The 137,000-nt window shown below is 41.8% G+C and overlaps 5 protein-coding genes and 1 long non-coding RNA gene across 6 annotated transcripts; 3 read left to right on the forward strand and 3 right to left on the reverse strand.

The window, feature by feature from the left end:
* The first annotated feature begins 20,075 nt into the window (after positions 1–20,075).
* Positions 20,076–39,447, forward strand: LOC138970326 (uncharacterized). The gene is made up of 3 exons (XR_011456887.1): positions 20,076–20,673; positions 34,231–34,356; positions 39,104–39,447. It is a non-coding gene; the product is annotated as an uncharacterized lncRNA (long non-coding RNA).
* A 7,143-nt stretch (positions 39,448–46,590) lies between these two features.
* On the reverse strand, positions 46,591–52,124 carry LOC138971057 (uncharacterized). Its single transcript, XM_070343660.1, has 3 exons — positions 51,511–52,124; positions 49,108–49,242; positions 46,591–48,693 (listed from the first exon to the last, which is right to left on the reverse strand). Exons 1-3 carry the CDS (start codon positions 51,842–51,844, stop codon positions 48,431–48,433), a joined length of 732 nt encoding a protein of 243 aa, XP_070199761.1. The 5' UTR covers positions 51,845–52,124; the 3' UTR covers positions 46,591–48,430.
* Positions 52,125–58,831: 6,707 nt separating this feature from the next.
* LOC138971058 (MICOS complex subunit MIC13-like) lies at positions 58,832–68,361 on the reverse strand. Its single transcript, XM_070343661.1, has 4 exons — positions 68,204–68,361; positions 63,309–63,456; positions 62,316–62,367; positions 58,832–59,641 (listed from the first exon to the last, which is right to left on the reverse strand). Exons 1-4 carry the CDS (start codon positions 68,224–68,226, stop codon positions 59,550–59,552), a joined length of 315 nt encoding a protein of 104 aa, XP_070199762.1. The 5' UTR covers positions 68,227–68,361; the 3' UTR covers positions 58,832–59,549.
* A 1,940-nt stretch (positions 68,362–70,301) lies between these two features.
* LOC138971059 (ferredoxin-fold anticodon-binding domain-containing protein 1 homolog) lies at positions 70,302–83,481 on the reverse strand. The gene is made up of 5 exons (XM_070343662.1): positions 83,207–83,481; positions 78,934–79,087; positions 77,775–77,981; positions 76,878–77,036; positions 70,302–74,222 (listed from the first exon to the last, which is right to left on the reverse strand). The coding sequence occupies exons 1-5, from the start codon at positions 83,391–83,393 to the stop codon at positions 72,644–72,646; spliced, it is 2,286 nt and encodes a 761-aa protein (XP_070199763.1). The 5' UTR covers positions 83,394–83,481; the 3' UTR covers positions 70,302–72,643.
* A 3,600-nt stretch (positions 83,482–87,081) lies between these two features.
* LOC138971970 (uncharacterized) lies at positions 87,082–97,054 on the forward strand. Its single transcript, XM_070344815.1, has 3 exons — positions 87,082–87,164; positions 95,613–95,938; positions 96,843–97,054. The coding sequence occupies exons 1-3, from the start codon at positions 87,082–87,084 to the stop codon at positions 97,052–97,054; spliced, it is 621 nt and encodes a 206-aa protein (XP_070200916.1).
* A 15,150-nt stretch (positions 97,055–112,204) lies between these two features.
* Positions 112,205–116,541, forward strand: LOC138971060 (uncharacterized). The gene is made up of 3 exons (XM_070343663.1): positions 112,205–112,365; positions 112,964–113,191; positions 115,170–116,541. The coding sequence occupies exons 1-3, from the start codon at positions 112,227–112,229 to the stop codon at positions 115,616–115,618; spliced, it is 816 nt and encodes a 271-aa protein (XP_070199764.1). The 5' UTR covers positions 112,205–112,226; the 3' UTR covers positions 115,619–116,541.
* The last annotated feature ends 20,459 nt before the right edge of the window (positions 116,542–137,000 follow it).

The following is a 137,000-nucleotide window of genomic DNA, read 5'->3' on the forward strand; positions in this document are numbered from 1 at the left end:
TGTCAGTATGCGTACCTGCAGTGCGTGCATGCGTGAGTGTGAACGTACGTGTGTGCTTGTGCACGTGAGTGCGTGCGTGTATGTGCACTGTGTACATAGGGGCTTGGTCTGTGTGTGCATTCTTGGAAGTAGAAGGGGGGGGGGGGGTGTTTGTGTTTGTGCGTTATAATATATCAGCTAGTTTACTAAAAAAAAAAAATTATTAAAAAAACGCATTTGGCAAATGTGTACAGATCCACTTTACAATCAGGCAACCTTTGTACAGAAAATCATTTGTTAACTACAAAGAATGCTGTTTACAATCTCATATTTTGTAATCTACAAGTAGGCTATGCTCCAAAGAACGGGGGAAGTGGCTCGCACTAGTTTGTCGCTATCGGCTATCACGGCTTGATGCAGAACGAAGTCTTCACCGCTCGGTTTCCGTGAACTACGTAGTGCTAAATTCGCCTCCGACTGCTTGATTGAAAAGATGTTCACATTAAACAGAATATTTAAAACTTCGAGAGAAAAAACAACAACGACAAATGTGACCCTCCACCCACGGAATGAGTCGCGTGTCACCTTTGCATGATTTTCATATTTTTACATTTTCCTAAAGAGTTGTTTATCAATCAATCAATCAATATGAGGCTTATATCGCGCGTATTCCGTGGGTACAAGTTCTAACCGCAGGGATTTATTTTTTTATTTTTTTATTTTTATTTTATGCAATTTATATCGCGCACATATTCAAGGCGCAGGGATTTATTTATGCCGTGTGAGATGGAATTTTTTTACACAATACATCACGCATTCACATCGGCCAGCAGATCGCAGCCATTTCGGCGCATATCCTACTTTTCACGGCCTATTATTCCAAGTCACACGGGTATTTTGGTGGACATTTTTATCTATGCCTATACAATTTTGCCAGGAAATACCCTTTTGTCAATCGTGGGATCTTTAACGTGCACACGCCAATGTAGTGTACACGAAGGGACCTCGGTTTGTCGTCTCATCCGAAAGACTAGCACTTGAACCCACCACCTAGGTTAGGAAAGGGGGGAGAAAATTGCTAACGCCCTGACCCAGGGTCGAACTCGCAACCTCTCGCTTCCGAGCGCAAGTGCGTTACCACTCGGCCACCCAGTCCTGTTTATGCTCTATCCAGTGGTGAAACCCGTTTTAGAAAAGAGCGAAAACTGTTTGAGTTATAATCATGTGACAAAGGTGACCCTCACACTGTTACCAGACACTCCCCGGACTTATTTTAAAGCGCAGAACCGCGCGAGGTGACATGCGACTCATTTCGTGGTGGAGGGTCACAAATACTGTTGCCACTCGCCTTCTGGTTAATTATTCGATTTATTGGTCGATTTTTTACATGTCTGTGTATACTGTTGTTGTTATTTGATTGCATTTCTGCCATTTTGTTCTCTGCGTTATTGTTACAATATATTTTGGAAGACATTGAACTCGCCAAGGTTTTGTGTTATGTGTGTGACTGTTCGTTTGATGTAGCCATTAAAGTAAAGAAGGGACAGACAACCAGGGCTACTACAAGATCATAGTTATTACACCCCCGGTATAGGGGTGTGTATAGGATTCGGTCGATGTGTTTGTTTGTTTGTTTGTTTGTGTGTGTGTTTGTGTTCGCATATAGATCTCAAGAATGAATTGACCGATCGTCACCAAACTTGGTGAACAGGTTCTATACATTCCTGAGACGGTCCTTACAAAAATTGGGACCAGTCAAACACACGGTTAGGGAGTTATTGGTGGATTAAGATTCTACAAGGACTTATAGAGGGACATATTAATGGTCAAAGGAAAATAACCTTCTCAGTTGGTGGCAGTGAGAATGGTAAGGACGGGGGTGTTTTTCCTACCTCGGAGGAATTTCTTGTTATTTTAATTTCCCATTCTTTGATGTTTACTCGGACCTAACTCTGGTTGTGTTAGGAATAAGAAATGTGTAGTACTTAGTGTCCTCTGTACACACAATGATGTCTTTTTTAAACTATCAAAATCGTTATAACTCAAGCTATAAAAACAATAATTACCATAAACGATGCCACGAATCATATCGAAGGGAATGTGCATCGATTTCAAGATGTTGTCATCAAAAAGGCACTTGAACCAAATAATTATAAACGAGTTCTTTATTTATTTAAACTGGCTAGTACTATGACCTATATCAACAAATGAGAACAAAGTAAATTTATCTGCACTGACAAATTGATCAGGTTTAATGCGTTATGTTTTCAGTTCTAGGTAAATTCTGCAGAATGTTAATGTTCAATAATAAGCAAACACACACACACACACACACACACACACACACACACACACACACACACACACACACACACACACACACACACACACTAACACACACTAACACAATCACGAGACAAACACGTTGCCATTAAAAAAAAAAACGACGCCTAATGAATTATGCAAACTGCCATCCCTTATGTAAACATTAGTAGCTTTCTACAGAGTTTAGCGCCGCAAAGACGGCCAGCATATCGACATAGTGTCATTCAAGGGTGCGAAGATTTTGTTACCGATATTGATGGAATGAATTTGCGATGCCCCATCGGGTATCACTTTCCGATTGTTCTGACCTTTTAGTTTGTCGAGTGCATGCAGGGAGGGAATAGGTCAGTTACCGATATCATGTGATATTTGCGAAAGCAGAGGTGAAAAGATTGGGGGGAAAAGTCTTCTTCTTCTTCTTCTGCGTTCGTGGGCTGAAACTCCCACGTACACTCGTGTTTTTTGCACGAGTGGAATTTTACGTGTATGACCGTTTTTTTACCCCGCCATTTAGGCAGCCATACGCCGTTTTCGGAGGAAGCATGCTGGGTATTTTCGTCTTTCTATAACCCACCGAACTCTGACATGGATTACAGGATCTTTTTCGTGCGCACTTGGTCTTGTGCTTGCGTGTACACACGGGGGTGTTCGGACACCGAGGAGAGTCTGCACACAAAGTTGACTCTGAGAAATAAATCTCTCGCCGAACGTGGGGACGAACTCACGCTGACAGCGGCCAACTGGATACAAATCCAGCGCGCTACTGACTGAGCTACATCCCCGCCCCTGGGGAAAAAGTCGACATTGGCTTAAGCTATTCTGTTTGACGCCTCTAGGCTTGTACCCCTCTCATTATTGTCTAGATTTCTGACTATAATTAGAATGTTTTTTTGTGAATGTTATTGTCTTTGTTATCTGATTGTATTTCTCCCATTGTATTTTCTGAATTAATTGTCACGATACAACTTCGGAGAAATTGAACTGGCCAAGGTTTTGTTATTATTTTGTGTGCGTGTGCGTTTGAAGTGGCGATCAAGAGACAAGACACCAGGGGCGGATCCAGAATTTCCAGGGTTTCAGGAGAAAAAACTAAAAAATTCTGGTGGATATTAGGAGATAATAGATTTTTAGGTGTTTGAGGCATTTCAAACACCTAAAAATCTATTAGCTCCTAAACCCGCATTAAAATTGATTGACAGGTAATTAAATAAACAAAGGTCAAACATCGACTATCTACTTATGTAACCATACTTCTAACAGTGTAATGTGACTTTCTGGTTCTCTTTCTGAGAAGAGTTCTGATCTATTTCAAGATGGCTCAAGGAACAAGCAGCGAACTCGAGCGGGAGTTTTTTCTTCTACATCCTTTTTTTTTTCTTATTTTTCTTTCCTGTTCTTTTTGTATCGTGTGTGTGTGTGTGTGTGTGTGTGTGCCTACGTTTGTGTGAGTTGTGGTTGTGCCTTGTTCTTGTTTTGTTTACCCGTGCATGTTTTTCCTTCTTTGAGAAGTATGGTTACATTAGTACTCACGACGTGCTGCAAAGAATGTTTTTAGCGACCTACGGCGAAGGTTAAAAAATACACATTTTTGAAGGTGTATAAGGGGAAGTTTCTTGGCTCAGATTGCTACATTTTCGCGACCTCAACTAAACGCTCCCCCCCCCCCCCCCCATTAAAAATGATGTGATCCGCCCCTGGACACCATTGGCTGGTAGAAGTTCGAACTGATTATTGTTATCCCCCATCTTTGATGTTTCTCAGAACTAACGATAATTATCTTGAACTTTAAAACAAAATTGATATGTATCGAACGAAAAAAGATGCCACTAAAACTAATCACAACGAACTGAATGTTCATCGATTCTAAAATGGTGTCATCAAAAAGGACGTTTATTTGAACAAAGACTTTCAAAAGATTTCTATTTTGGCCATTTTCCTGTTTTCTAACTTGTAAGAACTATAACCTACTTCGAGGAATGAGAAAACAAATTGGTGCTTTGACACGTTGGCAAGCTTGAATACGAGAGGTTTGGTAAAATTCGTTACACGTCTTTGTTTGTATGTGTGTGTGTGTGTGTTTTCTGTGGTAAAATTCACTACACGTCTTTGTTTGTATGTGTGTGTGTTTTCTGTACTGTGCACAAGATTAATGTTCCGTTCACAAATTACAAGTGTGTGAAACTTGGGTATCATATGACACACACACACACACACACACACACACACACACACGCACACACACGCACACACACACACACACACACACACACACACACACACACACACACACACACACACACACAGAGTCACAAGACAAACCGGTGTCATTATCAAAGACGAAACTTGAATGAATTATGCAAACTGCTATCCATTTATTTTCATCATTATAATTGTGTAAACTTGTGTTGCTCTCTGAAGTGTTTAACAAGCCTCAGACATAAGAGGTCAGTACATCGACCTCAAACTCGTCAAGGGTGCGAGGATTATACAAGGGGGTATCATTGACGGTATTGACGGAACTTCCCCTGAAAAACACCAGGTACCACTTTCCCATTCTTCCGGCATGCTCGTTTGGCCAATACAGGGAATGATAGTTCAGTACCCGTGACCGTATCCACTCACTCGTAAAATGACGATTTCCGGAGCGTCCCCCTAAAAAAAACAAATCGAAAAGAAGATTTTAGTGGACCATGTAATGACAGATGTTTAAAATTCAAGATCGATTATAACTGGTTTGTCGTAAACAAGCTAGCGTGTGGTGAAAATTCATCAAAAACTTCCCACTGTGCACACAAAGCACCGCGTCCGCCCCGTGATCGGGAAATCGTGGGTTCGAACCCCGGCCGGGTCATACCTAAGACTTTAACATTGGCAAGCTAGTGGCTGCTCCGCCTGGCGTCTGGCATTATGGGGTTAGTGCTAGGACTGGTTGGTCCGGTGTCAGAATAGTGTGACTGGGTGAGACATGAAGCCTGTGCTGCGACTTCTGTCTTCTGTGTGGCGCACGTTATAAGTCAAAGCAGCGCCGCCCTGATATGGCCCTTCGTGGTCGGCTGGGCGTGAAGCAAACAAACAAACAAACACAAACACAAAGCACCCAGGCTGTTCACTGTGGGTATGTATCCAAGTGGAGGGATGGTCTCATCCCATGTAAAAGCCTGGTCTCATCCCATGTAAAAGCCTGGCCAGATCTGAGACGATCAGCTGAACTGTTTACACGGGAAGAAATATCCCAAAATAAATTGTTTGAAAAACGCTGCTCGCTCTAAATGGGTGTTTCCTGGCGGAAGACTGAACTTCAAGGCTTTTTTTTTTTTTTTTTTTTTTTTTTTTTGTCAGTGATACTGAAACACTTCACTTTTTTTTGTGTCAATATATAATGCGAATACCAAGAGTAAGGTTGCTGGTATCAGGCCTGAAAGTGGCGAGTATTTTACTCGCCATGGCGAGTAGAAACATGTAACTGGCGAGTAGAAATATTTATCTACTCGCCAACTGCGACTAAAGTTGCTGAAACAAATTGTTGGTTTGGCTAGTAAAGTTTGCTCTCTGGCTAAGTACATTTTCAGAATCACTAGCCAAGAGCGAGTACACCATTTGTTGGACTTTCAGGGCTGGAAGTGTGCGTGGCTTTAAAGCTGTGATCTCTCTATGGCTATCCGGGGCCGGCTAGGTGTTTAGAAAAAAGATAGGGCTGACAATCCTGTACCGTTTTGGTGGGTTTTTTTACAGCGAAGACGGCCTGAAACCCGACCTTCACTGCCTGCATGACCTTGACAGCTTCCTTCTACGCTTGTCTTTTGCTGTGGTTACTTCCTGTTTACTCTCTCGGGGCTGAGAATACTTTATTTTCAAGAGGGATCGAGGGAAAAAAATAAATGGTTGCAAAAAGAGTCAGGTTTTTGAGCAAGCTCAGAATGGTGGTTTTTACATTTAGTCAAGTTTTGACTAAATGTTTTAACATAGAGGGGGAATCGAGACGAGGATCGTGGTGTATGTGTGTGTGTGTGTGTGTGTGTGTGTGTGTGTGTGTGTGTGTGTGTGTGTGTGTGTGTGTGTGTGTGTGTGTGTGTGCGTATGTGTGTGTGTGTGTGTGTGTGTGTGTGTGTGTGTGTGTGTGTGCGTGTGTGTGTGTGTGTAGAGCGATTCAGACTAAACTACTGGACCGATCTTTATGAAATTTGACATGAGAGTTCCTGAGTATGAAATCCCCAGATATTTTTTCATTTTTTTGATGAATGTCTTTTATGACGTCATATCCGGCTTTTTGTAAAAGTTGAGGCGGCACTGTCACACCTTCATTTTTCAATCAAATTGATTGAAATTTTGGCCAAGCAATCTTCGACGAAGGCCGGACTTCGGTATTGCATTTCAGCATGGAGGCTTAAAAATTAATTAATGACTTTGGTCATTAAAAATCTGAAAATTGTAATTAAAATTATTTTTTTATAAAACGATCCAAAATTACTTTTATTTTATTCTTCATCATGTTCTGATTCCAAAAACATATAAATATGTTATATTGGGATTAAAAACAAGCTCTGAAAATTAAAAATATAAAAATTATGATTAAAATTAAATTTCCGAAATCGTTTTAAGAACAATTTTATCTTATTCCTTGTCAGTTCCTGATTCCAAAAACATATAGATATGATATGTTTGGATTAAAAACACGCTCAGAAAGTTCAAACGAAGAGAGGTACAGTAAAGCGTGCTATGCAGCACAGCGCAACCGCTACCACGCTGAACAGGCTCGTCACTTTCACTGCCTTTTGCACTAGCGGCGGACTACGGTCATTGTGAACAAAATGCAGTCCGTTCAGTTTCATTCTGTGAGTTCCACAGCTTGACTAAATGTAGTAATTTCGCCTTACGCGACTTGTTACTTCTTTGCGTAACTCCCGTTTCGGGGTTTCCTTTCTCTCTTTGTTTGTTTCCTTCTTTCTTTGTTTTGGTAATTTAAAGTGTATTTTGAACACATCTTCAACAGAGACCGTTGCTACGTGTATTCATTACACGTAGGTGTCCCATTTAAAGTTACCTTATCAAAATGATTTGAACTTTTCTAAGAAAAAATACAAAGTTAAAATAAATAAATGGATGACAAGGGCCTGGACCAATCATTCTGGTCCAAACAAGGGGAGTCGCAGGAGATGACTCATTAAAATCATATTCTCTCGGTGATGGTAGGTTGGAGGTCACCAGAGATAAGTAAACGTGGTGTGTGTGTGTTAGAGAGAGAGACCGAGAGAGAGAGAGAGACAGCGACAGAGAGAGGCAGACAGGCAGACAGACAGACAAACAGACAGAGAGAGAGACAGAGACAGAGACAGAGAGAGACATACAGACAGACAGACAGACAGACAGAGAGACAGACAGACAGACAGACAGAGAGAGACAGAGACAGAGACAGAGAGAAACACAGAGAGAGACAGAGAGACATAAGACATAAGATCATTTATTGTCCATACAATTAATTACAATGGATGGAAAAGTGTGGTTCATCTGCTCTTAAAACAACCAAAACAACATATGACAACAACCTTAAAAAATAAAAATAAGAACAATCTGTTGATGTTGATCAGAGAGAGAGAGAGAGAGAGACAGAGACAGAGACAGAGACAGAGACAGAGACAGAGAGACAGAGAGAGAGAGAGACAGACAGACAGACAGACAGATAATCAAATCAAATCAAATCAAATCAAATTTTATTTTTCGAGGGTTGTGGCATAAGCAATACAACGAGCTTTTTTTCAACCAGCCCTCGCCCAGAGAGGGGACTAATCTAATCACATATTTACACGGATATTAACGTAGAAAAAAAAAGGTAGAAAAAAACAACAACATATTAATATTTACACATTACATATTATACACAAATATAAAGCGTCGTATATGTAACGTAGTGAAAACAATGCTGAATACACATGCATGAGTAAATGTGTTATTAATTTGAGTGTTTTTGTGTGGATATAATGAACACTGATGCTTTGGACAAATGAAAATATAACATTAATAGATACAGAGAGAGAGAAAGGGGGAGAGAGAAATAAATGTGTCCTTTTTACATTTAGTCAAGTTTTGACTAAATGTTTTAACATAGAGGGGGAATCGAGACGAGGGTCGTGGTGTATGTGTGTGTGTGTGTGTGTGTGTGTGTGTGTGTGTGTGTGTCTGTCTGTCTGTCTGTCTGTCTGTCTGTGCGTGTGTGTGTGTGTAGAGCAATTCAGAGTAAACTACTGGACCGATCTTTATGAATTTTACATGAGAGTTCCCCGGATTTTTTTTTCATTTTTTGATAAATACCTTTGATGACGTCATATCCGGCTTTTTGTAAAAGTTGAGGCGGCACTGTCACACCCTAATTTTTCCATCAAATTGATTGCAATTTTGGCAACGCAATCTGCGACAAAGGCCGGACTTTGGTATTGCATTTCAGCTTGGTGGCTTAAAAACTAATGGGCCTTAAAAATCGGAAACTTGTAATTAAAATTTTTTTTTTTTATTAAAGGGGATCCAAAAACAATTTCATCTTATTTTTCGTCATTTTCTGATTCCAAAAACATATACATTTGGATTACAAACAAGCTCTGAAAACTAAAAATATGAAACTTATGATTAAAATTAATTTTCCGAAATCGATTTAAAAACAAATTCATCTTATTCCTTGTCGGTCCCTGATTCCAAAAACATATAGATATGATATGTTTGGATTAAAAACAAACTCAGAAAGCTAAAAAGAATAGACATACAGAAAAGCGTGTTATCCTGCATGGCTTGTCTGCATGGCACAAAGCTAGGACACTCAGGCTGCAAAACAGCTTCATTCCCAAATCCATCACCCTTGGCAACATGTAAACACATCCACATACCCGACTCAGCCCCTCTTCTGCCAGTGCAATCAGTAGTAATGTACATGTATGTATTGGTTTTATGTACGTCCGTATATTTTCTGTGATATATTGTATGCTATGATTTTGTTTTTTGTTTTTGCAATGATGTTTAGCCATAGTCCGTTATACGCGTAGGTATGCGAGAATATGTAAGCGCAGTGCTTTAACACGCCGTGGATCGTGTAACTCTGCATTTGCGCCACCGCAACGTTTTATCGCTTCACGCCGACGAAGAGGCAAGCTGCAAGATAGGTCTCTCACAGAAAATGAAAATTTGTAGGACTTTCAGGCATCATCTAGATTCTTCATTAGTACATTTTAAAGAAGTATATACTCAAGGTCTAAGGTACGTGCTTTTTTAGTCGAAATGTCAGGTTTCGGCAGTTCAGAAGTCCGATTTCTGCTGGAATTGTAGCTGAAATTGCACGATTTGTCCCTTCCTTCGTAACTTCAACGAAACAGCACTAGTTGATGCATTCCCGTGATGATATCCTGTGAGCTAAACATGTCCTTTGTATTCTTGATGAATGCTGTTGCACAATTTTGTCTTTGGGTGACGCACGCGGCAAAAGAAAACACAAACAATTAGACTTCATGTTATACGCCACCGATGCTTGGTGTAATTCGCCACCGCAATTTCACGTCTTGGATGTTATTCGCCACCGCAACTGTCTAATGAATTGCATAATATGTTGAAGAGTTCAGTGATTCTGTCACTTCCAATTGAAAATATTGATTTGGAGTTGTTCAGTTCAGTGTATAGTTCAGCTTTTGTAGAACACGTTTCTGAGACGCACCTGGCGGCGTTTCACTCCCACATTCTTCGTCATTCTTCTTTCCCGAAAAACGTCACGTCTGTCAGAGGCGTTCTTTTCTCTTCCAGCGTCAAACTGATGAGTTTTTGTGTTGTCGCTGGTAGTAGGAATGACTGAATTTTAGAATTATTTCACACACATAAACACCAACGAAGCTTAAGAATTTTAGAATTATGTGGTATTTGGCCCCACAATGTTTTAACAGGAGCGTTCCAGGCCCAGTTTCAGACTCAAGTGACCGCAAATCAAACAGGAAGAGGTAGGTTCCATATTGTCAAACTTAGTGATTTCAGCCACTGAGTGTTTATTGCTAGAATGGCAAGAATCGCTGCGCTCTTCAATCACATATGCTTATACAATAACTTTTCTGACGGGATCCGAGTGGTTTGGTTGCAGATGGATTTGGAACAGTCCGGGCAAACCATTGACAGCTTCCTTGATGTCAGTGATGTGGTAGAAGTTACTACTCGACCACCAGTGACTTCGACACCGCAGAAAAAGAAGTCAGAGCAAAAGCAGTGTTTATGCCCAGAATGTGGGAAAACATATAAACACCACCGAACATTAAGAAACCACAGGCTCTTCCGTCACACAGAGGGTGGGGGTCCAAGGGTTACCTGTGGGATGTGCAAAAAAACATTCACGAGGTCTGCAGACCTCCAGTCACATGTGAACAAACAGCACATCGGGCAAAAACCTTTCGACTGCTCCAAGTGCCACAAAAAATGTGCGTGCAAACGCAATGCAAACCCAAACCGCCACACATGTGTGCAAATCACTAAGTACGCGTGTGATGTCTGTGGCAAAGAGTATAAACACAAATCAACACTCAAGGCTCACACCAACACACACACACACACACACACACACACACACTTGCTCACTCCTGCCCAAGAAGAAGAAGAAGAAGAAGAAGAAGAAGAAGAAGAAGAAGAAGAAGAAGAAATACTACAGTTTGATTTGTCAACTCATGGTGCCTTTAAATCCTTTGCATAGGCAAGATCACGCCACGCCCCTGAGTTTAAAACTTGCAGCACTAAAGTTAAAATGCTCCTATCAATTGCTGTCAGTTTTGTGACAAAAATAAAGGTTTAAATGCCTCCACGATGTTGATGCGTTTGAAAATAACAATTTGCGTAGTGCGGTGGCGAATAACAAAAAATGCGGTGGCGAGTTACATCTAACATTGAATTGATGCGGTGGCGAATTACAGAGAGTTGTTGACACTCTGTTTTTATCTGCTTCTTGCAAAGTATACATGGAACTATATACAGAGAAACTACACGTGGAGATTCATAAAACATTAAAGTTATCAGTGAACATGTCCAAGAATAACCAGTAATCTCCGTTTTGTTGCATTTGACGCAGAAACTGAAAATATGCCCAAAACATGGGGAAACGAGAAGAAAAACAGATCGTCACGATCACCAGGGCCATCAAAGCATAAAAAAATATATACAGAAATATAGCTAAGGATATAAGTATGTGAAATGCAACACTTGAGAACATGCTGAGTGCCTAGCATTCTAACAATTTAATTTATCATTCGAGAGATCTACCTCGCAGCTTGCCTCTTCGTCGGCGTGAAGCGATAAAAAGTTGCGGTGGCGCAAATGCAGAGTTACACGATCCACGGCGTGTTTAAAGATGTCCATGTGGGAATGTGTAAGTGGGCGTAGTCGAATGTCCATGTGGGAATGTGTAAGTGGAGCGTATAAGAATGCCCATGTGTGAATGTGTAAGTGGAGCGTATAAGAATGTGTAAGTGGAGCGTATAAGAATGTGTAAGTGGAGCGTGGTCGAATGTCCATGTGTGAATGGGTAAGTTGAGCGTATAAGAATGTCCATGTCTGCGATGTGTAAGTGAGACATGGATGTGTTCATGACTGAATGCGTAAGCACAATGCAAGGAATGGCCAGAGAGGTATGTGGGAGGTGTGTTTATAACCTGCCCTGTAATATAGTGCTATATGTCTTATGTAAAAACAATGTCCTGTTTGTATTATTGTTATGTACCACGCCTGAATTTCTCTATGAGATAATAAAGTATTCTTATTCTTATTCTTATTCTTATTCTGCATGGCTTGTCAATTTCACTGCCTTTGCCACGAGCGGTGGACTGATGAAACTACGAGCAAAGAGTGTATGTGGTCTTGGTGAAAAAAGCAGTGCGTTCTGTTTCATTCTGTGAGTTCGACAGCTTGACTAAATGTTGTTATTTTGCCTTGCGCGACTTGTTTCTTCTTTGTTCTTTCTTGATAGGTCACTGGATCAAAAGATTCTGCCAACAAAACAATTATGTTGAAATAATGCTTGCTTTACGATTTACATGTGACAGGGGAGGCTACCGCTCCTTTCACAACGGACTCTGCACCCGGGTTGTTGGCCTTTAAAGTCAACACCTGTGGTTTGTAGAGTTCTGTTTGTGATGGGGTCTGGTGGTTTCCGATTGTCTGTATGTTCATGGAAACCTTCGGGTTTGCATAACAGTTTTTAAAGGGCTAAGAAATTAGCCCTAACATTTTCAATCCTGTTTGATTGCACTTCGCTTCCCGAGGTGATCGTAGTGTTTCGGCACACGGTTACATACAGTTTACGAAAGTGGAGGCAATTTAAGCCATTAATGGCCGTTCGATTTTAAACGTTTGTCCGATGTCTGCGTGTTCGTTAATCGAGTGTTTACCTTCAGATGGCGCTAAGCTTCCAGTTTGTTTGCATTACAAAGTCACATCTTAGAGTTCTACAAAAGCATGGTGCGTTGCATGACGAACTTAGTGGAAAGACGTAGTTGGCCTAATAGCTAATAATATGACATTTGGATGGCATTAGACTGTTTAAAACCATGACAGTGCAAAACTAAATTTTGTCGGCCTAGAGACGATTAAGACGCAAAAAGTATGACTGTATACAGTTTTTGTCAAATTTTAAGTTACAGGGATTGTGGTAAATTCTGTTAATGGGACCGCAAATCATCATAGTCCAGTCAAACTACACACACACACACACACACGTATACACACACACACACAGACACGCACGCACACACACACACACACAAACACACACACACAGACACGCACGCACACACACACACACACACACACAGACACGCACGCACACACACAGACACGCACGCGCACACACACACACACACACACACACACACACACACACAGACACACACACACACACAGACACACACACACACACACACGCACGCGCACACACACACGCACACACACACACACACACACACACACACACACGCATACACACACACACACACACACACACAAACACATACACACACAAACACGCACGCACGCACACTACCGGCCCTTATTAGTCCTTGTCCGTCCCTTGTTTGGAGGCCAAAGGAAACAGAGAGAAGAACGGTCGCGAAAGAAATGGTGGAGCAGTGATGGATGTGGACCCTGAAAGCCTTTCCGCAGACAGACCTCAGTGACAGACTGTGGGTGCCTTATTGTCCTGTGTGAACAGGACTAAATCAGTATGATGGCATGACGTCAAAACCAGATATATACATAATTACAATTTTCTTGCCAAAATAATGCTTGGTTTTCAGTTTTGAATCTCGCAATTTTAGTCAGGAATTGAGCCAGAACGGCTGAACATTTAAATTAATGTTAATAATTGCTTTTCATTTGATAGTTTTAATTATCAGACCATCATGTTTTATATATTGTTTTTGTGAGAGTACGCTAAGCCAAAACTGAAAGTGAGTAATTAAAGTTTTAGGTTAACATTATCGCTGTAAATTACATGGAGTCCGTGATAATTACCATGTTCACGTCAAAAGGGTAACCTCAAAATTTGACGTTGGTCAGCAGTCCTATGACAGTGTCAAGCTTTCAAAAAACCCTCTGGCTCTTGATGTTGTTTTCATCGTGAATCTGTGCTGTTTATAACAGACTAAACCAGGATCACCATCACACACAAAAACCATTGGACGACCAAATCAATGGTTCAGTGTTTTAACATCAGTGATAATTCGACCCTTAAGGCGGAGACAGATGCACAACACAAAACGATGTTTTCGACAAAAACACCATCTCAAAACGTCGGGGAAACACATGTTTTTAAAGAGGGGATGTCACACGCCAAACACACAGATGAAGCACGGTGCGTGTTTTCACAGAAATATCGGTCAGTGTCAGCTTGACCTGTCCAGCTATCGCCCTGTGTTTGGGTTAAACAACACGGCTGGCAGTGCCCACTGAGACGGTCAGTGTCAGCTTCACCCGTCCAGCTACCGCGCTGTGTTTGGGTTTGTAAACTTCTTCTTCTTCTCAGTTCTGCGTTCGTGGGCTAAAACTCCAACGTACACTCGTGTTTTTTGCACGAGTGGAATTTAACGTGCATGACCGTTTTTTACCCCGCCATTTAGGCAGCCATACGCCGTTTTCGGAGGAAGCATGCTGGGTATTTTCGTCTTTCTATAACCCACCGAACTCTGACATGGATTACAGGATCTTTTTCGTGCGCACTTGGTCTTGTGCTTGCGTGTACACACGGGGGTGTTCGGACACCGAGGAGAGTCTGCACACAAAGTTGACTCTGAGAAATAAATCTCTCGCCGAACGTGGGGACGAACTCACGCTGACAGCGGCCAACTGGATACAAATCCAGCGCGCTACCAACTGAGCTACATCCCCGCCCTGGTTTGTAAACAACACGGCTGGCAGCGCCCACTGATATTATTGCCTCGATCTCTTCAATCGTGACAGGCTATATAGACTCTAGTTAGGATTCATGGGTCCGATACTACCCTGAATCGGTATCACATCTGAGTCGGCCATTTTTTTCTATCTCCGTGGTGCCGGAAACCGAGTCACGTGAGTTGATCGTCCGCGTTCATTGGCTGACTACCAAAACGTGTTTTCAGATTTTATAGCATGCTCTATAACCCAAAACACGATGAGAAAACACGAAACAGTGTTTTCTGAAACGCGTTTTGGGGGATGTCACACGGGAAACACGCTGTTTTGTGTTTGTTTTGAAAGAAAACACTCTTTTGTGTTGTGCGTCTGACATGGCCTTTACATTGTGCCAACGATTCTTTCCACGCGCTATTCAATCTTTAGAGCCAACCTTCCTTTCCCCGGACAACGCTAAATTGTCCGCTTGTACTGGCCGCGTCTACCTTCTTTCTTTTTGGCCACAGACGCACAAAGACGAGACGAACAATAGCATATTCCCTAGCATAATATCAATATATTCTTTGACTTTGTATGTTCAGAATGGGCATGTTGACGTCGTATTGGACGTCTCCGCCGAACAATTGCCCCTTCAATACAATCTTTGTTGGCTGAAATAAAACGACAAAAAGATACTTTTTTTTTGTCTCCTTCAAAAAAATCTGTTTCGGCTTTAAAAAAAACCCATGAAAAGATAAACGTCTGTTAAGTTTTATAAAAATCCTTGATGGTTGAATTGAAAGGATGAAGACGGAAAAATGTGCAAGATTTAGTTTCACAGCCAGTGGCTCTTGTGCCTCCTTTTAGGGCTGCCTCTCCCCTGAGGTGATAATTGATTCCTCTCAAATCCCCCAGACGATTATAAACGCTTCGTGCATTCTTCTGTTTGAATACTTCTCTGCCATGTTTAAACAATCTGACTTCTCTCAGCCATTTTCTGAAGAAACACGACATAAAAAGATCAACTTTGAAATTTCCCTTTTTACAGTGAGAGCTCTAATGAAAGATCTTTTTATAGAATGTGTGCTACAAAGCGAAAAGTGACATTATGTTAAAATCACACTCTTTCCCGTGAAAACACTTCGACTTATCATCTTAGATCTGGCCAGTTTTTTTACATTAAATAAGACCATCCGTCTTCTTGGACAGAAACCAAATTTGTGCAGAGTGGGAATTTTTCATGAATTAGTTTCTTGCTTGATATTAGCGCCAATCTGCGAAATACATTGGTCAAAAGATTCTCACTCTGCTCAAAGTAGGAGTCAGGATGTCGGTATGTTTTCAAGTGGAGGGATGATCTTGTCCCGTATACACAAGCCTAGTCAGACCTGAGATGGTGAGCTGTTTTTTTTATTTTTATTTTTTTATTTTTTTTTATAAAGCGGACAAACACTCAAGTCCTTAATGGCAAAAAAAAAACCGTAGGACTTTTAATATCAATTTTACTACTAGACGGTGAGCCGATGTTTTCACGGGAAAGATTGTTACCACAAATTTGTGTCATTTCAGTTTGTCTTCTGGTAATCTGATATTTATTCTTAGGCTGACAACAAAACCAAACAAGTCCCGTAAGGCGAAATAACAACATTTAGTCAAGCTGTCGAACTCACAGAATGAAACTGAACGCACTGCATTTTTTCACCAAGACCGCATACTCGTAGTTTCGTCAGTCCACCGCTCGTGGCAAAGGCAGTGAAATCGACAAGCCAGAATAGTGCGGTAATGGTCGCGCTGAGCAGGATAACACGCTTTTCTGTATCTCTATTCTTTTAGCGTACTGAGTTTGTTTTTAATCCAAACATATCATATCTATATGTTTTTGGAATCAGGGACCGACAAGGAATAAGATGAAATTGTTTCTAAATCGATTTCGGACAATTAATTTTAATCATAATGTTCATATTTTTAATTTTCAGAGCTTTTTTGTAATCCAAATATAACATATGTATATGTTTTCGGAAGCAGAAAATGACAACAAATAAGATGAAATTGTTTTTGGATCGTTTAAAAAAGATGTAATGACAGGTTTCCGATTTTTAATGACCAAATTCATTAATTATATTTTAAGCTACCAAGCTGAAATGCAATACCAAAGTCCGGCCTTCGTCGAAGATTGCTTTGCCAAAATTTCAATCAATTTGATTAAAAAATAAGGGTGTGACAGTGCCGCCTCAACTTTTACAAAAGGCCGGATATGACGTCATCAAAGGTATTTATCGAAAAAATCCAAAAAAAATCCGGGGATATCATTCCCATGAACTCTCATGTCAAATTTCATAAAGATCGGTCCAGTAGTTTAGTCTGAATCGCTCTACGCACACATACAGACACACAGACACACACACACACACACACACACACACACACACACACACACACACACACACACACACACACACATACACCACGACCCTCGTCTCGATTCCCCCTCTATGTTAAAACATTAATTAGTCAAAACTTGACTAAATGTAAAAAGCAAACACTGAAAGAGCGCAATGGTTCCAGTCGATCTAACGCAGCGTTACTTTCGTCATGTCTGGACGACACCGAAGTCTGAAAGCGTGTGAAGATTCGAATCTATATCTTCACAAATATCCCGAAAAGCATGAACGTTAACGGGTTTTTTTTCGCCTCACACTTCCAAGTAGGGGAAGGGCTCCTAATATGGACCGGCTCCTAATATGGACCACCTCCTGTTCTGACAAACTAACGGCGCTAGAGCGTTCAAAAAAGTTGTATTCGCTGTATTCACCCTCTCTGGATAACTTGCACATGTCACAACAGTTGCAGAAACAGAAATCTCAAAACCGTTAAGCTTTTTCTCTTTTTACATTTAGTCAAGTTTTGACTAAATGTTTTAACATAGAGGGGGAATCGAGACGAGGGTCGTGGTGTATGTGTGTGCGTGTGTGTGTGTGTGTGTGTGTGTGTGTGTGTGTGTGTGTGTGTGTGTGTGTGTGTGTGTGCGTGCGTGTAGAGCGATTCAGACCAAACTACTGGACCGATCTTTATGAAATTTGACAAGAGAGTTCCTGGGTATGATATCCTCAGACGTTTTTTTCATTTTTTTGATAAATGTCTTTGATGACGTCATATCCGGCTTTTCGTGAAAGTTGAGGCGGCACTGTCACGCCCTCATTTTTCAACCAAATTGGTTGAAATTTTGGTCAAGTAATGTTCGACGAAGCCCGGACTTTCGTATTGCATTTCAGCGTGGTGGCTTAAAAATTAATTAATGACTTTGGTCATTAAAAATCTGAAAATTGTTAAAAAAAAAAAAATTTATAAAACGATCCAAATTTACGTTCATCTTATTCTCCATCATTTGCTGATTCCAATAACATATAAATATGTTATATTTGGATTAAATACAAGCTCTGAAAATTAAATATATAAAAATTATTATCAAAATTACATTTTCCAAATCAATTTAAAAACACTTTCATCTTATTCCTTGTCGGTTCCTGATTCCAAAAACATATAGATATGATATGTTTGGATTAAAAACACGCTCAGAAAGTTAAAACGAAGAGAGGTACAGAAAAGCGTGCTATCCTTCCCAGCGCAACTACTACCCCGCTCTTCTTGTCAATTTCATTGCCTATGCCGTGAGCGGTGGACTGACGATGCTACGAGTATACGGTCTTGCTGCGTTGCATTGCGTTCAGTTTCATTCTGTGAGTTCGACAGCTACTTGACTAAATGTTGTATTTTCGCCTTACGCGACTTGTTTTCACTTTTGGCAGCGTTCACTCTAAATTTGCCGCCTAAAACGGACTCGTTTCTGCCCCTTGACGGGCGCAGTGGCTTGGTGGTAAGACGTCGGCCTCCTAATCGGGAGGTCGTGAGTTCGAATCCCGGTCGCTGCCGCCTGGTGTGTTAAGAGTAGAGATTTTTCCGATCTCCCAGGTCAACTTATGTACAGACCTGCTAGTGACTTAACCCCCTTCGTGTGTACACGCAAGCACAAGACCAAGTGCGCACGGAAAAGATCCTGTAATCCATGTCAGAGTTCGGTGGGTTATAGAAACACAAAAATGCCCAGCATGCCTCCCCCGAAATCGGCGTATACTGCCTGCATGGCGGGGTAAAAACGGTCATACACGTAAAAATCCACTCGTGCTAAAACATGAGTGAACGTGGGAGTTTCAGCCCATGAACGAAGAAGAAGAAGAAGAAGTTTCTGCCCACAGCCAAAGCTTTTTATCACACAAAAATTGCTATATATGACAGCTAAGACCGTATTTGTTACATATTAGCAGGTTTGACCCCGAGTTTCTACTGCAAACAGAAAATAATAGCAAAATCTCAAAGTATGTGCGAGTCCCCTAATATGGACCACCTTCAACAAATCGAAGAAAAAAAAGCTAAAGGCTATTTTCATTAATTCATTAAGAAGCTTGCTGGAAATAACCTATAACTAGCCCTCGTGATTTAAAAAAAAATAACAAAAAGTCTTCTTTTCGTGGAAGTTGATAATTTCACTTATTTTCACTCTGTTTTTGATAAGCTTCTTTAGTTTCCTGGTGTGCTTCAAATAATGCTCTCATCAACCCGAAACAGCGAAATCTAAAGCATATTTTAATTAGTCTGACTTGTACAATAAGTTGTATCATGTTATTTTGAAGTATAGGGAGCTTTTTACAGTGATTCGTGAAAGCCGCTTCACTGGTCCATATTAGGCACCCAGGCTCCTAATATGGACCCTTTGTGATTTTTTCTGTATTTAATTTTTGCTGAATGTCTATCAAAGCTATTTCACTCTAATTAGGCCTAACCGTTAACCTAAGAGAGAAGGACTACCAAACACAAAATGAAACTTCTTCGGAAGAAAACAAGCTAGTTATTAGCATGAAACAAAAAGTGGTCCATATTAGGAGCCCTTCCCCTACCATGCCTCTAGATCTCAGGTGGGATTTTCATTAGGTCAATCAAGCATGGGACTCAAAAACAAAGACGCTTTTACTGGTCCGTGAAGTGAACGACGAAGAAGAAGAAGACTGGTCCGCTGAAGATGATTGATCAATTTTCATAGCTGGCGCCACCGATTCGTAACTCTTGTTGTGATCTAAATCATCCCACGCTGTCTGTTTCTCTGTTGACTCTCAACCTCCCCATGGCAACTTTTCGTAACTACCGTTGTGGTTTAAACGATTCTAGTCTCTCTGCAAACCTGCCACACGTGCGAGTGACTGACGCTCCGCATTCCCATGAAAACATTTCGTAACCCTCGTCGTGGTTTAAACCAGCCTATGCCGTCTGCCGCTTATGCGATAGCGTTTGCGCTGCCGCGGCGCTGCCGCGGCACTGGCGCCTATACCATTCTGTTCTGAAACAGGCAGCGGTCGAGCAGAAAGAACACTAAACAGTGTGTTTGTTTGCTTGCTGGTTGCTGGAATTGTTTGTTTCTTCCCAGAAAGCTGAAAGATTGGCTCTAGTGAACGTTTATTTCAACGGCGACATATTTTATTGCTCCTTGATATAATTTTCAATTGTGAAGAACTTTCAGACGTTCGACGTCTGTTCGACAGCAATTCGACTTTGTCTGTTTGCAGCCAGCTGTCTGTGACTCTATTATTTTGTTGGAAAAATACTTTCCCATGAATGATAATAAGATGAGGTTAACAGTTAATCACATCTTGACGACCTTGACCTTGCTTGTGAGTTGTGACGTCTGTCTGTCGACGTCACAACAGCGAAGCGGGTTGTACGCATTACTCACGAACGATTACATCTTTGACGATGCTGTAGTTTTTACGTCATCTTCAGTGAAGTCAGAACTGCATTGCGTGCTCGCGTGCCTTGAGGATTGCACGTGCGTGTCGCTGACCTATAACCCGAATGGTGGAGTCTGTCGCGGTCACTCTGTCAATAAGGCTTTTGCGAGGGCTTCCATCAGTCCTGGAACCAGAGTCATCGTTCTCACACCGAATATCGCCGGCAGTAAGTCAAAAATATTTACTTCCCTACTGCTTCCATTTGTAGACAGTACAGGTCAAATTCAATAGCAATTCCCTAAATCATTTCTGTCCGTCAACAAGAAGTTACGTCCACGGAAGATAAAAATAAGGTTTACGGCGGTTTAAGTCGAATTTGAAAGTCAAAATCGGCGCTTTTCGCCACGATTTTACTGTCATTTAATCACACTCCCACGTTTCTCTAGATCTCTGTTAACAAAGTTTGGAACAGCTTCCCTGAATTTCGGAACCTGTTCATGAATTTTACCAATGAACACCACAGATAAGATGCAATTTTACGGGATAGGATCATTGGATTTTGTTTTGTGAAATAAATGATGTCAAAAGAAAAAAAGCCGAAAAAAGGCTACCATTTTAAGCTACATATACGTGGGTTGGTTAATTAGTTGGTTGGCCAGTCATTAAGTCGGTAGGTCGTTCAGTCCATTGGTCATTCGACCGAGCCTTTTCGTGGTTGTTTTTTTTCTTTCTCTTTCTCTTTCTTTCTTTTCTGAGCACATAATTATGCATTTAAGCTAAGCAAAAAGTCACATAGAACATCGAATGTAGCGGCAACATTTAGAATAATAAGTGATATTTCAAGACTTCCGCCGAGATGAGTTGGTTTTCCCCCTGCATGTGTGCTTGATTACTTTGATTGCATGATTGTTCGGAGTACCAACTTCCAACTATTAACGATGATAATTTGACTTAAACGTATAATTTATGGCTGCTGCGCAAAATATTGTACGGCTCCTTAGTTTTAACAGAGTGTGAATGGAGAAACCCGCGTGACTCAATCTTTACAGTCCTGATTCACTTCTTTGTTTTATTTTCCCAGTGCTTAAGGATCCGGAATCTAAGAAATGCTAGGAAGTTGCACTGCTTTCAATGGTGAACAACTATAGGACGAAGTAAAAAAAGAAAGTACGAAGTGTAAAAGAAAACACGGGGCACATGAAAAATCTTTCTTATCAATTTTATCAACGCAACTTTTAACTTTTACAGTCCTTCTCCCGTCATCCTCCCGGCCTCACCCCCCACTCACCCAACTTTTTCCTAGCATATAACCACTTCATGTCCCTAATAGGCACTAGTTCTTGTGAGGACGTTAAGCTTAAGTTAGCATAGCATAGCATAGCATAGCATGAAAAATCATAGTCTAAAAAGACTACTCCAACTCTTAGAGATAAAAAAAAAAATTGTCATATACTGAGCATTCTTCTTCTTGTCGTTCGCTGGTTTTGCGATTTGCGTGGATCTATGGTTGGTTAAGGTGCGCCTGTTGGCCCAGATCCTCCGACTTCAGCCCTTAGGTTTTTTTCAGGGTTACCCCGCCCTTAGTTCCCGCACTGAGCATTCAAAAAGGCACTAATGTTGAGATGATTATCTTGGTGTGGGGAGCCATTCCCTCCCTCCCCCCTCTCCCACAGACACGCGTATACCACACTGTTCACTTGTAGGATGGACTTGGGCAGGTTTTTTGGCGGGGAATTTTTTTGTTGCGGGAAATGTACTTTTTAATTAAGATTACGTATATCATGCGTGTTATGCACAGAGCGTGACATCGGGAAAACCTGAACATTTATAATTACGCTTCATGGTGTTTGCTAATGAGTCAAATCGGGAAAATCCTTTTAAACTACTCATTGTTTATGATACTTCTGATGGAAAAAAAAGAAATTAGGGGAGTTGTGCTAGTTTAACCATTTAACTTGAGAAAATCCGTCAAATTTAATAACAACACGTCGTGCATTTTGGTTTAACTGAGAATATCAAAGCATGGTTGTCGAACCTTGTTGTCGAACTGAACGGGCGCGAAGCCTAGTGGTAGGTAGGACCACTAATTTTTTCAAAATAATTTCTAGTATGTTATTTGTTGCATGTGTGTAGTCGGTGTGCTAACTAAGAAGGTTGCAAAATTGCACGGGTGTATGACAAATAGTTTCAGAGATATGGACGTTCAAAGTTGCCATTATTTGGCGTTATTTGCTGTTTTGCGTTGTTAGTCAATTTTGCGTCGACGCGCGGCAGCGCTTGCAATTTTTGTTGTAGAAATGCAAAATGTTCTGAATACACCGACATACACATAGTGTATACCTCAATTTTTTTCTAAGCTGTATCTTTGTAATGTGGTGAAATAATATGCCCCAAAAATGAAACAAATCGCAAAAATCACAATATGACATTTTGACTTTTTTGAAAATATTTAGTTTTAATGTTACAAAACGTTGGCGGGGCTTATTTATAACAAAATAAAATATGCATTAGCTTTATAATGTAGTAAAATCGCACAAAAGCGAAAAAAATGCTGAAATAACTCAACTACATCGTTAAAATTTGAAAATAACGTGAAGACAAAATACGTTTACCGAGTACGAATTTTATATCTTCAAACCAGAAATACCTAGGACTTCGACTAAGAAATCATATATTGTATATTCAAAAGCAGGCTTGAATTAAAATTAAAATTAAATCAACAAAAATATGGTTGCACCGACACGCATGTGGGTCTAAATATTTCCACCACCATTAAAACGTTTCATAACCTGTATCATTTTAAGACCCAACTGTGTGGAAAAAAATCAAAAGCATCTTTGAAATTGAATAGCTGTTTTATAAATTGAAAGTTACATTGAGACATTGAGTTTTTTGTTTGTTTGTTTGTTCGTTCATGGGCTGAAACTCCCACGGCTTTTACGTGTATGACCGTTTTTACCCCGCCATTTAGGCAGCCATACGCCGCTTTCGGAGAAAGCATGCTGAGGATTTTCGTGTTTCTATAACCCACCGAACTCTGACATGGATTACAGGATCTTTTTAGTGCGCACTTGGTCTTGTGCTTGCGTGTACACACGGGGGTGTTCGGACACCGAGGAGAGTCTGCACACAAAGTTGACTCTGAGAAATAAATCTCTCGCCGAACGTGGGGACGAACTTACGCTGACAGCGGCCAACTGGATACAAATCCAGCGCGCTATCTACCGACTGAGCTACATCCCCGCCCAAGACATTGAGTTATAACCGACACTCGTCCTAGATGGTCCCGGTGTAACACGAGAAAATTACTCCCACGAGATTTTTACTCCGGAGTAAACATTTCGTACGAAAAAGTTACTGCCTTTACGAAAAAGGCACTCCCCCATTTCACGAGAAAATTACTCCCCAAGACAGGTGAGTTCCGAGTAAACATTTCGTACAAAAATGTTACTCCCCTGACGAATAAATAACGAATAAATTACTTCACCCAAACACAAGCAATTTAACTTCCCATGCCAGGTGTACGAAATTTTTACTCCCTTGTCCCCTGTTAGTCTTGGTGGTGGAAGGGGTGGAAGGAGGGTAGCGCGACATTCGTGTGCGCGAGATCACTTATTGGCATTATCCCTTCGCCCGCATCCCATTTTTGCATACGATATTTTTACTGGAAGTAAAAAAAATGGGGAGTAAAAATTTCGTGGAGGGAGTAATTTTTTCGTGCGGTGTGGAGTTCTTTTCTCGTACGAAAAGTGTACTCGGAGTAAGAATTTCGTACGAAATATTTACTCCGGAGTAAATTTTTCGTGGAGTAAAAATTTCGTGTTACACCGGGACCCCCACTTTTAATGTTTGGAGGGTCAATAATGGACCCCCTACGTAGAGGTTTAGAGGGTCAATAATGGACCCCCTACGTAGAGTTTTAGAGAGTCCAAAAAGAGCCCATGGTCCCGAAACTACCTGTGGTCACATAAAGCATTCTTATCGCGAACATTGTGATCAAAGGGTCTTTTTTCATCAGAATAATTATTCGAAGAGTACACTTCAACCTAACCCTGTTCAATGGAACACACACAGCGTTTTGCATATTGTTCCGGTGTAACACGAGAAAATTACTGCCACGAGATGTTTACTCCGGAGTAAACATTTCGTACGAAAAAGTTACTCCCCTTACGAAGAAAGCACTCCCCCATTACACGAGAAAATTACTCCCCAAGACAGGTGAGTTCCGAGTAAACATTTCGTACAAAAATATTACTCCCCTGACGAATAAATAACGAATAAATTACTTCACCCCAACACGAGCAATTTAACTTCCCATGCCAGTTGTACGAAATTTTTACTCCCTTGTCCCCTGTTAGTCTTGGTGGTGGAAGGGGTGGAAGGAGGGTAGCCCGACATTCGTGTGCGCGAGATCACTTATTGGCATTATCCCTTCGCCTGCATCCCATTTTTGCGTACGAGATTTTTACTGGAAGTAAAAAATAATGGGGAGTACAAATTTCGTGGAGGGAGTAATTTGTTCGTACCTCGAGGAGTTCTTTTCTCGTACGAAAAGTGTACCCGGGGTAAGAATTTCGTACGAAATATTTACTCCAGAGTAAATTTTTCGAGGAGTAAAAATTTCGTGTTACACCGGCGTGAAATTGTCATTAGTGCTTGCACTACGCACGATAGCGGAAATGTAGTGCGTCCCAGGACCCGCTCTTTACAGGGTTAGTGCGTCCCAGGACCCGCTCTTTATAGGGTTAGTGTGTCCCAGGACCCGCTCTTTATAGGGTTAGTGTGTCCCAGGACCCGCTCTTTATAGGGTTAGTGCGTCCCAGGACCCGCTCTTTATAGGGTTAGTGTGTCCCAGGACCCGCTCTTTATAGGGTTAGTGTGTCCCAGGACCCGCTCTTTATAGGGTTAGTGTGTCCCAGGACCCGCTCTTTATAGGGTTAGTGTGTCCCAGGACCCGCTCTTTATAGGGTTAGTGTGTCCCAGGACCCGCTCTTTATAGGGTTAGTGTGTCCCAGGACCCGCTCTTTATAGGGTTAGTGTGTCCCAGGACCCGCTCTTTATAGGGTTAGTGTGTCCCAGGACCCGCTCTTTACAGGGTTAGTGTGTCCCAGGACCCGCTCTTTATAGGGTTAGTGTGTCCCAGGACCCGCTCTTTACAGGGTTAGTGCGTCCCAGGACCCGCACTTTACAGGGTTAGTGTGTCCCAGGACCCGCTCTTTATAGGGTTAGTGTGTCCCAGGACCCGCTCTTTATAGGGTTAGTATGTCCCAGGACCCGCTCTTTACAGGGTTAGTGCGTCCCAGGACCCGCACTTTACAGGGTTAGTGTGTCCCAGGACCCGCTCTTTATAGGGTTAGTGTGTCCCAGGACCCGCTCTTTATAGGGTTAGTGTATCCCAGGACCCGCTCTTTACAGGGTTAGTGCGTCCCAGGACCCGCACTTTACAGGGTTAGTGCGTCCCAGGACCCGCTCTTTACAGGGTTAGTGTGTCCCAGGACCCGCTCTTTATAGGGTTAGTGTGTCCCAGGACCCGCTCTTTACAGGGTTAGTGCATCCCAGGACCCGCTCTTTATAGGGTTAGTGTGTCCCAGGACCCGCTCTTTACAGGGTTAGTGCATCCCAGGACCCGCACTTTACAGGGTTAGTGCATCCCGGGACCCTTTCAATGAGTTTCCAGTACCTGATTTTGGCTTCTGGTGCGTTTAGGACGCAGGGACGCGCACCTTGCCATTGGGGAGCCCTGACTCTGTAACATTAGAAAGCATTCATGTGTGTGCGCGCGCGCGCGCGCGCGCGTGTGTGTGTGTGTGTGTGTGTGTGTGCGGATATGTGTGTGTGCGCGCCAGTGTGGATGTGTGTGTGTTTGTGTGTATTTGTGTTTTTAAAGATCCTTATCAACACTCTCTTTCCCTCTCTCTCTCTCTCTCTCTCTCTCTCTCTCTCTCTCTCTCTCTTTCCCTCTCTCTCTCTAAATGCGCACTTCTTTGTTTTTAAATGACAGTTCTCAATTTATTGTTGTAACTAAATCCCTTCCATGCAATATCATAGGATTATAAACAAGTCGCGTAAGGCGAAAATACAATATTTAGTCAAGTAGCTGTCGAACTCACAGAATGAAACTGAACGCAATGCCATTTTTCAGCAAGACCGTATACTCGTAGCATCGTCAGTCCACCGCTCATGGCAAAGGAAGTGAAATTGACAAGAAGAGCGGGGTAGTAGTTGCGCTAAGAAGGATAGCACGCTTTTCTGTACCTCTCTTTGTTTTAACTTTCTGAGCGTGTTTTTAATCCAAACATATCATATCTATATGTTTTTGGAATCAGGAACCGACAAGGAATAAGATGAAAGTGTTTTTAAATTGATTTCGACAATTTAATTTTGATAATAATTTTTATATATTTAATTTTCAGAGCTTGTTTTTAATCCAAATATAACATATTTATATGTTTTTGGAATCAGCAAATGATGGAGAATAAGATAAACGTAAATTTGGATCGTTTTATAAATTTTTTTTTTTTTTTACAATTTTCCGATTTTTAATGACCAAAGTCATTAATTAATTTTTAAGCCACCAAGCTGAAATGCAATACCGAAGTCCGGGCTTCGTCGAAGATTACTTGACCAAAATTTCAACCAATTTGGTTGAAAAATGAGGGCGTGACAGTGCCGCCTCAACTTTCACGAAAAGCCGGATATGACGTCATCAAAGACATTTATCAAAAAAATGAAAAAAACGTTCGGGGATTTCATACCCAGGAACTCTCATGTCAAATTTCATAAAGATCGGTCCAGTAGTTTAGTCTGAATCGCTCTACACACACACACACACACACACACACACACACACACACACACACACACACACGCACATACACCACGACCCTCGTTTCGATTCCCCCTCGATGTTAAAATATTTAGTCAAAACTTGACTAAATATAACAAGTCGCGTAAGGCGAAACTACAATATTTAGTCAAGTAGCTGTCGAACTCACAGAATGAAACTGAACGCAATGCCATTTTACTCGTAGCATCATCAGGCCACCGCTCATGGCAAAGGCAGTGAAATTGACAAGAAGAGCGGGGTAGTAGTTGCGCTAAGAAGGATAGCACGCTTTTCTGTACCTCTCTTTGCTTTAACTTTCTGAGCGTGTTTTTAATCCAAACATATCATATCTATATGTTTTTGGAATCAGGAACCGACAAGGAATAAGATGAAAGTGTTTTTAAATTGATTTGGACAATTTAATTTCAATAATAATTTTTATATATTTAATTTTCAGAGCTTGTTTTTAATCCGAATATAACATATTTATATGTTTTTGGAATCAGCAAATGATGGAGAATAAGATAAACGTAAATTTGGATCGTTTTATAAATTTTTATTTTTTTTTACAATTTTCCGATTTTTAATGACCAAAGTCATTAATTAATTTTTAAGCCACCAAGCTGAAATGCAATACCGAACCCCGGGCTTCGTCGAAGATTACTTGACCAAAACTTGAACCAATTTGGTTGAAAAATGAGGGCGTGACAGTGCCGCCTCAACTTTCACGAAAAGCCGGATATGACGTCATCAAAGACATTTATCAAAAAAATGAAAAACACGTTCGGGGATTTCATACCCAGGAACTCTCATGTCAAATTTCATAAAGATCGGTCCAGTAGTTTAGTCTGAATCGCTCTACACACACACACACACACACACACACACACACACGCACGCACGCACGCACATACACCACGACCCTCGTTTCGATTCCCCCTCGATGTTAAAATATTTAGTCAAAACTTGACTAAATATAAAAATGAGGGGAATATTGAAAAGCAACTCAAAGTGTTTTGACTATGTAACATAAATTACACAAGGGCGCACACACACACACACACACACACACACACACACACACACACACACACACACACACACACACACACACGACTCACATACACACGCACACAGACACACAGACACACAGACACACACACACACACGCAAGCACGCACAGACACACACACACACACACACACACACACACACACACACACACACACACACAGGTGGCATACGGACTCGACTCTTTTATATTTGAACGTTTGCATCATGTATTTGGAATTTGACATGTTCGAAGAAATATCATCCATTAACATAACAAGCATAACAAAAACAGACAGTCAAGTACAAAGTGTACACCCTTATGTACCTCTTTTCTTTTTCTTGTTGTGTCTATTTTTTTCTGACTTTCACTTTTTTCAAACACGAGGATGGCCCCTTGAAATGTAAAATGTTCTCACCGTCAGGGCGCGCGCGCGCGCGCGTGTGTGTGTGTGTGTGTGTGTGTGTGTGTGTGAGTGTGTGTGTGTGTGTGTGCGACTGTGTGGGTGTGTGCGCGCGCCTGTGTGCGTGTGTGTGTGTGTGTGTGTGTGTGTGTACACGCAAGCACAAGATCAAGTGCGCACGTCAGATATCCTGTCAAAGTTCTGTGGGTTATAGAAACACGAAATACCAAGCATGCATCCCCTGAAAGCGGCGTACGGCTGCCTAAATGGCGGGGTAAAAACGCTCATCAACGTTAAAAAACAAAACACGTGGAAGTTTCAGCCCATGAACGAAACAGACGAAGAAAACAAATGTTGTCTTATTTCGAATTTCGAGTTGGTCAATTTTGTTATACACTTATCATTTACACCCGTACCCAAACCCAATCTATTTTCACAAACAGTAGGATACCCATGGAACACTTCTCTTATAATGTACAACAAACCCGCACACACACACACACACACACACACACACACACACACACACGCACACACGCACACACACACACACGCACACAAACACACACACACACACACAAACAAACACACAAACACAATCTACGCACACGTCAATAATGTCTGTACCGGCCGAAACTACAATCACCGGAACGGATGCGGTCACCATCAAGTCAAGCGTTACACTGTCACGCATGGGACGCATAGTACACGGGGGATAACCTGTCAAAGGCCGAACAGAAGCCGAAGGCCGCTCATGACACGTGTGAAGGCAAGTTTTGTCTGTTTTCTAGGTATTGTTTGATTTATGTCGGGATTTAAGATAAGCTACTGATTCAGCGATGACTAAATTTGTTTCTCGATGCATAAAAAGTCAGGGAGCGATTGATATTTGCCCGTAAATAGCCTTCAAAGCTGAAAATGTCCGCGATCGAGCACCGGAAATGGCTGTTCGATGGGTTTTGCAAGTAGAAATGTGCTTTATTTCACCAAATCAGCTCGTATTTGGTGTGGGTACGGGATTCTAGAGGACGAAGGAGTCATAAGAGGTGCAAAGAAGTGCTATTTGGGAGTAGAATAAATCTTCCGAGACAGTAGACAAGAGAAGGTCATATTTGAGAGACGCGCGTAGGCCGATTGTCTTTCCGACAAGCGAATGATACAGCAGATTAATCATTCGTTTTGACCAGAAACCTAGTCTCTAGTTTTTATGAATTAGTTTTTTAATTAAAACAATCACGAGAACTCTCTCGCTTAGCCTAATGGCTGTTCGATGGGTTTCGCAAGTAGAAATGTGCTTTATTTCACCAAATCAGCTCGTATTTGACATCGGTTTGGTATATATATATATTTTCTAATCCTACCGCGAACTGGATAGCAGACGCAGCACGACTGTCGCACCACACTTTGAAGTAATCCCACACTTTGAAGTAAATTACTTCAAAGTGTGAGGATGTGCCCCACACTTTGAGGTAAACCCATTTTTTACTTCAAAGTGTGTGGGGATCTTCCCACACTTTGAAGTAAACTCAGTTTTTACTTCAAAGTGTGGGGGGATCTTCCCACACTTTGAAGTAACTTACTTCAAAGCGTGGGACTTTTGCATCGCCTGTTTGAGCCTGATAATTTTGTCCAAAAAAATGGCAAAGTCTTTTGGATGAGTGAACAGAAAAAGTGAGCGAGCCAAGAAGCATAGTGATGTTTGTTATCAGGCTTTAAGCAATGTCCCATTGTTGAGTGTGACGAAAACTCGCGGTGACGATTTTAAAACATGTTGGGTCACGCATGGTCCAATCTTACATGGTCCAACCTTACATGGTCCAACCTTACATGGTCCAACCTTACATGGTCCAATCTTACATGGTCCATATATATTATTGGACCATGTAAGATTGGACCATGTAAGATTGGACCATGTAAGATTGGACCATGTAAGGTTGCACCATGTAAGGTTGGACCATGTAAGATTGGACCATGTAAGATTGGACCATGTAAGGTTGGACCATGTAAGATTGGACCATGTAAGGTTGGACCATGTAAGATTGGACCATGTAAGGTTGGCCCATGTAAGGTTGGACCATGTAAGATTGGACCATGTAAGATTGGACCATGTAAGGTTGGACCATGTAAGATTGGACCATGTAAGGTTGGACCATGTAAGGTTGGACCATGTAATATTGGACCATGTAAGGTTGGACCATGTTAGGTTGGACCATGTAAGGTTGGACCATGCAAGGTTGGACCATGCAAGGTTGGACCATGCAAGGTTGGACCATGCAAGGTTGGACCATGTAAGATTGGACCATGTAAGGTTGGACCATGTAAGGTTGGACCATGTAAGGTTGGACCATGTAAGGTTGGACCATGTAAGATTGGACCATGCGTGACCCAACATGTTTTAAAATCGTCACCACGAGTTTTCGTCACACTCAACAATGGGACATTGCTTAAAGCCTGATAACAAACATCACTATGTTTCTTGGCTCGCTCACTTTTTCTGTTCACTCATCCAAAAGACTTTGCCATTTTTTTGGACAAAATCATCAGGCTCAAACAGGCGATGCAAAAGTCCCACGCTTTGAAGTAAGTTACTTCAAAGTGTGGGAAGATCCCCCCACACTTTGAAGTAAAAACTGAGTTTACTTCAAAGTGTGGGAAGATCCCCCCACACTTTGAAGTAAAAATGAAGTAAGTAGATTTGGTGAAATAAAGCACATTTCTACTTGCAAAACCCATCGAACAGCCATTTTCAGCTTTGAAGGCTATTTACGGGCAAATATCAATCGCTCCCTGACTTTTTATGCATCGAGAAACAAATTTAGTCATCGCTGAATCAGTAGCTTACCTTAAATCCCGACATAAATCAAACAATACCTAGAAAACAGACAAAACTTGCCTTCACACGTGTCATGAGCGGCCTTCGGCTTCTGTTCGGCCTTTGACAGGTTATCCCCCGTGATAGTATAATGGTATGGATCAGTAAATGTTCAGACAATCAAAACAACAAGCATTCTCGGCAATACCCATTAATTTCAATGATACCCAGTGATGGCTGAATGTGGGCGCCTTTAACGAAGTCGCTCTGGCCTTTTGTAATTGAGACTATAATCAGCGGAAACGAACACGGGGCACTACTCCGCAAACGATCATGCCTTGACCGCTGGGATCACGGACACGAAAGGTGTAATGACCAGATCTATGCATTCACCGCGGCAATAGGGGCCAGCATAAACATCATTAATCATCGTCTTTCCTTTCTGCGTTCAGAATCGATGGGACTGGTTTTGAATTACTCTGTCCGTGATTAAGCCTGTTTTTGTAATTCACTTCAGTAAATATATAATGACCGAGAAAGGCAAAGGTAGAGCCCTCTGGTAGGAAAACAGGATAATTACAGAAAGAAAAAAAAAGAAACGGAAGGGGGGTGGGGGTGGAAAAACCAAACTAGACTGAAGCAAAGACACTGAGACAGACAAAAAGAGAGAAGGTCTGTGTGTGTGTGTGTGGGGGGAGAGAGAGAGAGAGAGAGAGAGAGAGAGAGAGAGAGAGAGAGAGAGAGAGAGAGAGAGAGAGGTTCAGCCCTTCAGGAAAAAGTCGGATTCAATACAAGACTGAGAAAGAGATGGAGAGTGACAAAATGACAGACAGAAAGACCGTCAGGCAGGCAGACGGACAGACGAGCAGGCTGACAACACAGACAGAGACAGAAACGCAGAAAGGGTCCTGACAGAGAATGACAGATCTCTAGAGGAGGACAGATTGATTGATGTGAGACAGAGAAAGACCGACAGAAAGAGAGAGAGAGAGAGAGAGAGAGAGAGAGAGAGAGAGAGAGACAGAGAGAGACAGAGAGAGACAGAGAGAGACAGAGAGAGACAGAGAGAGACAGAGACAGAGAGAGAGACAGACAGACAGACAGACAGAGAGAGAGAGAGAGAGAGAGAGAGAGAGAGAGATCAAATCAAATCAAATCAAATTTTATTTTACGAGGGTTGTGGCATAAGCAATATAAACGAGCTTCTTTTCAACCAGCCCTCGCCCAGAGAGGGACTATTCTAATCTTAAATACAAATATGTACAAACGTAAAACAATTACAAAAGATAAGCATGACAGTAAAAAATAAAAATAAAAAGGCAGAAAAAATATTCACAGGACTATATACACGTTGTAGGCTATACATACATTCTTGCGTTATGAAACACTGATGCTTTATGGACAGATATGATCAATATGAAAATAATCAGAACGAAGTCGTCCATCACTGTGACTTTTCGTAATTTGACATTAAATGTAATGAAAGGTGTTTTTTGAAAGTATTGAGACTTGTTGGGACTCAAACTGATTCCGGGAGAGAATTCCACAAAACGCTGCCAGAATAAGCTAAACTTGATTTAAAGAGATCTATCCGCGGAATGGGGACGTTGAGTTTTCGGCTTGGTTTGAGAGAGAGAGAGAGAAAGAGAGAGAGAGAGAGGGAGAGAGAGAGAGAGAGAGAGAGAGAGGGGGAGGGAGGGAGGGAGGGAGGGAGGGAGGGAGGGAGGGAGAGATAGAGAGAGAGAGAGAGGGGTGGGGGAGAGAGAGAGACAGAGAAAGAAAGAGAGGAAAACAGACAGGGAATGACAAAGGAATTAGACAGAGAAATGTAGGCCGAGAGAGTATCAGAGAAAGAGTGGGGAGGTGTCTCCCTTTGTCTTCCCGTAAAACAGATGGATTTTATTCACTGGATGATATTTTCACATTAATTTTTGTCTTTTTCTATCTTTCACTGAGACGGGTGCAATAGCCTGGTGGTTAAGATGTCGGCCTTGCAGGTTCGGGGTCGAATCCCGGTTGCACCTGGTGGAATAAGGGCGGAGGATTTCTCCGATCTCCCAGGTCAAATGATATAATGCCCCTGCTAGTGCCTTATACACCTTCGTGTGTACACGCAGGCAATTAAAAGACCAAGTCCATACACTAAACATCCTGTCACCCGTGTCAGGGTTATGTGGGATACAGAAACACAACACTACATAGAATACATCCCCGAAAACGGAGTATGACTGTGTAAATGACGGAGGGGGGGAGGGAGAGAGAGAGAGAGAGAGAGAGAGACAGAGACAGAGACAGAGACAGAGACAGAGACAGAGAACAGTATACGTAAAAGCACGATTGTGCAAAAAACGAGTGTATGTACGTAGAGTTCACATCCACTTCGCCCAATGATTTCGGGAATTTTGCCCCACTGAGTTTCTATCCCATCGTCCCAAAGTTTTTACCCCTTCGCCCCAAGCCATTTCGGGGCGATATGGTTTGGGGCGAAAGGGAAATGGGACGAAAGGGATGGATACCGTACGTAGGAGTTGGAGCTCACGATTGCAGACAAAAGAAAAAGACATTTCTTTCGTTCCACAAAGCTGGTTGGTTTAGATGGTGGCTTGCTTTCTCGTTTGCTGTCGTGGATGGTTGTTTCGTTCATTTTTCTTTGTTTTGTTAAAAAAAAAAATGTCTGTGATATGTCAACAGCGTGGCTGGAGCAGAGCTGCACGCTGACCAGTGACTGTCCGGCTGCCCAGTCCGCGTGTGTGGGGGGCAAGTGTGTCCCGGCGCTTGGCAACTACTACTCGGAGGGGTCCAATTCCTGCGTTGACAGTAAGCATACCGTTGACCATTAAGTGACCCTCCACCACGGAATGAGTCGTATGTCACCTTTGCATGATTTTCATATTTTTACATTTTCCTACAGTTTTTTTTATGCTCTATCCAGTGGTGAAAACCGTTTTGAAAAAGAGCGAAAACTGAGTTGTAAGCCTGTGACTTAGGTGACCCTCACACTGTTACCAGACACTCCCCGGACTTAAATTAAGCCTAGCGCAGAACCGCGCGAGGTGACATGCGACTCATTTCGTGGTGGAGGGTTATTTTACTGTCATGTTGATCATTGCCTTGGTTGTGTCTTCCCTGCAAGCGAATGAACATTTGATCAGATACTTTTTCTCTCTGTATAATTAGTGTTTGCTGTCTGTGCGCTTCAAAGACCGCTGGGTCTAAACTGTGAACGTATTTTTTGTTTTTTGTTACTATAATGGAACGTTCCAACCCCATACCTTTCTTGTTTTTTGATACCGTTGACCAGTTACATCTGTTTTCTATTTACCGATAACCTTGTTACGCTGGATTCAATTCCCCGCGTACGTTGTTACGCTGGATTTAATTCCCCGCGTACGTTGTGAAGTACGCTGGATTGTGTGAACTTTATTGCATGCCTTCGTGGATTATTTTCTGAGTCTGGAAATAAAACTTATTTTTACTTCGCCTGTAAATTTGACAAGTTTGGAAATATTTGTTACTTACCTTTGAGGTTATAAGTTTCTGGCCTGTTGTTAACTCTAAACTGTTTGACTTGGTTGGTTATCATTGTGTGGTGACCGGCACGGTTGGCCTAGTGGTAAGGCGTCCGCCCCGTGATCGGGAGGTCGTGGGTTCGAACCCCGGCCGGGTCATACCTAAGACTTTAAAATTGGCAATCTAGTGGCTGCTCCGCCTGGCGTCTGGCATTATGGGGTTAGTGCTAGGACTGGTTGGTCCGGTGTCAGAATAATGTGACTTGGTGAGACATGAAGCCTGTGCTGCGACTTCTGTCTTGTGTGTGGCGCACGTTCTATGTCAAAGCAGCACCGCCCTGATATGGCCCTTCGTGGTCGGCTGGGCGTTAAGCAAACAAACAAACAAACAAAAATTGTGTAGTGGCAATGGACGACTGAATAGCATATTGCTCAAAGGGACTGGTCTTCCCTTGTAAACGATTCGAATAACCATCTCAGATCCGGCCAGTTTTTTTTTGTATATGGTGTACGAGTATTATTCCACTTGGGCACATACCAACAAGTCGCGTAAGGCGAAAATACAACATTTAGTCAAGCTGTCGAACTCACAGAATGAAACTGAACGCACTGCAATTTTTCAGCAAGACCGTATACTCGTAGCATCGTCAGTCCACCGCTTGTGGCAAAGGCACTGAAATTGACAAGAAGAGCGGGGTAGTAGTTGCGCTGAGAAGGATAGCACGCTTTTCTGTGCCTCTCTTCGTTTTAACTTTCTGAGCGTGATTTTAATCCAAACATATCATATCTATATGTTTTTGGAATCAGGAACCGACAAGGAAATTGGAAAAAGATGAAAGTGTTTTTAAATTGATTTCGAAAATTTAATTTTGATCATAATTTTTATATTTTTAATTTTCAGAGCTTGTTTTTAATCCAAATATAACATATTTATATGTTTTTGGAATCAGAAAATGATGAAGAATAAGATGAACGTAAATTTGGATCGTTTTATAAAAAAACTTTTTCTTTTTACAATTTTCAGATTTTTAATGACTGACTTACTTTGCTTGACTTATTCCTGTAGGCTCCCTGTGGAGCATAGGGTCATTAATTAATTTTTAAGCCACCAAGCTGAAATGCAATACCGAAGTCCAGCCTTCGACGAAGATTACTTGGCCAAAATGTCAATCAATTTGATTGAAAAATGAGGGTGTGACAGTGCCGCCTCAATTTTTACAAAAAGCCGGATATGACGTCATCAAAGGTATTTATCGAAAAAAAGAAAAACATGTCCGGGGATATCATTCCCAGGAACTCTCATGTAAAATTTCATAAAGATCGGTCCAGTAGTTTGGTCTGAATCGCTCTACACACACACACGCACAGACAGACAGACAGACAGACACACAGACACACAGACACACAGACACACACACAGACACACACACACACACACATACACCACGACCCTCGTCTCGATTCCCCCTCTATGTTAAAACATTGAGTCAAAACTTGACTAAATGTAAAAATGAACAGCATGGATGCTTTTTTGTGCAGAGTGAGAATTTTGTTGTTGGATTCATTTCTCAAAGTCTATATAGAACTGTCAATCTGCGGGGTTTTTTCATGAGAAATAATTCTGACTCTAAACATAAATCCGTCAGGAGGTTGAGTTGCGGTATGTGTCCAAGTTATCGAATGATCTTAGGCCAAACAAAAATATGTTGGTTTAGGGTAACATGACCAAAAACAATAGGGTCCGTAGGTCTGCTTTTTTCTTCTTTTTATATTTAGTCAAGTTTTGACTAAATATTTTAACATCGAGGGGGAATCGAGACGAGGGTCGTGGTGTATGTGTGTCTGTCTGTCTGTGCGTGTGTGTGTGTGTGTGTGTGTGTGTGTGTGTGTAGAGCGATTCAGACTAAACTACTGGACCGATCTTTATGAAATTTGACATGAGAGTTCCTGGGTATGAAATCCCCGAACGTGTTTTTCATTTTTTTGATAAATGTCTTTGATGACGTCATATCCGGCTTTTCGTGAAAGTTGAGGCGGCACTGTCACGCCCTCATTTTTCAACCAAAATGGTTGAAATTTTGGTCAAGTAATCTTCGACGAAGCCCGGACTTCGGTATTGCATTTCAGCTTGGTGGCTAAAAAATTAATTAATGACTTTGGTCATTAAAAATCTGAAAATTGTAAAAAAAAATAAAAATTTATAAAACGATCCAAATTTACGTTTATCTTATTCTCCATCATTTTCTGATTCCAAAAACATATAAATATGTTATATTCGGATTAAAAACAAGCTCGGAAAATTAAATATATAAAAATTATTATCAAAATTAAATTGTCCAAATCAATTTAAAAACACTTTTATCTTATTCCTTGTCGGTTCCTGATTCCAAAAACATATAGATATGATATGTTTGGATTAAAACCACGCTCAGAAAGTTAAAACAAAGAGAGGGACAGAAAAGCGTGCTATCCTTCTTAGCGCAACTACTACCCCGCTCTTCTTGTCAATTTCACTGCCTTTGCCATGAGCGGTGGACTGACGATGCTACGAGTATACGGTCTTGCTGAAAAATGGCATTGCGTTCAGTTTCATTCTGTGAGTTCGACAGCTACTTGACTAAATATTGTATTTTCGCCTTACGCGACTTGTTTTTTTACATTTAGTCAAGTTTTGACTAAATGTTTTAACGTAGAGGGGGAATCGAGACGAGGGTCGTGGTGTGTGTGTGTGTGTGTGTCTGTCTGTCTGTGCGTGTGTGTGTGTAGAGCGATTCAGACTAAACTACTGGACCGATCTTTATGAAATTTTACATGAGAGTTCCTGGGAATGATATCCCCGGATCTTTTTTTCTTTTTTTCGATCAATGTCTTTGATGACGTCATATCCGGCTTTTTGTAAAAGTTAAGGCGGCACTGTCACACCCTCATTTTTCAATCAAATTGATTGAAATTTTGGCCAAGCAATCTTCGACGAAGGCCGGACTTCGGTATTGCATTTCAGCTTGGTGGCTTAAAAATTAATTGATGACTTTAGTCATCAAAAATCTGAAAATTGTAAAAAAAAAAATGTTATAAAACGATCCAAATTTACGTTTATCTTATTCTTCATCATTTTCTGATTCCAAAAACATATAAATATGTTATATTTGGATTAAAAACAAGCTCTGAAAATTAAAAATATAAAAATTATGATCAAAATTAAATTTTCGAAATCAATTTAAAAACACTTTCATCTTATTTCTTGTCGGTTCCTGATTCCAAAAACATATAGATATGATATGTTTGGATTAAAAACACGCTCAGAAAGTTAAAACGAAGAAAGGTACAGTAAAGCGTGCTGCTATGAAGCACAGCGCAACCGCTACCGCGCCAAACAGGCTCGTCACTTTCACTGCCTTTTGCACTAGCGGCGGACTACGTTCAGTTTCATTCTGTGAGTTTCACAGCTTGACTAAATGTAGTAATTTCGCCTTACGCGACTTGTTTTTGTTTGTTTTAGTCTCGGTTTGGTTTGCAAAATGTGCCAGAGGTTGTTTTTTGGGAGGGATTTTTTTTGAGAAATAAAAATATAGGTTTTAGGGTCGGCGAGACAAAATGTGACCCTCCACCACGAAATGAGTCGCATGTCACCTCGCGCGGTTCTGCGCTAGGCTTAATTTAAGTCCGGGGAGTGTATGGTAACAGTGTGAGGGTCACCTTAGTCACAGGCTTATAACTCAAACAGTTTTTGCTCTTTTCTAAAACGGTTTTCACCACTGGATAGAGCATAAAAAACTCTTTATGAAAATGTAAAAATATGAAAATCATGCAAAGGTGACATGCGACTCATTTCGTGGTGGAGGGTCACAAATAGGGTCGGTCGGGTTACCCTAAACCAACATTTTTTTGTGTGTGTGCCTTATCACAAGTTTCACAAGTTTTTAATAAGATTTTGGTTCCAGGGGCTAATCCCATGTAAAAGCCTGGTCAGATCTAAGATATTGAGCTGAACTGTTTTCACGGAAGGGACTGAACCTTTACTTACTGATTGCATCATCTCCCTTGTTCTATTTCAGGCTGCGAGTTGTGCGCCCTTCAAACGGAATTCGTCACCTACGACCGTCACGCCATCTGGGGTAACCTTGCCTACGAAGTGACCGGAACGTCACGTGACGGCTGCTTGGCAACGTGTCAAAATGACACGCTGTGTCCGGCCGTCACTTACGACAGTCACGCCATGAATTGCAAAGTGCATCACCTTACATGGAAGGACGTCCCCGCGAGTGGTTTGAAGACCGATCTTGGTGGCTGGTTCTACTTCCAGAAAAAATGCGCATAGAGGGACACCCCCCCTCCCCCTATACACAAACACACACACACATACACGCGTACGCGCGCACACATTCATACACACACACACACACACACACACATATATACACACACATACACACACACATATGAACGGACGCATCTCTCTCTCTCTCTCTCTCTCTCTCTCTCTCTCTCTCTCTCTCTCTCTCTCTCTCTCTCTCTCTCTTTCTCTCTCTCCCTCAATTAACATGTTGCATGTTTCGCTTTTGATTTGTATGTTGCTTACTTTGTCATTTTGTTCTTAGTGTTTATTTGCTTGTTTGCTTACTTGTCGATTGTTTTCTGGGTCGTTCGTTTAATTTGTTTATTTGTCATGTTGCTTTACTTGTTTATCATTTATTGGACATTTGTATTAGAAGTAAGGACCGGTTGTAAGAAAATCGTTCGTTTAATTTGTTTATTTGTCATGTTGCTTTACTTGTTTATCATGTATTAGACATTTGTATTAGAAGTGACGACCGGTTGTAAGAAAAGGCGTCGCCTTAAACCTCTATCCTTGAAAAATAAAGTTCCATCATCATCATCTCTCTCTCTCTTCCTTGTTGTTGTATGGTTTTTGGCTCACGTAAGTGTAGCCTATGCGATGCTAACTTTTGTCTGTCTGTGCGTGCGTGCATGTGTGATAGAAACTTTAACATTTGACTGAACACCGAATTACTAATTTTACCGGTGTAGGATCCGGTCCGGTCCCCCCTCTGAAGTAGTCCCCCGGGGGACCAATTCGTGGCAAAAACTGCTCTATAATGGTCCCCCCTTAGACATCCAGCCTCGTTTTTCTTAGGCATTCAAGCCATTTTCAATCTATATCTACGTCCGGTATTATGTAGTGCACAGACAGCAATCTCTTTGTTTGACTATATTTTGCAGAAAATAAAATAGATCTGATTTATAATGCCGTTCAAAAGAAAAATCACATGAAATAAAATGAATAATAAATAAATACTGATAAGAAGAAATGAAACCAGTCTCTGATTCTTTCCTTTCTTTTCTCTAAAATTGCTGGTAACATTACTAACATTGCAACAAGAACAAGTCGCGTGAGGCGAAAATACAATATTTAGTCAAGTAGCCTAGCTGTCGAACTCACAGAATGAAACTGAACGCAATGCCATTTTTCAGCAAGACCGTATACTCGTAGCATCGTCAGTCCACCGCTCATGGCAAAGGCAGTGAAATTGACAAGAAGAGCGGGGTAGTAGTTGCGCTAAAAAGGATAGCACGCTTTTCTGTACCTCTCTTTGTTTTAACTTTCTGAGCGTGTTTTTAATCCAAACATATCATATCTATATGTTTTTGGAATCAGGAACCGACAAGGAATAAGATGAAAGTATTTTTAAATTGATTTGGACAATATAATTTTGATAATAATTTTTATATATTTAATTTTCAGAGCTTGTTTTTAATCCGAATATAACATATTTATATGTTTTTGGAATCAGCAAATGATGGAGAATAAGATAAACGTAAATTTGGATCGTTTTATAAATTTTTATTTTTTTTTTACAATTTTCTGATTTTTAATGACCAAAGTCATTAATTAATTTTTAAGCCACCAAGCTGAAATGCAATACCGAAGTCCGGGCTTCGTCGAAGATTACGTGACCAAATTTCAACCAATTTGGTTGAAAAATAAAAATAAAATGAAAAAAACGTATGGGGATTTCATACCCAGGAACTCTCATGTCAAATTTCATAAAGATCGGTCCAGTAGTTTAGTCTGAATCGCTCTACACACACACACAGACACAGACACACACACACGCACACACACACGCACGCACATACACCACGACCCTCGTTTCGATTCCCCCTCGATGTTAAAATATTTAGTCAAAACTTGACTTAATATAAAAACGAGGCTGGATGTCTAAGGGGGGACCATTATAGAGCAGTTTTTGCCACGAATTGGTCCCCCGGGGGACTACTTCAGAGGGGGGACCGGACCGGATCCTACACCGGGTTATTATCCAAGCAACAGCTTCAAAGTATTGAAGCAATGATCAACATTTTGTCGGCACGTATGTAGTTAAAGTGTGTATCCAAAGAAAACGGGTGGTGGGGGTTTTTTTTTTTGGTGGGGGGGGGGGGGGGGTGAAAACAGGTGACTGGTTTGTGTTGTGTGTGGTATGTAGACCAGGTCAGGGGTCAAGGTTAGGTCAGATCGCGTGAAAGATTGTGGTATAGATTCACTTTTCAGTTCTAACCGAGCTCCATTCGCCGATTCGGGGAAGACGATTTCACATTGTTCGGTTTCGTAGCGGCTCCAGAAAAATAGATAAAGAAGATACCAAAGGAGATTTCCTACAGGTTGATCTGCACAGCGTGTTTTCAGTGTCTGCGAGAGGAAGCGCTGTCGAAAGCGCAGTGTCGATCTGGCAGTCGTGTCCCCGTAAGTAGGCTACAGACAGACAGATCTATATCTAGCGTCAGTCTCCCACTCTTGCACCGTGTCACCTATGCTTACTGTGTGTGTGTAGGAGTGATTGAGTTTGTGTTACTCAGTTTGTCGATTTCTTACGGGAGCCTTGAAGGCTTCGCCTCTTGTTTTTACATTTAGTCAAGTTTTGACTAAATGTTTTAACATAGAGGGGGAATCGAAACGAGGGTCGTGGTGTATGTGTGTGTGTGTGTGTGCGTGCGTGCGTGTGTGTAGAGCGATTCAGACCAAACTACTGGACCGATCTTTATGAAATTGTACATGAGAGTTCCTGGGATTGATTTCCCCGAACGTTTTTTTCTTTTTTTCGATAAATGTCTTTTATGACGTCATATCCGGCTTTTCGTGAAAGTTGAGGCGGCACTGTCACGCTCTCATTTTTCAACCAAATTGGTTGAAATTTTGGTCAAGTAATCTTCGACAAAGCCCGGACTTCGGTATTGCATTTCAGCTTGGTGGCTTAAAAATTAATTAATGACTTTGGTCATTAAAAATCGGAAAATTGTAAAAAAAAATGTTTTTTTATAAAACGATTCAAATTTAAGTTCATCTTATTCTCCATCATTTTCTGATTCCAAAAACATATAAATATGTTATATTTGGATTAAAAACAAGCTCTGAAAATTAAAAATATAAAAATTATGATCAAAATTAAATTTTCGAAATCAATTTAAAAACACTTTCATCTTATTCCTTGTCGGTTCCTAATTCCAAAAACATATAGATATGATATGTTTGGATTAAAAACACGCTCAGAAAGTTAAAACGAAGAGAGGTACAGAAAAGCGTGCTATCCTTCTCAGCGCAACTACTACCCCGCTCTTCTTGTCAATTTCACTGCCTTTGCCATGAGCGGTGGACTGACGATGCTACGAGTATACGGTCTTGCTGAAAAATTGCATTGCGTTCCGTTTCATTCTGTGAGTTCGACAGCTACTTGACTAAATGTTGTATTTTCGCCTTACGCGACTTGTTTTATGTGTGCACTTGTGGGTACATTGTCAGATTTATTCTGGCTCACTGATGTCATATATTGAGATTTTTATCCAGACCAGATTGTCTCCAGCTTCAATCTACGCATGCACCAAACCTGAACAGGTCAATTCGGGTTATTAGAGAGGCTAAGATGGTCAGAAGAATTCGTTTCTTTGCCTTTTCCGTAGTTGAGCAAGACGCTTGACGAATGAACACAGGGGCATCGAACATTAAAGGAATTTCGGTTCAATGGCAATGGCGGCTCGCCTGTATCGACAAGGTTAAATGCCAGCTGCCTCACTCAGTTTGTAAAAACACACCAGACACTCAGGCCGCTAGTCAAAACATCATTATCTTTCTTTGCTTACGTGAGTCCCTTGATATTCATCCGCTGGGTCTTGACTGAAATACAAGCCATATAAAAAACCACTCGTGTTGTAACGTATAGCCTACGTATATCGATGAAATAGTCCGAAAACAATAACGTCACACACACACGAGTGCTTGTTGGCTGACCTTTTCTTCAAAGACACCTTCATTTATTTGTAGACTATAATATTGCATGTTGTTAATAGAATTACCCAGGCTTTTACCTGGCATGAGAAAATCCATCCAACGCCAACGGGAGACATAGGTAGCCTACACTCTAAATTAAAATGTTCCTCTTTTGAACACCCTTTCTGTGACCAGTTTTGAACAAAGGATATATTGTAGTATAAAACACTTAGCAAAAGGTAGCAAATGTTAAACACTAGTCTTCGAATAAACACTAGTGTTTGATATGTGCTACCTTTTGCTTCTGTTTTATCACGCTGTGTTCAAAACTGGTTCAGTACAGGAAGAGAGTTCAAAAGTGAAGCACTCAAGTTTGTATTGTACTAAACATCTTTACTGTACTGAGTACATGTAGGCCTAGTTATATTATTTTTTATAAATTAATTTTCTAATTGACACCTATGTCAATCTGCAAAAGTAATTAAGAAAAAAAGAAAAAATCACAGTTCTTACTCAGCCATGGCTGCAGGGTTTTGCACTCAGTTTCTAATACATGTACGATGAAATGATACTATACGCTTCGGCTACCGTCACGGTTAATTGGGCGGCGGCTACATCAATAGTACGAAGAAACGAGATAGGGTGAACCGAAACCAAAGGAGGCTGAGTTCTTATCCCACATAAAAGCCTGTTCAAATCTGAGACGCTGAGCCGAAATATTTTCACGGGAAGGAGTGTGCCTTTAAATTAACTGGCCAAGGGTCAGTCGTAGACCAAATAGCCTGGACCACCAACTCGTCACGTGACCCTTCGAGGTTACGACTCTCGACTTTCAGGGGCGCGTCGCGTCCGGTTTGAAAGGCCAGCGATTCGAAGACAGTGAAAAGAAAGCACGCTCCAGTTATTTGTGACAATGGGAGGTGACAATGAACTGGATTTTCCAAAACTCCAAACTAAACTTAACAAAACTCATCGAAAAACATGTTCCATATGCACTTTTGCTGAGTTTATTTTAGCACTTTCAGAACTTACCTCGGCAACTTCGTCCATGTTTACAATCGACACCGGATATCACGTCCCCCTGATTTCTGAAAGGCTTGTAAGCGTAGGTTCCTAAATGCGAGAGGCCGCTACCTCGTAATAGAGAGAAAGAGCGGAGAGAGAGCTAGTTGGCGGTCCAGGATAAATGGTCTATGGGTCAGTGCAGTAAACCCTGGATGGCTGAACACTCTTGATTTAGAAAAAGCTTTAAGCACACGATTAAGCCTGTAATCATACTGGCCAATGCATGGTTCCCAAAAGCAACACACCAGATTAACTAAATTCGGTAAACCATGCAATTTATGTTCTTTCCATTGTTTCGTTCGTTGCTAAGGAAAACATGTTATTTTTAATTCAATAAAAAAAAATATGGATTGCCGTGTGAGCTTTGTGTATTTTGATTATATGGTTATCCCATTCTGGAGATGTTTCGATAACTGCATCAACAATTACGTCCTTTTGCACATTCGAAAGTCGGCAGAGAGTAAGGCGAAAATACAACATTTAGTCAAGTAGCTGTCGAACTCACAGAATGAAACGGAACGCAATGCAACGCAGCAAGACCGTATACTCGTAGCATCGTCAGTCCACCGCTCATGGCAAAGGCAGTGAAATTGACAAGAAGAGCGGGGTAGTAGTTGCGCTAAGAAGGATAGCACGCTTTTCTGTACCTCTCTTCGTTTTAACTTTCTGAGCGTGTTTTTAATCCAAACATATCATATCTATATGTTTTTGGAATCAGGAACCAACAAGGAATAAGATGAAAGTGTTTATAAATTGATTTCGACAATTTAATTTTGAAAATAATTTTTATATATTTAATTTTCAGAGCTTGTTTTTAATCCAAATATAACATATTTATATGTTTTTGGAATCAGCAAATGATGGAGAATAAGATGAACGTAAATTTGGATCGTTTTATAAAAGAAATATTTTTTTTACAATTTTCAGATTTTTAATGACCAAAGTCATCAATTAATTTTTAAGCCGCAACGCTGAAATGCAATACCGAAGTCTGGGCTTTGTCGAACAATACTTGACCAAAATTTCAATCCATTTGGTTGAAAAATGAGGGCGTGACAGTGCCGCCTCAACTTTCACGAAAAGCCGGATATGACGTCATCAAAGACATTTATCAAAATAATGAAAAACACGTATGGGGATATCATACCCAGAAACTCTCATGTCAAATTTCATAAAGATCGGTCCAGTAGTTTGGTCTGAATCGCTCTACACGCACACACACACACACACACACACACACACACATACACACACACATACACCACGACCCTCGTCTCGATTCCCCCCTCGATGTTAAAACATTTAGTCATAACTTGACTAAATGTAAAAACCACACCTACGCACACACACACACACACACACACACACACACACACACACACACACGCACGCACGCACGCGCGGACATACATACGCACACACACACACACACGCACACACACACACGCACACACAAATCGGCAGACCAATCACACACACACACACACACACACACACACACACACACACACACTCACTCACTCACTCACACACACACACACACACACGATCTATAGTTGGCAGAGATAAAACACACAATCACACACACTCGCACACGCTCGCACGCGCACACACACACACTCACACACACACACACACACACACACACACACACACACACACACACACACACACACACACACACACACACACACACACTAACAATAGGGTGCAGTGAAATTGAGTTTTATTTTCAATCCAAAAGCGTTACACTGGCCACCAAGGTTTCTTTCAGACAAAAGATTGCGTGATAATTGTGCTCAGCGGTTTTTGCCCCATAAGAGAAAAATAACTGCCACTGTGATTACACCAGCTGAAAGCCATTACATCAGTCACACAGTGCACATACTGTCTCCAGCATGATGAAGGCTTTGCCATGAACCTAAACTGCTGGTGTGTAAATAACATGCATTACCGCCTTAATGATACAACGAATCCCCCCAGATTCCTCAAACTGATGATCTGATTAAGTGGGAATGATGTCAAAAGGTACAGTATTTATCGTGCCGTTTGTGTGTGGGGGTATGTGTGTGGGTATGTGTATGTGTGTGTATTGTGTGTGTGTGTGTGTGTGGGGGTATGTGTGTGTGTGTGGGGTGTGTGTGTGTGTGTGTGTGTGTGTGTGTGTGCGTGTTCGTGTGTGTGTGTGTGTGTGTGTGTTCGTGTGTGTGTTGTGTGTGTGTTCGTGTGTGTGTGTGTGTTTGTGCGTGCGTTCATTCTTTCTGATTTTGCACCGTTCTCCCAGTTTTATAGTCCGAGTCTTTTTTTTAAAACACCGTGCACGCAGTTAGCGTTCAAACACAATGAACACTGTGAGCGTTTGCAATATTTTACTTCCAAGTACCAACAATACTATCAACAAGACATGCAAAAAATACATTTTTCACACAAAAAACAATCATGCAGGTGGTTCGATCATGTCGTGCCTTGTCTCCCAGCAGAGTTTCTAAAGCAGTCCCAATCACGTATTGCCAGATTGATATGTTGCAATGGTTCTGTCGTGTCTACAATAAGATTTTCCAAAAGTAGCAGTCCTAATGCCTGATTGATATGTTGCTATGGTTCTGTCGTGTGTACAATCACATTTTCTAAAAGTAGCAGTCCCAATGCCAGATTGATATGTTGCTATGGTTCTGTCGTGTCTACAATAAGATTTTCCGAAAGTAGCAGTCCTAATGCCTGATTGATATGTTGCTATGGTTCTGTCGTGTGTACAATCACATTTTCTGAAAGTAGCAGTCCCAATGCCAGATTGATATGTTGCTATGGTTCTGTCGTGTCTACAATAAGATTTTCCGAAAGTAGCAGTCCTAATGCCTGATTGATATGTTGCTATGGTTCTGTCGTGTGTACAATCACATTTTCTGAAAGTAGCAGTCCCAATGCCAGATTGATATGTTGCTATGGTTCCTTTGGTGTCTACAAGCAGATTTTCTGAAAGTAGCAGTCCCAATGCCAGACTGATAATTATGTTGCTATGGTTCTGTCGTGTTTACAAGCAGATTTTCTGAAAGTAGCAATCCCAATGCCAGAATGATATGTTGCTAGGGTTGTGTCGTGTCTTCAAGCAGATTTTCTGAAAGTAGCAGTCCCAATCACGAATTGTCTGATTGATATGTTGCTATAGTTCTGTCGTGTCTATAAGCCGATTTTATGAAAGCAGCAGTCCCAGTTACGAATTGTCAGATTGATAAGTTGCTATGGTTCTGTCGTGTTTACAAGCAGATTTTCTGAAAGTAGCAGTCCCAATGCCAGATTGATATGTTGCTATGGTTCTGTCGTGTCTACAAGCAGATTTGTTTTTAAGTAGCAGTCCCAATGCCTGATTGATATGTTGCTATGGTTCTGTCGTGTCTATAAGCAGATTTTCTGAAAGTAGCAGTCCCAATTACGTATTGCCTTATGGATATGTTCCTATGGTTCTGTCGTGTTTACAAGCAGATTTTCTGAAAGCAGCAGTCCCAATGCCTGATTGATATGTAGCTATGGTTCTGTCGTGTCTACAAGCAGGTTTTATTTAAAGTAGCAGTCCCAATCACGTATTGCCTGATTGATATGTTGATGTAGTTCTGTCGTGTCTATAGATGTTCAGAAGGTAGCTGTCACAAATACGTATTGCCTGATTGATATATATGTTGCTATGGTTCTGTAGTGTCTACAAGCAGATTTTTTTTTAAGTAGCAGTCCCAATTACGTATTGTCTGATTGATATGTCGCTGTGGTTCTGTCGTGTCTATAAGCAGATTTTCTAAAAATAGCAGTCCCAATGCCTGATTGATATGTTGGTATGGTTCTCAGCCGTGTCGTGTTTACAAGAAGATTTTCTGAAAGTAGCAGTCCCAATCACGTATTGCCAGATTGATATGTTGCTATGGTTCTGTCGTGTCTACAAGCCGATTTTCTGAAAGAAGCAGTCCCAATCACGTATTGTCTAATTGATATGTTGCTATGGTTCTGTTAAAGTAGCAGTCCTAATCACGTATTGCCTGATTGATATGTTGCTATAGTTTCGTCGTGTCTACGAGCAGATTTTCTGAAAGTAGTCCGAGTATGTCAGACCGGACTTCCATGACGTTTCAGGGACGTCTGCACAGGTGAGATGATGGACCTTGCAGTTCTTGAGAGCGCTGTCATAGGTGACTGCGCGACACATCGTGTCATTGACACCTTCCTCCAGACACACGTCACGTGACACACCAAACAGCTGGTTGGCCTGGTTACCCCACACGGCGTGACGATCGTACATGACGTAGTGTGACGTAAGGTCGGACAGGTCACAGGCTTTGAAAAAAAGAAGAGTCCGAAGTATTATTCACGCTTAGATTGTCCCGGATGCCGATACAGGACTCAATATATGTGCATGAAAGAGGTTTTTATTGTTTTGTGTGTGTGTGTGTGCGCAGTGTGTGTGTGTGTGTGTGTGCGTGTGTGTGTGTGTGTGTGTGTGTGTGTGTGTGTGTGTGAGTGTGTGTGTGTGTGTGTGTGTGTGTGTGTCATGTGTGTGTGTGTGTCAGTGTGTGTGTGTGTGTGCGTGTGTGCGTGCGTGCGTGCGTGTGTGCGTGCGTGTGTGCGTGTGTGTGCATGGGTGCATGCGTGTGTGCGTGCGTGCATATGTGCGTTTGCATTCGTGCGTCTGTATGTGCCTCCATGCATTTGTGTGAGTTTGGGATTTGACGTGTGTGTACTCGAACTTACTTTGCACACAGGCGTCGTTCCCAATGGAGTAGTAGTAGCCAGGGAAGCAGAGACACACACGCTCAAAACACTCGGACAGGGGGGCCGGACATTCGCTGTCCAACGTACAGCTCTTCTCGTGCCACGCCGATGACCCTAAGTCAACAAATTAGTCATTCCATTGACTATTCAGTCAGGTAGTCAATCAATTGGATAATTAAACGACATATTGATTGACTGATTGGTTTAAGTGTCAGTGAGTTATTCAACTTATTCGTGAACCTTTCGTGAAGTTTCTCGCTGACTCACTCTCAGTCTGACAGTCAATTAATCAATCAATCAATCAATCAACTAACCAATCAATCAATCATTCAATCAATCACTCATTAAATCAATCAATCAATCAATCATTCAGACAATGAATTAATCAACCAACAAACAAATATAAATAATCAACAGTTAATGAATTAAACTATTGATGAATTAATCAATCAAACGATTGGCTAATCCCTTCATAAATGTGACAGTCAATCCATCATAACCAATCAATAAAAAAAAATATTAAAAAATTCCGGCTGAATCAGTCCATGGACAAAGTCAACCAAGTGAAATGTACGTGTGCATGCCAAAGGGAGATTCATCAAGAAGCTTGACTGGTTTTATTCAAGGTGAAAGTTGAGATTTTAGATGTCAGGGACTTAGATCGAGGCCAAATGAACCTGACTTTTTCTCAGAAGGCGTTTCCATGGATGGTTTGAAAATCAGGAATAGGTGAAGGGCTCCTAATATGAACGGGCTCCTAATATGGACCACCTAGTCCTGTTCTGACAAACTAACCGCGCTGTTCAATCGCTGTATTCACCCTCTCTGAATAACTTGCACATGTCAAAACAGTTGCGGAAACACAAACCTCAAAACCGTTAGGCTTTTTCTTTTTTCTCTCACTTTTGGCACCGTTCACTCTAACTTTGCGCCTAAAACGGACTCGTTTCTGTCCACAGCCAAAGCTGTTATCACACAAAATGGATATATATGACATCCAAGACCGTATTTGTTAAATTTTAGCAGTGCTGACCCCGATTTAATACTGCAAACAAAAATAAAAGCAAAATCTCAAAGTATGTGTATGTACCCTGATATGGACCACCTTCAACAAATCGAGGAAATAAAAGCTAAAGGCTATTTTCATTAGTTCATTAAAGGCACAGTGCAGCTCACAGCCTTCGTTTTGCGTTTTTGTTGCAGCTGAGTGCATTTACAGTTCAAAAATCCTCCTATGGTAGTAAAACAAACCCAAAGATACCCAACGACGACATCTGTGAAGCTCGACAGTTTCTTGTTTACGCGAGTGCATAAATTAACCTAGTTATTACGTGGTGTTTGGTCGGAGTTCGATTCAACTGAGTGATTCCGGCCTCCATTTTGTTTTACACAAACTCATGATGACGTCTGACATAGTTTGCTAGTGACGTGTCTTTTTGTGCATGATGTGGTGATCTACCTGATCTAAATTTAGATCCAATAATAGGCCAAGACCAGCCGGGTCCGAGTACGAAATTAATTCGTAAAAAAATCGCAGTTCTTGACTCTTTGGGTGCAAGTCAATGAAACTTGGTAGTTCTTCTAACGGATAGCTGCCTGAGGTATGACTAAAAGCCCCAGGGGCTCTGTGCACCTGGATTTGACAAGTTCAGTACCTTTAAGAAGCCTGCTGACAATAACCTTTAACTTGCCCTCGAGATTTCAAAAAAATATATTAAATAGTCTTCTTTTCGTGGTAGTTGATAATTTCACTTATTTTCACTCTGTTTTTTATAAGCTTCTTTAGTTTCCTGGTGTGCTTCAAATAATGCTCTCATCAACCCGAAACAGATAAATCTAAAGCATGTTTTAATTATTCTGACTTGCACACTAAGTTGTATCATGTTATTTTGAAGTATAGGGGGCTTTTTACAGTGATTCGTGAAGGCCTCTTCACTGGTCCATATTGGGCTCCTAATATGGACCATTTGTGATTTGTTTCTGTATTTATTTTTTGCTCAGTGAATGTCTATCAAAGCTTGTTCACTCTAATTAGGCATAACGGTTAACCAAAGAGGGAAGGACTACCAAACACAAAATGAAACTTCTTCGCAAGAAAACAAGCTAGTTATCAGCATAAAACAAAAGGTGGTCCATATTAGGAGCCCTTCCCCAATTTTTCCTTATTCGGAAATTCCTGATGGTAGCATTCATCACTGTTTTTGGGTAATTGCTGCCGCCGTCCCTGAGATGTCATGGATATGTCCGGTCTGACATCCCGAGTTCGATCAATTATCGAATAATTGTACCCCATTTAACAACTACAACACCTATCAGGGCACCACCGCCACCATCACGAGAAAAAAAACAGCGATAACAACAAAAAACACAATTAAAGCATACCTCCCGAATTCCGCTTCTTCAAGACATACGATTTTGTCCCAGGACACTGAATAGCGTCGGTGAATACTTTTGACGTAGAATGCCCGCGACAAAGCCCTCCTGATGACGTCACTGTGTACGTCACAGTCTCGCACGTGCCTTCCTCCAGGCATATTCTGACGCACGCAAGTTTTGACGTCACGGGTTCCAACACAAAAACGACGTCATTGGTGAAGATGAAGCCATCTATAAGATGTCCATATTGAGCCCTTCTCAGTTGTTGCAAGCCAAAGAGAAAGTCTGTCTGCATGACGAAGGCCATTGCAAACAGCGGCAAAAAGAACGTCGACGCCATGTTTCCAGAAGTTTTGCCAACCCAGACCAAGGATGTTTGAAAGTCAGCTTAGTCACAGGGGTAACTTATGTGTTCATCGAATGTTCTTCAGTCTTCTGTAAGGTGGCAGGTCACTCAATGGTCCTGATAGCTCACTTATATCTAGCGCGCTTATGTCTAGTTGTTATTGGAACCTTCACTGATGACAGTGATATGTACCAGAGATGAAATGTAATTTGTACAGGCTAGAACAGGACGAACGACGCGCACACTTCAGCCTATCATCTTGATTGGAACATCGTCATCGGTTCCGCCCCCTTCATCGGACAGAGTGTTGCAAACACATCAATTATCTTTCGAAGAATAGGACAGTTAAGCCAGACGCCCGTTTCTTTCAGGCAATACCAGCTGGGATGCTTGCTGCATGCTTGTTTGGCAAGAGAGGCGAGAGCGTCTGCGAAATGATTTTGTGTTCGCAAGACGAGAATTTGATACGATTAGATGCCATAAAATAAATGTCGCCAGTAAACAACCAAGCCGAACAAGAAGAACAAGAACAAGAATTCAATCCACAATATAGCATAAAAGCCACTTGTATTTGTCCTGGCGTGGAAACAATCATACATCTATTCGATATGATCATATACTTGTTTTAAAGGCTAAAAAGATAACAACAACAACAATAACAACCCACGCAACGGGAGTATAAGCTGTGCAGTCGCAATGTTTTTTCGCGTGCAAGAACTTAAAGAGACATGCACACCTTGTCTTGCCAAATCCTCGCAGTGAGCGGTCCTGAAGAATGGCTCTTTCTTGCCTAGCTTTACTCGCGAGAACCTAGCATTCCTGACGCCATGAAACCCGGGTCGAGGCGGATGCGATTGACTATAGAAATCTGCTTTACCAGACAAAGGTTATAATAATATAGACAAGAGCGCGCCTAAGACACATTGTGATCATATTTTGTCAGTGACATCTCTCCCAAACTTCCTTGTTTGTACCCAACACAGTGAAATCTCTGTTATCTATCTATATCTATATACGGCTTGTGTGTGTGTGTGTCTGTCTGTCTTTCTGTCTGTTCGCTATGCACGGCCAAAGTTCTCGATGGATCTGCTTCAAATTTGGTGGGCATATTCAGGTAGACCCCGGATACAATCTGGTCGATGAAAATTTTCAACACGTGCTCTTAGCGCGCAGCGCTGAACCGATTTTGGTTTTTATGGTTTTTCTGTACATCCATTCCCAGTAACTCTTCCTTATCTTCTCCAGTGTTTTGCGCGTTTATCTCCCTTCCTTCGTGTGGCGTCAATCGCGTACGGTGCGCCACTCACCCGGCGAAGCCGGCGTACAGTGCGCGCCACTCACCCGGCGAAGCGGGTAATCATCTAGTCCTACATACGTGAGAGAGACCATTCATGAGATAACAATATTGTTCAAACCACACGTGTGTATGTCATGTAAATGAGGTCGTGTCAAACTAGTCTGGCAGGGACCTGCTTTTTCACTGCTTATGATGCGAAAGTCACCAAAACAAACGTCATTATGGAAACACCGTGTTTGCGCATGATATTTCCCTTGGAAGCTAACACGTCACACTACTCTTTCTAAGGTGACGTTTCTTTACTTTGACGTAAAAGATTGCACGAGGCTTTGGAAGAGATCACGGTTCCAAAAGAAACGTCTCCAATTTGTGCGCCTCGACTGCGGGTCGTTTTGAGTAAAATACACGTAAGTACAGTATGTAGAACAAAGAGAATAAATACTACATGGCTTGCTGTGTTGTGCCAGATTTACGCTCAATGCTTTTTCAATTATTGAAAAGCTCGCTTTCGATCGCAGGTCGATATTTAAAAAAGAAACTCGTGCAAATCTGGTACGACACAGCAAGCCATGTAGTATTCTCTCTTTGAACACTTGTCAGAGTCTATTTTTGGCTCACGTAAGTGTAGCCTATGCGATGCTAACTTTTGTCTGTCTGTGCGTGCGTGCGTGCGTGCGTGCGTGCGTGCGTGCGTGCGTATGTATGTATGTATGTCTGTGGTAGAAACTTTAACATTTGAAGACGTCATATTACATTGACGTCACATTATGACGTACGAGGGTTAGACGTCACGCGATGGAATTACTGAAAGTCTCGGTGATTGTTATTTTGAGCGGGCCGAGACTATTTGGCAGTCGTGTCCATGTGACTAAGTGCCAAAAGGTGCTCACAGAACAGAAGACGACTTTGTTTTACAATAAAAATGTTTCTAAAAACGTGTGTCTGCTGAAAATTGGTGTGTGTGTGGATGAATGTGCGAAGAGATAGTGGACATAATTTCGTGTGTCTGACTTGAACGGTTTTGAAGTTATCTTTGTTTAAAGTCAAAAATAACGCCAAAACCGGCCATCTGAAAAAGGACATCGTGATACCTCGTGTTTTGAATATGCCACAGAAAAATAACAAGAAGCACAAATGAATTGCATTTAGTTTGATTGAATGCCTGAAACATCGCTTTACAGACGAGACCAAACGTCAAATCTAAATCTCGAGAGAATTTTTTTTTTCCGATAACCGAATTTTAAGGTGTCGCACGCAAGATGTGTCGTCATCACGGCATACATTTTTCAATCGCAGATATTTACTAAATTTCTTTTTCAAAAACTCTGGAATTGATGTCGACACGTCAAGCGATAACGGTGTATCAAACTGCTGTCTTTCAAGTAATCCAGCAAAGACTGCAGAACTTTTGAACAGCATTTTTGAAAACGATTTGAAAATTTCGTCATATCTTGCGTGCGACAAAATGTTCGGTAATTAACGGTTATTTTCTTTTAAAAACAAAATTTACATGTACAAAGATCTACTTCATCTACGGAACCACGTGACACATTCTGTGTTCAAAATCTGTGAAGAAATCACGAACCACGAATGCGCTATCAAGTGTTGAAATTATGTCGTCAACATCTTTTCAGATCTTGCGTGCGACACCATCTTGCGTTCAACATAAAATGTCACTACCTTATCGAGTTTAATGGGTAAAACTAACTATTTGTTGTCTTAGTTTAATCTTCTTAATTAAAAGCGTAATAAAACCGAACTTCCAAGATGAATTTTAATTGAGATTAGCGAAAGAGCGGGCACGCAAGTCGACCTTAAAGTAAAAGAATGATAACACGAGCGTTTGTCGTGTTGTCTTGCGTGCAACACATTGTCCAAAAAGGAAAATGTATATTTTTCTCAGACGTTTTTTAAGTTGAAACCTTGAAACTTCACACACATTTGGGGTTTAATCGCCCCCATGCATGGTAAAAGTCTTGTTGACCCTTGTCAGATTTCAAGGTCACGGCTGGGTCACATGTGGTTCAGAAAACGGATGAAACATATTTTTTCAGAGATTTTTGAAGCTAGAACCTTCAAACTTCAAACAACGCTTTTGCTTAATGATTGTTCAACATGGAGAATTCAAGGTTGATCCTTGAGAAATGTGAAGGTCATAGCAGGGTCTCGCGTGGGTAAAAAAAAAAAAGGAAATTGTATTGAACTTCAATTTATATAAAACCAAAGTCTGGTTGATCTGTTTTAAGATTTAAGGTCAAATCTGTTATTTAAGGTCAAATCAAATAGAAATTTGTTGATGCTTAAATCTTTTGAAACTTCCAACAGGTTTGAGGTTTGACAACTTCTGGACTTTGAAATCTGGTATGGTTGATCCTGGTAATATTAATTAGTCAAAACATCAAGATCAACAATTATAAAATAAGCACTTTCACCAATGTCAAGTGAGCAATAGCAGCAAACGTGAGTCTTATAAAGATTATCACTTTTTGTGTGACCTCAACTTGACCCCTCTGAATGCTCTCAATCATGGAAATTGACCACACTTTGATTATAACCAAACAACATCAAAACTTTGGAATGTGTGAAGTTTCAAAGGTGTTGCTTAAAAGGCGTTCGTGAAAATGACAATTGTATGTGTCTGACTTCAATGCGACCCCGCTGCGACCTTGACGTTTGATTTTATCAACCAGACTTTCATCATGTGTGAATGACTTCAAACACTATAAAACTAGTTGAAGAAATTGACAATTTTTCAAAGTTTAAGCCAGATGGCACTGCTGTGACCTTGAAATTTGACAAACATTAACCAGGCGGTCACCTTTTTTAGAAAATATCCTTAAAGGATCTTTAACCTTACTGTGACCTTGGAATTTGATGAGGTTTAATTTAACTTGCGTAGTGTGCCAAGTTTCAAGGCCCTAGCTTCAAAAACATATGAGAAAACCTCATTGAAAAATGTATATGTTTGACCTCAACGCGACCCTGCTGTGACCTTGACTTTTTCAACCAGACTTTAATCGTGTGTGAACATTATACACTAGAACTGTGTGTATTTTCAAAGCTCGTGCTATAAACGCGCTGAATAAATTGAAAATATTCCACATTTGGACCAGATGTGACCCCGCTGTGACCTTGAACTTTGACAAAGATTAACCAGCAGGTCACTTTTAATGAGGTTTTATAAAAATGCTGAAAGTATGTGAAGTATGTAAAGTCTAACTGATCTAGTATTAAAACATGTAAGACGTGACAACGACAATTTTCCAGTTTGCAAAGGAAATTTAACCTCGCTGTGACCTTGAAATTCAATGTTGTTTAATGTGATGTGCACCATACCTGGAGGTCATTATACTTTGGTTGTGTGCCAAGTTTCAAAGCCCTAGCTTTAAAAACGTGCGAGATAACCTTAATGCTATGACTCAGTGCCGTTTTGAATGATATAACGAACAAAATTATCGTTATTTGTAAAATCATTTGGGTAAATTTATCTTTTCTTTTCGTAATTGGGTTCCAGCATCTGTTGTCTTAACAAAAATCACAATATCAGTCGTGTTTGTCAACTTTTATTTTTTAGCCCCTTTGTCCGCTTTTCGTGCGCACCTTTTGGCACTTAGTCATGTAAGTAGGCTTCGCATGCAGACAGACAGATCTAGATCTAGTGTCTCGCTTTCTTGCACAGTTTCACCTATGCTCTTTCTGTGTGTGTGTGTGTGTGTGTGTGTGTGTGTGTGTGTGTGTGTGTGTGTGTGTGTGTGTGTGTACTGTGTGTGTGTATGTGTGACGGAGTGATTGAGTTTGTGTTACTGTTTGTCGATTTCTTACGTGAGCCTTAAAGGCTTCGCCTCTTGTTCTTTCATTTTTTCGGGGGGGGGGGGGGGGGGGGCGTTACATTTTGTCAAGTTATCACTAAATATTTTCAGATAGACCAGATATCGATACTAGGGTGGTGACGGTGGTGGTGGTGTGTGTGTGGGTGGGGGGTGGGGTCTGGGCGTGTGCGTGTGTATATATGCAGAGCGATTCCCGTAAAACTATTCGACAGATCTTCATGAAAAGTTTACATGTGAATTCTACCACTACCAGATGATATCCCCCACAGGTGCCTATCGTTTTTTTCGATAAATTTCTAGGATGACGTCATATCCGACTTTTTAGAAAATTTAAGGCGGCACTGTCATCAAATTGATTTGAATTTTGGTCAAACATTCTTGACTGATCAGTCAGGACTATGAGTTTGCATTCAGCTCGGAAGCTTAAAAACGAATTAATTAGTTTGTTCATTAAAATTGTCATGAAAATAGAATGTTTAATTACAGTCTCAAAAGCTAATTGCATTGTATAACTCATTTATTCCTGAATTCAAAAAAATATCAGTATAGATATATTGTTTACTCTGAAAATGTGCTCAGAATTAAAGAAAATCGGTTTGTGCAAGGCTTATTTATGTTGGCATGATTCACCGAGACAAGCGTTCGACCCGTCCTTGTTTATGAGTTTGGGCTACTAGCCAGCTTTTAGAAGTCTCGATATAGAGTCAATCGTCTGGTTTCAGGTCGACAGGTTAAGTAAATATTTTGATATGGCTTGACGCGATTTTTGTTTTTGCTGTCAGTTCCCTGTTGCATTCTGTCTCAAGCAAAAATAGTTTTAAAAATCCGGTTTCAGTGACCTTTTATCAGCACTTATGTGAGGCATACGGTATGATCTAGGGAGCTCGGTGAAAGTGAGCAAACACACACACACACACACACAGAGCAGCACACAACAATCAATCCAATACAATGCACACGAGTGCCCACTAATTATTTAAATGCAAGCACTTTGCTGTGGTTGTCACCCTGAAGTTCTTGTAAAGTTAAACCTTTTTTTCCCTAATGAATACTTACTTTGCCCGGCTTTTAGTTTTTCTTCCATACATCCCGTGTTTGAAGTATGAGCGTGTTGCTGTTTTTGCCTCTTTTTAATCTTTTGAAGAATGTGTTTCTCTTGAGGTGTGGGGCCTGTTTGTGATAATTGCTTAGAGAACAGATATCCGTTCTAAAAAAGTTCGATGACAACAAAACAAATCGTTCACAATCTTGGCAATTACCTGGGCTGCAAAAATACTGTGATAGCAGTTTCGGTCAGGTTAAAACCACAGTACACAGCAGACTTTGTTTGCTAATTGCCCGTGAACCCTTTCTCTTGTCAGTATCGGAACGGTTTGAAAGATGTTGATGTCTGTAAAAGAGTAACCAAGCATGTTTAAGCAAGGCTGAGAAGTGTGTTTGTAACCTAAGCTGATTGGTGTGTCATTCTCGTAGAGCACAGGTTGCAAAGTTTCACAGAACGGGAGTGTCCCTGTGTGTGTGTGTGTGTGTGTGTGTGTGTGTGTGAGAGAGAGAGAGCATGCCAAAGTATAGTTATCTGCATAGATGCAATGTTGCATTCTCCTCAGCAACTGCAACATAAACAAAAAAAGTCTGGGGAGAGAATATTGTCTTTTTGTGCATATATATTTATGTCTGTGTCTGAATGCCTTAATTTGTGTCTGCACTTTAATGTGTGTGTGTGTGTGTGTGTTAGGGTGTGTGTGTTAGGGTGTGTGTGTGCTTGTGTAGGGGGGGGGAGGAGTGATTGTGTGCATGCATGCCATGAAGGTATTGGAGAAAAATTGCTCCCACAGACAAATACAGAAGACAAAATTATCACAGAATTTTTTTTATTGCCTCTCAAATACTAACAGTCAAAATTCTACAGCCACACAAAAAATCTCTTCCTCTCATTCAAAGACGAGCAACACAACTCTAAACAACACAGGGCAAGACAGAAAACACTAAAAAGCTGTCAACAGTTGTGAAGCACAGCACAAGTCAATTTTACAGCATGTGTGGAAATTCAACCAAAAAACTTGTGTTGTAAATAAACACAATCAAAACACAACATTTCTTCTTGATTAGATGTGACTTGGTCTTGCTACAATTCAAATCAAAATTCTGTGTCAGATTTTTCCGTGCACCGAAGATCATGTACCCAAATTTTTGAGAGCATTTCAGCAGTCTTGCTTTTTTTTTATTTTTTATATATATTTGTTCCCAAGAAGTGATGTCTTCCACTCTGAAATAGGAGCATCGCTTGAGGATGCCCAAAAGCAGAGTAACTCTTAAATACACGACTTTTGGAAACAAAATCGAGTCACAGGAAACAAAAGCATTAATCAACGTGCTGATAGTAGTAACCTTCCTTGCATGCGAACAAACCTTTTATCTTGCTACCACATGCTACTGTCAAGTTTCCATTCTTCAGTTCGTTTGTTGTCGTTTGTAGTTTTCTCTTTCTTTCTCTTTGAAAGCAACCCATGAGTGTGGTCGGAAAGTCGCTCTTGGTGGTACGCATTCATACTGTAAAGCTCACTGAGGTTATCTACTTATTGCTGATCAGATTTTTTGTGCTCTCCACCACCTGCTTTCCGTACTTCGGTGCATCGGCAACGGTGTGAAATGTCGTGGTCACTCCTGTAAAAAGACAAGAGTAGCTTCTAGTATGGCAGTGTTAACTCTTCACGTAAACTTTTCTGACTAATACATGAATGTGCCTACAATGGTAATGTTACTAAAGGGAAGTAAATATGAGGCTGTGAACACTGACGGTCAAGCCAAGTAACCTCCCTTGGTTCAACTACTGATATTTTTTACTATCAAGACCAAGCATTTTTAAGACTCCTTCCTTTTAACTTTAAGACCTTAAATTGTTCTCATAAAATATGTTAATGTACAGGGGTGTTGCTAGACATTTTAATGTTGGGACATTTGGCCGAAACTGTCAGAAAGCTTTAGGATATCTTGGAAAATGTTCGGCTAATATGTTGGCTCATCCAAAGTCACCGCAACATTGAAGCGCAAGACTCAAGAGGGGAACACCAATACATACAATCATTGTCTTAGGAACACAGATTACAGGGGCGGAGCTGTTAAGCCGGGGGGAGGGGGGTTACAACCTGGGGTCCAGAGTCCCGTTGGGGGGTCTGGGGGGCAAACCCCCTGAAGCTGAAGAATTTTAGCTATTCTATAAACAATTTGTGGCTTATCCTTGACTCTAAACATGATCAACTGGTGTCAGCAGCCATTCATTATTTCTTTTAACTTTAGTATTAAATAATGGCAATTTATCTTCACTGATATCTGCTCCCAACGTCATATAGTATGGTTAGAAAGAAGACATGTCTCATACTGTGACAGTTAAACAATTACTCTTCCCCCGGCTTTACAGACAGGAAAAAAAAAAAAAAAAATTGGGGGGGGGGGGGAAGGGGAAGGAACCCCTGTAACAACACCCCCCCCTCCCCATCCGCCCCTGGATTATATGTTGCATACTGCATCTGAAACAATCAGCTTTGCTGATTTAACTAAAACAGACACCAGTTCTCTGAAACTTTTTTAAACCTTTAACTTTAAGTTCTTGAAAGTAAAACTCTTCGAATCTTGTGCAAATCTTGACAAGCCTTGGGAAACACGACTGGTAAAACACCAATAAAAGACTGTGTAGGGTGAGCCATTATGCTTGAAAACCACGATTTGGAGGACGCTTTTCATTCTCTGGCTCAGCAGATTTCGATTCGCGGTGACTATCGTCTGCTTCGATCGACTCGACAACACTAAGCTTACTACCACTCACACTGACACTGTCCACATTCGCGGTGTTGCTGTCATTTTGTCCGGAATCACTTACCTTGGCGAAGGGTAGCAAACCTTGGCCAATTTAGGTTTTTTTTCTTTTTTGGTTGCGACATGATGTTCAAATCCAAATCGAAAGCACTGACTGACTGATAAACTATCGCGAACTGGCGGACGCAAACGCTAAGAGTGTGGTTTCCCTTGTCCAAGGGAAACCACTCTGGCATCTATATTTTCGTCAATGGCTTCTGTTCAAAACATTGATGTTTCGTTTATGGTATTCACGAAGAAAATAAACATCAGTCAGTTGACTTAGTACATCACGCAGCAGTTTTAGTAATCAAAGCCTGACCAACAAGAAGAGCAAACGCTCGATCGAGTCACTTTCGCAGTTCTGAATATTATATGAGGCATCAGATGGACAGGAAGAAATTGCTATTCACAACACAATGAGTCACGTTCACATAAAATTTGAGCCCGGTCACTTTTATAGTTTCCGAGAAAAGCCCAACGTTAAGTTGTGTGTTGCCGAACAGAAAAGGCTAGTTATCTCCCTTGTTTTTCTGATAACGTTCGTAAAAGGCTACAGATGTAAATACTTTGATGTAAAGAATAATCCTACAAAGTTTCAATCACATCCGATGAACTTTGTCAAAGATATAAAATGTCTAATTTTTCCTTTGACGCTGACCTGTGACCTTGAAAAAGGTCAAAGGTCAACGAAACCATCGTTAAAGTGTAGAGGTCATTGGAGGTCACGACTAAACAAAATATGAGCCCGATCGCTTTGATAGTTTCCGAGAAAAGTCCAACGTTAAGGTGGTGTCTACGGACGGCCGGCCGGACGGCCGGACGGACGGCCGGCCGGACAGACTAACACTGACCGATTACATAGAGTCACTTTTTCTCAAGTGACTCAATAAAAACAACTGGACAAACGTTGGCCGATTCAGGCGAATACTCTTCGGACATTTGGCCAATAGGGACATGAAAGTTTCGGCCAAAGTAAAAAAAAATCGGCGATTGGCCGAAGGGCCGACCCAAACGACACCCCTGAATGCACCTCCATTTTAAAAAGTGATTTTCTCAGACTATCACAGATCTCTCAAAAGGGGAGCTACAGGGAACAGCGAAACTTTAGGGTTGGAACCTCTGGGAACAAGAAAATTGACCATTTCTAGTTAACATGAATAGAAGTGTGCTGCTTATGCGTTTCAGGATAGAAAGGAAGAACCAAATTCTAATTATGACAAATAACTTCCATGTTAATCTCATGCAAATAGCAAGGAATACAGCGGAATCCCCCCCCCCCCCCCCTTTTAAGACCTCTACAAATCTTTGTAATTCAGGTTCTAAAAAGGGAAGGACTCTTAAATTAGGGGGGTGGGGGGGGGGGGGGTTAAAACGAGGTTCCACTGTAGCAGAGCAAGGGAGGCAAGGGGGGGGGGGGGGGGGAAGTAGATGGAACAAGGGATGCTGAGTGTAACTGTGACTAAAATAACATTGCTCCACCAACCTTTGTTCCATAGTGACACCACTGAATTGTTCACTTCTCGCATTGACGGAATCTGTGCCAAACAAAATATAATAATCAGATCATCTTTCTTTACAATTTACATCATCTTCTTCTTCTTCGTTCATGGGCTGATACTCCCACGTTCACTCATGTATTTGCATGAGTTGGTTTTTACGTGTCTGACCGATTTTACCCCGCCATTCAGGCGGAATAGCCGATTTCGGGGGAAATTAACATCATCAACTGTCGATCTAATCTCAGAAAGCCATATCATAAGGCAAGCATCTATAGCTAAAGAAAAACAGTAAAACTAAACAATGTGTGTCTGTGGCCACATTCAGCACTAAAATACTGGAGAAAATCGCCTGAGTACATGTACTTGCAGTCCACAAACCACCTGAGGAGAATTGGAAACCCTTTGAAAAAGTCTGAATGACTCGATGAGTGAACAACAAAGAAATGTGTCAAGCACTGCTGTCTATAAGTACATCTAGAAAAACATCTCTTCTCTTTCACCTAATACTTCAAGAAGGACTTAATTGTAACACAATCACATGTATTTAAAGTACAGTTGAACCTGTCCGGCCAACCACTTCTTGATAACGACCGCCTGCCCGTTACGACCACACTAAAGAAAGCCTGACGAGGTTCTTTTCTGCATAATGTACGTTTCCATAACGACCACCTGTCTAAAAGGATCATGTTTGGTTAGTTCCTTGGGTCATGAGTGGTCGTCAGATAAAGATTCCACTGTACCTACTTCACAATCACAGTAAGTTGCAAATATACACCAACAGCCATGGGACAATAGCTTATTAACCTTTTTAAAATCTCCAAGCTTGTCCTTAACTGGGCAAAGTTGACTATGCGAAGTATTCTTCGCGAAGCTGGCCGGACAAAGCTTTAGCTCTGAGTTTTTGGTAAAAAGACTTTGCAAAGTCCTTGCGAAGTCGACCTTGGGCTCATCTAAGGAAGGGGGTGCGGGTAGCTTACCTTGGAGATATACTCTGAAGCAGTGGGAGCGACAGAGTTGCGCACTGTCTCCAGGACCTTGGAGCTGTCCGCCGTGTTGGTGGTCCACACCCCCTGCTGCACCGTGGCATACACTGCGCCGCCACCGATCACCACTTTGGTCAGAGTCCTGGACACACATAAACAAGGCGATATTATATATGTTTAATACCAAATCAGTGCCCCCATATGGCTTTTTGACCAATCAGGACGGATTCTAGGTGACCCTCTAAATGTTATAACGTTCAGGCTGGGACCCTTTTTGTTTACCACGCTAAAAATAAACAAGACAAAGTAAAAATTTAAATCAACAATATCAGCGTGATTTATTCTAAAGAATGACACTTCAAATGATGTTAGATAATACTCTCTTTATCTAAAAAATACCGAAAAGCGAGTTTTGTCGGTGGGTGCTTTACGGAACACCCTCTGAGTGTGCTCACTTGAAATCTAAATTATCAAAGTTCGAAAAAATCAAGTGAAACTGCGTCACTCGCTTTACGTCAGATGTATCTTTACGTCATTTCCCATCCGTCTGGAGTCGGTTCTGAATCTGTCGCTCTCTGTTCAACAAGAAAAACCGACGCAACCGAAACGCATGTTCAACATGGTTTATCTTGTGAGATTGTTGTGTGTCAAACGCATTTGACCTGTGAATATTCATCACGTCAGGTGAGTGACTCTGATTGGCTGACCCAGGTCACGAGAATTCTTTGACTGACAGGCATAATCGGGTAGGAGCGCTCAAGTTCCCCTTACGGCTGTTCTGTCTAATTCGCGCGGTCGCTTCGAAATTTATTTTGGTCGAAATAAACGGTAATAAACCCGTTATTTATAATATGCTGACTGTTAGCAAATGATAACAGGCATGTCTCACAAACGATATCAGCATTCGCCTGAAAGGCTCATGCTTGATATCTTTTTTCTCGACATGCCTGTTATCATTTGCTAACAGTCAGAATATTAGAAATAACTCATAATATCATTATTCACAGACCTGCCAACCCTCGTGAAGTCTTAAGTGTAACAATTTATACTTTTTTAGAATTTTCAGAGTAGAAAATTGTGTAGCATTCACCATTGTTTAACATTTATTTAAATATCAGCATTTTCTGGTATCTTGCGCGAGAATATATATACATTTTTGAAAAAAAGTTTATTTGCAAACAAGGAACATACTGATGCCCATTAGAGAGTGTCTGCAGTAGCACTTCCTTACCCAGTGTTTTACGACCTATAATACGACTGCTGTACGGAGTGAGAAGCAGAAATGAGTAAAAGGACTCGCACAATAAGAGGGAAATGTTGCATGCTTGTGATTCTTTGTGTGAGCATAGCAATTTTAAGCTTGGCCCAACAACATGGCAATTTTACTTTAAACGCAACATGCTACGCCGTAAGCTTAACAGTTGGCAGCTGTGCAACTTTAACAAGAAAAGCAAATCCTTTATACGACACCCTTTTCGTCATGTCTCATTGCAGTGGATGCCCAAACCCCCCTCCCCCAATAGACAAGAAGAGCAAACGCTCGATCGAGTCACTTTCGCAGTTCTGAATATTATATGAGGCATCAGATGGACAGGAAGAAATTGCTATTCACAACACAATACAGATGTAAATAATTTGATGTAAAGAATAATCCTATAAAGTTTGAATCAAATCCGATGAATAGTTTCAGAGATATGATATTTCAATTTTTTTCCTTCAAGACATACCTGTGACCTTGAAAAAGGTCAAAGGTCACCAAAGCAGACGTCAAAGTGTAGAGGTCACTGGGAGTCACGTTCACATAAAATTTGAGCCCGGTCACTTTTATAGTTTCCGAGAAAAGCCCAACGTTAAGTTGTGTGTTGCCGAACAGAAAAGGCTAGTTATCTCCCTTGTTTTTCTGATAACGTTCGTAAAAGGCTACAGATGTAAATACTTTGATGTAAAGAATAATCCTACAAAGTTTCAATCACATCCGATGAACTTTGTCAAAGATATAAAATGTCTAATTTTTCCTTTGACGCTGACCTGTGACCTTGAAAAAGGTCAAAGGTCAACGAAAGCATCGTTAAAGTGTAGAGGTCATTGGAGGTCACGACTAAACAAAATATGAGCCGGATCGCTTTGATAGTTTCCGAGAAAAGTCCAACGTTAAGGTGGTGTCTACGGCCGGCCGGCCGGCCGGCCGGACAGACTAACACTGACCGATTACATAGAGTCACTTTTTCTCAAGTGACTCAAAAATGTCCTCCCTTTTATTCATATATAGTTTTAACTTTTAAGACCCCCACCCAATCAGAAGACTCCCTCTCTTTTAAGACCCACACCCCACTCCCATTGTAAGAATCCCTCCTTTTTGAGACCTGACTTTTCAGATTTTTTCAGGTCTTAAAAAGAGGGTTCAACTTCAACAGTACATGAATAACAAAAATTGCTGTTCTACCCTCATAAAATGATGTCCAAGAGAACGTTGATTTCCTACTAATAGCCCCACTAAACTTGATCCTAATGCGACCCAACATGTTAATTCATTTACTATTTCAATCCTAAGAATATCCAAAGAAAGCAAAGTTGCCCCACCCCCATCACTAACCTCATAGTCATACTCAAGAACATCTGCATTAAATTAATACAGCAATGTACCCATATTTTCTAACTTATTTTAAAATTAATTTAATTGTTGTATTACATTTTCTGGGCTTTTCCCCTGGTCACTTAAAGTTAAAAAGGATGTTTACTAACGAACAAATGTTTCAATCCAGTGAATGTTAAGTAGCAGTAGCACTCAGCCAGACAGAACTGACAAGTCTAGCTGCTGACAAAACCGTGATAAAAACATAGCCGACAGCAATACGCGAGCGTGAGTTTACACCCCGCGTAGGGAGTAACTCTTCCTGCGCGCTGATCTCAGTTTCCTACCTGAGTGCAAAGAAGTATGGTTGGTTTCTGTGTACTCTACGGTCTCTGAATGATAAGAGTCTGGTACTACTACTACTAGGCCCGACACTGACAGTGACGGTTTTCCTCTTCAGTCGCTTCTTGATTTCCCGTATTATATTATTATAATAATCTACGGTAATCTTGAACTTTAGCGTGTTAAATTCATAGCTCATAATTCAGAGGCATTTAAGTCTCCAAATTTGTAGAACCTGCACTTGTAATCATAACAAGTCATTTTAGATCCCTTTGAAGTTACGGAATGAACTCCGATGAACTGTACGAATTCATTTCGTTTACATGGGTCAAAGAAGGAATTACGCAGTGGCTACACTTACGCCGCCCGTAACTTTTCCCTTCTTTGCTTTGATTACGCCACAAAGCATTTCCCCGCCAGGGCCGCGCTCTACTTCCGGTTTGATCCGGTTTGGGCGGCCATTTTAAAGCGTGGGTCGAGTGAGGACAGACGTGTTCAACAGTTCATTAGTAGTGGTTGTGCGTTTCTACCCGTATGCAAGCCGGTTTACTTTAGTCATGAATAGCGGACTTCAAAGCGAAGCAGTTTTGACAGTAGGAAGTACGTTTGAGTCCTTCGACAGGTTGCAAAAAGTTATCTCGGACTTTGAAACGAACGCGTTCGTCCAGCTGTATGTTCGGTCGTCGCGAACCCTGCAGGTGCAGCGCAAACGAGCCCCCAGAAAGACTTTCAACGAAGCATTGCAATTTGGCGAGTTGGACTATGCCTGCATCAATGGAGGACGAAACCATCTGATGCAAACAACCAACCACTACATTTTCCCTCCAATTAACCTGTACGCATAGTACACATACGGGAAAAAATATAACCCATAGTACATTCAGTACAGTACATCCTAGTAGTAGTACACACCATGGAGGAAATTCCACCACAAATCATACACAAATGATTCCTTGTTTGGAGAAACAAAATAACGGGATGGGTTGAACAAACAACTACTTCACTCCCCACATTCACCTGTACCATTAGTACAGATAAAAATACGGAATAAACCCGTTAAAGGAACAGTGAAATCTATAATCACTGAGCCTCATAATTAAAAGCCTCAATCACTGAGAGGATATCTGGAAAATCAACCACCAGTACATACAAGTATGTCCTAACAAGGGACATGAATAATAGTGAGCGTGTTACGACAGTAAAATGTCCGGGTAGGATCACGCCGTGCCGTAATCAAAGTCTGGCCGAGTGACTCTACGACTTGTGGAAAAGGTGTAACCGAAGCCTGCAGTGAGCGGGTTACGACAGTAAAATGACGTCATGCCGTAACTATAGAATTTCTGAGTCGAATTACGACTTGAAAAAGGCGTAACAGTAGCCCCTACCAAGGAATTATCCGTATGAGCGGACAAGGGAGACAACTCTTTCGTGTAAATGATGTCCCATGGTTGACAACGTACGCCATTTTTGGTGCATTTTCGTCGATTGAACAACCAAATTAATTAATTATGCTTAAGTTTGGAGCTCAATCCGTCAATTAATTGCACGACAAATGTTCTTTGGCTTGCTTACATGGTCCATGGATTTGTATCAAAAATAAGTAAAGAATGTCAATGGATTCTGAGCTATGAATTTAACAAGCTAAAGTTCAAGATTACCTAATCTACTACGGAAAAAAACTTGACACACGAACAAGTCAGAGCAGCAGATGACCACACGCTGCCTCATTGTATGGCACTAAACAATCATTACTGAACAGAAACTGTCTCACTTAGTGACTAGTCACTTTACTGTTCACAATCACAACGAACAAATGAAGGTCACATAAACTCCGTACCTCTGCTCGCCTTCGCAAACCATATTAGAGTACTGTATATTGTTTAAAAAAAATACACCCATTTAAAACACGACACTTAAATGCAGTGAAACTGAAAGGTTCACACAAAGAGAAACAAACGACGGTTTCATCACTTACTTGGCAATGCTGACGGCAGCCATGTTGAAATCGAAACAGACGAAGACAAGAGTGGTGTCCCTTGTTATCCTTGGCTGTTTGGGGAGGGATTCTTGTTTGAAATTTTCTGGCTTTGGCCTTCTTCCCGTGATTTCGCTCGTACGCTATGTTGGTGTTTTCCTTCTGTCCTTTTTTGCTCCGACTTTTTCTGTAACTTCTACAAAGCCAGCAATCTGGATGCTAGCGACGTAACCTACAGATACAGATACAGATACTCTGTATTTATTCTCTCTTTGTTTTTTTCGTTGTTGTTTTCTTGAATTTTTTTTTTGTTTTTTTTTTGGGGGGGGGGGTGGGGGGGAATTAAGTGTGTGCCTGTCATATAATATTAACACAATTGTGTGTGTCCTTAGTGAACTACGGGATTGGGGTTTAAAGCCCTCATCAGATAAAAGGTATATATATATAGCATTTCTAAATTTTCAGAACCTAAAAGGGAGCTTAAATGTATATATGAGTGTTGTACATGTGAGCTCATGAGGGTCCCCACTGGGAAAGATTTGTAAAATGTATATAAACCATTCAAATCCCAAAACTAAAATAGAAAGGCGGGAAAGGAAAATCACATGTACACATGATGAAGCACATTTTTATCTCTTCCTCTAATTTTTAAAACACACACACACACACACACACACTCACACACACACACACACACACAGCAGAAGAGACACAGAGCCATCATAAAACAAATCCAAAAACAAAGAGACTGCCAACGTTCCAAAATTTAGAATAAAAAAACAAGAAAGGTAGGTTGTTGGAACGTTTGTTATTGACAAAACAATACATTCACAAATATATCGACCCAACGAAAACTTATTAATCAGCCAGGTATGTTTTCGTTATTGTTTGTCTGTGCACTTAAAAGACCGTTGGGTCCATATATTTGTGAATGTATTGTTTCATCATAAAACAAGTATGTGTATTGATAAGTAGTGATAATGACGAGTAGTGATAACAAAATAATCAACGATAGCGACATGTAGCGCGCGCAATTGAGATGTAGGACAAATGACACGTAGTGCAAAGTGATATCAATGTGGGTATGCCAGCGGTTATCCAACTAAATATTATGAACCTTAGAGCTGACATTACCATCTTGGTAACTACAATTCCCATGCCACTGAAGCACAGGTCGCAAACAAAAGAAGCAGAAAAAACAGTCTGCAATCAGACTCAAAGAAGGAAGCTTTAGTATCTCATTCTCATGGACTACAATTAATCATATTATATATATGTTTCCTTCATCAAACACATCTTGTCAGGCTTTTTGTTTCATAAAGAACAAATACTGTACATTCTTTTTTCAGCGGTTTATTTGCTATGAGGTATAACAGTTGACTTCTCAGCAATGAAATTTAACACACATTTTTAAGAACTGTTAACAATATATATATAACAGAAAACAACCAACAACAATAACAACAAAGTTAAATGAATGACCTATTGATTGAATAACTTACAAAGAGAATGATCAAATGAACACAAACACAGTCAGTCACACATAGAGGGGAACAGTGACACCCTCAGAGGTAGAGAGAGGAGGAAAGGGGGAGAGCTGCCTGTATCAAAGGTAGAAAAAACAAGTCGCGTAAGGCGAAATTACTACATTTAGTCAAGCTGTGGAACTCACAGAATGAAACTGAATGCACTGCATTTTTTCACAATGACCGTAGTCCGCCGCTAGTGCAAAAGGCAGTGAAAGTGACGAGCCTGTTTGGCGCGGTAGCGATTGCGCTGTGCTTCATAGCACGCTTTACTGTACCTCTCTTCGTTTTAACTTTCTGAGCGTGTTTTTAATCCAAACATATCATATCTATATGTTTTTGGAATCAGAAACCGACAAGGAATAAGATGAAAGTGTTTTTAAATTGATTTCGAAAAAAAAAATTTGATCATAATTTTTAATTTTTTAATTTTCAGAGCTTGTTTTTAATCCAAATAAAACATATTTATATGTTTTTGGAATCAGAAAATGATGGAGAATAAGATGAACGTAAATTTGGATCGTTTTATAAAAAAAAAATTTTTTTTACAATTTTCAGATTTTTAATGACCAAAGTCATTAATTAATTTTTAAGCCACCAAGCTGAAATGCAATACCGAAGTCCGGCCTTCGTCGAAGATTGCTTGGCCAAAATTTCAATCAATTTGATTGAAAAATTAGGGTGTGACAGTGCCGCCTCAACTTTTACAAAAAGCCGGATATGACGTCATCAAAGACATTTATCGAAAAAATGAAAAAAAACGTCCGGGGATATCATACCCAGGAACTCTCATGTCAAATTTCATAAAGATCGGTCCAGTAGTTTACTCTGAATCGCTCTACACACACACACGCACACACACACACACACACAGATACACCACAACCCTTGTCTCGATTCCCCCTCTATGTTAAAACATTTAGTCAAAACTTGACTAAATGTAAAAAGACGGAGACACAGACAGACAGAGGGATAGATCCTTGTGACACATGATACTGTACATGTAATTGGGTTGTCTCAGCATTAGACCAGATGTTGAACCACTGAGAGAGAAAAAACACAAGTCTGAAAACCTCACAGTCACAGACAGTAATTAAGGCAGCAACAATTTAACATCACTGAAATTTTCATCAGATTCTTTTTGTCCTAAAAGTTCATTCTCATTTGGCACACAAGAAGAATATTTATTTTGTATTGCCATTTCAAAGTTGTTTCGGATTAACTTTCCTTACATTGAATTTTGAATCGAGAGAGAAATATTGAGATGTCAGAGAGAAAGAGAATGTGCTTTGAAGATTTGCATGTATACATGTGTAAGCGCAAACAAGAAAAGGTATACAGACATGTTTTAATCAAAAGTGTATCAAATAGCCAAAAAAATGTCAGAAACAAAACTAAAATCAAAATCAATTATTGTTTTTTTTAACAAAATCTTATTAGTCAAAATAAACCAAAAGATTAATGAAAAGAATCTGTATTTTCATGAATGCACAAGTACTTGAAATCAGCTAATCAAAGCAATATGAAATAAAACCAGCCTAGTAACATTACATACAGGGATGGCCAAATCGTCCGCTCGGTCGCCAGGGGCGAGTAAAAAATGCGCCGGGCTAGTAGAAACCGCCTCGCAACTCGCCCGACTGGCTAATGAAAATTCTGGTCAAATGCTTGGTTGTAATATCGGGTTTTAAAGCCATATAAACACTGCAGATCAACTGTGGTATGTACTGGGCCAGCAAAATTTCTGCCGGGCTAGTGACTTTCTTGAAGTTACTTGCCCGGCTGGCGAATTAAAATTTTGAGATTTGGCCATCCCTGACATAGATCTGCCAATGTCAAGCGCTCTACGCAAAGATCACGGCCTTGATCAGAGACCCACAATGACAAGTCATCTCAGGATTACAACTATTTACAGAGCAACTTGTCATCACACAATTGTGCAAAATGCATGATGTGATTAAAACAGTACTGAGTTCATCTCAGCAGTACACCATGATTGCAATGTCCCACCCACTTCAGCAAAAGAAGGGTGCAGCTGCAAAGACAGAACCAAAGAAACTGAGCTATTTTGATTAGTCCCAGCATCTCACCATTCTGTCTGAGATTGTCCGAGTTTACCTAGGTTTTACAGCTAAAGCAGTGAGTTACTATGTTTCAGCATGAAAAAACTACCACTTCCATGCTTTGATGTAGAGCGGTGACGGGCGCTGTGGCGGGGTGGTAAGACGTTGGCCTCTTAATCGGAAGGTCGAGGGTTCGAATCCCGGCCGTGGCCGCCTGGTGGGTTAATTCTGGAGATTTTTCCGATCTCCCAGGTCAACTTATGTGCAGACCTGCTAGTGGCTTATCCCCCTTCGTGTGTACACGCAAGCACAAGACCAAGTGCGCACGAAAAAGATCCTGTAATCCATGTCAAAGTTTGGTGGGTTATAGAAACACGAAAATACCCAGCATGCTTCCTCCGAAAGCCGTGTATGGCTGCCTAAATGGCGGGGTAAAAACGGTCATACATGTAAAATTCCACTCGTGCAAAAACACGAGTGTACGTAGGAGTTTCAGCCCACGAACGCAGAAGAAGAAGAAGAAGAAGATGTAGAGCGGTGATGATTGGTGAGTTTATTCCTGTGTTTATAGGCACAGCAAGACAAAGAAAATTCTGCTGTTGTATTTTTAATGTGATGTAGGAGACAAACTGGTGAGCATATATCACTGTATAACACCAACATGGCAAAGCACTTTCAACCTATATCTTACAGTTTCTGCAATATATGGTAAACCAGTGACGAATGAGTTCATTATAGCGTACGTTACACCAACTGACTCAGTTGGTCAGGCACTTCAAAACTTGTTTATGCCTGAAAACTCTCTGCAGTTCCCACGACTTGATAAATGACACTGAGTAACGAGTGAGAGTTTATCGCAGTGTAACACCCAGCTGGTGAGCCACCCTCAGCCTGAGAACACTCTGCAGTTTCCAAGAATTGATGTACGACAGGGCGCAGTCATGTGACTGAAACACCAGACGGTAACAGCGGCTGGTCTTGCCCTCGGCGGCGTTGTCAAACTTGTCCACCAGGGTTACGCTTGTCACCACATCATCAGCAACCTCTCGCACCACCTCGAAAAAATCTGCTTCCTCGAAGACGCGCTGGGGGCTTTCCCAAAAACTGATGTCGTGCACAAAGCACACAGGGTACAGGCTGAACGGTTTGAAAGAGGAGAAGTTCGCAAGTGAGTTAATGCCCTCCTTGGAGAACTGCTCAATGAAGCGATCATCTTCCGACCACAGCAGACGTACGTCTGGTAACTGCAGGGCGTGGAAGGCGATATTATCCAGGTAGAGAACAGCTCCCATCTGAGTCGTGGAGACTTCCTCTGATCCAGCTGTCTGACCATCTCTCACATCACTGAACCTGATCACATGACCAAGTGTTGCACACTTCTGCACCCCTTCTAGCTCCAAGGTCAAGGCCACATGAATGTTGTTGGTGGTACCTGCCAAGTTCAGAAGATACTTTGTGTTTCTGACCTTCACCTTGGGAGCAGTGTCTTCACGCATGACTGCCCTCAACGCTGCACACAGTTGATTGGCCAGGTCATCCATGTTTGTGTCTTCAGACTCGGCAAGAAAAATTGTTTCATGCGACACAGGGAGCTCACAGGAACTGATGGGACAGTTACGGAAAACTGTGCCCGACATCATCACAGCTTTGGAGGACTTGGACTTTAGCATGTCGCTGAGGTGAGTGAGATTTTCAAACAGGGAACTCCGCAGGTGAAACAAACTGCGAGCGGTTGCAGACTGAACAGTGCCCAAAATTCCATTTTCTTCAGTGCTTTCAGGTTTCGAGGAGGTTTGTGAAGCAGCACCATTGAGAGGTTCAGGCTCTTGTGCGTCGTCATCCGTGTCCATTGCTTTCACTTCTGAGCTTGCTCCGTCATCTCCGGAGACCCCTGATGTTACGCTTTCATTTTGTCTCGGCCGTGTCATTTTATGGACAACAAACACAGGGGAAGACACACATGCCAACACACCGGTGGCTGGTTTGCTTGCCGAACCACAAGGTTCAGCGCACTCCGCTTCTCTCTCCGTGCCATCCCTCTCCACACCATGTCTGAACGATCTCCCTGAAAGACCAGGGCCTGATACTCCTGGCAACAGTTTTGCATCCCCGGTGGAATCCTCAACAACTGCTGCAGCTTTCTCAATATTCTCCAAGTCTTTCAACTGCTTACTGGAAGGACGGGATGAAGAACCACAGTCTGAAACTTTGTCAGCACCCTCAGGGTTCACAATGGTGTCCTCTGGTTCCATTTCCGCATCATGGCCAGGATTAACGGCCAGCCATGACTTGTGGCCGCCAAGCACCGTGGGAAGGGCGGGGTGGTTGCTGTGCAGGACGGTGGGGGAGGGAGAGGTGGCGGAGAGACGAGTGACCAAGTGTTGGTGGAGTCTGTGCAGAGGGTGATTCTCCTTCTCCAGTAAACTCCACCTGAAAATAAAAATTACTGTATAAATGTTCTCTTCAGCATGTAACACAGCCAGGGTCCCCACTGGTTTTTAGAAACAAAATTCCATGACTTTTCCATGACTTTCCATGAGCCTCAATAACATTTTCCATGACTAGATCCACAGGTCGCCATTTCCGAACACGCAAACTTTTTACGTCTTGTCACTGCCAGTTTTGACACTGGCTTGCTTTGCACTGAATTTGAGTCAGTTTCTACGCTCTCTTCGACAAGCAAGTCAAGCATTTGCTACGCAGTCAGATTATCGGTAATGTTTGCTGGTCCTGTCATTTCACTAAACTGAACCAGCCACTGTTTGTATCCATCTGCACTTTCGTAAATTCCGTTTCGTAACCGTCACAGTGACTTGACGAACTGTCATTTTTTTTCACCGCGATACACAGTTCATTGCGAAGATCTTCCTTGGTAATTCGTTCCAATTCCGCATACTTTTTGTTGTCAAGAAACAACTCGAAAGAAAGTTTCAAACTCATCATCCTCCATCTTGCTTGTCGAAGCGCTAAAGTACTTTATCGATGCAAAAACAAAAGCAGAAAACTTCGACGAAACCGACTCAAATGCAGCGCAGACGACACGATGAGATAACGGAAGGAAGTGAGCCTCGCTTTGGCTCAAGTGCCGTTAAAAATACCGTTATTCTCGTATGCAAATACGAACGAGAAGTTGGTCATACGAACAAGCCTTGTGCTGGCGACGCAAATCGCTGCTGGCTGGCAAAGGGGGGGGGGGGGGGGGGGGGGGGGAGGAATGGGCGACGAAAATAGCCGCTGGCGTGCTAAAGGTTAATTTTTTTTTCTTTCTTATTTTTGTTAAATTCCATGACTTTCCATGACTTGAATTGAAATTCCATGACTTTCCAGGCCTGGAAAATTAAAAATCAAATTCCATGACTTTCCAGGTTTTCCATGACCTGTACGAACCCTGACAGCTTACATGATACACCAAATAAAATCCATGCCGCACACAACACACTGTCCATTTAATCTCCTTTCAAAAAAAATATAGGGGCACTTGAGATAAAAGGACACTGTTGGGACCAACCACAGGTGTCTCCCCATACAGGTATCCTTTCATTAATAGGTGTACTTAAGTGAAGTTAATACAGTGGAACCTCTCACAGGGTTCGTACAGTTTTTTTGTTCTAAAATTCAAGGACTTTTCAAGGACTTTCAAGACCTTCTGAAGAGAAAATCAAGCACCCTCTTACCTTCAAAGCTCGCAATGAAACACTCGCTAGTTATTATACCCTCTTCCCGCACGCCGATTTAAATCATTGGATGTTCAAAAACTAATGATAACATTTTTTGTCAAAGGCGACAGATTCGTAGCAGACGATGGTTTTAAAGCAGACAGACTCAAAAGGGACTGTAGGTTACTGTTCAACTTTTTCTTTGAGGTTATCAAATAATAAATCATTGCAATTGTTTATTGTGGGTGGTTGTTGTGTGATCAGTTTGCAGCATTAGAGTTTTTAAGGACTTTCAAGGATCTTGCCAATTTTTTAAGCACTTTCAAGGCCTTGAAACTGACCCCTCTAAATTCAAGCACTTTCAAGGATTTCAAGCACCTGTACGAACCCTGACTCATAACAACCCCTCCTTATAACTGCACCCCCAGTTTTCTGGCCATGGATGCCCTTCACACTGTAACTGACCTCTGAATTGATACGCCCCCTTTTTTTTTTTTTGTTCAGAACAACCGACCTACCAACAAAGGGTCAATAATGACTTTTACCTTTCACCAGTTTGTGTCAAATTAAGTTTATACTTACCCAGCACATGCCCCTCTTTAGCCACGCATTGCGGACAGACCATCAAGTGCGGTAGTCAGTATAGTGCATGCAAAATCTTGAGACCCTGGCAAACTAATTGCTTAACATCTCCACTGAAAGTCTTTACTATGGCATGCACTTTGGTTGTGACAATTGCAAAATCAAGTGTCCTTTGTCTGACCCCGTCTCACCCTTTGCTTTACAATTGAAGGGCCGCCCTATAGGAGCAGGGGAGGGGGAGGGGGGAGGGGGAGGGGGGAGGGGGAGGGAGAGAGGGGGTTGGAGTGAGAGGGTAATGGCAGTTAAAAAAAAATTCAAAATGAAAGCATGTGTGCTGCCCACAGACCTGCTAGCATTTTTTCAGCGCGTTTGTTTGTGAACGTATTTTATGAGTGTGTGTTAATGCACAACACTTCTCTTGACTCAAGTTGAGTGCGTGAGCTGTTTTCTATCAGATTGCTCTGTATAAGTTCAATTTCTGTGGCAATCGTTCAGTGGTGGTGTAATCATGGCAACACCAACAACAACAAAAACGGAAACTTTTGACGAAGATCAAGTAAAAGTCATAAACAAAAGGAGCAAATAAAAGGATAGACCGCAAGTGAACTGCCAAGCAGTTGCCTCCCTATAATAAAACTCGACCAGAAAATTTCCAATACATTTTTAGGTCTATTTCACGACCAATTTTTCTGAATACCGGTATTCTCAAGATCGTTACACGAGAGTGTCATTTAAGGGGAGGAGTTGTTATGGGAGGCTCCACTGTATTTGCAAACAGCTGTCAAAGAACACACACTGTTTCTTTTTCTTAAAAAAAAGTAACCACTAAGCCCCCGGTGTGCCTTACCGGTCTAACTTTCGCCTGATGTAGGCAGACACAACAAAGTCCTGGTTATCCTGGTGAATAAAACGTCTGCTGGCATCAACGCTGGGAACTGTCACACTGCGGGCCATCTCAAAGACGTGAACGAGCGCACTGTCTGTGTTGAAGCATTTGTCTTGAAACCTGAAACATACGCCATCAGCACTGTAACAAAACAGTCGACAGTAAAGAAACCCTAACTCTTGAGAACAGATAGCTTTGTGGATGTAAAAAAAATACCAAATGTGACACAAAAACTACACCCATCTCTACTCATCATCATGCAAGTAACCCAGTGGGAAAAAAATTAACCAAAGCAGTATTGGGGTCAGACTTGTTAAGAGGATGACCACACAGAGGCACCCCCCCCCCCCCCCCCCCCCCACATCTAATTCCCCTCCCATTGACAAAACGTTTCTTTCTTTCTTTATTTGGTGTTTAACGTAGTTTTCAAACACGAAGGTTATATCGCGACGGGGAAAGGGGGAGATGGGATAGAGCCACTTGTTAATTGTCTCTTGTTCACAAAAGCACTAATCAAAACTTTGCTCCAGGGGCTTGCAACGTAGTACAATATATTACCTTACTGGGAGAATGCAAGTTTCCAGTACAAAGGACTTAACATTTCTTACATACTGCTTGACTAAAATCTTTACAAAAATTGACTATATTCTATACAAGAGACACTTAACAAGGGTAAAAGGAGAAACAGAATCTGTTAGTCGCCTCTTACGACATGCTGGGGAGCATCGGGTAAATTCTTCCCCCTAACCCGCGGGGGGGATGACAAAACGTTATTCAGTTAATATTCTAAACACATCTTACACTGTTTAAAACGCACTCGAAAAGAAGAAATGCTTTCAACCACATTATAAACCATACCTAAAGCCAACACTATGGTAGCGTGGGAAATCCTGGGTCTGGAATGGGTAAATCTGTGTCAGTATCAGGCCTGCGTTGGCTGCCATGGAAACCGCCTGCCAGCTGTCATGCCAAGATCTCATTGGCTGGTCTGCTGGGGTACCACCCTGACCTTTGCAAAGGGTTACCATGACCTGTCCTCTCTTAGAGTCAAGGATGTTCTTCACACTGAGGAAGAAAGTGTTTACCCCCTTTTGTTTTATATTTGCATGACTAAAGTATACCTGTCATGAAAGGCCACCTGCAATGTAGGGACACTTTTAGCGGGTCCCAAGGGTGTCCTTTTATCTTGGGTACCACTGTAATACTAAATAGCACAAAACATGACCAAAGTCCAACAGACACTTCTAATATCCCTTTACCTGTGTAGCCAACATTTTAAGCTGGCAACAAGAAGAATGAGACTGTGCCAAAAGGTGACGTTTTCATGTCAGTATGTCCCAAATGACATCACCAGTACATTTTTCATTCTATCTAATCTGTTTTCGTTCTATTTTTTCTATTGATTGCCAACTGGAATGGAAGAGCACAAAAAGTGTAACTTGATATGTAGTTTCTCTAGAGGGAAAAACATCTTCCACTTTCATGTCAGTGTGTCCCATGCAACATACATTTGCCAAACAGCTATGTGCAAGTAGATTATTTGTTAGTGGTATAGAAAATACTGATCAACAATTAAAGTCAGTTTTCACATTCATTTTCTACCTATTTCTTATTTGTTTATTCTGTTGGCAATGGTGAAATGTCAGCAATCGTGTGTCATTCGGGACAGTAGACATGACACCTGACCTTTTGGCACAGTCTCGAATGCGTATGTTTAAATTGTTCACAGAATCACAGGTTTGAAAGTGGTATGCCAAACTGAGATGAGGATTTAATTGGATACTCAACTCATAAATTCTATCAAAAAATACTACTAATGCAACTTTCTCATACCCTACCCTGGTCCAGACAATGCTGAAACACTTATGCAAGTGTCAATATTGTACATAAGTAATTCTGTAAAGATTGAGTGCCATATAATACATAAAACACAACTACACACACAAATTAAAAATGAATCAACTTTCATTCGGGTTTCTGATCGGTTTCATGTTATATAAATCAAATCAAATCAGACCTGCTGAAAAAGTCTGAGAGGAGAGCTCTGTTCTTTTTGATGTTGTGACGGTCAGCCAGGGGAAAGTTGAAGACCACCCTCTCATACTCATGGAGCTTGATATCAGGATGGTTGTGCATGTCAACAGCGTCCACCTCAAATAGAACCATCGCTCCTGAAAATAAACATGTACATTGTATAAGAAAGCAATGAACATCAAGACTACGGCATGACTTAACTTGAGAAACTAAAATTCATTAACTACAAGAGTCACAGGGTGCTGTAATGCCATGTTCTTATCTTAACTTCTCTTGATCTTCTAATATCAGCTATAACAGATAATATAGAATTTGCCTACTTGTGCCAAATTCATTGTTCGCACTGGCTATACGCACTCGGAGTATATATGTCGTAACGAAATCTGGTAATTGCCGAATTCGTGAAATCGGCAACCTATTTGCCGAATTCGTGAAATCGGCAATCGCTTGCCGAGAACGCGAATTCGGCAGGCTATTGCCGAAATTGTGAAAAGCCTGATTAAAGTTGTCGAATTCGTGAAATCGGCAACTGATTTCACGAAATCGGCAATCGATTTCACGAAATCGACGATTTTGTCGATTTCACGAATTCGGCAACTTTAAACAGGTTTTGGTACAACAGAATTTTCTGTAGCCGATTTGTCACGAGTTGACTGAATAAATGAGATAGAGGAAGGTAAATCGGTGAATATGGCCTTGTGTGTGACTGCGTGTGTATATATGTGTGTGTGTGTGTGTGTGTGTGTGTACGTGTGTGTGTCTTGTGTGGTGGCGGTGGTGGTGGCGGTGTGTGTGTGTGTGTGTGTGTCTTGTGTGGTGGTGGTGGTGTGTGTGTGTGCCTTGTGTGGTGGTGGTGGTGGTGTGTGTATGTGCATAGAATGACAATGGCATGAACGAGCACGGCATTTTTGTTTGTTTAATAATTATCATTGCTGAAGACCATGCATGTGCAAATTTCAGGGAAAAGGGGAAATTTCAGGCAAAGGGAGAACGGTTGTTCAAATTTCGATGCGCTGACGAATTCTTTTGCAGCATGACAAATCGCAGACCTTCCGCCCATTTGCTGCAGGAGTTGTCTGTTGTCCATGCAATTAACATCTGCTTGATGTCATGGTTTGATCTTTCGACGCTACCTTGGCTTTGGGGGTGCCTCGGCCGCCGCGCCCATGCACGATCATCAGCGAAGGCCACAATTCTTTCAATTCGTATACCACTTTCGCCGCGAATTCACGACCAGTCGCTCTGCAAGATGCATGGGGCTCCTATCAGTGTAAAAAATATCAATCAAGTTGTAGGCGACTTCTGCAGCGGTCCTCGACTTCAGTGGTCTCAGAAAATTGAACTTAGTGAAGTGATCCTGGTAGTTCATTATATTCACGTAGTCTCTATCTGGCTGTGACTCCATGATGATGAGGTCCACCTGTCCTCGCGAACCCAAGCCCGAACTGCAAAATGGTTTCACCACCAGTCCCTTGTTTGGCTTTGACTTCTTCTTCTGACACGATTCGCAGTTTGCTAGGAATATGGCCACCATCCGTTCAGTAATATTGCAGTATTTGTCGTGAAGTCCGAGGCGTGTCTTCTTTACTCCTCCGTGTCCGGTACTGACATGGGCCTCCAGGATGCGTTGGAATAAATCCTCCTTGGTTATCAAGTACCTTGGGTGTGCGGTGGCATCGTTTCGTTTCTGGATTTAAGAAAAGCGAGTTTCAAAACGGGCAATAGATAGTATGTTCATGTTGACAGATGTATTGTTATTTGATAAATGTCACAGACACACACACACACACACACACACACACACACACACACACACACACACACACGCGCGCGCGCGCGCACACACAAACACATGTGTCTGATTTCCATAAATGACTAACTACAATTGCGAGAGAGAGAGAGAGAGAGAGAGAGAGAGAGAGAGAGAGAGAGAGAGAGAGAGAGACAGACAGAGAGACACAGAGACAGACAGAGAGAGACACACAGAGAGAGACAGAGAGACTGAGAGACACAGAGAGAGAGAGACAGAGAGAGAGAGAGAGACAGACAGACAGACAGACAGACAGACAGAGAGAGACACACAGAGAGAGACACAGAGAGAGACAGAGAGAGAGAGAGAGAGAGACAGAGAGAGAGAGAGACAGACAGACAGACAGACAGAGAGAGACACACAGAGATAGAGACAGAGAGAGAGACAGAGAGAGACAGAGAGAGAGACAGAGAGAGAGAGACAGACAGACAGACAGAGAGAGACACACAGAGAGAGACAGAGAGAGAGACAGAGAGAGAGACAGAGAGAGAGAGAGAGAAAGAGAGAGACAGAGAGACACAGAGATAGAGAGAGAGAGAGAGAGAGACAGACAGACAGACAGAGAGAGAGACAGAGAGAGAGAGAGACAGAGAGAGAGACAGAGAGAGAGAGAGAGAGACAGAGAGAAATAGAGAGAGACAGAGAGACGGAGAGAGAGAGAGACAGAAAGAGAGAGAGAGAGAGAGAGAGAGAGAGAGTGAGAGAGAGAGAGGAGATGTTTATTACCTTTATTATTCTCTGTGAGCCAGCTATGTCCAACAGTTCAAACCGGCTTCTCAAATAGTAGTAACCGCGATCTTTGGTTTGCGGACCAGCAAGTGTTGAAATCATTGTATTGTAATCCTTTCTACTTGGTAGAATGTGCACGCTAAATTTCTCTTTTCTGATGGCATCATCAACTCTGTCGGCAAACAGTGCCTCCATCATTGAAAGCTTCCTTGTTATGAAGGAAATTGTGAATATAATTTGGGCTCCACATTTTTCTTTTTTAAAGGGTGAGTATTTTTCACCGTTTATTTCAACTACATAAAGACCGATATGCACGTGAAAGTGACTGAACATTGTGGAGTTAACTCCAAGTCGACGGGGTTACCACAGGAAAGAGAAGAAGAAGAAGAAGATGAGCACAGAGAACAGTTCAGTTTGCCATCAGACGCGTGACAGCTCAGCTACACTACATTCTGTTGCACCAAAACATGTTTAAAGTTGCCGAATTCGTGAAATCGACAAAATCGTCGATTTCGTGAAATCGATTGACGATTACGTGAAATCCGTTGCCGATTTCACGAATTCGACAACTTTAATCTGGCCTTTCACGATTTCGGCAATAGCCTGCCGAATTCGCGTTCTCGGCAAGCGATTGCCGATTTCACGAATTCGGCAAATACGTTGCCGATTTCACGAATTCGGCAATTACCAGATTTCGTTACGACATATACAAGAGTGTATACACTCTGGCTTTAACTTCTGGTCGCGAAGCGAATTTGCCATTCGACACCACTTTGCGATAGGAACGCAGAGCAGGTGATTATAAGAGTACAAAGAAACGTAAACAATCTGATGCTACACGGCCTTTGCTGTGACGTAGATTACATTTTTGACACTGAACCGCATCAACACTCGGAGCGTCATTCGACGCCATTTTGCGAAGGTACGCTTCACTGTCGATTCATGGTATCAAAGTATGCTGGGAACAAATTTAAACACAGACAAAAACAAACACACACACACAACTGATGCTTCATGGAAGTTTATTGTCGGAGTTTGGAACACACTTGGAGTGTAGAAACGGTTGTATACAATGTGAATGTACATTATTTGCCAACCCTCGATACGTCGGACTGATTTTTCATTGGCTACTTCCTAACGACTTGTTAGGGGGCATTTCATTGGCTACAGATTTGTAACAGAGCTTTTCATTGCCGGAGTGTATACAGACTCATCGATCCTGTGTACACTCAGAGTGCGTATAGCTTTTGCCTTCATTGTTCAGGCCTAAAAAAAAAATAGGTGTGGTTACGGTAACCCGACCTACCCTATTTTTAGGGGCCGATCCTATAACTTTTTATTACATTTGTCAAAAAAAAAAAAAAAAAAAAAAAACGAGTGCAAAAAACGCAATGAAAGCGAAAGCGCCCGTGTCGCACACTTATTTCCCTGTCAAGTAGGTTTAATTTGTACACATTAGAAAAAAAAGTTTAAAAAAAAGTGATTGCCTACCTACCTACCCTATTTTTTTTGGCTATGTTAGTTGTTACCGTAACCACACCTATTTTATTTTTTTTTTGCCTCAGCAAGAAAGTTTTGAAACACACAGTGCAGCTGCTGGGATCGAGAGGGTTGAAATAAGACACAACTGCTGCTGTTTCTTTCTCACGACAGAACGGGATGTTCAATCTACAAGCTAGATCATTTGTAACTTCTTCTGTATCAAGTCAAAACTCACTTGCTTTCTCCAAAAATGCAATGTTACTTGCTGCCAGACGATGGGACTCTTGAACCGCCACAAAAGTGTCAATGCAGGATGCCGTCAGTTGAGGTCCGGAAACTGTTCTATTCTCGATCAGAGAAGCTGACAGCGAAAAGTTGCCCTCTCCAACAAGGAGTATACGACCTTCTGTTGGTTGATTCATTGTTGACCTTCTCTTTTTCTGTCAGTTTCAATAATATTCATCAACAACAACTAATACAAAGCTAAACCGAACAGACGACGCGCCAAGCATGAAGGGAGGAAGGGAAGGTACTCTCGTTACTCTGGTTAAAGCAAAATAAGGACTATGGAAAGACACGAACTAATCCCACTCTCTCTTCCAGTCTGGTTGGAAGAATAAAAACATGTCCCTTTTAATTGTCTTTCCGACAGATTTCAGTATTTCCGGGCGGTTCGTCTATTGAAGAGTGGTCATGTCATTATTAAATAGGTAACATGCGCCTTGAGTCCGTCGCCTTGTGTGGCACGGTGAGATACGTGCGCGATATAAATCCTCGTAAATAAATAAAATGTCAAAACACAGTGATTCTTAGTAATTATAATAAGCTACTCAAATGACTAACTGAATAATAAAAACAAGTCGCGTAAGGCGAAAATACAATATTTAGTCAAGTAGCTGTCGAACTCACAGAATGAAACTGAACGCAACGCAACGCAGCAAGACCGTATACTCGTAGCATCGTCACTCCACCGCCCGTGGCAAAGGCAGTGCACGTGGAATTGACAAGAAGAGCGGGGTATTCGTTGCGCTGAGAAGGATAGCACGCTTTTCTGTACCTCTCTTCGTTTTAGCTTTCTGAGCGTGTTTTTAATCCAAACATATCATATCTATATATTTTTGGAATCAGGAACCGACAAGGAATAAGATGAAAGTGTTTTTAAATTGATTTCGAAAAATAAATTTTGATAATAATTTTTATATATTTAATTTTCAGAGCTTGTTTTTAATCCGAATATAACATATTTATATGTTTTTGGAATCAGCAAATGATGGAGAATAAGATAAACGTAAATTTGGATCGTTTTATAAATTTTTATTTTTTTTTACAATTTTCCGATTTTTAATGACCAAAGTCATTAATTAATTTTTAAGCCACCAAGCTGAAATGCAATACCGAACCCCGGGCTTCGTCGAAGAGTACTTGACCAAAATTTCAACCAATTTGGTTGAAAAATGAGGGCGTGACAGTGCCGCCTCAACTTTCACGAAAAGCCGGATATGACGTCATCAAAGACATTTATCGAAAAAAATGAAAAAAACGTTCGGGGATTTCGAACCCAGGAACTCTCATGTCAAATTTCATAAAGATCGGTCCAGTAGTTTAGTCTGAATCGCTCTACACACACACACACACGCACGCACAGACACACACACGCACACACGCACATACACCACGACCCTCGTTTCGATTCCCCCTCGATGTTAAAATATTTAGTCAAAACTTGACTAAATATAAACAAATGGGAAGAAAAAAAAAAACTCCTACTGGCAGACTCTCTCTCTCTGGCAAAATCATTCTCAGCCTGGCACCCGTCTGGGATCATTCTCACTTTTTATATTTAGTCAAGTTTTGACTAAATATTTTAACATCGAGGGGGAATCGAAACGAGGGTCGTGGTGTATGTGCGTGCGTGTGTGCGTGCGTGCGTGTGTGTGTGTGTGTGTGTGTAGAGCGATTCAGACTAAACTACTGGACCGATCTTTATGAAATTTGACATGAGAGTTCCTGGGTATGAAATCCCCGAACGTATTTTTCATTTTTTTGATAAATGTCTTTGATGACGTCATATCCGGCTTTTCGTGAAAGTTGAGGCGGCACTGTCACGCCCTCATTTTTCAACCAAATTGGTTGAAATTTTGGTCAAGTACTCTTCGACGAAGCCCGGGGTTCGGTATTGCATTTCAGCTTGGTGGCTTAAAAATTAATTAATGACTTTGGTCATTAAAAATCGGAAAATTGTAAAAAAACATAACAATTTATAAAACGATCCAAATTTACGTTTATCTTATTCTCCATCATTTGCTGATTCCAAAAACATATAAATATGTTATATTTGGATTAAAAACAAGCTCTGAAAATTAAATATATAAAAATTATTATCAAAATTAAATTGTCCAAATCAATTTAAAAACACTTTCATCTTATTCCTTGTCGGTTCCTGATTCCAAAAACATATAGATATGATATGTTTGGATTAAAAACACGCTCAGAAAGTTAAAACAAAGAGAGGTACAGAAAAGCGTGCTATCCTTCTTAGCGCAACTACTACCCCGCTCTTCTTGTCAATTTCACTGCCTTTGCCATGAGCGGTGGTCTGACGATGCTACGAGTAAAATGGCATTGCGTTCAGTTTCATTATGTGAGTTCGACAGCTACTTGACTAAATATTGTATTTTCGCCTTACGCGACTTGTTATATTTAGTCAAGTTTTGACTAAATATTTTAACATCGAGGGGGAATCGAAACGAGGGTATGGTGTATGTGTGTGCGTGTGTGTGTGTGTGTGTGTGTAGAGCGATTCAGACTAAACTACTGGACCGATCTTTATGAAATTTGACATGAGAGTTCCTGGGTATGAAATCCCCGAACGTTTTTTTCATTTTTTTGATAAATGTCTTTGATGACGTCATATCCGGCTTTTCGTGAAAGTTGAGGCGGCACTGTCACGCCCTCATTTTTCAACCAAATTGGTTGAAATTTTGGTCAAGTAATCTTCGACGAAGCCCGGGGTTCGGTATTGCATTTCAGCTTGGTGGCTTAAAAATTAATTAATGACTTTGGTCATTAAAAATCGGAAAATTGTAAAAAAAAATAAAAATTTATAAAACGATCCAAATTTACGTTTATTTTATTCTCCATCATTTGCTGATTCCAAAAACATATAAATATGTTATATTCGGATTAAAAACAAGCTCTGAAAATTAAATATATAAAAATTATTATCAAAATTAAATTGTCCAAATCAATTTAAAAACACTTTCATCTTATTCCTTGTCGGTTCCTGATTCCAAAAACATATAGATATGATATGTTTGGATTAAAAACACGCTCAGAAAGTTAAAACAAAGAGAGGTACAGAAAAGCGTGCTATCCTTCTTAGCGCAACTACTACCCCGCTCTTCTTGTCAATTTCACTGCCTTTGCCATGAGCGGTGGACTGACGATGCTACGAGTATACGGTCTTGCTGAAAAATGGCAGCTACTTGACTAAATATTGTATTTTCGCCTTACGCGACTTGTTTCTTTTTTTTCGAGTCAGTTTTCATCATTATTGGCGAGTTGGGCATGGAAGGCTTACGACGAGTGATGTCTGAGGCTTTGTCGGACGATTCCGTGTGTCTGCCGCCTCTCCCTGAGCATGAGAGCAGCGTCGATTGTGAGACAGGTCAGTGAAAGAAACGATTTGTTTGGTGTTTTTTGTGTGTGGTTTGTTCGTTTGTTTGTTTTCTTGTTTGTGTGGAGTTTGTTTCTTTGTTGGTTTGTGTGAGTGTGTGTGTGTCAGTGTGTGCCGTGTGACGGTGTGTGTGCGTGTGTGTGCACTCCATTATGCAAATACACACAGAGACACACACACAAACAAACACACACATAAACAAACAAATATGACAAACAAACAAACACACAGTGACACACCCGTGGCACACACACACACACACACTGCCCACGCGCGCGCCAAGAGTGCCGGAACGCGTGAACAAGTTCGTTTCGGCGGGACTGAACACGACTGAAGAAAAGGTGAAAACGTCGTGCACAATGACGAACTTGTTCCAGCTGATAATCTCAATTCTAAATGTGACGCAAATATGTTGTGACGTCATTCAATTCAAGATGGAGCTCAGTATTGCTTTGACTCTTTGTTTGGGAATGTTTCTTGTCTTCATTTACTTAATTTCTGGCATTAAGGCTTGCAGGTACGTACAGCTTGACTCTCTCTCTCTCTCTCTCTCTCTCTCTCTCTCTCTCTCTCTCTCTCTCTCTCTCTCTCTCTCTCTCTCTCTCTCTCGTTCTTTCCCTCATTGTCTATGTCTCGCTCTGTCTGTCTGTCTCTCTCTCCCTCTATCTCTTTCTCTCTCTCTCTCGTTCTTTCCCTCATTGTCTATGTCTCACTCTGTCTGTCTGTCTCTCTCTCCCTCTATCTCTTTCTCTCTCTCTCTCGGCTCTCTTTGTCTTACACACACACTGTCTCTCAGTCTCGCGGCTCTCTTGCACTCGCACACTCTCTCTCTTATTCTTAAACACACACCCTCTCTCTCTCTCTCTCTCTCTCTCTCTCTCTTCTCTCTCTCTCTCGCTCTCTCTCTCTCTCTCTCAGTCTCTCTCTCTCTCTCCTCTCTCTCTCTCTCTGTCTGTCTTCCTCTCTCCCTCTCTCTCTCTCTCTCTCTCTCTCTCGTTCTTTCCCTCATTGTCTCTGTCTCGGTCTGTCTGTCTGTCTCTCCCTCTATCTCTTTCTCTCTCTCTCCGCGGCTCTCTTTCTCTTACACACACACTGTCTCTCAGAGGTTTGACGCCATGTGTTAGATGCCGTCATGTTACGACCCACTGGACAGCGTGTTGTGTCGGTCGGCACTATATAATGCGCACCCTTCGATCAGCCTCCTTAGGGGGCCCGGGTAGCTCAGGTGGCAGAGCACTGGACTTGTGATCGAAAGGTCGCTGGTTCGAATCCGGGCCGGGACGGACACGGGTCAACTTTATGTGCAGACCCAGAGACGGTATCCATCTCCCACCCCCGTGTCACCACAATGGCACGTTAAAGATCTTGGTCATTCTACCATAAGTGCAGATGGCTGATACCACCTAAACACGCAAACATCAAAAAGCCGCGAGGGCGTAAAAACTCGAATCGTATAAACCAATTCATGTCCAATATAGGCAATTAAGACCAGCAGCGTGATAAGCCCCTTAAAATTTACTTACAGCCTCCCCTACTGCTATGAACCGCATGATGTGACGTCATGGCTCTTGTGAGCGACACCTTATGTGTGTTGCAAAAAACGCATATGGCGGACTGTGATTCTCAGTCGGTATAGTAACCTACAATCACTGCAGTCCAGCATTTTGTTGGAGGTAGAAAAATCCATCAATGTACCATTTCAGGATTCTCCCTTCACCGCAACCCATCCCGCCAACTTGCGGAAAACAGTAATTAGACTCCCGCAATTAAAGACGGATCAAAAACCGATCACTATTACGCTTTACTTTAAACACCAGTCTCGCCCAGGGCCACGCTTGCCCGACCTGGAGTGAAGATGATTTCACTGAGTTGGCCAGTCTCACCACCGCAATGGCTTCATTGTCCCCTAACGACACCAACCTAGACAGAAAAGATCACATCCGCCCCACTTCCCTTTGTCAGCTCGTACTTTATCGAATGGGACGATAATGATTTCACTAGTCCATCCTCGTCTGTCAACAAAGCCCCCCACATAACCCCAGCGTCAACTCCGCTCACCCCTGCACGCAGCATACGGACCCGCTCTACTAAAGCTCTGCGGCAGCGTCGTCAGTCGAGCCGATTTTCCCCTCCCAAACTTTCCCCCTACATCACCAAATGCCGTGTGGAGGAGCTAGAGCGGGAAGTACTGGGTCTGCATGACTTTATTGGAAGGCTACAAGACGCAGCTTTCTCTGCTATTTCTTTCTTTCTTTATTTGGTATTTAACGTCGTTTTCAACCGTTCAAGGTTATATCGCGACGGTTCTCTGCCATTAGTGACACTGAAAAACGCATCAAGGCCAGAGTCCAGATGGACAAAAGCCACCACGTAGAGGAGCTCCGTAGCGAAATCAGCCACCTGCAGTCACGCATCCAGTCCCTTGAGGCTGAAAACCAAAAACTTAAGAGTGGTGTAGGAGATCTCACTGCTCAGGTGAAACAACTTCGTCGAATGGAACGACCGCAATCCCATCCAACTCCAACTTGGCCGCCGTCTGTGAAAGATTGGGTGTTCAACTCGTGAACTCTACTCCGATTTTTCAGACAGCTCCTCGTCTGGCCCTGTTCCCCTTTCAACATCGTCCTCCCAGGCAAACCATCTCCCACAAACAGCACGCCCCGCCCCCCCCCCCCCCCCCAAATGGCCTCTCAGCAAGGTGGTTACGGTCAGCCCAGTAGCCTTGTGAACCCTCCAAGTCATCACTACGACGCCGAGTACCCGCACCTGCAGCAGCGTGATCAACAGTGGAACGCTCCCCCCTTCCTTCATCTCCTCTACACCTCAGCATCATGATGTCACGCCCCTGCAACAGCGTGATCAACAGTGGAACGCTCCCCCCTTCATCTCCTCTACACCTCAGCATCATGATGTCACGCCCCTGCAACAGCGTGATCAACAGTGGAACGCTCCCCCCTTCATCTCATCTACACCTCAGCATCAGGACGTTACGCCGACCCTCCCGCCTGGACACTTCGTTTCGCATCATCGGCCGCCGCCACCTCCCGACTTCAGAGCAGCGCTACCCCCTGCTGTGGTTGCAGCCCCCGTCCCACCGCGTGGGTCCTACTTCGAGGAGGGAGACTATCGCCCTGTCCAAGGCCGAATGACAGGTATGCAACATGGCGTTGGCTCCTATCAGGTGTCTGACCCCGCCCCACGTCACCTCCAACCTACCGCGTTCAACAATGTGCTTCCTGACTCCGCCCGTCCAATGGTCCCGCCGCCTGTACACCCAGCAGTAATGCAGGTGTTAATTACCTTCAGGCCTTTCGCTTCCAGCAACCAATCGCCATGCCGTATTAATTTGTGGCTTGTTTTTCTTGCAACTGTGTGTAGTGTAGATGAGAAGCTGGCTTGGTCCAATTATATCTGTGTAATAGTAATTTGTGCTTTGTTTCGGAATCTGTGTCTTGAATGTGTGTAGCGTAGGGTAGATGCTGGTTCGTGAAGTGTCTCTGTGTGCCGAGTAGAAGCCCAAAAGGGCCCTTTCCTGATAACACTCACGTAAGGTGTGATCTGGAAAAGAAATACTGCTGAGTTCTCTAATAAATTGTGAGTGTGGTAGTCTACTACAAACTCCATTGATTGACTGATTGGTATCCTCAATTTCAGTTAGAATTGGATTATTGTTGATTTTATTGTTGTATTTTCTTTCACTTTTTTCTCTTTTCACGGTTTTCTTTTATTTACAGTTATTCTCTATTAATTTTTTGCTACCCGTGGTACCTGTTCTGCAAAAGTGTTCTTGTGTGTTGGAATTACACTGAGGTTTTTTTTAAACTCTCTGTGGCGGTTTTCATCACAGACAATTTAAGTGCCTTGGCAGACACTGACATTTGCTTTTCCTTTTTCTTGTCCGGTTTTACTGTGACAAAAGGAAAATACTTTTCTCTGATCTGACCTACATCGTGACCTAATTATGCCGTTTGGTGATTCTACATCTGGCCTTCGAATAGGACACCTTAACGTTTATCATTTGTTTAACAAAGTTCCAGATGTGTGCTTAATGTTAAACCGACCAAACAAGCCAATTCATTTGTTTGGACTTAGCGAAACTCGCCTTGATTCCAGGATCGACGACACCTCTATTGACATTACTAACTATACAATTTTAAGACGCGACAGCAACCAGTCTAATCATACTGGACAAATAGATCCCTGCGCCTTGAGTCCGAGTCTGGAGATACGCGCGCGATTTAAGACTTCATTAAATACTGGACTTGTTCTTTACGTCCATGACAGTATTGTGAAAATCACAAGAAGGAGAACTGATTTAGAGTCAGAGAATGTGGAGTGCATCTGGACGGAGATAAAACGCTCTAAATCTCCTTCTGTGTTAGTGGGGTATATATAGAAATCCAGCCTCTTCACTTGCATGGATTGACGATTTTGTGCGCATGATGGACAACGTTAATAACTGTAATTCTAACATTCTCCTCTTAGGTGATTTTAATTATTATTTAAATAAACCGCAACATGCATGGTCTTCTACTACATCACTGTTTGGTCTTCAGCAACTAATCAAAGATCCACCAGTACTAGTGCAACGTTAATTGATCATATTTACACAAACAATGTGTGTAATGTTTCCAAAGTGTTTGTATCCAATGAAAGTATAAGTGACCATAGCCCTATTTTTTGCACTTGGTCTTTTAAATTACCAAAACGTCCGCCTAAGGGCCATACAACAATTGAGTACAGATCCTTTAAAAATTTCAATGACACGGATTTTTTGCGAGACATTGCTTCTGTGCCCTTTCATCTTATTTGCAATCATACTTGTCCAAATAGTGCCTTTTCTGCTTTGTATGAGGAATTTTTGCCAATTATTGATAAGCATGCACCGTTGCGCAAAAAGAGGGTTAAGCACCGCACACTTCCCCCGTGGTTAAATGAAGACATTATAAACGCTATGGCTCTTCGCGATTTCTATAAAGAGAACAATTTTAAAGCTGATTACAAGAAACAAAGAAATAAGGTCTTAGACCTCGTGCGCCGGACCAAAAGGCATTATTTTAATAAACTTGTTTCTGAGAAGAAAGATACCGCTTCCTTATGGAGAGCAATAAACGAAGTACTGACTGCAAAATCAAACACCCGACAACATTCAACTTCGGTTGGTATTTTACCCAGTGCCTTTAATGATTCTTTTTTTATCTCTTCCTAGTAAGCTTCTGGAGTCTACCTATAGGGAAAATGACAAAATGACTGGGTGGCCGAGTGGTAACGCACTTGCGCTCGGAAGCGAGAGGTTGCGAGTTCGACCCTGGGTCAGGGCGTTAGCAATTTTCTCCCCCCTTTCCTAACCTAGGTGGTGGGTTCAAGTGCTAGTCTTTCGGATGAGACGAAAAACCGAGGTCCCTTCGTGTACACTACATTGGGGTGTGCACGTTAAAGATCCCACGATTGACAAAAGGGTCTTTCCTGGCAAAATTGCATAGGCTTAGATAAAAATGTCCACCTAAATACCCGTGTGACTTAGAATAATAGGCCGTGAAAAGTAGGATATGCGCCGAAATGGCTGCGATATGCTGGCCGATGTGAATGCGTGATGACATTGTATTGTGTAAAAAAAATTCCATCTCGCACGGCATAAATAAATCCCTGCGCCTTGAATATGTGCGCGATATAAATTGCATAAAATAAAAATAAAATAAAAATAAAATAAAAAAAATAAATCCCTGCGCTTAGAACTGTACCCACGGAATACGCGCGATATCAGCCTCATATTGATTGATTGATTGATTGAAAAGCGAGTATGAATGCCCACAATTTCTTCAATTATTTTGCCAGGCCAATATGAAAGAATCAATCAATCAATCAATGAGTCTTATATCGCGCATATTCCGTGGGTACAGTTCTAGGCGCTCTGCAGTGATGCCGTGTGAGATGAAATTTTATACGGCCAGTAGATTGCAGCCATATCGGCGCATATTTACCTTTCACGGCCTATTATTCCAAGTCACACGGGTATAGGTAGACAATTATTAACTGTGCCTAAGCAATTTTGCCAGGAAAGACCCTTTTGTCAATCGTGGGATCTTTAACGTGCACACCCAATGTAGTGTACACGGGGGGAGGTTCGGACACCGAAGAGAGTCTGCACACAAAGTTGACTCTGTGAAATAAATTTCCGCCGAACCTGGGATCGAACTCACGCTGACAGCGGCCAACTGAATACAAATCCAGCGCGCTACCAACTGAGCTATATCCCCGCCCTGAGAACTGAGTTGAACCTTTTAACATCCCATTCATTGCAGTCCACGAAGTCGGGCGACTAATAACTGACTTGAGTAATAAAAAGTCAATGGGACCCGATAACATACCCGCTTCCTTACTCAAGTTAGCGTTACCCTTTCTTGTTGAGCCAATTACGTATGCGTACAACTTATGTGTTTCCAGACATATTTAAAACCGCAAAAGTAATTCCACTTCCCAAAACAAAAGACTTAACCGACATAAACAATTTTAGGCCAATTTCGCTATTGTCTGTTCTATCAAAACCATTAGAAAAACATGTACAAAAGTGCTTGCTTCTGCACATGGAAAGCCGTGGTCTTTTCGCTCCATCAGAGACTGGCTCCATCTCAATCAGGATTTCGCCCTAAACATTCGTGTCACACAGCTCTCGTTAAACTATGCGATACATGGCTCTCTCCCATTAACCATTCGGAAACAGTCGGCGCCGTCTTCCTTGATTTTAAGAAAGCGTTTGATATTGTTGATCACACAATTCTGTTAAAGAAATTATCTTGTTATTTAGGCGACGCATCCTACTTACCTTTTTTTCGTTCTTATTTAGCGAACAGAACGCAGTTTGTCTCCCTTAATGGTAACCGTTCTTCCATAGGACGGCTAATGCACGGCGTCCCACAAGGATCAGTTTTGGGCCCACTTTTATTTTGCTTTTACATTAACGATCTACCACTCTATATATCAGACAAGACGGTTATTAATGACCTTTTTGCAGACGACTCGTCTCTTTACACGTCCGGTAAAAGTTTACAATCTATTCAAACCTCCCTTCAAACGAGTTTGAACAACATATTTGATTGGTGTAAACAAAACTCAATGATTATACACCCAGGCAAAACTAAATGCATGGTGATCACAACACGACAGAAACACCAACTCGCTCCTCTGAATCTTCATCTCAGTTTAAATGAGTCACCCATTGAGCAAGTAACCAGCCATCGTGTTCTCGGGGTCACAATAGACGCTGAATTAAAGTGGCAGTCCCACCTCAACCGTGTTACCAAAACCTTATCTAAAAACTTGTTCCTTCTCTCCAAATTAAAGCATTAATTACGCTGATACCTCAGCACTCAAGTTGTTTTATTTTAGTCATATTTTACCTCATCTGAATTATGCATCTACACTTTGGGATGGTTGTAGCGATGTTCACTTAAAAAAAGTAAATTCTCTTCACCGTCGCGCAGCTAAACTTATCATGCCGGGTCCGCAAACATCAACAGATCAAAAGCTTAGCAGCCTTCATTTTTTATCACTTAAAGATCAGTTATTATTTAATAAGGCGCTTTTAATGTTTAAGCTTCAAATAAACGAGACCACACAGTACATGCGATCATTATTTCAGAAAGCAACAGACAGATATGGCTCAAACAAATTAATTTCCCCGCTACCCCGTATTGATTGATATAAAACCAGTCAGTTTAGCGTTTTCGGGCTCAACAATTTGGAATTCGCTACGATGTGAGATAAAGGGGTCAAGCACGATTAAACACTTCAAAACGGAGCTTCGCAAATATCTGATGTCACGAACAGTTACATTCTAAAGCTGTTTCTAGCAAGAATGCATTGCTATCACTAACCTCTATATATTTTGTTGATTATGATAATGATGTCGACGATGATCATGATGATGATGATGATGAGGTTGTTGTTGTGTGTGTGTGTGTGTGCGTGTGTATGTGTGTGTGTGTGTGTATGTGTGTGTGCGTGCGTATATGTCTGTGTGTGTGTGTGCGCATATGTGTGTGTGTGAGTGTGTGTGTGTGTGTGTGTGTGTGTATGTGTGTGTGTGTGTGAGTGTGTGTGTTGTATTGAGTGCGAACGTGATTGCAGGCATGCGGCGGGCGTGTGTGTGCGAGTCGACTTTTCTTTTCCTTTGTATTATATTGGCATACATGTACATTTCAATGTTCTATCATGCATTATGTATTCGTATAGGTAATGTTGTAATTAGTAATACTGTATGATTGCGATTGACAATTGTCCTTTTATTGTCTTTATTTTTATGTCTTAGTTTAGCAGGGACAGATTGTAAGACTAGGCGTGAGCCTAAAATCTCCATCCTTGAGTAATAAAGTTCGTTCGTTCGTTCGTTCGTTCGTTCTCTCCATCTTTCTCTTCTCTCTCCATCTTTCTCTCCTCTCTCTCTCTTTCTCTCTCTCTCTCACACACACACACATACACACACACACTCACACGCACACACACACACACTCACACGCACACACGCACACACACACGGCACACACACACACACACACACACACACACACACATACCCACACACACACGCACGCACACACATATACACACACCCACACCCACACTCACACACACACACACACTTCGGGGCTTTTTTCAGTTTTGTTACCGAATCAGTTTTGTCCTTCCGCTGTTGATTGTCCCGTATTATGTATGAAGGTTGTTGTTGTTGTTGTTGTTGTTGTTGTTGTTGTTGTTGTTGTTGTTGTTGTTCTTGTTCTTTCAAATTATGACTTTTGGAATACCGACACGAAGTCTCCGTCATTTATAAGTGTGTTTGTGTTTTAGTAGTGGAATTTTAAAGCTCTTGGAGTTGTTGATTGGACTTGCGCTCTGCTAATACTATTCAACAATCTCTTCTTTTTTTTATCTTTTTTTTTTTACATTTTTGATTGTATTACGGGCACAGAGACCGCCGCTTCATCAAAGCTCGCCTAAACGGTGAGGTGGAGCCCCCCAGCACCAAGAAAGTGAGACCTTTTAAAGAAAAAATCATCATCATTCACGACGGCAAGCGCGAGGAATTAGTCAAAGGCGGAGGGACTAGAACGGCCTTCCCCTCGACTGTTATGTTCACAAAGGAGGGCAAGAAGGTCCAGGGAAAGTTGACGGATGTCTGGTCAGAAGAATCTACCGGCGGTGGGAAGACCTTGATCCCGGTGTTTGCCGCAAGATCATCTTCGCCCAGCTCTTCAGACTCCCAATATGTCGAGCCTGCAGGGCAACATGCTGCAGGTGAGGAGGGAGCGGGGATGGGGGAGGAGGGAGGAAGAGAGAGAGAGAGAGAGTGTGTGTGTGTGTTTGCTAGTGGGTGTTTGTGTGTGTATTTGCATGCGTGTGTGTGTGTGTTTGCTTGTGTGTGTGTATATTTGTATGTGTGTGTGCGTGTGTGTGTATGTTTGTGTGTGTATGTGTTTGTATGTGTGTGTCTGTGCGTGTGTATGTGTGGGATAAGGATAAGATCTTATATAGTCCATGAGGGTAACCTCACAGAAATTCGGGCTGCTTTCTCCCTGGGGAAAGCGAGCTGCCATACAGTATACGGCGCTACCCATTTTTTTTTCCTGCATGCGTGTAGCCTATTCATGTTTCCAAGCCCTGAGACTTAATGCTGTGTGAGATGGAATTTTTTTTTATACACTTTATTCCAAGTCGCACGGGTATTTGATGGACATTTTTTATCTATGCCTATACAATTTTGCCAGGAAAGACCCTTTTGTCAATCGTGGGATCTTTAACGTGCACACCCCAATGTAGTGTACACGAAGGGACCTCGGTTTTTCGTCTCATCCGAAAGACTAGCACTTGAACCCACCACCTAGGTTAGGAAAGGGGGGAGAAAATTGCGGCCTGACCCAGGCCTGAACACGCAACCTCTCGCTTCCGAGCGCAAGTGCGTCATCACTCGGCCACCCAGTCTCCCTGCGGGCGTGAATATGCGTGCATGCGGGCGTGAATGTTGGTATGTGTGTGTGTGTGTGCGTGCGTGCGTGCGCGCGTGTGTGTGTGTGTGTGCGTGCGCAAAAAAACACATCGATGTAGCTTCAAATCGATGATTTGCTGTGCATTTTTAACTTATTCGGGTACATATCTGTTCTCTTTGATGGACGGCTGAAGCTTTTGATAACCTGCAATACAGCAGGGTATGATCCTGTGTGCGAAGGCTTCGCTGCAGAAACACGAGCCAATACCGCTGCAGAACCACGAGCCAAGACCATTTCAATCTCCTTGAAGCGCTCCGACACGAATGCTATCTCTGTCACACAAATCCTGATCGACGCTGCTTCCAAGATCAACGTAATGAAAGGCATGTTGAAAGTGTGCTCGTTCGTTTTGGCGCGAGCAAACTGACCTGCAAAACGTACCATTATCCCCATTTGAAAAAAGGCATCAGAACAGGTAGGCCTATAAAAGGGATCGTACTCTAAAAATTATGCATGTAGAGTGATATGTTATAGCGCTGTTTCAAAGTGTTCACAATCTGCTTTGTCAGAAAATAGATATAAGTACTAGAATGATTACCCGCTTCGCCGGGTGGATCGCGAGACTGAGTATGCAGCGTGGCGGTTCGCCGGCTTAGAGCACGTGTTGACGTGATTGACGCCACACGAAGGAAGGGAGATAAACGCGCAAAACACTGGAGAAGATAAGGAAGAGTTACTGGAAATGGATCTACAGAAAAACCAAAATCGGTTCACCGCGCCGCGCTTAGAGCACGTGTTGAACATTTTCATCGACCAGATTGTGTCCGGGGTCTACCTGAATATGCCCACCAAATTTGAAGCAGATCCATCGAGAACTTTGGCCGTGCATCGCGAAGTGACAGACAGACAGACAGACAGACACAAGCCGTATATAGATATAGATACATTCAGAAATGGTAAAATGATGATACTCTAGTACAATTAGTTGCATTGTGACGTAACCGTGCGCGCGCGTGTATGCGTTTTTGTGGATGTGTCTCTCTGTCTTTTTTTTTTTCTCTCTCCCACATTTTTTCAATGTCAAACGGTGAACGTCAATACCTGAAAGTCAAAATACTTTCTTTTTTTAAACTTTTTTTCCCCCATCGTTCTCTCTATCCCTAGTCATGCAGGCCTTGACGTTCACTTTTACTTCGACAAACACTCAAGTATACCTACATTCGCCTGAAATGACTGTTATAAATATGTAGAATTTGATTTAATCATAACAACAGATAAAGACGTATCAAAAGAATGAAAACAAATCTGTGTGAGCGAGAGAAAAAGGGAGAGACACCCTTACACGAACACACATACTGACGCTCGCATGTTCAGATCCTAACGCAAATGATATCACTAGAATATGATCATTTTAACTTTCTGAAGGTACTTTTTCTTTCTTTCTTTCTTATGTGTTTAACGTCGTTTTCAACCACGAAGGTTATATCGCGACGGGGAAAGGGGGGGAGATGGGATAGAGCCACTTGTTAATTGTTTCTTGTTCACAAAAGCACTAATCAAAAAATTGCTCCAGGGGCTTGCAACGTAGTACAATATATTGCTATTTCATATGTTACGTGGATTTCCATTTGTCAATTGGGCAAAACTGAGCTGATTGTAAAAGTGATATCGACGACATTTCCGTCGATATCAGTTTTGATATCGACGACCTCTTTATTGCTTCCCCACTTCAAAAACAAAAACACCTAAATTTAAAAACAAACAAATATATATGAAAATGTAATGATCCCAGAATTTAGTTGAGCAAGTGACTAAAGACTTTTTGAAAGAAAAGACATTTGGAAATACTGAAAAGTACAAGAAAAGAGTGAACAAAAAGAAATAATAATCAGAGGGAGGGATATGGAACAGCCAAAACTGAGAAATACTTTTGTAATTTCTTTACAGTAAATACATGTCCAGAGAATTAGCAATATATCTAACATTGACTGACTGTGTGATGATATCTTCTGCTATTGGTCTGTTTCGACAGTGATATCAAAATCTCGACCTCCGGTCTTGATTTTGATATCACTGTCTCAACAGACCATAGCAGAAGATATCATCACACAGTCCGTCAATATTGGGTAATATTACCTTACTGGGAGAATGCAAGTTTCCAGCTCGGGGAGCTCTGTGGTGGTTTACGGGAGGCTTACTGTGCCTTTAAACACCAACTAAAGAAAGTAAAGGGGGTAACGAAGGAGAGTCGTGTGTAAGCATTTGCTTTTCTCAGAATGGGGGGTAATAGTACGTTTTGCAGGTCGGTGAAAAAAATTACACGGTCTATTGTTTTAATGTTTAGATATGTGATTATGTGGACTCTGCGCGGCATTGTGTTATTTTTGGTTAAAATTGAGCAGATACTTCAGGAAATAATTATACTGATGCGGCGGTTCGAGAAACTGATCTAATTTTTTTCCAGCCATATCGGAAAGACACGCTGCAATCATTCAAAAAGAAACACATCATTACAGCACACGTAAACCAGGGATTAATACCACTTCCTAAATAGGTCCTGTGATTGTTGTTGATTGGACAAACACCCCATTGAATGACCCAGCCCTCGTTTATCTGATTCTAGCTGGGCATGTCATCAATTCAAATTCTGTATCATGAAGTCTGTCCAATTGATTTCTTTCATTTATTTTCACATATGTTCCAACACACTCTGAAAATTTCACAGGCAAAATATTAGCGAACTCTATTTTCTTTGGTCAATCGGTGTCCGAACTCTTTAAAAGGGGGTTCAGCTGTAATCGGACATCACGAAAGCGAGTCGTATAAGCATTTGCTTGTCTTGTTTCACACTTGTTTCTACAAACTCTCTTTTTGACTTCTTCGGGTACGTCTTCGGGAACTTCTTCTTCTTCTTCCTCTTCGTTCATGGGCTGAAACTCCCACGTTCCCTCATGTTTTTGCAGGAATGGATTTTAACGTGTATGACCGTTTTTACCCCGCCATCATCAGGCAGCATACGCCGATGTCGGGGGAAGCATGCTGGGTATTTTCGTGTGTCTACAACCCTCTGCAGAACTCTGACATGGATTACAGGATCTTTTTCCGTGCGCAATTGGTCTTGTGCTTGCGTGTACACACGAAGGGATATAAGGCACTACTAGCAGGTCTGCACATAAGTTGCCCTCGGATATGGGAAACCTCTTCACACTTAACCCACCAGGCGGCCGCGGCCGGGATTTGAACTCACGACCTTCCTACATGTATTAGGAGGCCGATATCTTATTCACTACGCCACAGCGCCCTGTCTTCGGGTACATATCTGTACTCTTGGATGGACGGCTGGAGCTTTTAATAACCTTTAAAAAAAAAATTAAACCAAGGTATGTTCCTTTAATTAAGCTGGTTTTTGTGTGAATGCTTCGCTGCAGAAAAGCAAGCCAAGACCTCTACAAGCACTGCGAAGTCCCCACACGGGAGTACGAGTGCCGTGTTACATGGCTCTCTCTCTTTCTTGGAAATGATGCTGATCAAGCAACCTGCTTCGGACGAAAAAAAAGGCATGTTGAAAGTACTAGTTTGCCCGTTTGCTTTTGCGCGCGCGCGCGAGTGTGTGTGTGTGTTTCGTGCGTACGTTCGTGCGTGCGTGCGTGTGTGTGTGTGTGTGTGTCTTTGTTTTATGCGCGTGTGTGTGTGTGTGTGTATGTGTGTGTGTGTGTTTCATGCGTGTGTGCGCGCGCTAGTGTGTGTGTGTGTGTGTGCGCGCGCGCGCACGTGTGTGTTTGTATGTGTGTGTGTCTGTGTCTGTGTCTGTGTCTGTGCATGTGAGTTTTCCGCTGTGTGATTCACCTTAGCAGTCAGGAGAGTTAGTATGATGAGCAGTGTTAAGCCATCCGGCCTCCGGATGGCTGTCCGTAGACGAAAAAACTAAACCTCGCTGAAGTTTTCTTGGAGGTAAATTCACACACTCTATTTATTTTGTTGACTTTCAAACATAAGACAAGTCTGTTTGACCCTCGTCGAATATCAGAGTCACAGTGTGTTCAAGTTTTGGTCAACGAATTGAAAAATGTCTTGAAAGTTTATGATACGGGATGTTTGAAATGCCATGTATCTTCGGGTTTCAGAGCTGATCGTTTAGTTTCAGACGGACACTTTGACTAATTGTTTCAATATCGCTTCACGCGAATCGTTTATTTTTCTTCTTTACAGTTTCAGTTCAAAGGCCTGCAAATGTTTCCGTCTTGAGCACGACGGACGATGACTCGGTCAGCGACTGACCTTTTCACGTATCAGATAATCAGTATTATTATTGGTGAGTTCTTAAAGCTACTGTTCCACCCATGTAAACGATTGTCTACACCAGCGCAGTTCTCTTGAGGCTGTTACCTTGAACTCGCATAACAGCATCCTCCAACTTGTGCGCATACCGAAGCTCAACAGCCTCGCTGTTTCACGTGCAGTGTGGATTTTTGTGAGTGCAAATAAACGTAGCCTGATGTCATTTACGAATTACTTTATCAAAAAAATGTCCACTTTGCATGCACAGAAGCCGGCTTTTCTTTTAAATATATCTGACATAAAAGTAAAACAGCAGCTGTGTGTGTGTGTGTGTGTGTGTGTGTGTGTGTGTGTCTGTGTCTGTGTGTCTGTGTCTGTGTCTGTCTGTGTCTGTCTGTGTCTGTCTGTGTCTGTGTCTGTGCGTGTATGCGCGTGCTACACAAACGAATGATCTAATCACAACAGTCATAGCAAAACGTACAAGAACTGGGGGCGATTCTGGAGGTGGCGATTCGGAAGGGGGCAATTTGGGACGTCACTGGAGATCTATCTGGACTATTGTATGTGTCCAAGGGGAATGAAGCTGTTATCTCATGTAAAATCCTGGACAGATTTATATATATATATATATATATATATATATATATATCGTGACACATGTAAACAACATGGCTTACACGCGGAGGAAGGTACCTGTTACAGGCATGGGAATTGTCCGCGAAATCGCGGATTTTCGCGAAAAAGAAATTACTTTTCAGCGAAACTAACAAAATAATTGTCCGCGGCACACAAAAAAAGGTAAATTAAATTATATTATTGTCTCTCTATCCATTATTTGCTTACACGAGAACTATCAAAATATTGGTCTAAAATGCTAAAAATTCGTTTCCCCTGGACCTCGGCCTATTTTCAGAGGTTTTTTTATGGCCGCAGGAGCGGTCATCTATTGGAATGCATTCGGAGAGATGACATGTCTCGTTTTGTTACCGTTCTCACGAGATCAGTTACAGTTTTTCTCTCTCTCTCTCTCTCTCTCTCTCTCTCTCTCTCTCTCTCTCTCTCTCTCTCTCTCTCTCTCTCTCTCTCTCTCTCTCTCTCTCTCTCTCTCTCTCTCTCTCTCTTTCTGGCTGGACACTGCTTAAGATAAAAGATGTGTTGTTGTTTTTAATGCCGTACATGTATATAATATATAATGGCATCAGGCAGAAGTGGGGTAAAGCACTTTGGTCTTCAGTCTTTGGGTTATAGCTTTCAGTGGAGAAGATGCCAACATGAAATTGCACTATGCTCTACTATTTATTGTCCTTGCCTATCGGACACGAAGAAGGGAAGCTACAATCGCCCCAGGCCATATATGCTCTTTGTTTCCTGAGCCTGGACCATTGAGAGGGTTACCTCATAGATCTGTTCATTCTTCAGTTTGTCGGTGTCAAAAGTTATACCCCCATTCCACACAACCGTTCTTTGTCCCGTTCCCGTACCAACCAAGGAATGCTGCCACAACAAAGGAACGCTGCGCAAACGGCCGTTTTTTGACATCTTTCAGCAGCGTCTGACCATAGTGGCAGCCGTCCTTGGTCGGTAAGGGAACGGGACCTAGAACGGATGTGTGGAATGCGGGTATGACAACTCAAGTGTGTGAGAGCGCTACCGTTGCGTTACTAGGGAGATTTAAAAAACGAAACGTCGGGACGTTTCGTTTTGAAGTTGTGGTAAACGTCATCATTTCGGGGGTCTCTCGCTGGAAAGGTGAAGGTCAACTGAAACGGAACGTGGAACGTCAAAACGCAGTCACGTTTTCCACCCCCAAAAAACGAACAATATTTCGTCAACTTTTGTGAGTATTTTTGCACACTAACAGTTTTATTTGTTGGCCATTTTATGCATTACTAGATTCATCAACCCTTTCACAGTCTTTCAGCGCTGAGAATGTGTTCATTGGAGGTAGACAACTGTTGTGAACTGAAATATTTTGAAGGGTGCTGATCCTGGTACATTTATCCAACTTCATGGTGAGAAAGCAAATGGCGAAGCAGAAGTAGGTCATCGCATCGAATTTTTATTCTGGCTTCGTATGTGATTTTGTATAAACAAAGTCTGTGTGATTTATTTGGACTGAAAATAATCAAAGTATGCCCGATTCTGGACCACCTCCTAGGGTTTTTTTTTCCATTCTGATCGAGGACAGACGTGACAAGTACAAAACAACCCCTAGTTGGGGAAAGGCTTCTAAATCGGCACAGGCGTGTGCACAGGGCCGTTTTCTGAGAATGGGGAATACTCAGGGTATAATTGCCTACATGGTTCGGTAGAGCTCTTTGCCATAGGCTGTTATCAGTTGTAAAAATTGAGATGCGTGAAATGGATAAAAAAAATAATGAGTTCGAATGAGTAAATCTTGGAATTCAACATGATTGATCTAATTTTTGTGAAATACAATTGATGATGAGCAGGTGCATGAATTGAAAAATGTGAAGCTCTTGTGTGTGCAATGCGAGTATGTCAATCCTTTATTGACTCGTGGAGTTGAAATTATGCCATGCCCAGTCAGCGGATCATATCCTGCCATGCCCGGCCTTTCATTCCGAAACGAAACGTGAATACATCTAAATCTTGTCTGTGGCCTATGCCGTCTCGTTTCACGTTACCTTTCGCGGGGTGACTCATTCACCAAACGAAACGAGCTGCAAAACGAAACGTGCTGTCTTTTAAATCTCCCTACTGTTGTTTTAAGTTCCTTTAACGATCCAAGCGTTCCGTTACCGATGGGTTGAGGTTCTATTACCGTTCATTCTGATCGGGAGGGGAACGGCTAAAAATTTGAACATGCAGCCCAAACTCAGCCGTCGCTACCGACCCTACCGTTCAAAGCAGTTCCGTTAACGATCAGTTACGTTCATCGCGGTTCTGTCCCGATCCCTCCCGTGCCCGCACCGTTCCTTGGTCGGTACGGGAACGGGACCTAGAACGGTTGTGTGGAAAGGGGGTATAAGACTCGACCACTTGGCTTATGGTGGAGACAGCTGGAAGATCTCTGGATACAATTGAAGAGGAGTAGTCTTCCTTTTAGAAAATGTGTACTCTGCCTTGCAGATTACAAATTTGTGCTGTCGGGGCTGGGTAAAGGGAGTTGAGGGTAAGGGGGTGGGGGTGGGTAAGCGAGGGGTAAGAGAGACGAAAGAAAAAACTGGACAGGGAAAAGTCACTGCCTGAAGTATTCAATAAAGCCACACACACACACACAAATTACCACATAATGCAGGTTTTCAATTAATATTTTTGCAAAGTATCTGCACAAGCATGTGTGCCTCTGTGAGTATGTTCGTGGCTGCTTTCATGGGGTGCCTGTATCCGCAGGAATTTGAGGATTTCTTTTATCTCTCTTTTTCTGACACCGTTGATTTAACGTCATTTTTACAGGACAGTTTTTTTCCTTTCGGTTATAAGTTGTAATAGTTTGACCTTATTGTTTTAGGACAAGTAGAGCTCGTTGACCAGCAGCAAAGACTCACTCAGTCCGTCAGTGTGCCTGAGTGTGTGTGATGGGGGGAGGGGGGGGGGGCTCTCCCGTGACCGGCCACCTGCAATGTACGGACAGGTTTGCACTGGCCCAAGAGTGTCCGTTCATGAGAGGGACTGCTGTACAAGCAAAACTAGTGTGAAACATAAGTAATCAATTTATCCACTTGACTATATTCACAACAGGGACCTATCACTCTTCTTTGCATGTTTTTATGCCTACGGATTTCCAAATACCCTGCAACACATGTAACCCAAATTCAACATGTGCCCGTACAATCAATACCGCTTCTTTTATGAAAACATTGCTTCGGCCATGTTGATTTTAATCAACCAATTTTCTTGTTCTATTTTGGAATTCCCATGCCTGCTGTTAGTAGTAACCTTTGACTCTGTGTACAGCATCCTGCCCCGTACTCTTCTTCGCCTTTAAAATTAGAACACCATCTCTTGAAACAATGGAACCCTTTTTTAAGACCACTTAATAATCTGAGAAAATTAGGTCTTAAACAGAAGGAAGTCTTACAACGGGGTGGGGGGGGGGGGGGTAAATTTGCAGAGGTTGTGAAGAGAAAGTCTGAGAAAACAGGGTCAGAAAGAGGGGAGCCTTAATTAAATTGGGTGGTCTTTAAAAAGGGGTTCCACTGTATTATTAATTGGGGCCGTGCGGACCCTTGCTGCTCAAAGAAGGAAAAAATATGCATACCCTTCCGTAGACCCATGCTTTCCAACGAAGCAAAAACGTGCATCCCCTTCCGTAGACGCCGTGGTTAAATTTCCGCGAGAACTAATTAAATTTAATTATTACCGTGCGGACTAAAGCTTCTCAAAAAAGGAAAAACGGGAATACCCTTCTGTAGACGTCGTGGGTCCGGGTGGACCCACATTGTTATGTATTAATTTCGCTCCACGCGACTTGCTTATTAACTCCAAAATTAAGCATATCGTAGAAAATGATGTTTAGAGCCAATACCTGAAGGTTTGTGACTTCTCTCCCTAGTTATTTTTATCTAAGTTCCTTCAGTTTGAGAAACATGGGTCCGCACGGCCCCACGATGTCTTCCGTGTGTAGTCTAAATTAGACCTTTTTTTTTTAATTACTTCTCGCTGAAATTTAATGATCTTTTAGGACATAAGAGTTTTTTAGGTGTCTGAGCTGCATTCATAAAAGCTCATTACTCCCCCGTATCTCTTCTGCTTAAAATATATACTTTTTTTTCAAAGATGTACTGTACACGAATGTACAGGCAGATCTGACAGTTGTAAGTTCTTTAAACATGCTCTCTCTCTCTCTCTCTCTCTCATTCTCTCTCTCTCTCTCTCTCTCTCTCTCTCTCTCTCTCTCTCTCTCTCTCTCTCTCTCTCTCTCTCTCTCTCTCTCTCTCTCTCTCTCTCATTCGCTCTCTCTCTCTCTCTTGAAAATTCAGTTAAGTAATAACTGCATTACTTAAGTGTAATAAAAAGGCACGGGGGAGTAACGAGCCGGGGGAGTAGCGATACGGGGGAGTAACGAGCCGGGGGAGTAACGATACGGGGGAGTAACGAGATGCTCCCGTTCCGAATAACTCTGATTTTCTCTATTACACATGTTGTATGCGTTTTATAGCGCTTACTTCCAATTGTTTTATCAGATCTGAGATTTCATTGTACGCATGTCCAAACCGAGAAGGATGCTCATATTCCACGTAGGATCATACACACGGCACACAAAACTTGGGTGGATCATGTTCTTTTGACGGATAAGAAGGTATCTTTAGCATGTTCAGACATGTTCGATAAAGCTGTGAAATGTCTCGTATGTTATAAGATTCCAGAGTCCAGTTGACCTTGACTGATCTTGTTTTTCAGTGAATATGGGAGAAGAAGATGTGGAACAAGAAACACTCAGAGCTCCAAGTTTTTCAAGACACACACACTTGTCACTGCACTGAGCAGTGACCGTTTCTACAGAAGGGAGTCCAGCGAGAAATAGCCACTACACGAGTATGACCCTTCAGTGCTGACGATGAAGCCTTATACATTTCAGTGATGACAATGAGGTCTTATACGTCATGTTTGTGGTCTAACTCCAAAAACAGACAGACGTTCCAAATATTCAGAATCCAATAACAAAGAATTGTTAGTTATGTGGAGACACCACTTATCACAAAATGTCTTTATTGGAACGTTTAACTTTTGACAAAACAAGACATTCACAAGTAGGCTACGTATCGACAATGGTCTTTGTCGTGGACATGCAAACAAAGCATCAATATTACATGAATGGAACTTAAGGGCTGACATAGTCCTATATAATTAGTTTAATTACTTCCAGGGCTTTTCCCATCGTTGCGGGGATGTATAAATTAAGCTTCCTGCAAAGTTTTAGGTTTGAAGTCCTTACCAATTACGAGAAATAATTAATTCTTTATTGCATTGTTTAGCAACAGTTCTCCATGACTTGGGCTATTTTTAGACCGTTGACGTCACTTCGTGACGTTTCGTAAACCAAAGATGGCGTTTGAGACTGTTCTGTTTACATTCGACACTATCAACACCACTTTGCATTACTGAACTAATTTTTTCTGTGTTCGAAAGCTACAGCCAATCGTTATTATATCCCTTTAGGTACAGTTTTATAACATTATTGGCACATGTAAACATATGAATTAATTAATGAACGCTACGAATATGGCAGCCTTTAATAATCTGATAATGTTTTTGACTCCCCTGAGTAATCAGGAGAGTCTCAGGAGTGAACATTGTTAGGCCGTCCGGACAAAAAACTTAACGTTGGGGTTGTCTCTGATGTTTTTGAAGCTAGAGCTTTTAATTAGAGAAAACGGTAAAGATGAACTCAAAGAGATTGAACTTGTTACACAATGACGTGGACTTTGTCGCCGACTAATAGAAACCAGCCAGGAATTTCTTGGCGATAACAGTCATTCAGTCCTCCTGGTGTGAAGAGGAAAATTCAGGGGACAGTGGTACCCGCCTTTTATGACCTCAAACAATCTGAGAAAAGCAGGTCTTTAAAAGGAGGGAATCTTAAAATTGGGGTAAACTTACAGAGGTTATGAACAGAATGTCTGAGAAAACAGGGTCATAAAAAGGAGTCTTAAAATGGGGGGTCAATAAAAGGGGGGTTTCACTGTTTATACCTTATAAGACAACGAAGCAGACGATCGCACGGTCGGACCAAAATCTCTCTATGTGTCTGTGCTTTGGTGATTTCGGCTTACTTCCTACATGCTAAATAAAAGAAAATCGTATAACCTTGATAATATAATTATATTCTCCGCGTGATGCAGTACCAGAGTTTAAATATGAAATTATGATGAAGCCGTTTTATTCCGGTTCTGGCGCCCGTGGTCAGACATGAAAGCAACATGGTTAATGTTGTTTCGACGCCTCCTCTGTTGTAGAGAGTAGGTATAAGTTATTCACACAACACATTTAACAATTAATTTGTTGATGACGTTTGTGTATGGGTGTAAATTAATAGAGTCTAGATAGTGTGATCATTTCTGTAAAAAAAAAATCGTGTTTTTATGAATGATTCCGAAACCAGCGTGTCTTATTTACATTTATTTCTTGATGTCTAAACATGGATTTTTTTGTTTTACTCAATTAATATGATTTCTGGAGAGAATTTAATTTTTTTTATTGTTATATAATTTTGAATGCAATATGTATCAACTTGACATCATGACTATTATACGAAGTGAGCGTTTCTGACACGCCGGCCGCAACATTCTTGGTACACATGCATGTAATGTGTTTGTACAGACTGTAGGTAGGCCTGTGTTTGAGTGCTGAACGGCGAAGAAATGCTTGGAATATTTTTTAACTCAGCCAATAAAAACAAGTTTCAGTGCTATGTGTGTGTGTGTGTGTGTATGGGCGTGCGTGCGTGCATGCATAAATGCATGCGTGTGTTAGTGTGTGTGTGTTTTAGTGTGTGTGTATATTTATATATATGTGTGTGTGTGGGTGTGTGTTAACGTTTTACCCTACCGTTATGGTGACACTCAGATTCAAGTTAAATGTGAACAGAATCATGATTAGCTGTATTTATCGATGATGGGGGGGGGGGGGGGGGGGGGGGGGGGGTCGACAAGAGGGTCAAATGTTCAAGCACTTATGCAGTAATAAAGTAAAGTAATGTTTATTAAAAAGAAGGCAGCGAAAACCCCTCGTCTCATTTTACACTCTGGCACCACTATTTCCACCATTCTCACTCTCACACATATACAGGGCAGTCCAAAACAAGTCGCGTAAGGCGAAAATACAATATTTAGTCAAGTAGCTGTCGAACTCACAGAATGAAACTGAACGCAATGCAACGCAGCAAGACCGTATACTCGTGGTCCACCGCTCACGGCATAGGCAGTGAAATTGACAAGAAGAGCGGGGTAGTGGTTACGCTATGCTGCATAGCACGCTTTTCTGTACCTCTCTTCGTTTTAACTTTCTGAGCGTGTTTTTAATCCAAACATATCATATCTATATATTTTTGGAATCAGGAACCGACAAGGAATAAGATGAAAGTGTTTTTAAATTGATTTCGAAAAAAAAATGTTGATAATAATTTTTATATATTTAATTTTCAGAGCTTGTTTTTAATCCGAATATAACATATTTATATGTTTTTGGAATCAGCAAATGATGGAGAATAAGATAAACGTAAATTTGGATCGTTTTATAAATTTTTATTTTTTTTTACAATTTTCAGATTTTTAATGACCAAAGTCATTAATTAATTTTTAAGCCACCAAGCTGAAATGCAATACCGAACCCCGGGCTTCGTCGAAGAGTACTTGACCAAAATTTCAACCAATTTGGTTGAAAAATGAGGGCGTGACAGTGCCGCCTCAACTTTCACGAAAAGCCGGATATGACGTCATCAAAGACATTTATCAAAAAAATGAAAAAAACGTTCGGGGATTTCATACCCAGGAACTCTCATGTCAAATTTCATAAAGATCGGTCCAGTAGTTTAGTCTGAATCGCTCTACACACACACACACGCACACACACACACACACGCACGCACATACACCACGACCCTCGTTTCGATTCCCCCTCGATGTTAAAATATTTAGTCAAAACTTGACTAAATATAGCTCCCTATGTTCTATTTGGTCTCATTTTTGTCTGCGAAGAGAGATTTAGAAAATGTATTCACCAAACAATAGCAGAGTTTCGGGAGAGTATGTCTTGCAATTTTGTTAGAAACTGGTCTGTCCTTTGTAGTTGATAGCATCCCCGCTTCCTCTGACACTAGTTAAGGCACCACTGACCATTCACCTGTCCACACACGTACATTCCCAGTCTGGCACCTCTATTCTCAATCTGGCACCTCTATTCTCAGTCTGGCACAGGCACACACAATATCACTGACTGACAGCCTTAGTTTCAACGTTCTCACCGCCTGGCACACACACTGACACCGGTCTGGCATCAACATTCTCAGTACCCTCGAGCTCTTCACACACACACACACACACACACACACACACACACACACACACTGAGAAACACCACACAAACACACCACTAACACACACACTGAACGGCACACATAAACACGCACGCACTGACGCACTTACACACGCACGCACGCACTTACACACACACACATTTATTGCTGGAATGAACTGCTGTAAGGAGGGCGAAAACGCGGTAGGCCTAAGTGGCCGACAGTTGCCGGACAGACGGACCAACACAGGTCTTCTGAGAATATAGATATACTAGAGGAATACCCGGCTTCGCCGGGGTGTATCGCGAGACAGAGACAGACAGCGTGGCGGTTCATCACAATCACCTCTGCAGGCGAAGTCCTGTCAAACGGGATTGAGAATTTTAGAGCTTATTTCTTAGCCCTATATTATCTGCTGTGGCTTCTCACATGCCAGAACATACAGACAGACAAAAGCCGCTAGACCCCATCACAAACAGAACTCTATAATACATAGGTTTTTGCCTACACACACACACAAACACACACACACACAGAGAAGCCGTATATATATATGCATATCTGTATCTATAAATATATAGAGATAGGTGAGAGTGTATTTTTCGCGTGGCTATAAATTGATTCGACCTTTTCATTTTGACAGTAAGAACAACTTACGGGTGCAAGGGAAGCGTTCTGGACAGCGCAGTGACATTCTAAAAATAGTCACTCTCAGAAACGGGAATTTGGGGTGAACGGCCGGCGCGACAGAGACAGACAGCGTGGCGGTTCACCACAATCACCTTTGAAAGGCGAAGTCCTGTCAAACGGGATTGAGAATTTTAGAGCTTATTTCTTAGCCCTATATTATCTGCTGTGGCTTCTCACATGCCAGAACATACAGACAGACAAAAGCCGCTAGACCCCATCACAAACAGAACTCTATAATACATAGGTTTTTGCCTACACACACACACAAACACACACACACACACAGAAGCCGTATATATATATGCATATCTGTATCTATAAATATATAGAGATAGGTGAGAGTGTATTTTTCGCGTGGCTATAAATTGATTCGACCTTTTCACTTTGACAGTAAGAACAACTTATGGGTGCAAGGGAAGCGTTCTGGACAGCGCAGTGGACAGCGCAGTGACATTCTAAAAATAGTAATAGTAACTTAGAACTGAACGGGAAAGCCACACGAAGGAAGGGAGATAAACGCCAAACACTGGAGAAGATAAGGAAGAGTTACTTATAATGGTGAAATGAACGCAAAAACGAAAATGAGTTCAGCGCTGCGCGCTGAGAGCACGTGTTGAAATATTTCATCGATGATATTGTGTCCGGGGTGTAGCTGAATACGGTGTCCAAATTTGAAAAAGATCCACCGAGAACTTTGGCGTTGTGATGTGGTGTAGCGGCTATGGTGTGTCGGTATGGGGGCCCGGGTAAGCTGAGGTGGAACCAAAATAGCTGAGGTGGAACCAAAATCGGTTCCGCGCTGCGCGCTGAGAGCACTTGTTGAAATATCTCATCGATGAGGTTGTGTCCGGGGTCTCTCTGAATAAGCCCACCAAATTTGAAGCAGATCCATCGAGAACCTTGGCCGCGCATCGCGCACAGACACACAGACAGATACACAGACACACAGACACACAGACACACAGACACTAGTCGTATATATATATAGATATAATCTAGTCTCATTCATTATATTATTTGTTGTACCAAACACCATGTAAATGGAATTTTATGACCTGAGAAGCTCCATTGATCGCGATAAGAAGCGCAATTGTTTCAAGTCAGTCTCATCCTGAGCAACCATTCTGAAAGTGAAAGTAAAAGTGCACCCACCAAGGGACATCACTGCATCAATTCGGAGTGAGTTATCCTTCCTATCCTGAAAAGCAGGTGATCGAAAGAAAAACGAACAGGTCGATTTATCCAGAAGTATTATAGGTACGTCTGACAGCAGTCTCTGCGTATCCTACGCTGCCAAGTTGTATGAGACTTTTAAAACATGCCTTTACTTTGTAAAATGATGTACTTTTGTTTGCATTGCAGCACGTTTTGTTCAGAAACAGCGACTCGAAGTAAAATATTCGCCCATCTCTCATGGCCATGCGCACTTTGTCTCAGTGTCTTTCTGACTGTTTCTGTCTGTCTGTCTGTCTGTCGCTCGCTCTCGCTCTCTTACTCACTAGTCACAGTTATGCACAGTCACACGCGGACGCACACAAACACACGCACGCACCACAGCACACAAACGTTAAAAAAAAATAAACATCTGAGTTTTTGCTTATTTCAATTTTTCATTCTCTCCCCAGGGTGAACCAGGTGAGTCCCAGAAGCCATGGGACAGGAGGTGTATGTGTACGAAGGCCCTGGTGCTGCAATGGTCAGTTCCAACTTGCTGTTGTCGGCTCTGCAGCGCTGTCTGTGTCCCAGATCTCACAGCATTGAGCACATCTCACCGCAGCAGATCAAACTGGGTATGATGTGAGAATGTTTACTTATTGAGTGCTGCATGTTCACATGGCAGACTTTCTACCAGCTTGCCTGAAACTTTCAAGCGATTTTAGTCGGCTTCAAGTTAAATCAAAATCACTGCTTGCATGGCCATGTGAACAGTGCAATTCAGCTCTCAAATTAGTTTAAAGGGGCGATTCTCAGCAGACTTGAAGGCCAGTTCAGCTGTCCCAGCTACCTCCTTAACGCGGGAAGAGCAGTTTGGTTAGAGATAAGGAAAGTCTGCGCAAAATCTGCGCCAATAAAGTCACATTCGAGTCAAGCAGCGCTTAACTGTGTTATCAAGTCGCTGTAAAATCTTTCCTTAATCTAACCTAAAGCTGAGTATCTGTATGGTGGTGGGTCACAGGAGAAGGGAGGAAACTCTGTGTTTAATACATTCTGGTAGAAAAACCCAATTTATCCCTGTATTGGTTCACGTTCCCACTGAGTGAATATCAGACGGTCTCTCTTTTAAGTAATTCATTTCACTTTACGGGGGTTCATTAGAGACTATGCCGCTTTCATTCATTCATGAACATGTCATTCTTATTGATTAACATGGTTGTCTTTTCACACCAGGCAAATGGAGAGAAAGTTGCGCAGCTCTCGTTCTTGGCGGCGGCTATGACATGGGTTTCCTCAAGTCTCTTGGAGCGGAAGGCGCCGACATGATTCGTGACTACGTCATGCAGGGAGGAACGTACATCGGCATGTGTGCTGGCGCTTACTTTGCCTGTGACTACATCGAGTTTGAGAAGGGGACGAAGATGGAGGTTTGTGGAGACCGACCTCTAAAGTTTTACCCAGGTAAAAAAGAGCCAGATGAATAACTACAATGTTTTCATCATTCATGCGTGTCGTTGAAGACAGCAGTCACAACGTTTAGTTGCTCTAATGTAGTCATAAAAATGAATAGTTTGAAAAAATGATTATTATTTTTTTATTTTTTAGGAAACACATTCTTTCCTAAATATTATGTACATGTACATGTATGTATTTGCTTTACCGTTTGTTTTTTCTCTTGCAAACACAAGTATGTGTCCTCTTTGATCTTTAACCTGCTCAGGGTTGATAGTATCTCCAGTGCTGAAGGTGTCAGACATGATTAGTTTTTCTTTCACATTTTAAGTGGCAATGGCTCGGTGAAGAAGGAATAACACTCCGATAGTGTGCAGATTTAAGAGAACGTACGTAAACAAGAATCTTACAATTACGATAATTCTGTCACACCGCCACTCCAGAAGAAAGGGTAGCGTTCCTTTTAGTATTTACGTTTTCATTATCTAAGAGTGTTTGTTTTAGAAAGTAAAACTTACAAAGACAAGGTCTGTCAAATGTTAAGGGGACACTACTCAGCCTTTTCGTATGCGATGGTGTATTATGCGGATTATGTCCCTTCAGCTTATGTACCTTTTGTTTGGTTTAAACAGTGTTTATTCAACAATTCATAGGTAATTGAACAGGGGCGGACGAGGGGGGGGGGGGGGGGGGGGGTTTCTGGGGTTTCCGGAAACCCCCCCCCCCAGCCAAAAAATAAAAATATTTGTGTGTTTTTTTGGGTTGAGTTTCAATTTTTGGGGTATTAATCAGTGACAAAATCTGCTGCCTGAAACTGGTAATGATCATCCTCAGAATGCACCAGATTGCACCATTTTGCATCCTTTTTTTCAAAATTTTCTGGGGGGGCATGCCCCCGGATCCCCCTAGGAAGCTAGGCGCTTCGCGCCGTCGGCTCGGCGCTTTGGGCCGTCGGCTCGGCGCTTCGCGCCTTCACACTCATATCTTCACAATATACTTTTGGAAACCCCCCCCCATAAAATGAACTGATCCGCCCCTGTTGAACATAATACATGTTAAGGATCAACAACAACCTTTTGTTTCTTGCAGCAGTTGTACCTTTCATCCTTAGGTATAACGCTTCCCTAGTGTTGGCTCTTTTTAAATGTTCTTCCTTTTTTTACATTTAGTCAAGTTTTGACTAAATGTTTTAACATAGACGGGGAGAATCGATACGAGGGTGGTGGTGTTTGTGTGTATGTATGTATGTGTGTGTGTGTGTGTGTGTGTGTGTGTGTAGAGCGATTCAGAGAAAACTACTGGACCAATCTTCATGAAATTTCCCATGAGAGTTCGTGGGTATAATATCCCAGACGTTTTTTTCATTTTTTTCGATTTATGTCCTTGATGACGTCATATCCGGCTTTTTGTGAAAGTTGAGGCAGCACTGTCACGTACTCATTTTTGAACCAAATTGGTTGACATTTTGGTGAAGTAATCTTCGACGAAGCCCGGACTATGGTATTGCATTTCAGTTTGGAGGCTTAAATGCTAGTTAATTAGTTTGCTCATTAAAGTTGTCATTAAAATCGAATTTTCACTAACAGATTTAAAAATGATTGCATCGTATTCCTCAATTTCTCCTCAATTCAAAAATATATACATATGTCTTGTTTACTCTAAAACTGTGCTCAGAATGACAGAAAATAGGTTAAGTAAGTACTGCGTTTCCACGCTACCCGGAGACGAGCGTGACCCGTCTCTATTTTGGGGTGTGGTTAGTCGAGACTATCTTAAATATAGTCTCGGCGATGACTGTTTATTGTGTTTATCTGTTACTTTGATGCCGACAGCTTGACTAAATGTTTTTATATCGCTTCACGCGACTTGTTTCCTTTCTATTTGTGTTGATGTATCTTTCATCCTGAGGTATAACACTTATGTATTTTGTGTTAAATTTAAAAACAAACCCTTCATTTTTGATTTTTATTTTGTTTTTTGACATCAGGAAAATGCACTGGCTCCATCGTCTCCAACTTCAAGTACGACTCTGAGCAGGGAGCAGCGGCCCTCCCCATCACGATCCCGGCCAAAACACTGCCAGGATTCGCCAATGACTGCACCCTGCAGGCCTACGTCAACGGTGGGGGGTTCTTCTCTCCAAATTCGTCCAGAGAACGGTTCCCTCACGTTCAGAACGTTCAGAACTTGGCGCTCTTCGACACGTTTGGCGGCAGACCTCCAGCGGTGGTGAAATGTGACGTCGGACAGAAAGGCGGGGTGGCCCTTCTCTCCAGCCCTCACGTTGACTTCTCTGCCTTTGAGCTGGACCCCACTGATAAATACCTCATGAAGTTTCAGAGAGAACTGCGTAACGATGACAGAGTAAGAGAGAGGTTCCTCAAGTCTTTTCTAGAACTGGGGAAGCTGAGAGTGAAAGTGAATTCCTCTCTGTAGAAAAAAGTTGTCTTGTATGCATGCTACTACAGTAAAACCTCTGTTTTCAGACCTTCAAACAATGTGTGAAGTGAAGTTATAGGAAATGTGGAGGTCATATACATGTAACAGGGGTGAACGCACAAGTTTAAGATGCAGGATATAATATTTGGCTATCAAGACACAAGTTGTTGTAAATAAAGGATTCTAAAACACAGGTTTCTCTGTAGTTTGACTTTGATCTCATATGCATTGCCACAGCTTGGCGAATATGTTAATTTTTGCATGATATTAATGGTTTAAATGCCAGCTTCTTCATTGGACTTTTTTGTAAATTAAACTGTGTTTGCTGATAATTGAAAGAGTTTCTTTGCCTTGTGGAGGTTATCATATTTGGCATTCACAACTGCCAGTTCCCTTTTGATCACCTTGTGCCATGACAGTTTTTGTGTTTGTTTAAATATACAGCAGCTTTCATTCCAGTCATCAACAAGAGTCTATAATTTTGTTGACATCATTTTTGAGTACATTTGTACAGCTCTGTGAACCCCCTTATAGCTCAGTGTGATGTTTTCTTGTACTTTAGTCTGTCACAGGTCTCTTTCGTTTAATGATTGATTTTTTATATGAGTTTGTGCATTTATTTACGATTGTACATTACAGCTTCACTTACGGCATCATAAAGTTATTTTTATATTTAGTCAAGTTTTGACGGTTGAAAACGACGTTAAACACCAAATAAAGAAAGAAAGTCAAGTTTTGAGAGAGAGACATGCATGCATGCACGCACACACATACCAAGGGAGACAAACAACGCTCTCCACTCTCGGATTGATGACTGAATGTAAAAAGTGAGGCTTGTAGTGCAGTGAGAAATAATCGCCACTTTTCTTGTTACTGTAATTGAATATTTACTCAGATTTATTAAAAAAAATTACACGCCAGCATTATTTGGTTGTTGTTGTTGCTGCTTCTGCTGTGTGTGTGTGTGTGTGTGTGTTGCACAAATATAATATGTTGCAAGGAAACTGAACAACATATATTTAAGTCAGATTCAGAGATAATGTTGTAAATGTGTTGGATTTGTGCGTGTCTCTCTCTCAAAACTTGACTTTCTTTCTTTATTTGGTGTTTAACGTCGTTTTCAACCGTCAAAACTTGACTAAATATAAAAATAACTTTATGATGCCGTAAGTGAAGCTGTAATGTACAATCGTAAATAAATGCACAAACTCATATAAAAAATCAATCATTAAACGAAAGAGACCTGTGACAGACTAAAGTACAAGAAAACATCACACTGAGCTATAAGGGGGTTCACAGAGCTGTACAAATGTACTCAAAAATGTAATCCATGTCAGAGTTCGGTGGGTTATAGAAACACGAAAATACCCAGCATGCTTGCTCCGAAAACGGCGTATTGCTGCCTAAATGGCGGCGTAAAAAACGGTCATACACGTAAAATTCCGCTCTTGCAAAAACCACGAGTGTACGTGAGAGTTTCAGCCCACGAACACAGAAGAAGAAGAAGCTCCGATGTCTGCTCAGGACACTTAAATATCGACAGTGGACAGATCAGAAAGCACAAATCGGAGCTAATCCTCACTGGGGTGTCAGTCGTTCGCATGATTTCACTTGCACAGATCATCGCCGAATGCAGAGACACGCTGTGAATGGCCTACAATGGCACGTACATGTAGCTTGACTCAGTGTTTCTGTTGCGTCCCATCTAGTCAGCGGCGCTTTTCCGGAAATGACCTGCGCTTTGTTGGAATTCCAACTATGGCCGCCATTGTTGGAATTCCAACTTCGCGCTACGCGATTCTGGAAATGAACCGCACGCAGAGTGAGAATTTTGCTCTTTCTTAGAATGCGATTATTAAATGATAATTGATGGACTACAATGATCAGCGTATGTTTAAAATATCAATAGTTGGTTGTAATAAAACAGATGCATTAGACAAAATCATACCAACTGCTATTTTTCTTACTTACGAACCTTGGAAAAATAAACACTGACTTCAGTCGGGCCGGCTAAGATCTTTTTGACGTCGTTCTGAACAAACGATCTCGAGCGCTTCAGTTTGCCATTTTAACTGGTGCTAGTGAAGTTTACCCTCACAATTTAAGTAACGTTGACAACACTCATGCGTAACTTAATTGTTGCTTGATTGTCTTCTTCTTCAATATACTGTGTTAAAGTTGAAACAGTATAGTTGGTTTGTTATGTGTGTGGCTATATTTATGCATCCCCCCCCTCCACACACCCGCACACACACACCCCAAGCACACCATCATCATCATGCCAAACATCTATGCATGTATATAGTTGGGTTCAGGGTAGGTATTTGGTAACTATAAGTAGCAGTCAAGGGACCAACATTTAACTTGCACAAAAATGTAACTTACTGAGTGGAAATTGTATTTGCACTTAATTCTTTTGTTTTTATCTAAAAGTGAGTATGTTATATTATGGTAAAGTAAAATCCATTAACAAACTCGCTTGATAATTTCTGTGTATTCCGTAAACTTTTGCGTTCTTTATATTTTATTGTCAATACAAAAGCCACCAACAGCATTCAGTATCAAATTCATTATGATATGCCGCCTGCATCTTAACAGGTTTATTGTTAACATTATTGACTGTTAACTCATTGTGACCGGCCATTCTTGTGTCATTGGGAACACCCAGTGTCACAGAAATTGAAGATGCATGTATGTATATGTCCCAAGTGTGTTCTATGAGAGAAAGATTATATTCAACAGATATATAATATGGGCAGAAGCGCAGAACAATTTTGTATTACTTGCTTGAGAATGTGTAAATACTGAGAACAAAATGACATATTTTTGTGTTCAACACTTTTTAAGTAATGGTTGTGAACAACTTGTCCTGGTGGCACAAGATCAACAGGAGGTACCATAATTTTCATACAGAGGGTGTAAGAATTTGAAAGGATTAAAGTCAGTTAATGCAAAAATTAGCACTTAATGTGTGCTTGTGTGCATATATGTGAAAAACCTGGTAATATGGTATATTTGAATACATCTCCAGTTTCAATGTACACAGTGTCTGCCTATCCCAATCATTATGATGCTAAGCAAGGTGTGTGTGTTTTTTTGTTTTTTGGGGGGGTACAAGGGATGCTCTTATATTTCTTTGGAACAACTGTGCTATGTTATATGTGCTACATTTTGTGTGCTTGATTGCATCATATAAGTTGAGTATGACTTTTCTTTGAATAATGCCTTTTGGTCTTTGATAAACAAAGGGAAGGAAGCACTAGCTGCCAATGCATACATTTCATGATTTGTTTAATTAAATTCACACACCACACAAGAGAGGTAGCTTTCTCAGAAGGAGAGAAGGTCACTTTTTTCAACCAAAGCAACAAAGCGAAGACCAAAACAGAGATCAATGAACTGAATTTATAAACAAACAGAATATGAAAACAAACTTATGACTGTGATTAATGGCTTTACACTACATGGGTGGGAGTCTGAATTTTGCCTGCGACTGAACTTTTTTTTTACTGCCGGGGTCCAAGGGCCGCCTAGGCCTTGGCGGATTGCAGGGGCAGCACGCTGCCAAAAACGAATTTTAGCATTTAAGGTGAGGATTAAGAAGCCTCGCCTGGCTTTAAAACGGAAAAAATAACAAGGTTGGTTCAGGTACTCAAACCATAACATCTTGTTAATTGAAGGGATTTATGCACGTTTTTAACACCTCACATGATTACAATTATATAGATTTTTTTTTGTACGTCCCACATGCATTATGTTTCATTGGATTCACTCTGAATCACTTCTCTGTCTTAGTAGAAAAGCCGCATGAAATTATATATGTCATTATATTGAGACAAGAAAAGACAATTCATACATCATTATGCTTGAGGAGCAATGCACACACACACTCACACCCTAGGTCAAATGCTTGTCTTTGACCCCACAGTCTCACAGGAACACCAACACAAAGAAATCAGTGATGCAAATCAAAACTTTAATTCTCCCACACAAAAAACACATAAAATGTATGAGCACCAATGAACACACACACACCATTTCATTTAGTTTTATACACACAAAATGGAAAGGCAAACATCATTAGGCAAGTTTGTTGTTCACAAATACAGAGATACAAAAATTAGAAGATGGAATTCAGAAGAAATGTTCAAGGGTAAAAAAATATTTTACGGTGCACAAAGCTTTCATACCCACAATAATGACATTATTCAGGATACAGCCTCAGTTGCCTTATTGATTAAAACAAAGTACTGTTACTGCTTAGTTTGTGCTGTTTGCATGAAAATGGATCGATGGCAAAGAAATCACAAAAGACTGCAAAACGTAACTTATAACACCACAATTATCACACAGCAGAGGCAAACCTTGGTAACTGGGGTCAAACGGTAACGCAAATCTCAAAAGTTACAGAAGATACTTGTTTGAACTTGACAGTCAAACACACAAAAAACTATACTTCAAGAAAATTACAAGAAAAAAAATTAGTGACATCATTATGATCACAAAGCAGAAGCAACTAGAAAATTGGGGTCAAACTGTTCAGCACTATAATGTCACAGAAGACACACTTTGAAATTGGCACACTGACCCAACAAATAGACAGCACTAATAAATTAATCACATCACAATGATCTCACAGCAGAAGCACTTATACTTGTAAACTGCAATCAAACTGTACAGCACATCTTTCTTTCTTTGGTGTTTAACATCGTTTTCAACCATTCAAGGTTATATCGCGACGGGGGAAGGGGGGAGATGGGATAGGGGATAGAGCCACTTGTTAATTGTTTCTTGTTCACAAAAGCACTAATCAAAAAATTGCTCCAGGGGCTTGCAACGTAGTACAATATATATATGACCTTACTGGGAGAATGCAAGTTTCCAGTACAAAGGACGTAACATTTCTTACATACTGCTTGACTAAAATCTTTACAAACATTGACTATATTCTATACAAGAAACACTTAACAAGGGTAAAAGGAGAAACAGAACCTGTTAGTCGCCTCTTACGACATGCTGGTTAGCATCGGGTAAATTCTTTCTTGTCCCAACCAATATGGGACTCCCCCTAACCCGCGGGGGGTACAGCACATCTAAATGCCACAGTAGAACATGTCTGTTTAACACACACACACACAATTAAGAGATAGCACATAACAAATGAATCACATCTTAATGATCAGCAGAAGCACTACTTGTGAACTGGGGTCTAACTGTACAGCACTACTTAAAACTCACATTCACAGGAGAACACCTCTGTAAAAACTTGGCACACCCACACACAAAAATAAACAGACGGCACAAAAAAACCTTAAAAATTACAAAACACATCCGTTTAAACTTTGCACAAGAAACCATAAGACAGACAGCAAAAATAAATGAATCACATCTTGATGCTCAGCAGAAGCACTACTTGTGAACTGGGGTCAAACTGTACAGCACTACTTAAAACTCACATTCACAGGAGAACACCTCTGTAAAAGCTTGGCACACCCACACACAAAAATAAACAGACGACACAAATAAATTAATCACATCAAAATAATCACACAGCAAAAGCACTACTTGAAAACCGACGTCAAACTGTACAGCACAATTTAAAAATGCCTCTGTTTAAACTTTGCACAAGAATCCATAAGACAGACAGCAAAAATACATTAATCACATCTTGATGCTCAGCAGAAGCACTACTTGTAAACTGGCGTCAAACTGTACAGCACGACTAAAAAAATTACAAAACACATCCGTTTAAACTTTGCACAAGAAACCCCGTGCCACTATGAAACAACAACAACATGATTTTTGAAAACACATGCACACATACGTTCTGGACACCCCCTGAATATGTTGATTTAAACATATGGAAAATGTAACAAAGTTGTGCAATGCAATAATGACACAACGCAGTGACCCCAAAATGTGACAGGGGTATCTCAAACTAGATTCATGTTGGCTATCAACTACAACTACCCTTGAAGTTTTCATAGTTACAAATCAATAACATCTGAGATAACTTCAACGTTAAGTTTTATGAAACAAACATGACTGGCCCCCTGTGACCCCAAAACTTGACAAGGGTCAATCAAACTTAGGTCAAGTCTGGAGATTATCAAACACTAGAAGTATACAAGGTTTCAAACCTGTAGCTTCAAAAACATCTGATATAGCTTCAACGCACAAGTTTTAATCCAATGAAACGAACATGACCCCGCTGTGACCCCAAAATTTGAAGAGGGTCAACCAAACTGAGGTCACTTTGTAAGATCTTTCTTTATTTGGTGTTTTATGTCGTTGTCAACCACGAAGGTTATATCGGGACGGGGGAAAGGGGGAGATGGGATAGAGCCACTTGTCAATTGTTTCTTGTTCACAAAAGCACAAATCAAACATTTGCTCCAGGGGCTTGCAACGTAGTACAATATATTACCTTACTGGGAGAATGCAAGTTTCTAGTACAAACAAAGGACTTTGTAAGATCATCGAACCCTAAATTTTTCAGAGGTCTAGCTTGAAAAACAACCAAGCTAACCTCAAATGTTAAGTTTTTTGGCCGGATATATGGATTGACACATACATGTATATGAATTCTTAGACTCGCCAATTACTCAGGTGAGTCAATAAGAGACGATTTGGAAAGAACAACAACATGATTTTTGAAAACACACTACGTTCTGGACACCCCCTGAATATGTGCAGAGAAAAGTCTGTGAGTGAACATCATACAGCACTAATGAACAAATTGAGAAGGAAAAAACCCCATGCAGGTGGAAGGTAGAAGACATAAATCAACACTTCCTCATCAGTCCTTGCACACAACACACACAAAATGTACATCTTCTGCCGAGACCTCAGCTCTCGTCATCTCCACCCCAGCACAGTCAAAGTGGCACCAGGAGTGACATTTCTCACTCTGCACCCAGTCTGCCAAATCCGGTTTTGAGCAAAATGGCATGCCGCACATGTTTTTTTCTCGAGGACGTCCATGTTGCAGAAGCCTCTGATGACTGTATTTTCTGAACATCTGGCAGTGACATTGTCGCATCACAGCCACTGGAATGTTTGCCAGCAGCGACTCAGCATTCTGCACACAAGTAAGCAACAATCATAGCAAAACAACTCATTGAGGTCTGGATATATTAAAAACAAAAAAACAACAACAACAACAACAACAACAACAACAACAACAACAACAACAACAACAACAACAACAACACACACAACAACAACAACAACAACAGATCAAGTGGACACTTACATAATTAACTGAGAAATACTGAGAATTCAGAGCGCAAAATGATATTTCTTTATCATATTATATATATGCTGTTGTAACTATAGTGCTTTCTACTGGAATTAAGAGAGGGTACAAGTTCTACAACTGACAGATGACACTTGTTAAGTGTTACGATTAATCTGCATGAACAGTACAAAATGAATTAATTAAGTCTAAGCAAGACCAATGTTGTAGGAATCAAAGGAACAAGGAAGTTTGGGGGCAAATATTGAAACTAGTTACATAATATATATATTAATGAACCTAATTAGCTTTTGTCTGAAGTAACTGAATAAATTTTAAGCCATGAGTTGTCATTGTTCAGATTAATTTTAAGCAAGATTAGTGTAAAGTTATGAACACCTTCATCTTTTATTACAATGATAGCTGAGCACTTAAAGTTAAAGAATATTCAATTAAATTGTAACTATGTCACGGTGTAACTGTAAAGTTATGAACAACAAAAGGTAATAACTTATTTTTCGGCCTGTGTTTAAGGTTTTAACTTGATTTCTGACTGGTTGTTGACATGGAAACCAAAATGTTTGACATGGATATGTTTTTGTTGCATGTCTGTGTTATTATAACTAGAGTATTACAGAAAAAAGTACAGAGAATGATACGAATCATTTAAACTTTAAAGGACTGAAAATGCATGACTCTAATGGCAGGCACACAGCTCGTATTACATGGACGATTGTTCAGGAAACCTGTTACACATTGAATTATCATTGATCACACATGGTTGCATAGAACTTTGAAACTGAGTTTTATTCACTGGATGGACCATAGAACATGTCATCTGATACTTTCAGTCTCAATGTCAACAGAAATTTGGCTGACAGTGACACTGACAGCCATGGAATCAAGAACAGTTGAGATAACCATAACTCATTAACTGTACAAAAATAAACATGCGAAAAAATAAATAAAACAACATAGCGAAATACTTTCAGTCACGTTTCATAACTACGAACTTACTTTAAGTCCAATCCTGGAAAGTTCACGAGCTGAAACTTCTTTTCACGCACCCACCACTTGAACTTCGAAGACTTCCCATCTTCAATGTGGTCCGTACGTTTTGTTTTTAGAAACAGCACAATATTGTCATATTTCTTCTGCGTGAGCACGGTTGTATTTTCTGCGTAAGTTCCACGACAAAACTGTCCACCTCTTCCCTGTGGTCACCCATCATGGTCAAGGGCGAGAGGCAGACTGGCGATCAGACTGGCATCGCCAGTCGAAAGGAGGGCCATTTCTAGAATGAGTCGGTGCGTTTCCGGAAATGACGCGCTTTGTTGGAAATCTACTGAGGCGTGACGAAGTCCCGCGAGATTCCAACTCTGCCCCGGATTCTTACTATGCGCCCAACACTTCCATGGAAAAGCCAGGGGGAAAACAAGGGAAAGCAACTCTTCCATAAACCCACAACAACTTGACCAAGTTATTTTTGAACTTTGTTTATTGTGCTTTGTGTGCCATACCATGTATTGCCCTTGAACTGCACCTTCATAAGTCAAAGCAGTTTTCATTGGTTATATGGAATGACTGTTCAGAACCACCTGTTAGTGTTAGAGTCTCTATGATTAATTCCAATTTTTCTGACGTCTTGCCTTTTTTTTTCTTTTTTTTTTCCTGAAGAGAAGTTTTGCTCAAGATAATGTCTTTATTGAGTTGGAAACACAAGACTGCCCATGCTACAGAAATCTGTATTTGATAATTGTACATTGATAAATTAAAAGTCACAAGAACATTCTCGTCAGCTACTGCATGATGCTTGGCAATGCTTTCAATCTGTGGTGTGAAATTGTGATGAACCACCTCTTTGAATTCAAACAATATTAAGTTAGCAAACAAAATTCCACGAATGGAACAATCATAGCGAATGATGTTGCTCTTACAGCATGTGTCTCAGTTTCATTATTGGAATGTAGACCCTAAAAGCTAATAGCTCGTAGATGTAATCCAAATTATTGACTAAAAATTAAATGCTGTATGTAAGTTTGCAATGTCTGTGTTGACCGTTTCATTATGTTGGTTGTAAATGTTATTGTTAGATATAGCTGTTTTCATTTGCGGGTGTGCATGGGTATCCGTGCTGAATTTGTTCCATGGATAAAGCCAGTGTTTTGAATGGTAAACGTAATTTTGTCATGATAATGTGTAGAAGCGTTATCTGTGTGTGTGTGTGTGTGTGTGTGTGTGTGTGTGTGTGTGTGTGTGTGTGTGTGTGTGTGTGTACCTTGAGCTTGCACACACACATGCTGGCATGCAACATTACTCGCGCGCACACACACATTCTCAGTCTCTCTCTCTCTCTTACACTGTGTCACACATACACACACACACACACACGCGTGCACACACACACGGGCAAACACATACACACTCTATCACACACATGCTGGCATGCAAAATCATGTTTCGCGCACGCACACGAACGCACACGAACGCACACACACAGACCCCTCCTTCTCTCTCTCTCTCTCGCTCAGCTCTCTCTCCACCCTCTCTCTCTCTCTCTCTCTCTCTCGCTCAGCTCTCTCTCCACCCTCTCTCTCTCTCTCTCAGGCTCAGTCTCTCGCTCAGCTCTCTCTCCACCCTCTCTCTCTCTCTCAGGCTCTCTGTCTCTCTCTCTGTCTGTCTGTCTCTCTCTCTCTCTCTCTGTCTCTCTCTGTCTCTCTCTCTCTCTCTCTCTCTCTCTCTCTCTCTCTCTCTCTCTCTCTCTCTCTCTCTCTCTCTCTCTCACGGGCACACACAAACACACACGGGGACACTGTTACCGTCGTTTTAGCAGTACTTGGTGTTAAATTCATTATCATGTCTAGTCAAAAGATGTTACTTGTTACATCTCGATCAATGTTGTGTTATCCGGTCGTGAGCATTTGATCTTGAGAACAAAGAGACCGCCAGCCAGTTATGTGACGAGCTGGAACACACACACACACACACACACATACACTCGTGCGCGCACACACGTATCAAGTTGCACGCAATCACTCACTCCCACACAAGGCATTGCACGCACGCACACACACACACACACACACACACACACACACTCGACCCGAGTCACTCGAAATTTTCTGTAAGCCAAGTGGGACTGAAATACTGAGACGGAAGCTCATCGCCGGAGAAATCGAGTCCCGCATGATTAAGATCAGTGTAATTGTAGTAAGTCATGATGTCAAGTTATGTCACAATTGCGGTTCTCACGTATTGATTGACACAGTGAGCTTCGGCACACGCAGACAATCTACCATCTTACTTTTACTGAGACTTGAGTCAGTAACAGACACAACAGACAAATCTGCAAACCACCCGAACCGTTTGAGACTGAGTCAGTCGCGTCATACCAGCGTCAGTGCGTGTTGTAAAGAAAAGCACACGTTTTTCGTGGCAATCACTTTCACAAACCTCTCGATAGTGGATATAAGTCCGGTTTCACAAGCAGCTGGGAATGACTGACATTGAAATTCTGGATTTGCGTTCAACTTGAACTGAGTAGCCTTGCCGCCACGGTCAGTCTCAGTTTCAAGAAAATGTTAAGGAAATGAAGAGGCGGACACATTTACCGGCTGTGAAAATATAGTTACTGTGCCTAGTTGTAGATTAACATGCAGAGTTAGCAAACCGCACGGCTCTTCTGGCACAAATCCGATGTGTCACCAGGTCAGGTTGAGGAAAAAAAGTGTCACGTGTTTTGTTTGTGACGGGTGGTATGTACAGCTTGTGCCGAACTAAAACTGGGACTGACAAAAAGTGAAAATAGTAACTGTGAGTGACATTTCCATGGTGCTGCACTGACTCGGAACCCGGCGAATTCAGTTATAGTTCCATACTTCTTAAAAATAAACATCTCTCAGTTTGGTACCCAAAAAAAATCTCTTCTCTTATTGTCAGTCCCAAAACTCACTGTCCACAGCTTACGACACGACACGCACTGCACAACGCGAAGAATACGCCTACACTTGAACGGCTAAAACTGGGCCAAGCGTGTTGCACGAGCGAAATTCGCGTTACACGGAGTGCAGGCGCCTGGCTAGTTTCGATTTTTCAGTGCGGACTAGAGGGCGCTGTGTGCTGATGATTCATGAATGCTAGAAACGATACGGACGCCGTTCTGTCAAAGCCTCGAGTGTTGTCATTTGTTTTTGTGCCGTTACCACCAGCCCGGTACCACTAGAGCGACTACAGCTTCGACGAGAAATGTCTTGACAGGGAGCCTCTTCCATTTTTCTTCCGTTTCAGGAGAGTGCCGGTGAAATATCATCAGTGTTGTGGGCAGTAAAGTCGCATGCACGACGAATTCAGTCGCTGCCGCAGTGCCAGAGAAAGTGTAGCGCAGGGAAGGGAGAGAACCTAGGGAAAAGAAAAGTGCGAGTTGCTCTGTGAGATACAGCGAAACGGGAGTCAGTTGTGTGGTAGAGAAAGAGAGAGAGAGGAGGCATGGCAGCAGCGGCAGTAGCAGACGATCAATATTTGGTGTGTCGACACACGTCCGTGGCGCTTTGCTAGAGCTAAGCTGCCATGCTGTGGTGGAAGACGAGTGTGTTGCACGGGGATAGTGCTACCGTCACGCCACTTTCACCCCACTGTCCGCCGTCATAATGAGAGTCGTGTGACCACCCCTCTGACCAGCGGCCTGAGAGAGGGGGTCACTCCAGTGTCGTCGTCGTCGTCGTAGCGGTCATCGTCAAGGTGGCCCGGAGGGAGGGAGGGGGTGGGAGGATGTCCCATTCCCACAAAGACGAGCTGTACGTCGGCCCGTACCGACTGGAGAAGACTCTGGGCAAAGGCCAAACAGGTATACACTCACACCACACTGTCACTGTCACGGCTTGTTTTGCCTACTGCACGTGATATACGCATAGAGTTTTCCTTAGACACCACTGTTGTTCTGTTTTGCTGTTTGCCACTCGTTTTCGTGTTTTTCCCCTTCTATTCCCCAGGTTTCTTTCGCGTTGGGGTTACTTAACGTGGGGTTAATCCGTAATAAACCTTGCTCCGCTCACAAACTGGTTTATTACTCGATTTTTCGTTCTGTTTCTCAAGCCTTGGTCGTGTTGGGGTTGAATTGTGGACAAGCGGTAAACCTTGCTCCTCTCACAAACTGCTGGTTTAGCACTCGATTTTCCGTTCTTTTTCTCAAACCTTGGTCAAGTGGGGGTTGAATTGTAGACAATCATGTTCCACTCGGCCTCAATTCCAAGTTTTATTCAATGCCAATAGAGTAGAGGTTTCGGATTTCACTCATGCAGCCTTCAATTCTGTTCCACAAGCCTTGGCCTTGGGGTTAAGTCGTAGCTAATAGGCAACCTTGTTGTTCTGGCTAACTGCTAGGTTGGTCAGTTTGTCATTCGTTTTCCCATTCCAAAACGTAGCACACTCCAAAGGATTGAATTTAGAGATACTTCTTCCCCGGCGTTACATACAGACTGAATCATTCCATTCTGTTTCACTTCTAGCCTTGGCGAGTTATTTTGTGGTGTAATTATGGACTCTGTTCCTCGCCCACAGGATATTTTATCGTGTATCTGTGTGTCCGTTGTTTTTTTACTGGTGTGTGTGTGTCAGTGTGTGTGTGGGGGGGGAGCGGGGGGGGGGGGGTAGGTGCCGTGTGTGTGTGTGTGAGTGTGTGTGTGTTTGGGGCATTTTAAAGTGTCCGATTGATGCGTGTGAGGCTCGTGCCTTTGTTAATTAAATACTGCGGGCTGTGATATCTGGAATTTTTATGCAAAGGCAACTTTAAGTGAGGAGAGGCTTCACATGATTGCACACAAAGCTTAATGGCAGGGTGATCATGGGCAGTTAGACTTCGACACTGATAGAGATGGAGATGTAGGCCATGTGTGGTCATGTGTTACGAGTGTCAGTGTCAATTCACACACCATGATCTCTCTCTCTCTGTCTCTGTCTCTGTCTCTGTCTCTCTCTCTCTCTCTCTCTCTCTCTCTCTCTCTCTCTCTCTCTCTCTCTCTCTCTCTCATGCACACACTGGCACACACACACAGGCAAACACACACACAGAAACAAACACACAGGCAAACACACACACACAGACAAACACACGCATACACTGACGAACACACACACACACACACACACCACACACACACACACACACACCAGCCTGCAACAACACACTCAATCACACGTAATGAGGAAACAGAATGAGCGCAGCTATTTAAGCGGCTAGGGGAAAGTTATAGAAGTGACCTTTGAATAGAAATAACATCACCGATATCAGGTCCTCTTGTTATACTTCCTGCTTCCTTACACCCATAACACAGGCACACGACACTGGCCCGGGTCGGGGGAGGGGAGGGGGGGGGGGGGCATGGGGGAGGATGATCTTTCGGTGGCCTCCTCAGCCTTACTTGACGTAGTGTGTGTGTGTGTGTGTGTGTGTGTGTATACATATATATCATATATATATATATGCGTGCGTGTGCTTTGCTGATGGCTATCGGGAGATAGCTTGGGTGGTTCAGACAAAAACAATCTCTTATGCTGCTCAGAGCTGCTAAGTGTGATGAGAATGTACTGGTACTGGTGAAAGAGCTTCAGGCGCTAGGTTCTCAGGTGCGGCGGCTCAATGCTGATTTTGTGATAAAATTACGTGGTGAGAGCTTTGGATCTGATGACAGGGGGCTAATTCCACGGTAACTGACATGACATTTTTACTCCACTTTCGGGTAAAAATATTTTTATACTGGCTGATATAAATGCAATATCAACAAAATTGGCTTTGTTTGCAACTGTAGACACATAAATGGCTCTGTGAAAAATAAGAAAACCAGAATTTTGTTTAACAAATTTGTGGGATTTGCTCCTTTATTTTGGTAACTGACGTGACGCAGAAAACGCAAAAACAAGGACAAAAATCAAGTTTCAAACTTTCTGAATTGAACACCAGCAAAGCAACAAATAACATATTAATATAATTGAATAGTTTATTCATTAAACTAAAAGAAACAACAATTGGTATTCCCTCAAAATCAAATGTTCACTACTTATTCAACAAAAAGCTAGACCTACCCTGGTAACTGACATGACGAGGGTGGGTAACTGACATGACAATATTAGGAAAACTAGTAAAAGAATGATGCCATATTCATCCATGGTTTATAAAACCCTTAAAATATTAATATCCTCAACTGAAAGTAAGAGTAACTGTATTTTTTTAAGAACATGTATAGTCTGTTTTGACAATGCTAATGAACCAAACACATACAAATTAATTGCATGATAATAAGAAGTAACCTGTCTTTAAAACAAAATTGCAGGCTAAACTTCTATTCTACATGTATACAAATTGAGCGGTTATTTTAAACAGAAAACAATGAAAAGTTTGCGCAGTTTTCTTTGAGTGAGTGTGTTTTTTGCTTGTTCTTGCTTTTTGCGCCTTGGAGGCCACTTGGATCTGCTTTTAGACTGTTGTTCCCCGTTTTTTCCCGCATTTCGGCTTTTTTTTCTTCTGACATTCTCTCCCTGTACTGCTTCATTTTTGTTCTCGGTGACATCACCATGGCTAATAAAAAATAAAAACAAATAATAATAAAAATATTTTTGTTGGTTGGTTTGTTACTGTTAGCAAGTAAACACAGTCTTGAAAACAAGGATTTTTTTTTATTAACTCCTATTTCCTAGCTAAGAAAAGCTATGTTAAAAAAAAGTCAGCTTCAAGCCTGTCCAATGTATGTCTGTCAAGTGTCATGTCAGTTACCGTCATGTCAGTTACCCTATAATATAAAAATGAGAATGAATTCATTTTTCTTTTTTATGGTATTTTAACCCCATCCTAATAAAGGCAGAGAATATGCATTACCATGATTTTAATCCATCTGATTCAAAAATTATAAAAACTTCTTCTAAACATGGTAACTGACATGACATTCAAAATCCTAAATTTTCAACCCCATTTTAGGAATCATCAAATCAATAAAATCTATAAAAACCACTTTGGATAGATAGATTGATCAATGAATTTTAAGAAAGCAGTAAAACAATTCTCACCTTGAGCTTTGTTTTAACTTGTTTTGTTGAAGGAGTCTTGTAAGAAAATCTCACTGCATGTGTTTTCTCAACTTTAAAATGGCCGCCTGACTAGACATAATTATGTACGTGCAGAAAGAGAAATAACTCACATATTTTATGATGGTATAGTTATCTCTCTTCATCTTAATACCAAAATGTATCCCCAAAAATCAGTTCTCAAAAATGCTGCTTTGGTTGACATTCCCGTGGAGCTACCCAGGGCTGACTTTTTTTTGTTTGTTTGTTTGTTTGCTTAACGCCCAGCCGACCACGAAGGGCCATATCAGGGCGGTGCTGCTTTGACATATAACGTGCGCCACACACAAGACAGAAGTCGCAGCACAGGCTTCATGTCTCACCCAGTCACATTATTCTGACACCGGACCAACCAGTCCTAGCACTAACCCCATAATGCCAGACGCCAGGCGGAGCAGCCACTAGATTGCCAATTTTAAAGTCTTAGGTATGACCCGGCCGGGGTTCGAACCCACGACCTCCCGATCACGGGGCGGACGCCTTACCACTAGGCCAACCGTGCACCCAGGGCTGACTAGCGGCTCACATGGCAGTCGCGCTCGAGTGTCTTTCTGAAGGGGCTTTAGTGATGATTGGTTTCGGTTTGAGTGTCAGAAAGAGCTGCACAATCGTAACACTGTCTCTCCGTCTGTATCTGTGGGAATCTCTCTCTCTCTCTCTCTCTCTCTCTCTCTCTCTCTCTCTCTCTCTCTCTCTCTCTCTCTCTCTCTCTCTCTCTCTCTCTCTCTCTCTCTCTCTCTCTCTCTCTCTCTGTCTGTCTGTCTGTCTGTCTGTCTGTCTGTCTGTCTGTCTGTCTGTCTGTCTGTCTGTCTGTCTGTCTGTCTGTCTGTCTGTCTCTCTCTCTCTCTCTCTCTCTCTCTCTCTCTCTCTCTCTCTCTCTCTCTCTCTCTCTCTCTCTCTCTCTCTCGTTCTTTTCCTCATTGTCTCTGTCTCGCTTTGTCTGTCTCGCTTTGTCTGTCCGCTGTCTGTCTCTCTCTCTGTCTCTGTCTCTGTCTCTCTCTCTCTTTCTCTGTCTCTCTCTGTCTCTGTCTCTCTCTGTCTCTCTCTCTCTCTGTCTCTCTCTCAGTCTTTCTCTGTCCCTATCTCTATCTATCCCTATCTCTCTCTCTGTCTCTGTCTCTGTCTCTCTCTCTCTGTTTCTCTCTGTCTCTCTCTCTATCTATCTCTCTCTCTCTCTCTCTCTCTCTCTCTCTCTCTCTCTCTCTCTCTCTCTCTCTCTCTCTCTCTCTCTCTCTCTCCTCTATCTTCAGCGGTCTTCATCCAACAACGCACGCCAGCGTGAAATACCGTTTGCCAGACAATTACGCAATGATTTGATTGAACTAGGCTGTCTGGTGCTTTGCCTATATATTATCAACTGGTTTTCGCAGACTAGGAAGGTAGGTTGGTTCGCCATGTTCTTGCGAAGGAAATAGGATGGGTATTGTGACATCACCGTTTTCTTATTAATGATGTCTCTTATAAATGTGTGCGTCTTTTGTCCGTGTGGTTGTCTGTGCTGGACTCTTCCTATGTACTCTTCGATTTCCAACTTGACATTTTATGTGAGTTGGTATTCTGACTGTGTTTCGTATATATATTTAAAACAACTGATATATAATTGGTCTCTGCACACACAAAAAACACACACACAAAATCGTTGTTACTCTGTGTGTGTGTGTGTGTGTGTGTGTGTGTGTGTGTGTGTGTGTGTGTGTGTGTGTGTGTGTGTGTGTGCGCGCGATTGTGTCGGTGTGTCTGCGGGTGGGTGTGGGTGGCTTTCTGTGTGTGTGTGTGTGTGTGTGTGTGTGTGTGTGTGTGTGTGAGAGAGAGAGAGTGTGTGAGAGAGAGACAGACAGACACTGAGACAGACAGACAGATAGACAGACAGACAGACAGACAGAGAGAAACTACAGATAGAGAGAAAGGAAGAGAGAGAGAGAGAGAGAGAGTGAGACACACACACACAACCCCCCCCCCACACACACACACACACTTTTATATTAGAAGTCAAAGAAAATTCATTTGTATTATCAAATTGTACATTCTGATGACACACACACACATATATATATATATATATGTATACAAACACACACGCGCACACACACACACACACACACACACACACACACACACACACACACACACACACACACACACACACACACACACACACACTTGACGAACGTTGCCATTTAATCTCTACATTTTTTAGTATCGTAACTGAGAATAATCAAAGATATATATATATATATATATATATATATATATATATATAAAACATCAGAAATTGTGAAAGAAACAATTGAAAGTCAGCAGAGACTTTCTTCCGAGATTTGTTAAAATCTCTTAGCAGAGATAGAGAGAGAAATAAGTATCCCTTCACAGACAGCCTATTGGGAGCATCAGACCCTCCTCAAGGGGGACCGAGATTTACAGAGCAAAGTCCCTTTGTGGGGGACGTATCGCAAGGTAATCTAGTCCTGAGGAGGACCATTGTATTTGTACCTAGACCAGACACGTGTTTCGACACTATTGTGTCTCATCAGTGGTCAGGTGGTACTGTCGGCGAGAGTTGTCAACCCATGGTATCCAACTAAGAAGCAAACCATTCTCTGAAATTATTCATTATATATATCTGTTGTAGCTTCGGTGTTTGTCTGAGGCAACGGCAAGCTGCGACAGGCCATGTTCTTGTCTTGTAACAAGCGCTAGAGGTGCCAGAAAAAGGCTCGCTGTTAAACGAACAAAGGCCAGCTGGCAAGCCACGGTCGTGTCCTACCAAGGCCTTGACTTGGCAGAAAGCTAGAGAGAGCCTGGCACTTAATTATTGAGTTATGAGTCACAAGCCAAAGGATGAGGTGGCGGCAGGGATAACCTAGAGAGAGAGAGAGAGAGGGGGGGGGAGAGGGAGAGAGAGAGAGAGAGAGAGAGACTAGAGACTAGAGAGAGTGCACCGAGAGAGAGAGAGAGAGAGAGAGAGAGAGTGCACCGAGAGAGAGAGAGAGAGAGAGAGAGAGAGAGAGAGAGAGAGAGAGAGAGAGAGAGAGAGAGAGAGAGAGAGAGAGAGGTGCAAGAGATAAGGGGGTGGGGTATATATATATATACTAGATGATTACCCGCTTCGCCGGGTGGATCGCGAGACGGAGTTTGCGGCGTGGCGGTTCGCACCGGCTTCGCCGGGATGATCGCGAGACGGAGTATGCAGCGTGGCGGTTGGCCGGCTTCGCCGGCTTAGAGCACGTGTTGACGTGATTGACGCCACACGAAGGAAGGGAGATAAACGCGCAAAACACTGGAGAAGATAAGGAAGAGTTACTGGAAATGGATCTACAGAAAAACCAAAATCGGTTCACCGCGCCGCGCTTAGAGCACGTGTTGAAAATTTTCATCGACCAGATTGTGTCCGGGGTCTACCTGAATATGCCCACCAAATTTGAAGCAGATCCATCGAGAACTTTGGCCGTGCATCGCGAAGTGACAGACAGACAGACAGACAGACACACACAAGCCGTATATAGATATAGATATATATATATATAATAGAGAGCATGTTTCATGCATGATCAGTTCCTGCTATTCCGATATTCGGGTGTTCGTTTGTTATTAATGTGTGCGTATGCGTGAGTGCGTGCATTCTCTCTCTCTCTCTCTCTCTCTCTCTCTCTCTCTCTCTCTCTCTCTCTCTCTCTCTCTCTCTCTCTCTCTCTCTCTCTCTCTCTCTCTCTCTCTCTCTCTCTCTCTGGCTGGACACTGCTTAAGATAAAAGATATGTTGTTGTTTTTAATGCCTTACATGTATATATAGAGAATACTATATGGCTTGCTGTGTCGTACCAGCTTTACACGAGTTGTTTTTTTAAATATTGAACTGCGAGCGAAAGCGAGCTGTTCACTATTTGAAAAAGCAACGAGTGTAAATCTGGTACGAAACAGCAAGCCATGTAGTATTCTGTTTATCCTTCATACTGTACTTACGTGTATTTTACTGAAAATGTCCTGCAGTCGAGGCAACTAAATTGAAGACGCTTGTTTTGGAACCTCGATCTCTTCTAAAGCCTCGTGCAATCTATTACGTCAAAGCAAAGAAACGTCACTCTGAAAGTGTGGCGTGACGTGTTAGTTCTAAAGATTCATCGAGGGTAATTAGCGAGCGCAATTTTTGTTTCTATAATGACGTTTGTCTCGGTGACTTTGGCATCATAAGCAGTGGAAAAAACAGGTCCCTGCCAGACTTGCTTGACATGACCTCATTTACATGATATACACACGTGTGATTTGAACGATTATTATCTCACGGGTGTCTCTCTCACGTATGTAGGATAATATATATATATATAATGGCATCAGGCAGAGGTATATCGACAGAATACTGTCTGTTTCGGACGAAGACTGCTTACAATATATATTTGCTCACATGTACGTTGGAGGAACACCTTGTAACCTTTGCAAAGTACCTGTTCTTGGCTTCATGAATACGACCCAAACAAAAGACGAACTGCTCCCGTGAATCGTTCTTTCCCTGAACGAACATAAACCATGCCCTGAACTTGTTAAAGGCAACAATTATGAACTCCATGACAGGTTACTACCTATCATTTTGCTCTTCACCTCCAGAATCGTGTGTGTGTGTGTGTGTGTGTGTGTATGCGTGTGAGTGTGTTTGTGTGTGTGTGTCAGTGTGTGTCTGTGTGTGTGTGTGTGTCAGTGTGTGTGTGTCAGTGTGTGTGTCAGTGTGTGTCAGTGTGTTAGTGTGTGTCAACTGCGTGTGTCAGTGTCACAGTGTGTGCGTGTGTCAGTCAGTGTGTGTGTGTGTGTGTGTGTGTGTGTGTGTGTACGTATGTACGTATGTGTGTGGGTGTGTGTGTGACTGTCTGCCTGTCTGTCTGCCTCACCATAGCATTTGTATGTGTCATGCAAATATTTTTTCTTCCCTCATACTTTTAAAATCGACACAATAAATGATACAATACATCATCCATCCATCCATCTCTCTCTCGCTCTCTCTCTCTCTCCTGCCTCTCTCTCTCTCCCACCCCCTCTACCCCCCCCCCCACACACACACACACACACACACACACACCCACACACACACACACCCACACACACACACACACACACACACACACACACACACACGCCCAGATGACTGGCTGAGTAATATTACTTGCCTAAAGCATTCCCTTATTTGCGTAAGGTCGTCACACCTATTCCGAAACGCTTTAGCAGATGGTAGAGCGCTTTCATTAACTTTTAATTGGGTCTCTTTAGGGGGAAGGGAGCGGGGCCATGTTGTTGCGTTCCACTTCCAGCTTTCAGCAGACGTGTGCTAAAACCAACATCACCACAGCACCTTTTTCTTTGAGACCGATCGATCAGCTGAGCTATTTTTAACTTGAATTGGGGCGTTCAGGTGGAAAGGGGTGGATGGAGCGGTGACGGGGCGGGTGTTTTGGGGGAGGGGGGGGGGTTGATGGCAACCGTTAATGCCAACGGCAATGGCAGCCTTCGTTTACTGCGGCAAGTGTGATGAGAGATGTGGAGTTCGTAGCAAGGGGAGAAAAAGTAGCTGTCCTGTTCTTGTCTCAGCTGGTATTGACTGGTTTGGGTTTCGTTCGATGCGGTTCGGATTCCTGGGTTATATGCTGCCGACTTAGGTCAGACTTTGCGTGGCTTCTGATGGTCTGAGACTGATGTTATTTATCTTTCCCTTAAGCCTGTCCTTAATTGGATGAAGTTGACTACGCGACGTATACTTCTCGAAGCTGACCGCATGGAGCTTTACACTGAGTTGTCTTCTTCTTCCTCTTCGTTCATGGGCTTAGATTCCCACGTTCACTCGTGTTTTTAGCACGAGTGGAATTTGACGTGTATGACCGTTTTTACCCCGCCATTCAGACGGCATACGCCGATTTCGGGGGAGGCATGCTGGGTATTTTCGTGTTTCTATAACCCACCGAACTCTGACATGGATTACAGGATCTTTTCCGTGCGCGGCTTGGTCTTGGGCTTGCGTGTACACACGCAGGGGGATAAGTCACTAGCAGGT

Source organism: Littorina saxatilis, linkage group LG7 (genome assembly GCF_037325665.1).
Source record: "Littorina saxatilis isolate snail1 linkage group LG7, US_GU_Lsax_2.0, whole genome shotgun sequence".
Classification (NCBI taxonomy): domain Eukaryota; kingdom Metazoa; phylum Mollusca; class Gastropoda; order Littorinimorpha; family Littorinidae; genus Littorina; species Littorina saxatilis.

Bases quoted from the DNA above. Each gene is read 5' to 3' on its own strand.
- LOC138971057 (XM_070343660.1), bottom strand. From the start codon at position 51,844: ATGGCGTCGACGTTCTTTTTGCCGCTGTTTGCAATGGCCTTCGTCATG. The intron at 49,243-51,510 runs GTATGCTTTAAT...TTGTTGACTTAG, and splicing joins GAAGAAGCGGAATTCGGGAG to GGTCATCGGCGTGGCACGAG. The intron at 48,694-49,107 runs GTAAGTTCGAGT...TTTTTTTCAAAG, and splicing joins GAACGACGCCTGTGTGCAAA to CCTGTGACCTGTCCGACCTT.
- LOC138971058 (XM_070343661.1), bottom strand. From the start codon at position 68,226: ATGGCTGCCGTCAGCATTGCCAA. The intron at 63,457-68,203 runs GTAAGTGATGAA...ATGTGTGTCCAG, and splicing joins GCTGCCGTCAGCATTGCCAA to GACTCTGACCAAAGTGGTGA. The intron at 62,368-63,308 runs GTAAGCTACCCG...TGTTTGGCACAG, and splicing joins CTTCAGAGTATATCTCCAAG to ATTCCGTCAATGCGAGAAGT.
- LOC138971059 (XM_070343662.1), bottom strand. From the start codon at position 83,393: ATGAATCAACCAACAGAAGGTCGTATACTCCTTGTTGGAGAGGGCAAC. The intron at 79,088-83,206 runs GTGAGTTTTGAC...GTTTATTTTCAG, and splicing joins TGCATTTTTGGAGAAAGCAA to GAGCGATGGTTCTATTTGAG. The intron at 74,223-76,877 runs GTAAGGCACACC...TTTTATTTTCAG, and splicing joins ATCAGGCGAAAGTTAGACCG to GTGGAGTTTACTGGAGAAGG.
- LOC138971970 (XM_070344815.1), top strand. From the start codon at position 87,082: ATGGAGCTCAGTATTGCTTTGACTCTTTGTTTGGGAATGTTTCTTGTC. The intron at 87,165-95,612 runs GTACGTACAGCT...TTACGGGCACAG, and splicing joins TCTGGCATTAAGGCTTGCAG to AGACCGCCGCTTCATCAAAG. The intron at 95,939-96,842 runs GTGAGGAGGGAG...CCTGCAATACAG, and splicing joins TGCAGGGCAACATGCTGCAG to CAGGGTATGATCCTGTGTGC.
- LOC138971060 (XM_070343663.1), top strand. From the start codon at position 112,227: ATGGGACAGGAGGTGTATGTGTACGAAGGCCCTGGTGCTGCAATGGTC. The intron at 112,366-112,963 runs GTATGATGTGAG...TTTTCACACCAG, and splicing joins ACCGCAGCAGATCAAACTGG to GCAAATGGAGAGAAAGTTGC. The intron at 113,192-115,169 runs GTAAAAAAGAGC...TTTTGACATCAG, and splicing joins ACCTCTAAAGTTTTACCCAG to GAAAATGCACTGGCTCCATC.